The sequence below is a fragment of the Strongylocentrotus purpuratus genome, unplaced genomic scaffold, assembly GCF_000002235.5.
Source record: "Strongylocentrotus purpuratus isolate Spur 01 unplaced genomic scaffold, Spur_5.0 spur5_scaffold_6, whole genome shotgun sequence".
Lineage (NCBI taxonomy): Eukaryota > Metazoa > Echinodermata > Echinoidea > Camarodonta > Strongylocentrotidae > Strongylocentrotus > Strongylocentrotus purpuratus.
This window is the reverse complement of record NW_022145612.1, coordinates 29,679,477-29,798,000: the sequence shown is the minus strand read 5'-3', so window position 1 is coordinate 29,798,000 and position 118,524 is coordinate 29,679,477. Positions and strand designations below refer to the sequence as shown.

At 37.2% G+C, this 118,524-nt stretch overlaps 4 protein-coding genes across 9 annotated transcripts; 2 read left to right on the top strand and 2 right to left on the bottom strand.

Annotated features, from left to right (window-relative positions):
* Positions 1-12,003: 12,003 nt before the first annotated feature.
* LOC100892183 (monocarboxylate transporter 9) lies at positions 12,004-37,806 on the top strand. 4 transcript variants are annotated; one of them, XM_011664539.2, is made up of 7 exons: positions 12,004-12,469; positions 24,171-24,324; positions 24,739-25,035; positions 26,334-26,764; positions 30,337-30,559; positions 32,588-32,731; positions 33,487-37,806. In XM_011664539.2, exons 2-7 carry the CDS (start codon positions 24,180-24,182, stop codon positions 33,648-33,650), a joined length of 1,404 nt encoding a protein of 467 aa, XP_011662841.2. In that variant the 5' UTR covers positions 12,004-12,469; positions 24,171-24,179; the 3' UTR covers positions 33,651-37,806. The 4 variants fall into 4 exon arrangements, with proteins under 4 accessions (XP_011662841.2, XP_011662843.2, XP_011662842.2 ...); XM_011664541.2 differs by having other exon boundaries at positions 24,168-24,324; XM_011664540.2 differs by lacking the exon at positions 12,004-12,469 and adding an exon at positions 13,122-13,642 and having other exon boundaries at positions 24,168-24,324.
* Positions 37,807-42,047: 4,241 nt separating this feature from the next.
* LOC100892264 (amidase) lies at positions 42,048-59,754 on the bottom strand. Its single transcript, XM_030972379.1, has 13 exons — positions 59,492-59,754; positions 50,115-50,260; positions 49,571-49,668; positions 48,153-48,289; positions 47,698-47,870; positions 46,658-46,797; positions 45,812-46,012; positions 45,311-45,385; positions 44,762-44,927; positions 44,260-44,322; positions 43,791-43,891; positions 43,107-43,293; positions 42,048-42,621 (listed from the first exon to the last, which is right to left on the bottom strand). The coding sequence occupies exons 2-13, from the start codon at positions 50,242-50,244 to the stop codon at positions 42,404-42,406; spliced, it is 1,689 nt and encodes a 562-aa protein (XP_030828239.1). The 5' UTR covers positions 50,245-50,260; positions 59,492-59,754; the 3' UTR covers positions 42,048-42,403.
* Positions 59,755-69,353: 9,599 nt separating this feature from the next.
* On the bottom strand, positions 69,354-89,452 carry LOC589304 (xylulose kinase). Its single transcript, XM_030972157.1, has 15 exons — positions 89,214-89,452; positions 87,170-87,252; positions 85,591-85,741; positions 82,438-82,524; positions 80,811-80,939; positions 79,637-79,702; positions 79,082-79,154; positions 78,380-78,498; positions 77,353-77,434; positions 75,004-75,160; positions 74,478-74,593; positions 73,912-74,082; positions 73,320-73,466; positions 72,369-72,463; positions 69,354-71,692 (listed from the first exon to the last, which is right to left on the bottom strand). The coding sequence occupies exons 1-15, from the start codon at positions 89,265-89,267 to the stop codon at positions 71,636-71,638; spliced, it is 1,587 nt and encodes a 528-aa protein (XP_030828017.1). The 5' UTR covers positions 89,268-89,452; the 3' UTR covers positions 69,354-71,635.
* A 1,616-nt stretch (positions 89,453-91,068) lies between these two features.
* LOC100894013 (fibropellin-1-like) lies at positions 91,069-117,767 on the top strand. Of its 3 annotated transcripts, XM_031000385.1 has the most exons (12): positions 91,070-91,521; positions 102,135-102,295; positions 103,666-103,804; positions 106,687-106,844; positions 107,684-107,843; positions 108,962-109,058; positions 109,469-111,509; positions 111,937-112,106; positions 113,488-113,656; positions 114,308-114,482; positions 114,926-115,017; positions 115,419-117,767. In XM_031000385.1, exons 1-12 carry the CDS (start codon positions 91,426-91,428, stop codon positions 115,630-115,632), a joined length of 3,672 nt encoding a protein of 1,223 aa, XP_030856245.1. In that variant the 5' UTR covers positions 91,070-91,425; the 3' UTR covers positions 115,633-117,767. The 3 variants fall into 3 exon arrangements, with proteins under 3 accessions (XP_030856247.1, XP_030856245.1, XP_030856246.1); XM_031000387.1 differs by lacking the exon at positions 114,308-114,482 and having other exon boundaries at positions 91,069-91,521; XM_031000386.1 differs by lacking the exons at positions 106,687-106,844; positions 107,684-107,843.
* The last annotated feature ends 757 nt before the right edge of the window (positions 117,768-118,524 follow it).

The following is a 118,524-nucleotide window of genomic DNA, read 5'->3' as shown; positions in this document are numbered from 1 at the left end:
CAGAGCCCTTTCATTTCATTTTAGAAATAACCTCTTATTCTCTCCTAAAGACAATTTCTCTCTTGAAAAGGCTCTGCCAGGCCCCTCAAGCTCTGTCATGTTGTATGCGTACGCGCATGTATGTGCATCCCTTCCTCCTTATTCCCTTATCCATCGTTACCGTCAATACCATTTGAGTAGGGCCGGCCCCCACTTCAATAACGGCTCCCAAGCCATCGGGATGACCCCAAAATTTATAGATGACCATTCTGCCGTTCTTTGGAGGGGCCGGGCGCGGCCTTTTCAGAAGTGTTTCTACACTTACCTTTTTCATGCACTACGGCTTAACATAAACAAGCATGCTAAGATTTTTTGAAAATAAGCATAATTCCGACTCAGTTTCGCATAACCTAAAAGTATGAATACGGCCAGTCACCCCCCCCCCCTCAATGCATCCGCCTTCACGCACACCCCCCCCCTTCCCTTGTCTTTCACTTATTCGTCGTTACTGTCACTAATTTTTAGTGCCATTTCGTTGTCTTTCTTTCTCCCCGGCTCCTCTCTTCTTTTTCTTTCCTCTTTTTTTTTAAACTCTCTCTCTTTTCTTCTCTTTTCTTTTATCTTCTCCTTTTTTCCCTTTTGTTTTTCTTCTTCTTTTCTTCCGGCTCTTTTTTCCTTCTCAATTTTTTTGCGCCGCCAATAGGGGGGGCCGCGGCCGTTTCGGCCCACCCCTGGATCCGCCACTGCCTAATGTCTTGTAATGCCCTCCCATAGTTCATCAGTACACCACTGCAAAGAGTTCGTTCCTTAATACGATAGATCCATTGCTGGATCTGTTTTATATACCCCATCCTTTCATTGATTCATGAATAGGTCTAGCTCTAACAAGGCTGAAGGAAGTCCAAAAATCAAGAGTCTATTTGCTCCTCACAGTAACATATTTTACAGTCTTATTAAGTTCAAAATAGTTCAAATATCCAACGCTAAAAGAAATCCAAAATACACCCCGGGAGTTGCCCACTGGAGGCCTTTGAAATCCCGTACGCTCTGTGTGTGCAAAAGTCACGTCGGACAGCGTTTTTTTCTTCTACACGCTAGTGAGGGGAATTTCTCGATTATTTCCAATGAAACCACCCGCGGAAAGCCTAGACTGTATTTTAAACCTTTACACAAAAACTCTTTAACATTAAATAAAAAGTTTATCTTTTAAGAATCCAATTTATCCAAATCTATAAATTAAAAAAAGTAAATCTAATTTGAAAGAAAAAAAATCCTAACAGAAGAGGCGTAAATATTCACCCTGAATGATAAACGCCTATTAACCCAAAACAACTAAGTTTAATTACGTACTGCTGTACTGATAATGATAATTGTACTGAAATTGTTTTGCGAATCATATGAGTGTGCATGTATAGGCTAGCTGCGCTGATTTCTGCTCTCATATTCAACAGCGAATTGCAAAATAAATACCAATATTTTTGTTTAATATCTTTAACTGCTCGGAAACTTGTGTTGTGTTCAAATGGTTAAAGTGGTATAAATTATCACGAATAACTTGTTTAAAACATGGACCTTCTATTCAGCCATACATTTTCCACATGACATCCCTCACCTTCTCTCTCTCTCTCTCCCTCTCTTTCTCTCCCTCATATCTCTTTCATCTATCTCTCTTCCTACTCTTTTCTGTCCCCCTCTCTCTTATCTCTCTCCAACTCTGCCCTCCCCTCAACTCTCTCTCTCTCTCTCTCTTCTTCTTCCGTCTCTCCCTTCTTATCTTTGTCCCCTCTCTCTCTCTCTCTCTCTCTCTCTCTCTCTCCCTCTCTCTCTCTCTTTCTTTCTCGCTCTCTCCCTTGCCCTTTTTGGGTCCTAGTTCATTTTCGACTTCTTCCTTGTCTGATTGAATTTATCTTTCAACTCCTTCAGTAAGATAACATTATTGAAGTTCACACAAAAGGGGCACTCACCCGAGATGAAAAAGGGGCACCTTTAGGATTTTAATAAGGGCATTTATCAGAGGTGAAAAGGAGTATTAATGAAAAGGAGGAGGGGCTTATATAAAAAAGGAAAAAGGGACATTATCAGGAGCAAATCGAGTAGTTAATGAAAAGGGAAATGGCACTTTTCAAACGTAAAACGAGTCACCTTTTGCCTCCGAATTCCCCATCCCCTCGGGAACGCCCAAATCTATTTTGTTTTCTTCTATCCTTTGTTTTCCTTCTGATGTCTTTCTTCATTTCCTTCTCTATGTGTTTGGAAAAATGTACCCTTTAGTTAACCTTTTCCCGTTTTTTCTCTAGTCTCTTTCTTGACATTATATTTGTATCTCCTCTCTCTCTCTCTCTCTCTCTCTCTCTCCTTCTTTCTCTCTCTCTCTCTCTCTCTCTCCTTCTCTCTCTCTCTCTCTCTCTCTCTCTCTCTCTCTCACGCGTACTAATTGGCACCCCTTCGTGAAAAGGTTGGTCTTAGTGGAAGCAGTCAAATCCAGGGGAGGGAATTACAGAAATCGAACTAAGAAGAAGAGTTTTTATCGCTCTTGAAATTATTAGCCCTTTCATTTCTTGTTGGAAATAAACTCTAAACCATCCCTTGATATTTAAATTTCACGGCCCCTATTGTGTGCTCTTTTTAAAGTGACTCGCTAACATTGCCTCAGATTCTGAAACAAAATCCTGGATTTAGCTCATGCTGCAATAGTAATTATAAACCTTTAGGCCATTCAGGAATCCCATGACTTTTACAAGCCGATCGCCTGTCTGATTATCAAGATATTGATGATAGGAAATCGAAATTGCATTTTTTGTTTTCCAAATGTTTTTTTTTATAACATTACAGTCTATTGGGTAAAACGAGTATGGTAAAACCGGTCACTCAAAGATTTTTACTTTTTCATGATTATTTTGAAGCGCAATTTTTCTAGGGCTTCAATAATACTTCATGTCGAAGACACTGATAAGACGTATAGGGCCATACATCTCAGATTTAACATTGTTAAACGATGCCTTTAAAGATACTATGTCCCTTTTGCAGCCAACGTCAAATTCTGTAGAACTTTGCAGGAATTATGAATATGTCATATATGTCCTATGATCCTATCTGTGAAATTTAAACGTTAGCAGTGTCCTCATATTCAAATTATGAAAGGAAACCCAATTACTTGCTATACTTCCAGGGCTCAAATTAATTTTTTGTCCACGGGGGCTCTTCCCCCCAAAAAAGAGCCCCCGTGAGCCTTCTCACGGGGGCTCTTTTAGTACTGACGGGGGCTCTTTTTTATACAAATATCCATTGAATTGGTACCTATGATACTCCTCAATTATTTGCTATTTCATCATTATCATTCCAATCAGCATTTTCCCTCTTACAAATTTACAAGCTACATAGCTGTTACTGGCCTGTGTATATAATATATACGCATACAACGCTGATCTTTATGATGTCTTTAACGTGACATATCTTCTTCTCCCCTTGCAAACGAGAAAAAAAACAAGGTCATTAAAAGGGATTAAGCGACAAATAATGATTGTGATTCAAATTGATGCGAATATTTGTTTGAATAAGCACTGCTATTCATCCGAATCTTCCTTGTAAAAACAACTTTTACAAATCTCAGTCATGCTTACTGAGTTGAGACGTTCCATTCAATGTAAAATACTCATTAAAGAATACACTTCTCCTAATCTGAAAGTGATCTTACAACACAGTGGCAGATTTGCATGGCTGAGATTTGTAAAAGTCGTTTTTACAAAGAAGATTCTGGTGAAAAGCATTGCTTATTCAAAAAAATCCTTGCATCAATTTGAATCACAATGATTATTTGTCGCATGATCCTTTTATTAAATAACCTTGTTTTCTTTTTTGTTTGCAGGGGGAAAAGAAGCTATGTCACGTTAAGAAATCATAAAGATCAGTTGTATTATGCGTATATACATTATGATACCAGAACAAATGTTGATTATCAGAATGTCATTTTGGAATACCTCTATACAAATACCACATTGTCTTTAGCCCGTATCAGTATTAGTATCATGCAATATAAAGCTATTATTCTTTATTGAATTCAGTATAATGCTTTTCCTCAAAAATAGTTTTGCCATTTTGTTAGGATTGAGACGCTAAGAAATGGTTTCAAATGTACATTACACGAACCCTGAACCATTGCAAAATGATGGTGGTTCTCTCTCTCTCTATCTCTCTTTACTTTAATCATGCATTATCAACTACATATAAAGCAGCAACCAAAAACTTAGGGTTATCTGAGATAGGTGAAAGTAAGAGTTAAAAAGAAAGTCATGCTAAAACGGCGCTTCACTCCCCCCCCCCCCCATGAAAAAAATTAAATAGATTAGTAGTCCTCCTCCTCTTCAGCACCCCCCCCCCCGCTTTAATCACATTTTCACTTGGCAGCCCAAGGGGGCCGGGGGTGGGAGGAGGGGGTTAAACCCCTAACCCCCCCCGTAGATCTGCCCATGTTACCATATCATTCCACGACATCTTGGTCTTCCTCTTCTTCTCAATAGGGACTTTTAGATTTGCGTGGACGTGGACGTGTTACGTGCTTTTAAGGCACTGCAGTCACATGTCACGTCCTTTTAAGCACTGGCACTGCCTTAAAAGGAGGTCACACGTTTCAGTCCACGTTCCCATCGTGCAAATCTAAAGGTCCCTAATATTGATTTACTGGTCGAGGTTCATTATTTGCTAGTCATTTGAAATCACCAGATTTCAGCGGGTTAACGCTTTCACAACGAAAAACTTCTCCATGACCATGTTTCTGCCCTTGCGCGATCGCCTCCAGCTCCAGCAGACATAGCGCGACAGCGTGCACACGTACCGCTACTAAGGGCGCAGTAGGCCTATAACCACTGCTGACGGCGGCACTGCACTGTGAGCTGAATCGGTAATAATAGGCCTACTCATAAAACAAGAAATCTTGCACGCTAATCTAAGTTCCATTTCATTTAAAATTGAAACTCAATATTGTGTTAAAGTTATAACAGAAAAGAAAATCTTTATATTATAATTCCACGGGGGCGATTTTTAATTTTGCAATCGCCCCCGTGAGCAACCTGACAGGGGCGATTATGTAGCTCACGGGGGCGAATCGCCCACCGCCCCCGTGTATTTTGAGCGCTGTATACTTCACTGTCAGACACTAGTGAGTGCCTGACTGGCTTTTTTCTTCTTTGGTAATAACATACATAAAATGAGCTGTAAAGGGTACATTAGCATTTTGTCTACATCAATAACCCACTTCTTGTAATGTCCAAAATTAAACTGATTTAATCTTTGCGCAGCATAAAACGTATGACCATTCTAGCCCTTAAGTCGAGACATCGAGGCAGTCATCGGGAGTGGTTTTTAGAAGCGTTATATAAATAAAACTCTCACTCTCTCCAATTGTATACAACAAAAGGTTGTATTGGGAACCACTTCCATCGGATGGGGTGCACGGGGAGAGCCTTTGCCGGGAGTCTTGAGGGCAAAGCCCCAGGAAGTTCTTGAATTTTAAAGCTTATCTGTACTACTTTATATGAGGGATTAGACACCCCTGCAAGGTCACTGGACAGGTGGCTATCTCATCAATTCAGCTCTCAATCAACATAAGAAAAAGAGGATCATGGGGGACCAATGGTCACCGATTAGGCATTGTTTTCTATATAGAGGGAGCAAGTAGCTACAAGTAGGACAGTGTGGCTTTAAACAAAATTTGGAAATTCAAAATAGTCGTCACTAGCGATAGAAATTGTTATTTCCTCCTTGAAAGTTACACAGTCCCTTTCATTTCATGTACGATAATTCGCAAATTGTGTTAACAATATCGAATCTTCAAACATTCTTTATGTTTTGAAAGATACAGTACACGCCGGAGATCTCCGCAACACGATTTACACGATTCAAAATTTACACGTTTCGAAAGCTCGCGGGAATTGTGTAACCATTAATTTTACACGATTCGTCTTTTGCCAATTAAGCGAAATTTGAATCGTGTAAACGTGTAATCGTGTAAAATTACACGATTCCTCAATTCAGGTCGAATCGTGTAATCGTGTAATCTGCACGCTGAAAATCTCCGCAACACGATTGCACGATTAAAAATTTACACGATTCGATTGCTCGCTGGAATTGTGTAACAATTTATTTTCAGTGGTGAGGGTGAGCAGATTACGATGTCTAGTTCAGTAGAAGCAGGAATAACCAACAGCTGAGAGGGGGGGGGGGGGGGGGGGGGGGGCGGGGAGGGTTGAACGAAGACAACGGGGATGAGGGGGAGAGCGAATATTACGCATTCTGTCTCTCTTATATATTTTTAATTGCGGTGTGTGTCTCTAGTTTAATTTTAGACTGTTTGAAAATTAAAAAAATAGTTCACTTCCTGAAAAGCACTCTCAGATTTAAAGGTAAAGACCAGTTATGGTCATGCGATTGCATTGTGAAAGAAACGTTGTGAAATCGATCAGAAAAGATTGATCATCTAGCATCTGCAAGGTTCTGGAATCATTGAAATGATAAGAAATTTGGCCCATTCTTCGTAAAGTTACAAGCACTATACACAGAAAGATGTATATGGGACTACCCTATATCTCTCACAGACCATGAGAGAAACAAATTTACCAAATAAATGAATTAGTAGGCGGTTTCCCGGCAATTTTTTTATCATCACGTATTAGTCAAAACATATTTTTTCACATGATTGGTAATGAGAGCTTCCATTTCATTTTTTGAAATTGGGGCGTTTCCAATACTGGTCTTTACCTTTAATCCTCGGTGAGAAAAGAAAACAAAAAGTGATGAACGAGAAAGGAAGGGGGGCGGGTATTCCTTAGTTGTAAATAGATTTTAAAAAATTATTAGAAAACTTAAACGAGGGCTAACATATTAAACTAAGTAAGTTGTGATACTTTTACATTACAAGACAGTACCAATTAGAATTATGTTCACCAGCTCCTTCGTTGTCGTTACTATGTATTTTATTCCGAAATTATCCATGAGAGTGCGAGGGGCGTCATTTCCCCCCACGAGAGTTCCTGGCCTTGGCTGATATGTTTTACGTCATTGGCAGCTTGAAAAAGGTCACAAACAATTACACTTTGATTACTTATTGTTTTTTTTTTTTTAACTTTCCTCATTTTTGTAAATTATCTTTTACAACATTGCATTCAGCTACATGTATGAAGAACTACGGTCAAGACTTAATAGCACACTTCCTGTCACATACAAAAGAAGCTTACTCTGAATGTGGCCTGCCATTGACCTTCGTCGGGGCGTTGCCCTAGCTACAGAAAAAGACGTTCGGATCAAAGCCACTGGCTACAGAGTACAGTAGCAATTAAGACGAGAATGAATATAATAAGTGAATGGCCAACTGGCTTTGCATTACGTTTAGCTAGCGGTACAGTGCCCACCCCCACTTGTTAAAGAATCCAAAAGGGCCCCTTTATACGTAGGAAAAGTCCCCATTTTATTTTGACAAGTGCCCGTATTCATTTGTAAAAGTGCCCCTTCCCCTTTTCAACTCTGACAAGTGCCCCTTTTATTTTGACACTTTTATTTATTTTTACTTTTTTGACACGCGCCCCTTTTCCTTCGACGAGTTCCTATTTTCCTTTGCAATACGTGTCCATTTTCCATTCTCACAAATGTCCTTTTTAATCTCAATTAAGTGTTATCCCTCTTTAGGTACGAGAAGTGCCCCTCTTCACTTTTGATAAATGCCCCCATCAACTCCGATTAATGCCCCTATTAAAATATGAACTATGCCCCTTTTCTTTCAACTCATGCTTTTTTTATCCCCTCTCTCTCTCTCTCTCTCTTTTTCTCCCAATATATTTCCACTGCCCCCTTATCTTTCTCACCTCTGTTTCTTTCGTTGTGTTCCACTCTTATCTTATTTTTCTCTTTTCCTCTCCGTTTCAAAGCCTTTCTACTTCTCATTTCTATTTTGTTCACTATGTTTCGCCCTTCTTTTCTTCCGATCAACTTCTTTTTCGTTTTCCCTTTTTCTCTCTTGCATAGTTTTTCTTCTTATCTTTATCGTGCCATTTCAACCCTCATTTTCCTTTTATATGTTCCCTTCTCGTAGCTATCTTTTTTGCTGTACTTTTCATCTAGCATGTCTTCTTCTTTCTGACGTTTTCCTACCTTGTCTCATGGTGCAGGTAAGTAGAAAGTGATGAGGTTTATACACGAATATAAAGTACAGTAATTACATGATGTAGGCAAGTGGTGTAACAAGCAATTACTTGGTTTAAGCGAGTGGTGAAAGCAAGACACGATTTACAGATTGTTGCAGCTGGTCGAATCATCCCTTCCAGTGCTCTTATAACCATTATAACTATCTACACGATTACACGATTCAGAGCGACAGTCTTCAATCGTGTAAATTTACACGATTACACAGTTACACGTTTGTTGCATATGGTCGAATCATCCCACCAATGCACTTAACTATTTAAACGATTACACGATTCAGAGCGACAATCTTCAATCGTGTAAGTCTACACGATTACACAGTTACACGATTCAGGTAAATCGTGTAAACCGTGTAATCCAAAAAATATATCGTGTAATCGTGTTGCGGAGATTTTTGGCGTGTTTTTCGGACAACTTTAAGTCGATATAGTCCATATTTAGTCCATTAAAAAATTGACCGCCGAAGGGGATTATATTTTCCCAATGGGTTATATTTACACGAAGTCCGTAGCAAATCAAATAATGCTTCGTACATAAATAATGATTACTTTAGATAAAACATAGCATCACCTCTTGTGTGTATTGTATACAGACCTCCAAAAATACTACGGACTTTTTTTAAACGTTAGCAAATAATTGTAACATTCTTGCTAAAACACACTTTCTAGAAAAATACAGAACTTGTGTGATTGTTTTAATTTCCGTCAGCTCATAAGCAAACCAACCAAAGTAACGCCCACCAGTCGATCACGTATTGATCTTATTTTTGTACCGTCCGTTGAGAGTGACTTCCATTCAGATGTAATTTATTTGGGGATTGGTGATCATTCTTTAGTGTATGTCAATCTGAAGAAGGAGTTTATTTCATTGAGTTACAGCCACATTTACAGGTCTCTCTTGTAAACTACTGCTAATTTAATATTGAAAACTTCATATACGTCAATATTCATAATGTACGCCACAACTGCACATGCATTTCCGTGATTTTAAGCGATTCGGTTTCTTTTGTGCAGGCATTTTGTAGATTTCTCAAGGCATAGTTTTGGTTTTTTCATGGCGGTCGTGATGAGATCAGAGTATGGAAGCATGTTTGGAATGTCATTATGATACTTATGACAGAGTCAGGTCATGCATGTGCACAGGGGCGTAGACAACGGGGGGGATGAGGGGGATGCATCCCCCCCACCTCACAAGGTGGGGGGGATGGCATGTACAATCATCCCCCCCAGGTTTTTGGGAATGATATTTGCTTATTTAATAAGTTATAATGATGATAATAATAGTAATAATAATAATGATAACAATTATAATATTAATAATAATAATAATTATGATGATGATAGTAATAATCCTCATCATTATTGTGTTTATTGTTATTAGCCGCATTCACACTGTGAAAGCCAATTCAGACGGTAAAAAAAAGAAAATCTTACAAGTATTTTGTGGTTATCTTGTGGTTTGGAAACTACAAGATAACCACAAGATTAAACAGGCGCGGATCTACGGGGGGGGGGGGGGGGGGTTAGGGGGTTTAAACCCCCCCCCCCCCCCCTTGGACGGCCAAAAAAACAAACAAAACAAAAAAAGGGAAAAAAAAGGGGAAAAAAAGAAAAAAAGAAAGAAAAAAGAACGCACGCTGGAGAGAAACCCTTTCAAGTGCAAATATTGTGAGAAGATATTCAACTCATCTGGTAACTTAACCAAACACATGATAACTCTGGATATAACTGTGTATTTAACTGTTACTTGATTTAAAAAGACGTTATCATGCACTGCTTTTTATGGTCTCCATTGTGTTAATAGATGCCAGGAACACATCACTTACGGGGTTCAAATAAACACCCCCCCAAAAAATCGGCTCGCCGCTTCGCGGCTCGTGGACGATGCTCCGCATCGTCATTATTTCGGTCACCCCCCCCTTAGCAAAAAGCTAGATCCGCCCCTGAGTCATCCCCCCCAGGTGTACGAACCTGTCTACGCCACTGCATGTGCATAAATGTAATATGGTTACCGATCAGTGTCCATTTTGTAGTAGGTCCATGTTCAAATGAATCTTGCTCCATATTTTCACTATAGATATTTTTTTTTCAAAACCAAAATAAATCTTCATCTCGTTTAAAACCCTTTGTGATATAAGTCAAATTCCAGCCAATATGTTTTGATTAATAATTATCAATAATTTAAACCAAATGCTAAGTTAATTTAAAGCTTTATTGAATGTATATGAAATTGATGAAGCAATATTGGAATGTAACGTCTTGTATTGTTTGGTATGGTATAACATTAAAACAACGCCATTTCTTTAATGAGATTTGTTGCCGGATTTTCTCTTCCCATCTTTCTTTCCTTTTCACATTATTTGATAACCTTCCTTTTACCATTGAAACGGAAATATTTTTACATCCTTTTCTTTGCTTCATCAAAATACTACGAATAATAGTCTAAGTGGGTTAGTTAACCTCATAAACGCTTTGATAGGTTGTGAAAAACTGTCCAACTTTTCACCAATCTTCCCTTGTATAATGAAATTTGTCACGTAATCAATAGAACCAACACTGACTTTTGTTTGCTAGTGTTTGCTCTAAAACGAGACAATTTTCGAAAATGACATCGTTCCGCTAAAAGAAGCATAGAAGCAAAACTACTCAACCCAAATCAATATTCTTGGTGTCATTTTCTTTAGTATGAAATACACTACCCGAATTGGGGGGGGGGGGGTGTGTGTATACAATTCCAACATGGGGCATGAGGTACACCATTTGTTTTAGGCCGGCTGAACAGGGGGGCATGGCCCCCTGTGCCCCCTGTGCCCCCTGTGCCCCCTGTCTACGCCAGTGCCTATAGCGCACGATGAAATGACTATTTTTTTTTCAAGCTTGTCCATTTTAAGCCGTGACTACCAACTCCTTGAAGTTTGAGGAATATTGTTTAACAGTCTGTTCTTTTCTTCGTTTTATTCCTTCTATCTACCCCCCCCTCTTTTTTCCATCACTATCTATATTTTCCATCTTGCAAAAATTTGTAATTACATTTTATTCATGTGAAAAATTTGAGAAGACTGTACTGCTTGAAGCATCATACCACAAATCCTCATGCAGATACTTAACAGAACCAGTATAAAAGAAGGGAAATACTAACGAACATTATTTGACGAAACAACAAACTATCAATGATTATGTTGGAAACTGCAATGGTATATAAATATATATTTTTGTTTGGGAAATTAGTTTAGATGAAGCCCATATGTGCAGCATAGTATAGCCATGGGCCCTACTACAGATGGACTAATAATGAGAGTTTTTCTTTGATCACATCATGACCACCGCCACCTGATAATGTGTATGTTGATTATTTAATCACGTATCATCACAGACAAACAAACCTTTTACATTTCTTCAAAATTCAAATTCTTTTCGCTGAGCCAGGGCCACAGTGTACTTCCAGGAAAAGTGTCGCGATTTAAGACCAGTTAGAGGAGCAGTGAACCCCAAATTATGACAATTTGTGTGATATGAGATTGATTATTAAAGAAGTGAACACTGGTGGACATACATCTGAACATGCCAAACATTTACTATCCTATTACCTTCTATTCCTTCGAAATGGATAGGATAAGTTTTAAAATGAACTTTAAAATCATTGTGTCACAGCCAAATTGACAGGTTTCTCTTGTAAACTACTTCTAATTTCCTATTGAAAAATTCATATGCGTCAATATTCACGCCACAACTGCATTTTCTTTTGCGCATGCATTTTGTAGATTCTTCAAGGCACAGCTTTGGTTCTTATATGGCTGGCTGGCGGCGGTCGTGATGAGATCAAAGCTTGGAAGCATGTTTGGAATGTCACTATATGATTCAGGTGCATGAATTAATGTATCATGGTACCGATCAGTGTCCATTTGTAGTAGGTCCATGGTATAGCAATGGAGTTACTAGCTAGTAAATCCACGGTATAGCGAAAGTCTCTCATGCATGAAGTGCAGTGAACAGTGTTGGTTGAGTTGTGCGGGTCGCGAACAACCTAGGTCAAAGTCACACACGTAAACAACAACGCAGTTTGGCTATAGGCTATACGTTAGAATATACCGTCTATCTATCTATAATAATCAAACAGCTATTGGACCGCGAGCCGTATATAGTTCGGATGAATCGGAGTTAACGGAAAATGATTATAACCAGAGACATACATGTACCATAATGACTTGAGATGTGCAGATGTGCAGGCGTGCCTGTGGAGGAAATACGATAATTATTTTGAACTGAATTATGCGACAGCTTAGATAGCAGTATAATGAAAGGTATGTATTCAATATCCTCTTCCAGTGTAAACAGGAGGATAGCGTTTCATTTCAGTCAAGCATTGAAATGGGATACCAGTGTTTAAGTGGATGCACTTTCAGTGAACTACAAACAAACAAACGAACACAAGACAAATTCCCTTTTAGTTGGTAAATATAAAGCAAACTATATACAGTGAAACTTTAGAAATAATAATATTGGATTATCTTTTTATTAATTCTGGATGAAATTTGACAGGGACACAAAGAAGGGTTGCATATCACATTAGTTACATAGATGAAATCTGATCGAATGGTTTATTAAGAATACGGCAGCCCGTAGGCTAAATTACTTTCAGTTAATAATTTCAGGTAAATATCAGTTTCGAAATGATTGTTAACATCCAATACATAAATATACAGTGTAAATTGTATAAAATGTATGTAGATGTAGAGCACCATTATAACTCTGTCGGTAATATTTTTTGAGAAAGGAATATTATTATGAATCAAAAGTTGTTGTATACGGAAGCAAATGAAGTGGTTCCTTGGCCCCGACTGTTTTCTAGTATGCCAGACCGTATTAGGTTCATGGTCAGCACAAGGATACATTTAGCGTCGCCGCCAGTATAATTTTTTATATTATGGTCTGACCTCTGACCCGATGCATGTTTGGCTAGACCATAGAGATAGTGTTAGTAGTATATATCTCTATGGGCTAAACAGAGTGTTGGTGCCTGGTTCTGCATGTATGCTCATCCTCCTAGCTCAGAAAGAGAGGAAGGTCGTTAGAGATTAACAAGGCTGTTTGCCCAGCCCCGCCCCTATGCATCTAGTTACGACGCCGATTTTACAACTGAAACCGCCTTTACTTACCAGGTCCCTATATATAGTGAGTCGGTCGATGTTGTCGACCGTCTAGGGGTGTTGTTGTTGTTGTTGTTGGTAGTTGTTTTATGGTATTTATTCGGTACTGAATATAAAATACGCCATATCTTCGGTTATACTATTCGGTTGGACCATCTTGGGTTTTGATCATGGTCCACTGAGATGTCCACACAGTGAATCCATGACCAGTGCACCATGGCAAATTTACAGAGTGTCACTCCTGTACATGTATATACGGTCAAGCTGTTCTTTTCATCATACGCCGTCAATACACAGACTGTACGCTACGTAATTTTTCTGTAACGGGTAAGCGTGTATACTGTTTTACACAGTCGTAGTAATAGACCATTTTCAAAATGTATTCACATATATTTACCTTCTGAGTCGATGAGCTATTACATTCACCTGTTATATCTGACTAACCAGAATGAAAATTGCATACACTTTGTTGTTGCTAGGTTGGACAAACATTACCATGATTATGGCATGCCCTATACCCAACAATATGTCATGTAAGAAATTTGCATGCTGACTAAAAGTATTATCATTCGTATAACAGGGAAATGAAATCATTTGTGACGAGGCACTAGCTTCACAAAGACGTGAGCATTACAGTGGATTACATTACGAAAATGGAATATTGTTCTGTATGCATGCAGTCATTCGTAAAAACATTGATGAAAGAGTATTTGGTACTCATGTTTTGTTCACCACCGTATCTCATATATATTTTTTCGTGTATCTAATCTCTACAATGATTTGTTTTCGTCATCCTTTTACCCATTTCAGAAGGCCTATTACTGCATTACTATTCTAAAGAATTTTGAATGAAGTATAACTGTTGTAATTTACTATTATGTATCGAAATATAAATTCTACTGCAATTCAGTCCGAGTGCAGTGATGGTGTTTACAGTACAATAAATATTTTTTCGGTTCAAATTGATTCAATTCTTCATGCTTGTCACTCTAGAAAAAAAACGGGGAGTGAAATATCTGTGCGTTTATAGCCTCTTAGTTCAGTTATTATTATTTTATGGTACTCTCTACAATTTGTGTTCTAGCTCTAATATTACATCGGCAGATCACCATACATCTCATACTGCACGTACATGTATGATGTATATGCCTTATTAGTTGTGACAGCATATGGCCAGGGTGGTGAAACGTCCCTCGTACGACCTTCTCATGATGTACACCATAATAAATATACTCTGACAGCATTCACTCCCACAGATATGATTTAGATAACATATTTATAACAGCTAAATACACATCTCTAGCTTCTCCCGCTTATCCTTTCTTCCTCCCGCCTCTCTCGCTCTCTCTCTCTCTCTCTCTCCCCTCTCTCTCTCCCTCCCCCTCTCTCTCCCCTCTCCGCTCCTCCCTCCTCCCTCCACTCCCTCCTCTGTTCCATCTTTCTCTCCATTCTTTCACTGTTCCTGTTGGCATTGCAATCAGGGGCGTCGCTAGACCTTTTTCAGTGGGGGGGGGGGGGGGGGGGGGGGTGTAGAGGCCAACGATTACCGACAAAAGTAGCCACCAATTACCGACAAAATTAAATTTCCAATATCTACAAAGTCAACCCTATAAACCTGGGGCCGAAGGCTAAATTGTTTTTCCTATGGACTATCTATAGTACTTGCATATGCGCAAAATGGTCATTTTCCTCGACGACATTAATATACGAATTATTTCTTAAATTTAGTCAGCATCATAGCTATATATTTTAATGCAGGCGCGGAGCTAGGATCTTATTTTAGGGAGGGGCGGTAGTGAGCAAGAGAATCACTTAAAAGCGCGCTCATAAGGGGGTGTGGGTGATGAGCCTCCCGCGCGAAGCGCGGAAGCTTAGACGTTTCTTTAAATTATTATAAAAAAATAAGACGATTTGCTGTACCATTCTCGACTGTTTATCCTTTTCTGAATTCAGTATTTCCCCCCCCCGCGCAAAGCGCGGAAGCTTTGACGTTTCATTAAATTATGAGAAAAAGCAGACGATTCGGCGTACTGTTCTCGACTCTTAATCCTAATCTGAATGAAGCTTCCCCCTCCCGCGCGAAGCGCGGAAGTTTTGACGTTTCATTGAATTATTAGAGAAAGAAGACGATTCGTCGTACCGTTTTCGACTCTTAATAAGCCCTATTCATCTGAATTCAGTTTCCCCCTCTCGCGCGAAGCGCGAAAGCTTTGACGTTTCCTCATATCATTAGAGAAAGAACACGAGTCGTTGTACCGTTTTCGAATTTAAATAAGCCCTATTAATTTTTCTGAATTCAGTTTCCCCCTCTCGCGCGAAGCGCGGAAGCTTTGACTTTTCCTTACATTATGAGAAAAAGCAGACGATTCGGTGTACTGTACTCGACTCTTAATCCTAATCTGAATGAAGCTTCCTCCTCCCGCGCGAAGCGCGGAAGTTTTGGTTTTATTAAATTATTAGAGAAAGAAGACGATTCGTCGTATCGTATTCGACTCTTAATAAGCCCTATTCATCTGAATTCAGTTTCCCCCTCTAGCGCGAAGCGCGAAAGCTTTTACGTTTCCTCATATCATTAGAGAAAGAACACGATTCGTTGTACCTTTTTCGACTCTAAATAAGCCCTATTAATTTTGTCTGAATTCAGTTTCCCCCTCTCGCGCGAAGCGCGGTAGCTTTGACGTTTCCTTAAATTATTAGAGAAAGAAGACGATTCGTCGTTCCGTTCTCGACTCGTCTAAATTAAGTTTCCCCTTGGCGTTTCATCACAATATAGAGAAAGGAAGACGAATCCTCGTACCGTTTTCGAATCTTATTAAGCCCTATTCATCTTAATTCAGTTTACCCCTCTCGCGCGAAGCGCGAAAGCTTTGATGTTTCCTCAAATTATTAGAGTAAGAAGACGATTCGTCGTACTGTTCTCGACTCGTCTAAATGAAGCTTTCCCCTTCCGCGCGAAGCGCGAAATTTTTGGCGTTTCATCAAAATATAGAGAAAGGAAGACGATTCCTCATACCGTTTTCGAATCTTATTATTATTAAGCCCTATTCATCTGAATTCAGTTTCCCCCTCTCGCGCAAAGTGCGAAAGCTTTGACGTTTCCTCAAATTATTAGAGAAAGAACACGATTCGTTGTAACGTTTTCGACTTTTAGTAAGCCCTATTTGTCTGAATTCAGTTTCCCACTTTCGCGCGAAGCGCGGAAGCTTTGACGTTTCCTTAAATTATTAGAGAAAGAAAACGATTCGTTGTACCGTTCTCGATTCGTCTAAATGAAGTTTCCCCTTCCGCGCGAAGCGCGGAATTTTTGGCGTTTCATCACAATATAAAGAAAGGAAAATGATTCGTCGTACCGTTGGTGACTCTTAAACCTCTGATTTCTTTAGCTGACATTATAGGAAAGTGAAACTTCGAGAAAATACAAGTATTGTAGTTGTAGTCACTCTCGAAGTCGTCACAGCGGATAAGAAGTCGCAGTTCGTAGGGAAAAAACTTGTCGGCCGACCGACAATATACATCTCACCGACTTCAAACTTATGCATTGATGAGGATCGAGCAAGAATACCGACACAGCTGACCAGACACAGCAACATATTTACCCGTGTCTTTCTTGCTCCCTCGACGAGACGACTCCACCCAACAACCCCAACAACCCCCTTTTCTCTTTTAGTCCCACTCCACCTCTCTCAGACTCTTACCTCCCCTCTCTCTCCTCTCTTTCATCCCCCGTTTCTTTTGTTTCCCTTTCACTCTTTTTTCTTCTTTTTTCCTTTTCTTTCTTTTCTTTCTTTTCCTTTCTTTCCTCTCCCCCCTCTTTTTTTTTTTTCTCTTTCTTTCTTCTCTTTTCTTTCCTTTCTTTTCCTTTCTTTCCTTTCTTTTCCTTTCTTTCTTTTCTTTTCCTTTTCTTTTTTTCTTTTCTTTCCCTTCCCCTCTCTTTTTTCTCTCTCTTTTTTTCCCTCTCTTTTTTTCCCTCCCCTTTTCTCTTTTTCCCTCCCCCTTTTCTCTTTTTCCCGACGGCAGCGCAATTTTACCGACAATATCCTGACAGGTGGGGGGGGGGGGGGGGGGGGTGTCGCACCCCCGCACCCCCCCCCCCTTTGGCGACGCCCCTGATATTTGCAATAGGTTCAAAAATATAATGTATATAATGTTCAATGGAAAATTAACTCTGTTTAGATTGCCACTAAAGTTTTACACAATAATTTAACTATGTCTAGAGAACTACGACTTAAAAATGAATATCAAAACGACGTTAGTTCGCTACAAAAAATGGTGTACAACCTACAGCTGATAGATTCTGCTTCAACATTCCGTGGTCATGGTCATGGTCATGTTTTGACCACGGAGTGTTGAACCATATACAATTCTCTTTCTTTCGTCTTCTTCTTCTTCTTCTTCTTCTTCTTGATTAAGAAATCATAGCTAAGAAGATAGAAATTATATTTGGTGAAAAATATACAGGCGCGGATCCAGGATTTCTTAGGGGAGGGGGCCCAATTTTTTTTTTTTTTGCTCCCGAAAATTTGAAAAACGCGCCGGCCAAAAATTCGCTCAGTTGGGGGGGGGGGGGGGGGGGGGGGGGGGGGGGGGGGGGGGGGGGGGTTAGTGAGCACATTTTTTTTTTTTTGATCCTCAAAAAAATTTCAATTTGCACCCCCCCCCCTTGAGCGCCAGGGGGGGGGGCCCAACCCCCCAAAAAGGTAAAAATCACGTGATTTTACATGATTTTTTTCTCCCCCCGGCCCCCCTGGATCCGCCACTGAAAATATATAACGGGGAACAATTGTGACTAATTCATCTAGAAATACCAAAATATACCAGTTGATGACAAATCTATTTCATATTGAGAAACCTTAAACCAAGAAAAGCGCCAACTTATTCATGCAATTGGCATTCTGGCAATTGTAGTACAATGAAAATAGTTGGTGAATGACATGCTTCATCACCACACACACACCTTGAAAGAATCATTCATAAATTAGATAACAATTGCTTGGTAAACTTGGTAATTATGCAACACCGTTCATTATGCAACACCTTATCTACATTTATTTGTATGCAGGGTCAACAAACATGTACTACTCTGACATCACTATTGCAATCAAAATGGCCTCCCACACGAGAGAATGGCCATATAATGAAACTGCAACATTTGTGTAGAAATAGTTTTCCTTGCTACGTAATCAGTAATTTCCAGATATCTATAACTGGCTGACAGTTTGGAATGATTATCAGCTAATGTTTGTTGGCTTTCATTCTCTTTTAATCATCAAGTTTAGTCATTTATCTTACACCGTTTAAAAAAAAAAAAAATACTATCCCCAATTTTCCCCATAATTAAAATAGACCAAAGACAGAGAGCGCGCAATTCAATCGATATTAATTTTAACGGGTTTGAAGTCCATCGGTTATTCAAGGTACATTCACGTTCTGACTAAAATAGACAGCCTTTTATCAAAAAGGTTAGGACTCCGAACGGTATAAATATAGCCAGGCTGATTGATTGAACCGACACTAACGTTAATAAAAGTCAATACTCGGCCGTGAATTATAATGATTTTCATGTGAGAGTATACCGGGAGTGAGGGAGTGTAATTTTGCCCCCCCCCCCTCTCCCTTCACTTCAACACACGACCATTTGCGTAATGTAATCAACTTTAACATTAAATTGACTATTTTGTTGGCAAGTTTGACAACTTTAATATATACGTCTTTATTGAATGCCTCGTTATGAATTATTTCATTCGCCAGTCGTCGCTAGATCGCTAGGTAAACAATAAACATGTATAATACATTTTTGGAAATTGACTATTTTGTTGGCAAGTTTAACACTCTGGTGTAAAATGTGAGCCCTGATAGTTAAACAGACCGCTTGCGGAAGGCTTACCAGACACAACAGCAGCTAATGTATACAAAGTAGATTAATTCTGTAGAGAATTAGAGATGCCACTATCATGATTATTTTAGCACGAATTAGAATTAGATCGTAACCGGGGTTTCGAAAGAGAAACATGCATACATTGAAATACATTAGTAGACTGGTCTATTTATTTATCAGCCCATCCAGGGACGTGACAGAGAACAAGGACTGGATTCAAGCCGCTCTCCTTTGACCCCATGCTCCAAGCCGCCGAAAAGTTATGCGCTAATCTGCAACTGTTGACCAGGTGGTGAGATAAAAGAGCGCATGAAATTTCAGGATTTAGAATTCCTACATCAGAAAATGGTATCACAGCAACTGTTCGCTGTCCCTTTCAATGATTTCTCATCCATTGTTGAATGTGTAAAGAGTAGAACAAGCGAACAAAAACTTGTTTAATTTTATCCCTCTTTTTAACTTCAAAAATATAAAAAAAAACACGCATTAGCAAACTTAATGTTATTGAAGATTGTAAATCATGGATTAAATAACGGGACATTAAAACATGCACAAATTAGCACAATATCCTAAAATATTGAGTGTTTTTTGTCAGGATGTAATTTTTCTCTTACCAACTCTGGCACACAAATTATAGGAAAGACGGAGTACTAAATTTGAAAATTTGTTTGATTCACTATTCCCAATACACTCCCCATATAAATTTTTGATTTTTACTGAAATTTTGCCGGTAATTTAATATTTTGTAATAAATTTAAAACTGGTGCCTGGCTTCCAAAGTCTCCGTAGTGAAAGCGCGGTTCGAAGCATGGAACTTCAAAGCTAAGTGTAATGTTACACATCCCATTGTTACGCTTGAGAACTCACGAATGCGTTTGAATAAATTACAAGAGTTTCGCCTCCTTTCTTTCATCTCCCTGGTTAAACAGACCGCTTGGTGGAGGCTTACCAGACACGACAGCAGCTATTGTATGCAAAGTGGATTAATTCGATAGAGATGCCATTATCATGATTATTTTAGCATGTCACAAATTAGAATTAGATCGTAACCGGGGGTTTGAAACTCGAAAGAGAAACATGCATACATTGAAATACATATGTAGACTGGTCTATTTATTGATCAGCCCATCGCTTGTGCTGTTTCCCCACCGCATGCATGACGTATACACAAGAAATATAATAACTGTACGCGAATGCTCATCGCTCCGGTGTTAAAAGGCCTAAATAAAGAGATGTTTTTATTGCCCTTTAAGTTCCAGGACCTGGGTCGGTCGGTCGATTTTCTTCCAAACCAATGATGAAAAGATGGACCTCTCCAAGGCTTTCGATACAATTAATCATGTGCAAACTCAGTTATTATGGACTCAGGAGAATAGTGGTTCAGGAACTATACCTTCACGATAGGCACCAGTATGTTTCTATTGCCAATGTCCTGTCTAATACGAAAGATTTAAGTTGTGGTGTCCCACAAGGTTCCATTTTGGGCCCGCTTCTTTTCTTGTATATATCAACGATTTCTGCAAGTCTTCGGAGGTTTCATTTTTCGTTCTTTTTGTATATAGACGACTCAAATCTTTTCTTTTCCCATAAGGACCCACATTTTTTACTTGTCACCATCAGCCAGGAATTAAAACGTGTTTCAGAATGGATCAAAGCCAATTATCTCTCAATCTGCAAAAGACGAACTACATGCTCTTCAGTAACACAATAGATACTAAATTTCTGGGAATAAATAGAGATGAAAAGCTTTCTTGGAAGGAACACGTAGATAATATTTCTAAAGTTATTTCAAGAAATATTGGCATTATAAACAAGGTCAAATGTTACTTTCCAACTCGTATATTATTAACCCTGTATCCCACGTTGTTGATCCTTCCACATTTAAAATACGGAATTATAGCGTGTGACAATTATTGTGCTGAACATTGCTGACTATATAATTTAATTCTGTAGAATTTTATTACTTCAGAAAAAAAAGTGCTGCGTGTTATATGTCGTTCTGATTTTCGAGCACACACATTGTATTCTAAAGATAACAGATTTATACAGTCATAATCTGGGAATATTTATGTATAATTCAAATAGAAATGAACTGCCAAATGTTTTTTATTCAAAGAATGTCAATATTCATCATTACCCTTCTCTCTCTGCCGGGCTACATAAGTAATAACAGACGGATACTGCACAAAAATACATTAAAAATTCATTAAAAATAGTACATTCATAACAAAACAGTAGGTACACCGTAGATCAAAGAATATTGGTGGCAGGAAAACGGAAGTGCATTGGGAATGGATGTGAAAAATAAAGGGTTTATGATATGACTTAAGCAAACTCATAGGAAGGACATATTGTTGAATAAATTATGATTAGTGCTAAACGAAATGATCTGTTTTACATGCTTCAAAGTAGGCCTATTGTCATATAGGTGCAATGTACATGTATATGGAGAACAAAAGGGACCTTTAAAGGTACTATGTCCCTTTTGCTGCCAACCTCAAATTCTGTAGAACTTTGCAGGAATTATGAATATGTCATGTATGTCCTATCTGTGAAATTTAAACGTTAGCAGTGTCCTCATAATCAAATTATGCAAGGAAACCCGTTTACTTGCTAGACTTCACTGTCAGACACTATTGAGTGACTGACTGGCTTTTTTTCTTCTTTGGTAATAACATACATGAAAAGAGTTGTAAATGGTACATGAGCATTTGTCTACATCAATAACCCACTTCTTGTGATGGCCAAGATTAAACTGATTGAATCTTTGCGCAGCATAAAACGTATGACCATTCGGTACAATTGTCTGAAAATCAAGACTATCACTTTTGGGCTCTATAGCCCTAAAGTCGATTTGACAACTAATAGTCGTTATTTTCCCACTTGAAGACATTTTCAAGCCCCACCTTTTTAGGGAAGTTCTAAATTAGTATTATCTTTCAAATGCAGTTGGAATTTAACTTTTTCATTTTTTTTTTGCCTGCAAATGGGACATAGTACCTTTAATTCACCTAAGTTGAATGGAAAGTGAAATTATAGTTTCACTTCCTGTTATTGGTTAATAGAGATGATTGGTAATGCAATATTGAATTTAATATACTCCATATAAAGAAAACATGTACCTTCTGTATACAATTACATTTTTACATTTAAGCACATCTATAAGATAACAATTTGATTTACGTATATGCTTAAAGGTACTATGTCCCATTTGCAGGCCCAAAAAATGAAAAAGTTAAATTCCAACTGCATTTGAAAGATAATACTAATTTAGAACTTCGTTATAAAAGGTGGGGCTTGAAAATGTCTTCAAGTGGGAAAATAACGACTATTAGTTGTCAAATCGACTTTAGGGCTATAGAGCCCAAAAGTAATAGTCTTGATTTTCAGACAATTGTACCGAATGGTCATACGTTTTATGCTGTGCAAAGATTCAATCAGTTTAATCTTGGCCATCACAAGAAGTGGGTTATTGATGTAGACAAATGCTCATGTACCCTTTACAACTCTTTTCATGTATTTTATTACCAAAGAAGAAAAAAAGCGAGTCAGTCACTCAAAAGTGTCTGACAGTGAAGTCTAGCAAGTAAACGAGTTTCCTTGCATAATTTGAATACTAGGATGTTGTTAACGTTTAAATTTCACAGATAGGACATACATGACATATTCATGATTCCTGCAAAGTTCTACAGCATTTGAGGTTGGCTGCAAAAGGGACATAGTACCTTTAACATAGATCTGTCATTACATTATTCCATTTTTTAATTGAGTAACCTAACCTCACAATAAAGGGAAGACCGTGCGCTCTTTCTGTAGCGCTCATTCTTGCATTTGATTTCTGAATAGTCATTAGCGTTACTCTGTCAATATGTTCTTAATTGTGCAAACAATTGATATGAAATGGAATATATTCGAATCAATCAAATCAATCAATCAAAGATAAACTGGTAACGATGGACCATTGTTCGAACCCGCCACAGTCCACAGTCTACGTCAGGTGCTACACACCCCAAGGACTCACTTTGAATATAGGTTGTCTAGAATGTGTTTACAATATGTCACCACTTCAAAACCAATGGTATGATCTACGAGAGCCGTATAATTGGAATAGGCAGCAACAAGAATCATGAGTCTGTGTGGTAATTATGGTCTAAATCAGGGTTTAGCTTTGGTATTGTGTTTTTCTAATATTTTTTTTTTTTACTGGTAGTCAATCCGCAGCGCCTGCTAGTTAATCGCATGTACTTATTCAGTACACAATGCATGAGCTGCAGGCGCATGCATACATGTACGTAATGAGCGATGCACGGAGTTTGATTTGATTTTAATCCTTCAAGGAATAAACGTTACACTATAATTGCACTATATGTAACGTGTTCTTTTGCACTGCGTTAGATCCCCCAGCTCTATGCTTTAGCAATTGCTAAGTTTTTCCTTTTTTTTAAAGAGATTGAACAGCAGAAAAGCATGATATATCATTAACAGTCTCTTTTGGCTGATATGATTAGTTTTATAAATTGTGATGATCCACAAGCTTGACTAATAATATATCCATGTAATAATGTACAAAATGTGCTGTGTATGCCAGTATAGGAATTATTTTCATATCTTGTACAGTCGAGTAGGGGAGCTTGCAGATACAGGGAATGTTGGCTCTATTTAATTTTTAAAAATAATTCATATTATTTTTAAAACCAACTCTCACTACAAGCTTCAAATACATCAAAACTGTAATCATTATCATCATACATTTTGTTACAAGCGCTTCATAAATTCATGACATGATGTATTATTGATTTGAATTTGAATTTTAACCTGCATAATAATGCGCCCCAGGAGGGAGACACACATTTCATTTTAACATGGAAGCTTTGTAACTGCATATAATTATGAATGTTCTATGATTTTCAATCAACAAAAAAAATCAATTATTTATCGACTCTCTCTTTTTTATGCTTCTTCCTCATTTCTGTTTAGAAGAAGGCCGCCATGGTTAACTTCAAAGGTTGTAAGGGCTGGCTGATCACGGCCGTTACTTTTTGTCATTTCTTCGCAAACTATGGATTCCTGTATTCTTATGGACAATTCTTAGTCGTCTTTCAGGAGGAGTTTGGTAAAGGGGCAACCGTAACAGGTATTTATTTGCTTTGAAGTTCTCTAAATTTAAACAAAATTATAAAATGGCGAAAAGAAAGTTGAGTCATGCAGACAGATATATCAAGTTTTATGAGGACCAAGAATGCGAGTGAGGGAGAGAGGAAGTCTTAAGGAGAGAGCCGTGCCATGAGAAAAGAGAGGAATATAGATGAAGGGAGATAGGAAGAAGAAGAAGAGGAAGAAGAGGAAGAAGAAGAAGAAGAAAAAGAAGAAGAAGAAGAAGAAGAAGAAAAAGAAGAAGAAGAAGAAATGGAGATAAAAGATGAAAGATAGTGAGAAAAGGAACAAAATGATTGATAAGGCGATGTTGGTTAAAAAGATATACCGATGTTTCTGCTTCCCCCTCCTGATAGTGTTTATTTTTCTTCATTTTGTTTGTCTTTCTTTTCAGGATGGCTTGGGACAATACCATTCGGTCTTACCTACCTCGCAACTCCCCTCTCCAATGCTCTCATAGCACGATATCAACACCGATTGGTTGCTGCCATCGGTGTCATCTCATGCTTCGTATCTTTAATTGTGACGTCATTTATGACTAGCCTCCTTCCGATGTTCTTCACTTTTAGTCTGCTTTACGGGTTCGGGATCAACTTTGTGACGGCTGCTGGACTCAATATCATCTTGCAATACTTTCCAGACAAGCATTCAGCTAGGGCTGTGACGATAGCCCTTATAGGGTGCAGTACAGGTACATCACGCTAACTTCTGTGAAATACAGTTTAAAGATAATATAGACGGTATATGTGGTCAAATTGCGGGGTTCAATTAGGGTTCTGGTTGCAATTCATTCGTTATAATATATATCAAGGCCGGATCGATATGATAATTTATCAAATATATCAATTAGTAGGCGGTTTCCCGGCAAAATTTGTGTCATTACGTATTAGTCAAAACATGTTCTTTCACATGATTGGTAATAAAAGCTTCCATTTCATTTTTTTGAGAGGGGGGGCGGGGGGGCGTTTTCAAAACTGGTCTATACCTTTAAAGGTAAAGACCAGAAGAATATGTTTTGCCTAATACATGATGATAAAAAATTTGCCGGGAAACCGCCTACTTTGATATATTTGGTAAATTAGTTTATCTATTTGGACGTGATAGATATAACGCACTTGTCGCGCACGTGTGCGTAGTTCCATATACATCTTTCTGTGACTGGGCCAAATTTCTTATCATTTTGAAGATTCCAGAACCTAGCAGTACACACCAATACTTATATACTAGATGATCAACCTTTTCTGATCGATTCCACAACGTACTTTCTTTCACAATGCTGTCGCATGAACATGACTGGTCTTTATCTTTAAGATAGTTTGTAGTCCTATATTTGACATCGTACTGTGACAATGATCTTTTTTTCGGAGATTCCTCAATACATAGCTACTTGAGCATCCGGACATTGTATGTGATCAAGTTCCGTAATCATCCAAGTATTTTCACAGATGTTTATCGCCACAATAATCATGTATATGCAATATTTAAAGTAGAAAAACCGGCCTTCACCGCTCCTGCCTTTGCTTCAGCGAAAAATGTTCTGAAACGGGTACAACTTTCCGGAAAAATCAAACGTATCTCGCATGAAAATTTCTTTGTAAAATGCTCCTAATCGTATCATTATTTATAATATCACTTTAATTTAATGGACTGTGAATAATAGCTCGGACATACAAGACAAAAAATATTCTACAAAGGACATTAATTGGGAAATTTAAATTAGAGGCTATCGCATTTCAAATTACAGCATAAAACAAAGTCTGCCTATATGGAGTATACCTGCAACGGATATCCTCGTAATTTCGAACTTTATATTACTAATGCAGATTTATCTCGTGACAAAGCATGGAAATAATCACCGCACCTGTGTAAAGGTCTGGGTTACCGTTTTTCTCTCTTGAAACAATTTGATCAATTGTGAAGACTATCGTAGTCAATTAAGTACGTTACCAGTATTGACATCGATGTCTAACATTCTCCTTATGCCCACAGGTCTCTTAGCCCTGAACCCTCTCACATACTTCCTCATCAACTCTCTCGGATGGAGAAACACGCTACGGATCGCATCAGCTGCTGTCATGGCAACGGGTGCAGGGGCTGTCTATACTTTCACCAAACCTCCGCGGGAACATACTGACCTGGAGATGAAATATATCAAAATCGAAGGAATCCAACGCACAGAAGAAAAAGAAAATCTCTTTGCTGATCAAATGAATGGAAATGACATGAAGCAGAAAGATGGACAGAAGACGGGGTTGACCTCGGATTTGCTTCAAAGGAAGATGAAGGAGGAGGAAGAGAGCAAATTAAGATTCAGTCAAGAACCTAGACCCCTGTCCGTATTGCGCCATCCCGAACTGTGGATGTTGGCTTCCGCTCTTGTCGTCTGCTGTGCGGGTGTTTGCTTCTTTTATATGAGCTTGGTAAGACACCAAATTGTTGTTTTATTTGAGATAATGCAGTATTATCTATTTGAATATACATGTAGTTTTAGACGCCGAAATATATACATAAGGCTGTTGTTGTTGTTGTTGTTTGGTATTATCGGCGTTTCATTCTTTTTTTAGAGTATTTACGCCTTTCACTTTTTTTTTTTTTTTTTTTTGGGGGGGGGGGGTACTTTTTGTAAAGTCATACTCTTCTCTTTTTTTTGATAATATAATCTCAGATCTCAGGTATTTTGCACTATTATATTAGTAGGTACTAGGCAGGCCCTACACAAACTAACCAGTTTGCAGTAATGCTGTTGGTTCTACTTGAAGCATGAATTTAGATTGTACGATTAGGGGTCACAAATCCTAAACCAAACTCTTCGTCAACCATGCAATGCTTATTCATTTTCTCAAGATGACTATTTCCTGTAACGGAATCCTTTTGGTTAATGGAATTAGGAATTAGGATACATCCCATTTATGAATCTGAAGGGTCAAGGTGTAAGTCCTTGTGAAACTTGTTATCATTGAGGCATATCTGATAGCTCTTACAGATACAAAGTTGTATTGGTCCAGAGCTCATCAATATACAGCGCTTGCATAGTCGCATCTAGCTATACCATTAGGGACTTTTAGATTTGCGTGGACTGATACGTGTGACGTCCATTCAAGGCAGTGCATTAAAAGGACGTCGATCGTAGCAATTCACGTTGTCGTTGTGCAAATCTAAAAGTCCCTATTATTAGGTACCTATGTCCGGGACCTATGATTTAGCTGGTGCATGCATACGTCATGAGCGTTCCAGGGACAATAAGTCCCTGGGCAATCACCTCCCGGTCAACAGGACAACACTCCCGGAATTTATTTTGCTTTAATTAAAACCAACTTATTATCAGGGTAAACTTCCCCTTGAATGACGGGGGGGGGGGGGGGGGGGTGGTTGACTTTGGTTGTCCTGGCGGAGGGGATGGTAAGGGCAATGTCCTCGGGGATGGTTGATGGTTGAAGAGTTGACCCCGTTTTAACCGATCAGCACTTGATCCGTATTAAACCCATGAATATTAAATGTATATCTATATTTTGCTCTTGTAAATCTTAACTTATTCTCTGTCAAATTGAAGATTTTCCAATGTATCACAGTATTTTACTGATATTTTTAATGTGTTAAAATCACGCAATTATTCACTTTTACAATCTACTGCTATTTAACTATTTTAAAAGCCGGTCTGCATGGTTACAAACAAACATGACTTGTTAAAAATCAATGAAGATCTGAGAGGAAATATAATTGCATGTTCACATTTATATATATCTCTATATTTTTTAATTTTTACTATGAACTTGAACGAATTTTGAATTTATATCATGTAATGTCTAATTTCACATGTATTTATTGTATTGTAAGTTTCTTATCAATTTGTAAAAAGTCACACAATGCAGCCTTCGGGCTACGAGATGATTTTCAATAAAACAAACCATTTATATATATATATATATATATATATATATATATATATATATATATATATATCTTCGGGGGGGGGGGAGTAATTTTCCGGGGGTTATTTTCATAGAGGAGGGGATAGTTTCCGGGGGGGGGGGGTCAATTTCCGGGGGGGGGGGGTTATTGTCCTGATACGCGTAATAACCATGCATGGGATTCTTTCAATGTTTGATCTTGATCCTTAGAATCGAATCCATAGAATTTTTCATGACTTTACAATCGAGGCTTTCTAATATAACATATATTAACTGGATGAGGGCGTAATATACTTTTTTTTTTTTGGGGGGGGGGGAACACAAGGGGGTATGTTATCCCTCTTTACAAAAGTTCATATTATACACCCGGTCAATTATGTATATACATATAATGGGTGTCAGACTGTCAGTAGACATGTATGATAATATTAACCTATGGCCAGACACTTAGAGCTATACAATCGTACTACAGGAAAGCTTTTCAATGAAACGTCTCGACAAGTAGGTGACATACAAAGAAATACCCTTGGATGAAGTCCATGAAGTTTAAAGCTGTGAACCTGCGTCTTTTATAGCGAGGATCTTCAAAACAAATATAAAATACCTTTTTTTATTTTCTAGCAATAAAGCATGCTCTTAAAACCGGACCCTTATTTGTCAATAAACTTCAATCGATCACTGAGATAAAAATGACATATATTTTAATTAATTACAATTCCAAATGACCGACAAGATCATAGTTATTTAAACTTCACTAGTTTTTAAATGAAGAAAAAATAAAATCTTCGAGAATGTCGTTTTGTTTCCGAAGGTACCGGTAGACACCAGGAGATGTCCAGTGTTAGGTTAAGTGACCGTACGGCCACTTACGGCGTCCGGTATTAGAAGGCGTCCGGTATTAGGTTGAATGAACATAATGGAAGTCAGATAGAGAGAATCATTTGCGTCTTTGTTTCTCACAATTATTACTCAGCGATAAGAAACTATCCCCCGGAAATAATTCAGACAATCGATTTCTGACAATTTTCCGGCTGGATGCAATAGTTTATGGCGGATAACTTCCAACTCTACACACTATAAAGAAATGTAAACAAATCAGAGCAAACACAATGGATCGGATGGATCTGAGTAACCTTTTATTGTCAAAGACAGTCAGTCATAGCAAATTTGAAGTCTGAGGGTAAATGACTTCCAGTACCATGCACCATGCAAACGTCAAAGTATCTTGAACTTACAAGATGAAAGTCACACGAAGAGACTCAACTTTAATATAAATATGATTTGTTTCAAGTTGCTCTTGATTACTGTTTCGCTATATGATGCAGTTGTTGTTAGAGCATTTATATAAATGCCAATATGTATATAATATTGGATGGCTTTGGGTGTGATACAAGAATATATTGTCACAGTGAGAGCGATATATTCTTGTATCACACGAAAACAAAGCCATACATTATACTTATTATTATCTTTATCAGGCTGACTAGCGAAATAACAAAATTGTCAGAAGGGACATCAGTTTTGGACATTGGGTACTCTGACCGGGTACCAGCGAAAGAGTTGTTGATTTTCGATAATCAAGAAATATTGTATCGACAGTTGAAGGTCCCGTATGACAGAGCAATACGAAAACAAAATCGATCTGTCATCCGGGTACTGCGCTAACGATATTAAATACACTGATTTATTGTACCACTTGGAAGCCTTATATAAATAATATTCTATTGCATATTGTAATAATGTTACTAAATGCGTGATATGCTTAGGATGATTTAATCATGTACATGTGTGAGTGTGTATGCACCGGTATGTTTTCAAATTCCATTTAGCTTTCTGCTGATTCTATGAAATTTTTTTCCTTCTTAATGTTTTCATCAGTCAATTACAGTAGCGATGAATTATATCAAACCTATGTCATGTGCAATCATGATATTTGCATTATGACTATTCGAATTTGTCACCATTCACATAATTGTTCAGATGATTCAATAAGACAAATGCAAATTTGATTGATTTTATTAAAAAATACAACATAAAGGCATTTTTAAAACGATGATTATACATTATTTTTATCTTTTGCACAGGTAAATTTCTTGGTATCGAAGAATTTTGGTGAAACGCGAGCGATGGTAATGACAATATTGGGGGTGTCCGCGGTGATAGGCAAAGTGGCGGTGGCACTGGTAGGAGATCACCTTCCGTTCCCGAAGATCTTTCTGCTGGTCATTGCTAATATCATCGGCGCTATACTGATGGGATGTCTTCTAGTAGCAGAAAGTTTCATACCCATTGTCTCCGTTACCATCAGTAAGTCATAGCCTTTTGTCTTTAACCCTTACTGATCCCAGGCCCCCCTCGACATTTTCAGAGATTGCGCCGCAACCGCTTGGAATTTTGAATTGTCGTTTCATGACTTTTTTTCCCTCAAGTCTTGCGCACATTTTGATACCATTTTTCGACGAAATCGGATATACCTGTAACGTGTTACATAACAATTAGTATGCGCATGTCATAAAAAGTGCTATAATTGCATATATTCAATTGTGAATACAGGTTTAGATGCATTTCTTCCTAAGTGGGAGATATGAATTGATATCAAATTGCTTTTATATGTTTCTCAAAGTAACTTGATGTATTCCAGAACAAAAGAATACATTAGAAATAAAACAATAGATATAATAAGAAATAAAAAACATTAAAATACACAAGAAAATACATATTTGAAAATCGCTTCAAATTTGCATAAATTATCATTATTAATTACATCAAAATAACTATTTTGTGTTAGAAAAGAAGTTTCATATGAATAATGAGTTTCAACATTCAAAAAGTGGAGTCTGACAATTTTTGTAATGATTCTAGTTCCCTGTATATTTCCAGATTTGATATTCATGAAAGTGTAATTTGCGTATTCATAATTTATGCAAATTAACCTATGCATTTTCAAATGTCATAGAAATAATGAAACCTCATGAATTTGAGATGAAGGAAAAATGTATTCAATACATTTTCAAGATTCTTCACAAGTCTACAGACAAATACGTAGAGTTTTCTGTAAAATGCATAAAATTAGCATTTTGCATAATTAATTAGGCTATAACGACCAAAATTTGCATATTAGGAAAAAACTAATCATACCATCTTGTTCCTTACGTAAATATCTACAAACATGCACATGTTCGTGTTCATCGGACATTCGACAGCCGAGATCATAGGGGGGGGGGGGCCTCCCAGCCCCCCCCCCCAGTCAGTGAGGTGCTCAAAATAGCCCAGTATAGTAAGGGTTAAACAAATAACCCGCTTCACAAGACTAAATATACCTTCGAAGGAGACGATCTCAAGTACAACTGTATATAGATAGGAGACAGTTGCCTGTGCAGGGGCAAAAAATTGATGCTTGGGCACAATAGTTGTATAGAAGCACACGGCTTTTTTTTGGGGGGGGGGGGGGGAGGGGGCGTTGTTCACTGCTAATGTGTGCGGGCCTCTATTGAATCGATTATTTGGTCTTCTGAGAAAATTTGAAACTACTGGATGTTTGAATAAGGTCACAAACAATGATGCATGATTATCCCACTTCTTTGGGTTCGATGAACCGTTTAATTTAAAATTAAAGTAAACGAGTAACGGTGCAAAAGGAAGTTATACGACACTAAGAAAACTCCGGAGTTTGGTAATTCACAATGCAGGAGCTGAACAAAAGGAAAGGTTTCAGGATAGAGGTTATTTGCTTGTTGGGATTTTCTCAAAGCGTTGCGCCCGTGACTTTTGCTACATTATGACCCTCTCCTCGTTGAGTTGTGAAGTGTTCCAGAACTTTCAAAACTTTCGGTTCAGATTTAACAATAAATTAAAAATGAACATTTTTTAAAACTCATTTTGGAAGTCTTTGAAACTTGGAGGTAAAAAATTATTTCAAATCTAACACTCTGTCCAATGAGTACCAGCGCCACCATTTCCGTAAGAAGAATAACTATACTGACATGAGTGAATAATTCTCCGCAAAATACTAGCTTTAATAAACTGATACTAAACTCGCTGGTGGCTGCGGCAGAGCAGGGGTTCGAGTGAATTTTATAATTATATTTCCTTCTAACCGACAAAGAAAATGTTTGAATGATTGGTACCCCAAACGGAATACAAAACGGCCGGGTGCGGTGAAATCTTATCCAACTTTTATTTGGAGTGTAGTAGTCAAATACGATTATTGTACAGCTTTAGAAAAGGAACCTCGATAAGAAAACGTTCGTTGTTGAGCATTTCTACAAATATTACGTAGATTTCTGTGTAATCATTTTGTTGGTTTTATGTAATTGTTTGTTTTTCTTTTCACAGTTTCTGGTCTCTTGGTTATTTCTGTGCTGGATACCATACCTCATGCTGTAAGCCATCAGCTATTTCATCCTAATCAATGTCTTGTCTCCTGGACGGTTATCACATCGGCCATGGGCTCGGGTTATGTTGTAGGTGCGCTTCTAGGTAAGTAGCCTTTAAACAAGGCCACATGTCTGATAGACGCAGAGGAAAGGAGGAAGGAAGAGAGAGATAGAGGGAGTGGGACGGAGGGAGGGAGGGAGGGAGAGAGAGAAAAAAGAGAGATGATGGGGGCTGTGGAAACTTAAAACCTGCTACATACATTGTGCATGTGTATTTTCTATCCCTCCGCCTATACGCCCCTATACGCCCCTGGATCGGTGCCTAGCTTGTCGAACCCATATTGATTTATTTGTCCGACAAGTGATATGACAAGTCACTCAGTGACTCACTTTCTGATATTTCTACAGGCAGAATCAAGTCACTGTAATAAATCTAAAATTTCCAGTAGATTTACTATTGTAATGATGAGTAGGTTTATGGATTAATTGTCAGGATTCACAAGGCGTCAAGCTTCGCTTATCTTGTAGCCCTGGCTAGTTCAGTTTAAACTAAGTTCCCATTTCTACATGTGTGTTTTTAATGTATACTGATTTTATTATGTATTCATAACTGAAAAATTGATGAAATGAGATAATGACTATAAAATGTTATTTGGTTACTTTGGGTACTTCTGTAGGTATTTGGCTTCTAAATCATACACTTTTTTTATTATACTTTCCAATCTGTGATTAATTCTAAAGATGCCCTAACCCCCCCCTTTTTTTCTCTCCCCCTCTCTCTATCTTCCTCTCTCTCTCACCTCTATATATTTCTATCTCTCTCTCTCTCTCTCTCTCTCTCTCTCTCTCTCATTACAGGTTTAAGCATGGACCATACTGGGTCATACGATAGCGCCCTCTATGTGTGCATGGGATTTTTCCTATCGGCGGCATTGTTATGCAGCTTTGTTCCATTGTACCAGACGTGCTCTGCACGACGACTCGTTGCTACAGACATGGAGAATCAACCAGTAGAGTTATGATGAAATAGTACCGTACCTGACTGACTGAGAGAGAGGGAGAGAGAGAGAGAGAGAGAGAGAGAGAGCGAGAGAGAGAGAGAGGGGGGGGGGGGGGGTGGTAAATGCGTGATTGTGATTGGTTGAAAGTTAAGTTGAGTGGCTGCCATAAAAGGAGTGTTGGAACTGAGTCACGCTTAGTAGCCAATTAACACCAATTACATTTATGTATTTTAATTTTGATACAGCCATAGTATGGGCTAATCTTCTAAGGACATATATACATACATATCAGTGTGTGACTTTTGTATATATGATACGAATCGTTGCAATGTAACAAATATATCGACAGACTATACGTTCCAACAAAAAGAAAGTTGTTTACCCAAATGATTGGGTTTTGTTTCTAAAATCTATTCTACCTATTTTTAAGCATGCTTCGTCACAAAAAAAAGGGTTAAGGGTTTAGCGGGGAAGTCATTGAAAAGAAAAAGGGAGACGTTCATTTTTTATAATGAATCATACTTGTGGATACATAGGGTGATGATGATGATGATGATGATGATGATGATGGTGACTTTGATGGTGATGATGATGATGATGCTGATGATGATGATGATCGTGAATTTGATGGTGGTGGTGATAACGATGATAATATTGATATAGATATTAATCTGAATAATAATGAGGCTAATGCAATAATGATAATAACTCTATAATTTGAATACAAGTCATGTACAGTATACAATACCACTAGCCATTGACAGTGGTAACGACATTCCTTGTATCGGCAGGGTATATTCTGAATATTTCTACTTATAAACTAAATTATATAATCGTTAAGTAGAGAATAAGGCAACCTTTGAACACTCAGGGTAGCTAGTATCTTTCAAGTGCACTTGTATACCGTATATATTACTATTGGCGACATTACCATACGAAATCACAAAATCGTATAAAGTAAAGTATAAAGCATTTCTTCAACACACAGGGTAACTGGTATCTTTCAAGTGTACTTTTATACCGTATATATTACTATTGGCGACATTACAATACGAAATCACATAATAATTGTGAAGTAAAGTATAAAGCAATCCTTCAACACTCAGGGTAGCTAGTATCTTTCAAGGGCACTTGTATACCGTATATATTACTCTTGGCGACATTACCATACGAAATCACAAAATAATTGTAAAGTAAAGTATAAAGCAATCCTTCAACACACAGGGTAACTGGTATCTTTCAAGTGCACTTGTATACCGTATATATTACTCTTGGCGACATTACCATACGAAATCACAAAATCGTATAAAGTAAAGTATAAAGCAATCCTTCAACACTCAGGGTAGCTAGTATCTTTCAAGGGCACTTGTATACCGTATATATTACTCTTGGCGACATTACCATACGAAATCACAAAATCGTATAAAGTAAAGTATAAAGCAATCCTTCAACACTCAGGGTAGCTAGTATCGTTCAAGTGCACTTGTATACCGTATTACTATTGGCGACATTACAATACGAAATCACATAATAATCGTAAAGTAAAGTATAAATCAATCCTTCAACACTCAGGGTAGCTAGTATCTTTCAAGGGCACTTTTATACCGTATATATTACTATTGGCGACATTACCATACGAAATCACAAAATCGTATAAAGTAAAGTATAAAGCAATCCTTCAACAGTCAGGGTAGCAAGTATCTTTCAAGTGCACTTGTATACCGTATATATTACTCTTGGCGACATTACAATACGAAATCACATAATAATTGTGAAGTAAAGTATAAAGCAATCCTTCAACACTCAGGGTAACTGGTATCTTTCAAGTGCACTTGTATACCGTATATATTACTCTTGGCGACATTACCATACGAAATCACAAAATAATTGTAAAGTAAAGTATAAAGCAATCCTTCAACACTCAGGGTAGCTAGTATCTTTCAAGGGCACTTGTATACCGTATATATTACTCTTGGCGACATTACAATACGAAATCACAAAATAATTGTAAAGTAAAGTATAAAGCAATCCTTCAACACACAGGGTAGCTAGTATCTTTCAAGTGCACTTGTATACCGTATATATTACTCTTGGCGACATTCTGAATTGGATGTTTAGAAAGATTGTGCATGTATGTGTACATCATCAAGTGTCGTCTGCTGTGTGTTAAACAGGGTTTAAGCGCTTCTCAACAGCGATGTGTTTTTATACCTAAATGTCAATGTCCCAGAATTGAGTGTGTGATTCTTTATATTTTCTTTTCCTAATAGCAGTAATGTTTTTTCATCGATTGTTTTATACCATTGTATTACTATGAACACGTTCATGATTTCAAAAATCATTTCGAATGCAGGGTGTGTGGTAGTGCAGTGTGAATATAGTTATATAAATACGCAAATCTTTGCAATTTTTTGCAATTTTTTTTGTTATATAAAAATATCTTTAAAAATATTCAAAAGTGATAAAATTATGTACATAATAAAATGATGTAAACCTGGAGGTTGTATTTTTATATTGCAACAAAATACAGATAGTATATCAAATTCGACTATCTTTATATAAATAGTGAATTACATTTTCGTTTAGGGGAGGGGGGGGGGGGGGGGGTTGGCCAGTTTCTTAAAAAAAAGAAAGAAGGTAATTCACTCATTACATATAGATAGTCGTATTTGGTATACTATATGTATTTTGTTGCAATATAAAAATACACCCTATATATATATATATATTATCGTAAAATTCTGAGAGCATTTGAGTGAGATACAAGCTCGGTGCAATAAGGTTTGAGAAAATAATGTAATGCCTTTTTTAAAACAAAGAATTGCCAATAATTATATGACGTACTTGTATTTTAAAAAATAGTGTGCGTCAAATTTGTCACATGTCCGTGTGATTCAGTGTCAAATCACTTTCAGTGTCAAATCACTTTCAGTGCTATAGAATGGTTACGTGTTGACCTTTATAGGCTGTTGTATTGTCAAGCTTTTCTTTCACTTTCTTCGTCGTATTATATTTCGGGAAGGAAACGGGTAAGAGACGTATATCAATCAATCCTGCCTTACAAAGAAGACAGTGAGAGGGCGATGAAATCCCTTTTTACTGACCTCACACTGTAGCCTGCCTATCCAATGTTTCATTGTAATACATGTATCTGTATTACGGATATTCTGTATACAATCATTGGGGAAAAAAATATGGTATATTTCATATTTTTAAACTACTTTAAGTGTATTCTATTTGTTATCGCATATTTTACTTTTTTTATTAAAAAAATCTAATCCAGTTTCAGGGTTTGATGTCAATCCCGATAGTGCTTAATGACAATAGGTGTCAAACAGAAAAATGTTTTGTCGACTCAACAATTATCTCCAACTTTCCGAAAGTATAACGACCTTCCTTCTGAAATTATTTGGAGGGAATTTTTTCTTACATTGTGCCCTAATTTTCCTGTAATAATCCTTTCAATTGTTGTAGAATTAGTGCAATTGGTTTTATTTTTCGAAGTTTTTCTGCCGTTCTTAGTCGTTTTGGGCTGACTTGATCCCATAATGCATGTACGCATTCTAAGGAAAAAATAATTTGCTCTGATTATGTTTTGCTCTGATTATATCTTGTATTTATATAATTGACGTACGCCTTTTTATTTTTTTCTCGCATTATTGCGAGATCTTGTAAACTCAACTGTAAAATGCATCTCATAAAGTTACTATTTATATTGCCAATGTTTTTAATACAGAGAATACATAGTTTGAAGGCGAATGAAAATTATCGTGAGGAAAATGATAATTTGACACTTATTTTTCTATAGACCGTTTATAGAACGCACTGATTTCTTTGTCTATATTTTTCATACGCTTGTCATTGGTTTGGTATACAATTTGTGAACGGTATAGTAACATCAATGTGTTTAATGTATATACAAATATATACATGTAGGCCTATATATATATATATATATTTATATATATATATATATATATATAAATGTGTGTGTATCAATTATCTTGTAACTACGTTGTATTTTGTTTATGTGCTGCCAGTGGAGGCCAATTTTCTATGTTTTGATTACGGATCAATAAAATAATCTATCTATCTATCTATCTATATGTGTGTGTGTATTGGTAGATAGTTTTCAGATGAATTTGCCATTATGTGAATAAAGCACACTAAAGCTAAATGATGATTTGTACTTGACTGTTGTATTCGTTTGTCAGGGATAAACAACTATGGCTGCTTGTTTTATGTGATATCAGAAAAGAGCGGAGTGACGAATGTTCTGGGAACACAAGCACAAGCAAACAAATAAAAACAAAACCAGACAAAACAAAAACAACAGCCGTAAAACATAACGTAGTACATTTCCAGGTATCATTTGGCACTTTCGGTTAAAGAAAAATCTGGGGAGGGCCGGGGGGCGAATTTTTTTTTCCCAAACAGGTTTACCTATGAGAGTAAAATCCTGCCTCCTGATTGGTTCAGAGGTATACGCGTCATGAATATTCACGAGCTGAGTTCACAGCACTGTGGCTGAGCTGCAGTACCTAGTATATGTATTACGCATGCGCGTGGACTTCAGTTTTGCTGGCCATTTAGGTGTACAAAATGTATGTGAGCTAGCTGTGGTGCGAGGGGATTTTTATTGGGGGAAGGGGGGGGGGGGTCTGTTTGTTTTTGAACATTTCTGGTTATTCAGGTGCTTGGTTTATATAGTTTTACACTGCGGATTTTTTTTCTCAAAGAGTTCACATACAGTACATACACTAATATTCCAATTTCACACATAGGCTATACATACAAACACTATCTTTCTCTCTCTCTCTCTCTCTCTATAAACACAGACCCACCCTTATGTATTTACAAACACATAAGCAACAAATGCACACACACACACAAGCTGTCCAGAATACACAATAGACACACACAAGGGGTATGAATTATCTTATCAGGATGGTCCGACATGAGATGGTTGGATGTGGGTCAAAGCCACTGTGTTGCTCTGAGCATGATATCTTGACAAACATTTAATATTATCACCCGTAACTGAAACCAACACACAATAATATCACGGTATTAGTCTCTTTTTGTTCCACCAAGCTAATTTTTGCACCTTGCACAAATGCACTTCTCAACACGAAATATTTCACTAAATTTGTTTTGTTATTTTCACTCAAAATTAATTCAGCCATGCTCACTTTTAATCCCTTCACTTATATCTTATTTAACATTGCATACAATGCAGTTGCATGGGTTGTTCTTTTATTTTGTTAACTCGGCAGAGGCCACGGTCATGTTCAAGCATTTACGCTTACGACATGTGGTCTCCTGCTTTTTCCTTTTGTATGAAACTTTTATTTTAACTAGAAACAAATTTTGTCAAACTTACATGTTATTCATTATATTTATTTGTATGTTTCTTTGTATTGATATGAAAAAGTGGAAATAAAACAAAACAAACAAACATATCAGTGGTTCTGGTTCCTTTGTGACAGATGAACCTGGCCAAAGAAAACAAAGGACATAAAGTAATATATACAGGCTCTACACATGTCAAAGACAAGCTTTTCCATGCATGCAGTGTATAGCCTACGTACTATAGCTGCGCTGCATCAACGAACTCAAACTTGGATTTCGATGAGCTGCATGAGCAGCTTCGCCTTGTGTCACGCGCATGCGTAATACTACTAGTATCTTTCAGCTCAGTCATGAATATTCATGATGCGTATACCTCTGAACCAATCAGGAGGCATGATTTTACTCTCATAGGTAAACCTGTTTGGGAAAAAAAAATTCGCGGCCGGCGAGGGGGGGGGGGGGGGGGGGGGGGCTTCAGCCCTTGTGCCCCCGTTTATTTCGTTATGACTGGTCCCTGATACCTCCGTCACACCGCTAACCCGACTCCAAACCGATACCAAACTGACGGATGCTCGGCTATTTGTCGAAGTGAAAGTTCTTGTCCGATGTTAGCTCGGACCGGTATCGGTCTAGTGTGTGTGACTGGGGCGTGATCGAAGTTTACACTATAGAAGCATTGTATCACAGCCAGGCTAAGGTAACGTTTTTTGTTATCAAACTTTTACTGAGCTGTTTCTCTAATTTGTCGGCTTCTGTTAAAATCAAATGAATATCAGGGTGGACTTCCCATTTAAGAGATTTTGTTCGGCATACTGAACATCCTGTCGGCTAAGGCCATTAAAAAATATACATGTTTAGCGTCCCCGCCCGCTTCCATTTTGGGGGCCGCCTCCTATTTTTTTATTTAAAAAAAAAAAAAATTGTTGTTAATTTTTTTAAAAACATGAAAAACACTGCTAAAATGGATCTATTTCATTCTTCTTTTTTTTTATTAAAAAATGTCGGCGGCCATCTTGAAAAATAGCCGGACTGTCAGGGAAAATGTACCGAGCGGCCATTTTGAGCGGCCGTTTTGAAGAAAAAATAGAAGAAGAAAAGAGCCTCCTCCTTCCTATGTTTAAAAAAAGCAGGACGCTAAACATGTTTTCTTTTTATTTGGCCTAACCGGTCGACGGCACATTCGCTTTCATGAGCTGTTTCTCCTAGTAAAGGCGCCCGCGTTAATGTTCATACTGCAGCTAACACGACAAATAATACAATAAAAGAACTTCTCAAATGCCAAGTAATAAAAACACAGACACCTATATGACTTATGTCAAACTGATTTATATTTGATATAAATAGAGCACAATATTTCAAAATAAATTGTGAAAGATAAGCAACCTCTTAGAACAACACGAGATAATATATTACGATAAAGAGAACGAACTATTGACTTTATTACATGTCTACACTCTAAAAACTGAAATGTTAAATCACCATTAAAAGGGCCGAGGAGTGACCACTCTTTCAAAATGTCAGATTGATACTTTTATCCTGCTAGATTCAACCTTTATAATGTTGGATCCAGCATGTTTAAAGTGTTAATCTACCATTTTGAAAAAGTGGTCACTCCTCGGCCCTTTTAAATGGTGATTTAACATTTCAGTTTTTAGAGTGTAGTGGCATTCTAGAGCATGAAAAGTGCAGTTGGAGGTGCTGAGAAAGGACTTTCGCTCATCAGTACAAGGTACACACTAGTCAAGTAGTTAGGGGTGAGTAGGACCCAGAAATATTTACACTGAAATATGGATCTTCTTTCTTCGTATTGTTGACAAATTCAAAAGCTTGATTTTTTTACCTCAAAATTCCAAAAGCTCCTGTTTTCACTTGTACATTTCAAACGTACTGGAAACACTTTCCTACTGAAAAATGTGTATTGTCTTCAATTCTCCCCCTCTTTCTCTCTTTCCCCTCGTCCCAACTTTTAAAGTCTTCGTGTCGCCATTTAGCATGGTAAATGAATTTAAAACAACACAGAGAAAAGAAAGCACACTGTAGATTACTCATACGCTGGATATTCCTATGCATTCAGTACACCTATATACGATTCTTTTGCGTTTACCATAGCAACGAACGAGAAGATCTTTTGTGCAGATTGTTACAACAGATTTATCTCACTGCCAAACAAGAACATGGTTTTATCCTTCTCTCAATCAGACTGAATTAGATTCAGAAAACACCATTCTTTGGATAGCTTGAACGGAATAAAAATTTTAGTACAAATTTATAACGATATAGTACTGAAATAATAACACTTCTTATATTGTACTGGTAGATATTTTGTACTTTACAAGAAAATGTCATGCGCTATAATTAATTTCTACCTACTATGGAAAAAAAGTACAATGTTTCAACTACGTCTGATTCCACACACAGCGGTTTCAATATGAGCGTATATAGCACGTTGATCATTAAATCGCATTCAATGTAATAGCTAGGTTTAAACAAAATACGAACGGGCTGAAGTTCAGAATAACTTACAAAAGTTAAATTCGAAGTTATTGTTTGATTTTTGATAAAAAATCTTGTTGATGTCATTTAGATATTTGCTGTCAAAATCGTTTAATTTCATTACTACCAACATTTAAAATATAATATAAATTGAACATTCACATTCGAAGTACTAGATACATTGTCAGTATGTTTCAATATAGTTGTTCATATTGATAAAAAGAGTTCAATGTTTCATACGCATTTTAAACATGACTCTTAAACGTTTATTTTGGTGAAAAAACAAATTCTACGACAATTTTCATAGCATAATATAGAACTGATGTAGGTAATGAGAGGGTTAATAAATGTTATTAACATGCTACATCAAAAACATTTCATACACGCAGAACGAGTATGAACTGAGATAATGTTTGTACTACTACATAGATGTCGTCCTGTAGACATGAATAAGCAGTGTATTGATTGACGATTAAATGGAATTCTTCAAATCAACAACTGCATAATTACGTCAATCTAAAGTTGTACGTGGTATGTCTCGCTTGTGTGTGGTAGGTTTTACGGCAAACAGAAAGAGAAACGTTTTTAAACGATGCAAAACCCTGTCTAAGCTTCAGCTACACTCTTTAACTTGCATATAATATTAAACAACACGACAATTTCACAAGAGCTAATTTCCTTTTTATCGTAGGCTTATTGGTGGAAACCGTTGCGTTGTATTTGCTAGAACGCTATATCGGACCGTCAATCGCTGTAGGTTGCGTATCTTTCTTGTCGTACTGTAGGCCTATATCTCTTAAAAACAGATTTGAAAGGCACTCTTTCCTTCGCACACACGTAAACAAATATCAGTCTCAATTCTGGCACCATATCGTCATAAAAACTCTGCTTTGACTGCACTTTCAGTGCATCCATTTCTTTTCATTTTGCTACAATCTTGCAGTTACTCGATTCTTGTTTTTGCTACACCGTTGCTCGATGTATTTGGCTACGCGTAAGAGTCTGACTTCGTCAAAATGGCGGCTGACGAGGGTTAACCCAACCGGGAGTCCGTTGATTTTCCCGACGGGAATGTTGATGGCTGGATGGCCAGTAGTGTTGAATGGTTTGGTATTGATGGAACAAGCAGAACTCATTTTGAAGTGATCTGAAATAATTATTATAAAAAAAACATATAAAAAAAACATAAAAAGTCGATGAACGTTCATTTATAACGCACAGGGTTTTGTTATTCTTTACAGAGAGGTCAAATTGCATTCAAAATGTTGTCATCCTTTTATCAGTCGTTTTGGCGTTTGACCAACTAGATGATGCAGTTGCTGACTGACTTTAATACTGCAATTCTTCCGCCTATCCTCTACATGCTTCTAAGGATACACCGGGAAAATGGACATCAAGAGTAATGGTGTATCCATTATTAGTGGGTGGATTGAATGTAGCAACTTTGTTTGACACCCCCGCCCTTCCCCCGGTAAATGAAATGGGAGCATCTCTAATTTTGATACGTCACTGTATGAGTTGTGTCATTTTATGACAGATTCGCCAAGAACAATGTCCATTTAGGCTTTATTGTACATATTGCTGAACAATTACAATGTGATAATGATAAAGAACAATCAATTTTGTGTATACCTTCGATGGAACAGTCTTGCGTGGGTAACTTGCTGGCTGTATATGACACAGTAGGCATGGCTAGAATATCAACTTCTTGAAGGGCTCTATCGTACGCATGTCGTAGTGCTAACACCAAGTTGCGACCTTTCGCATAGAAACGACCCTGGTAGTTCTTCTTCAAGTACTCCCCAAGAAGTCTTGTCAGCTAAAAAGACATTTAAAAAAGACAATATTTTGGTAGATCATAATTAAACTCGTTTCGGAAGGGGGAGGGGTGCTTGCAGTCGAAATATACAAGCGGATCCTGCGGGTATAGTTGATAAACGCAGCTTAAAAACTACAACGTTGATGCTATTCTCAATGGCGAATAATACAATATCAAGTAATATACTCACTATCTCAATTCTAGAAAACGTAACATATGGGATCTTCAAGATCGAACATGTTGGTTACTGAACAACATCAGATGAAAATGTTCATCGCGTCAAAAAGGTTTGATTTATCAAGTCAATTAAGTACTTGCCTGTAAAGATTTTGCCGAAAAAGACTCCTTGCAGTTAATCAGTAATTAATGAACAAAAATAAAGTTACACGAGCGGGCAAATATAATTAGCTTTTCATTTAGTTCACCCATTTAGAGTTGCTCCACTCATCATTATAACATACTCCAGAATAAGAATAACATAGACCAGTTATTCTTACCTTAGTTCGATGTGAAGCATCATTTGGTCTTGATTTGAATGCCTTTCCTACTTGTGATATCATACTGGATGGGTAGTAACCTTGATGACCGTATCCACCACCTTACAAAAAAAAAACGAAAAATAAAGAAAATGTTCTAAATCGATATCTAGATAACATATCCTTAGAAGTGCAAAATATTTATTTACACGCTCATCTTTCCTCTAAACACATGTTGCCTTCTGAACTATTGAAATGATAACACAGTATTTCAAACTTTTACATCATCTCACATCACCATTATTTCTTTTCTTTCGATTCGGAAATCCGATTGCTATCAGATACAAAGCTTGATAATTTGTCGGATGTTTTTTTTAAAACAAGATATATAAGAGGCACAAAGACATAGTAAGTGTAACATAGTCGTTGATTATCTTTCAAAACAATGTATATTATGTTGATTATGTTGATTATGTCCCAAAAGACTTACCTCCATTCTGAAGCATAGCTGCGTTGATTCCTTCAGCAGCAAAACAGGCATAGGCCATGTAACCTGATAAGAATCGAAAAAGGTCGGTTTAGTCCAACGCTTTATTAACAGGATGAAAGAATAGTTTATCATTATATGGATAAACTGGTATTGCACGAAACAGAGGCGCCTGGAAACAAACATGAAGCATTGTGTTTTCCCTGCGCTCGACCAGACTTGTCATGCTTGTAAAAGGAACAGTTTTGATCTGTGCGTATCTGGTAAAACATTTTCGGCAGTTTTTTTTATAGAACGAATCAGAATCAGAATTCTAAATTCCAAACCAATCAAGTTCGAAATGTCAAATGCACACTTTGAAAGCTAGGATATCCTAGACATGAAATACGGCAGAGGAAAATTACTAAACGGTAACAAAAAATCCGGCCGAAATGAGGCAAGACAACTTTTGAAGGTGGGTAAAAGAACAGCTATAATAGACATTTTTGTTGTTGTAATGACTCACCTAGTTTATGCATGGGAACAGAAACGTCTTCGACCTGCGCTCCATGGTGTCTCAGCTGAATGATAGTATCGTAAACTAATGATTTCACCATAGAATCTCCACACTCAGTGGTGAATCCTTCGATCAGAATCCCGATTCTCTCCTCTTCAATACGACAATCTTGAATCTGAAATGATGAAATAAAATGCACAGTTATGAATTATTTATGTAAAAAAAAAATTTAAAAAAAAAAAAAAAAAAAAAATCGTCGCCAATTTCAGTTGAAGTAGTTCTGATCCGGTGGCGTATATACAGGGTAGGGAGGATCTGGCTTAAGCCCCACCCAATTTTAAGACTCCAAATCCATTCGAAAGTAATTTTGTGGAGCACTATAATGATGGGTGCCCCAAAGGAAAATGAATTGAATGCGTCAACACTTTCAAGACGAAGCATCGCCTCAAAACCCCTAGCACTGGTGTGCCTTCCACATTTACAAAATAATATCGCCCCATAATAAAATTATGAAAAAATAACCGAAATCAAACAAAACTTGAAGTATAATTTTCTTACCTCTTTGGTATATTGTGGTACTCTGATATTTGGATGTTGCCTGTGGTCGAGACCGTTATCGTACCCCGCGATGACCTGAGGATGAAAGAAGGTGAGACGGGTTGGAATCGATGATACAAACACTTGAAACAAAATAAGGTTTTCTTTTGTTATAGTGACGTAACAGAAATGATTTAGATTACACATTATTGCTTTCTTTTGTAACTGAGGATAATTATGATATCCAAATACATTGTGAATAGTATAACTAATATTTGAGGAATCTAATTACGAAAGGCAACAGGTCGATTTGGTTTGAAAAATACATAAAGCGGCGGGTGTCAGACATGGGCCAATTTTATCTAAAATAATTCGTAGCCTAGCTGTCTGTCACCTGTCTGTCACATACATAAGTGAATTATCTAGATAGCTATTATCTAGATAATTCAAGATGGATCCGGAAAATTGTGTCTGACATCGCCTATTATGTCACTCTCATACAGAGATTTGTTGTATACGCACCTCGAGTAGAAGAGCGCAGTCATCGACAGTCCTTCCTAGAGGTCCGATGTGATCTACGGTAGGTTCTAGCGACATAGCACCGGTATATGGGACCAGCCCATACGTAGGTTTCATCCCGTAGACACCGCACCAAGCCGCCGGCAACCGGATTGAACCGCCTTGATCCGTTCCTAGTGCCATGTCCACGTCACCAGCTGCTATCTGTAATCAGTCAGAGGGAGTCAACAAAAAAGGTAATTTAACTATAACAAATATATGGGAATACATAATATTATTAACTTAGGTGGTTGAATATAAAATGTAAAATATATTGAATATAACTATGAAACCAAGATTTAAAAAAAGGAAAGAAGAAATGTCATTAGTCTTTAGCAAAAAAAAAAAGGGGGGGGCATCCCTAACTAGTGGATAACTCTCTAAAAGATTTTTAGGCACCATTTGACATAATTTCAGGAAATGTGACCTATCATTCCTATTTAATTTGTCAGCTCAATGACATTCGTAAACCTCTGTAAACCTTCGTATACCTCCACATTCAATTCCCTCCATGCTAGTTTTAACCTGAATCGTACAACATCGCTTTAATCTACAATCGTGGCTTTACATAATGAAAATTACATGCCTTTCGATATTTTTTAATTTTATTTAGTTAAAGGCTCACATTTTTCTTTTCCGTTTGTTTTGAGGTTCTATATAAAGCTCAAATTATCTACGTGTGTGTTCAATAACGTCTTTTCTGGGGAAAATCAGCAAACTTTAACATTCTCCAAGTATATCTTTGTTATGTGCGAAGACAGTACAATTCATCGGACAGATACTTTTGTTTTTATAAAGCCGTGGACCTACCGCTGCAGCACTGCCTGAGCTAGAACCACCAGAGCTTCGTGTGGTATCATGAGGGTTAAGTACTGGTCCACCAGCTCCAGTAAAGCTACTACCAGAGTAGCACAAATCCTCACACCTGGTCTTTCCGATGATCGTTCCACCTGGTGTAGGAACAAAACAAAAACATTTGCCATCAGGAGTGGCATGACGAGTTTGACCTTTAAGTGAGTTTATTTACTGTGGTCAGTTGGGTATTGACCAGTTTTCACAAACATTAATTATTTTTCACAAGGTTTTTACTGCAAATGATAAAAAAAGTTTATTCTTTGATAAATGTTGTATTTGCCTTTTTTAGATGCATATAATTATTATATTCATAATTCTGTTAGTGTAAATGTTTTTAAACGTAGGTATAAGAAATTTCTTTTAGATAAACTGCAATAATCATTTAAGTTCAAGACATATTTTATTTGTTTGTTGTATGTATGTTTGTTGTCTTGATTTGAGTATAGTATAATGTTTAGTAACGGATATATTTCATATTTGTTTATTATAAAAAAGGGTCAACCTTTATATAAGGATTACTTTTTTCCTTTCAGGTTGCAACCTATTCAGTTTATTTTATGTCCAAATGTCAAATATGTTCGTAATGTGTATTTTATGTTATATAGCTGGTTGTTATATGAAATGTTGTCTTTTTAAACTGAATGAAATAAAATTGAATTGAATTGAATTGAATAGTATTTTTTTTTTTTTAAAGATTTCAAAGTTATATTTGGTGTTACAAGATGATTCATTGAGAGTTACTTTGATATCAAAGTAATTGGAAATTTGACATATTAGCAGTATGGAAAGCTTAAAGCCACACTGTACCAGCTGTAGCTACTTGCTTCCTCTTTATAGAAAACAATGTCTAATCGGTGACCATTGGTCCCCCATGATCCTCTTTTTCTTATGTTAATTGAGAGCTGAGATAACCACCTATCCAGTGACCTTGCAGGGTGGTCTAATCCCTCCTATAAACTAATACAGATAAAATTTCCTAATTTTACAAAATTTACCTTGGTCTAATATTCTGGTTACTACCGTCGCATCGAAGTCAGGAACATAACCCTCCAATGCGTGACATCCGTTCATGAGTGGGACGCCAGCTACGGCAATGTTATCCTTCACAGCAATTCGCTTACCCAGAAGTTTACCGCGTTTTGCTCCGCGGATTTCACAGACATGGGTCCTGTTAGTGATAAAGATATAAATGAACTAATAACAAGGTATTATGGGGTAAAAAGGTCTAAAATTTGCATGTAATATCTAAGATTTGGTTTAGAAATATATAAATGAGCTTGTACCGTCAGTGATATACTAAATCGTTAATTCTTTTAGATCGTGCTCTTGTGTGCCTATGTAATTGTGATTAAACGTATGAAGTAATTATCGTTATGATAACTGCACCAGAACATGCATTTTATTCTTTGAAAAGTAAATTTTAGCTCTCATTAACGATGCCACGACTTACCATGCGTTATAAGGGTTTTCTTGAGAATCGGGTTTATGACCAGGAATCCTTGGGTATTTGACAGGAAGGGTTGGCTCTGGAAGGCGACTGGCTTCATTTAGAGTGTGTATTGTACGTTTCATCTGTGTACGGTACGCCTGAATAAAATTATAATATAAAGAATTTTAGTACATATTAAACAAAAAGTCACTCGGAATTTTGTTTATAGTCTGGCGGAAAAAGATAACAAATGATAAGATGGAAAAAGTAGGTCATACACTCTCTTCCCGTCTTTCCATACATAAGGAAGTTTGTTTCCGCATAATATTATAAGGTCAAAACAACCCATCCTATCGTGCATGTACTTTCTTTTCTGAATCAGAAACAGAAAATCCACCATTTTGAGCTCTGCGACCTGCGTTTTAACTCATACCTTTGAGATCCTTTTCGATTTACACTCCTTCCGAAATTATGAAATAATCGCAAAGGTGATAATGTTTGCAATTTGCCTTTTATGACAAATTCTAACCAACAAATATAAATAAACTGATCATATTTTATACAATCAATTCACCCTCAACCTCGTCAAGCTACATGTATGCTTACATCGAGGAAGATGGGCGTTCAGGGATTCCAGAAGCTATAGGAGATGACAGAATGAAATTGGCTACAAGCTCCCAAAGATCGCCAGTATTTGGAGGAGGCTTAGGACTCACTCATCAAACTCATCCGATCTCATTACATGCATTCTTGCTGAATCACAACGGTTGAGTTAGACTAGGTGACAAGGATAATTTACTTTCTGACTCTGATAATAGTGCCAGTTATACGAAGGGCTCTAGTTCTTGCAATTTGAACCGTAGGATGAAATATCTTGGCTCTATAATGAGGCGAGGAATGCGATCGAGCGTCTGTTCCGTCATGATCGCTGCCAGCAACAAATTAGCGGTTTATTACTATATCGTTATGATTTGTATATTTAGAAAATAAACCGCAGATATCTTTTTTTCTGAATGTGACATGGGCTGATGGCGAAAGTTTTGTCCATCATAAGCAATATCATTTTCATGTGCACTTTGCCTTTTCGTAAACACTTACTTTAAAGAATAAATTTGATATATTCAATATTGTAGAGGTCTATTTAAGTGGCAGGAAGATCAGAAAAAAATTGGTTTCGAAAGATTGTTTGAAGCTTTAAACTGAAAGTACTAGATGCAGAGGTTTCGATGTCAAGGATTACAATGGTCTTTTGTAGATCAAATTTCATTCGAGTCATATGATTTATGGAAAAGCTTCAATTCGATGTATAGTAATTTTTATCTCCCTGCAATTAAAAACATTTTTTCCTCATCATATTCTATCAATTGAAAGCACACATAAATATGCTTTAAATTGTTTGTTTTTTAAAGTAGAGGAAAAAATGATAACATGATACTTACTTTGAGCTCATCTGAGCTGAGATCCATGTTGCAATGTCGGGCAATCTCTCCTAGTTGATTGATTGAAGGCATATGGACAGCAGGAGATGAGTACGGAGCTAAAGAGAGAAAGAGAAGAAGAGAGAGAGAGAGAGAGAGAGAGAGAGGGAGAGAGAGACCAAAATGTTATAGAGTTCGACATCTACACATTCAATAACCAAATCTACATTAATTGATACAATTTGACAATCGTAGGTGCTATCGTGTAAACCAATTAAAATATTTCGTTAATATCGTAATAGTCATCTGCATATCTTATGAGTGATTCAACATGAATAATATTTCATTCAGATATTACACTGAATCTTTCATGAAAGATGTTACTATCCTGCAAATGGCAATGGTGACACTGCCGGGGGGGGGGGGGGGGGATGTTAAGAAAAGAAAGATACAAAGATATATGTTTGCACCCAATTTTTTTTTAGCAAAAACGTTGCATGAGATCATAAATAGTGTGAGTTATCAAATTAGAAGATGAAACATTTGAAATATAATGTACATTTACCTTTGTTCCTAACGGGATGTTCGTGTATCCTCTCTCCATTCTGGATCACCCTCCTCTTTGTCTCTTGTCTCTCCTCTTCCCCTTGACCCTCTTCGACGGGATAACTGGTAGGAACTTGCTTCCGAGACATATTTTACATGTTGTAGCTGCATGGAAAGTATAATAGAGATTATTATTCATTTTTGTTTCTTTCACAAAGAGATAGGTTGATGAAATGCATCAGTATGAAATTACATCCTGATAATGTTTTTAAACAAAGAGGCCATAGTGTTGCCCCGATCAGCTCTGTGTAGAGAAAGAGCAAGGGTGAGATAGAAAGAGGGAGAGAGAGAGAGAGAGAGAGAGAGAAGGAGAAGAAGAAGAAGAAGAAAAAGAAGAAGGAGGGAAAGAAGAAAAAGAAGAAGAAAAAAGGGGGAGGGGTATAAATACTGGGAACGGAGATATGGAAGCAATACCGATAAAGTTATGTGATTTATTTGATTTTTAATTAAATCATTTCTATTTCTTAATAGCTAGTTTCATTTTACTTGAATCCATTCTTTAAATAGCAGTCACTTTTTATGCTATTGCAACAACATATTTCATTATACCGATCAGTCTTAGACGATCAACCAATCCAGTTTTAAAAAAACATCTCAAACTATATCATGTACTGTATCTGATACCATTTCACCTTTGTAATATCCAATTTCATTGAATATCGAGGAATCTTGAATTTGATTCTCTCTTAGTTTAAGTTTTTTCTCACTTCAAACTGTCTCCCTCACAGCAACATGACGATTTAAGTACGATAGAGAACAAGCAAAAGTACAACATGAGCCTCTGATTACAATTGTGGAATGTTTGAGTACCCTTTCATCATTGAAGTCATGTCCAAGGTTGAAGTCCCTTAATAAACATTCCCTGAAATTAACCTGACACTCAAAATGTCATTCATACGCAATGTTTACCGTGCACTGAAAGTTCTAATTACCATTTACTTCAAATATTAACATGTCTCTTGAAATCATTTTGATTCAGCATTTATAGAGTGTTTGCAGTTCAAAGTCTACATTGTCTATAGTTACTCTTCGAGGGCTCTGATAAATCAGGGGGAATCGAAAGGGCTGGATAAATCACAGTCACATAGATTCTAAAGATTGAAATCATTTCCCCCAAATGAAAAGAAATTAATCATCACAATTGTATCATAATCATCACTTCCGGCAACGTAAATTGCCTTTAATGACTAAAAATCCAAGATATTGTAATTGATACGGAAACTTTCTTTGGTGTGAGAAATTGTTAAGCTTCTACCAACCTTAACATCACTTGGCTAAGTTAGCTTGAGAAGGTCCACATCAGTGAATGAGAGCTTGCCTATTAAATTTCGTGGATATGTACAATGCTTACAGACAAATAATAAGCCAGGCAAGGAAATCTACGGAGTTTATGACTTGAACATATCAACTTGAAGTGATATTAATGGTTCCATATAACTTTAAAAACACAACTTGTTGTCCAGAGAGGTATCAAATCGTAATGTTTAATGATCGTTTTCCCTCTTCAAGCTTAAAAAAGTGGTGAACAATGCAATTTTATATTCGCAACCACTTAAAACTTGTAAACAGTATCCATATTGGGCCTATCTTATTCTAGAGAGCTGAAGGACATTACTTTGAATCCGTTTTTATTTGCCTTCGAGGCTAACTACATACTGCACATGCAACTTGGCTGAATTGATATATTATCTTCTTTTTCCTTTTTCTTGTATAGTGCCATTTCTCATTCGGCGCTAAATCAAATAGAATGACTCAAAATGAGAAAGGAGACTACTGGCAACGCGTGAATGGAGAGATAGAGAAAGAGAGAGAGAGAGAGAGAGAGAGAGAGAGAGAGAGAGAGAGAGAGTGAGAGAGAGAGAGAGAGAGAGAGAGAGGGAGAGAGATGAAATGGAAAATTAATAGAATGACACGAAATGGAAGCGAAACGAATATGCAAGGATATCGTGAATGATGTATTGTCTTGACGATGCGTGCTTGTTAATTTTGAAGCGAGCCAGAGTCATTGTCAGAAGTGCTTTAGAAATCATACAACCATCTCTTCTACTGGTAGAAAAAAAAATCAAACTAATTCATCACACCGATACATGCATTCTCACGCACGTGCGCTCGGGACTGCCTAGGGACGTGTCACCACTTCCAATAATCGAATTGATGATGTTAAAGTGATCATTCATGCATGGGAATCACTACGGGTATAATGGATATGAATCAGAGCTTCGGTCTACCTTCAAATTACAGGAACGCACTCATTTGCTTGTCTAATCAAGCTAATAGAGATGCTTTCTATTTCAAAGCCAAATAATAATCAACTATCATTGAACCCCCCCCCCTTCCCTCAGAAAAGACAAAATATAAAAATACAACGTGCATTACAAAAATGCTTCTTGATAAATGTCTGAATAACACTGAAACAAAAACTAAAGCTTGATCGTCAGGATCGAGCACTGAAATGAATATTGACTTGATTGGTTCAGAAATAGCAACATTATCGATATTGAAACATTTTTTACTTAATTTTCAGGACGACAGAAGCTTATTTTTGTTTAATGAAATGTTTTATTTCTACAAACAGAAGTAGTACAAATCAAATCAAAGAAAATTCAAATTATATCATTCAGAAGTCAAATCAGTTACGATTCACTACATTTCTTGTTCATCCAAAAAGTTATACAGAAGAACAATGTTAAGAATATACATATTTTTTAACATTAAAAAAAAAATCAAACAAAGCTTTGAACATGAAATGATAATAATCTTTAAATAAAACATAAAGGCCTAGTACTAACCCTGGAAAATAGAGAATTATTATTAAAACCAACAACAAACAAACAAACAAACTACCTATGATTATCCCAATGGATTCATGACAGCTTTCTGTATCAGCATTCTCTTGACTGCAAACTGGTAAAAAATAAAACCCAATCGAATATAACCCCAAACTCAAAATTTAGTATGAAATCACATCCTAGCTTTAATGTCGAATCTCTCTTCACTGCTTTAATGGGTGTTATCCCGCAGTCCGAGGTACCGTTATTGGTGCTGGTACTGATTACCGATATTGCTAGATGCCTGAGCAATCTTTCGACGAGACGCTATTTGACAGCGTGGCCTTTATTAACGAATAAAGCTTTTAGCTTTCGAGTGTTCAGTGATTGCCGAACAATCATGGTTATTGGTGCAAATATTGGACGCACATCTTTTTATATTAAAATGTAGTGACTGAGTCATTCTCGCTGGATTAATAACCACAGTACCCCCCTACCCTCCCTACACACGGAGAGATTAAGACACAATTTAGATGAAGGGGTAGAATCATATTGATACCGATGGCATATTCATGACAGATTAATTATATAGTATGAAGGCTACCGATATTCTTTTCATGCAAAATTACATTTTATTTTCATTTTCAGACTATCGTTGCACTCAAAGTGTTTCTCCCCCTTTTTTAAGTATATATTTTATATAAAATATATAATATGCTTAAAATTATGCACTGATATATTAATGCATGCCAATAAGCATGTACGTCTGTATGATATAGCCTATATTTTAGCAGTCCTTGATAATAATTTGTCTGATGTCTAAACACTGAAGTATATTCAGTATCACGTGTTGAGTCACCTCGGAAGAGCCGTTATATCTCATGATTACAAAGAACTACAAAAGACAAACTTTGCAAAAGAATATAAAAGATTGATGCTGTATATACCATCTTAGAATGCCGGACTCAGTGCACCACTGGCTGAATACGGGAAAAGTAAGCAGTCTGGATAATGCGATTTGAAATAATCATGACTTTCTTTTCCTTTCTTTTTCTTCCAGTCAGAGTTTTACAATGGATGCTGAGAGTTAATGTAATCGCATTTCTGCGTAATCTCAGCTTCTTAGCTTTAAATATGCTTAGTTTCATGGTTTCTTCTTTTTGAGGAAAAGTTCTTAATCTTTGAATTCCTCTGGCGATAAATAAATCCATTGGAGATTTCCATAAAGGGGCTTTTCACAACTACAGACAAAATCTATTCCCCCTTTTTTCAATGCTGATTGAGGGAATGGGTAGTACACGCTTACACATAATACGTAGTTAAGTTGAGGCAATGATGTTAACTTTACCAACCAGGAGTAAATCATTTTTCGTTGATGCACTGGTAAAACTAAAAGTCTTAAAGGAAAATGACAAACTTTGGCACGCATACCGATGGAGTGTGAAACGAGTCAATGAACAGTCTTATAGGAGCTCTTTGTATACGCCATTGTTAAAAATCAGTCAGTGCATAAATGGGCTTGTATGTAAATTGAACCCCCACGCTTTCTATTCCTTTCTCTATCTGCTCCTTATGTCATAACAACTGCTGAATATGCAAAAACAACATCATTCAATGTTCACGAACTATGACTTTATAAAGGGTGGACTATTTCCCCCAAACCTCTGCCAATCATGATATTGACAGTATGTGCACCATGCACGGTTATGTCAGTTCATTCATGGACCTACTACAAAGTTCATGTCAGTTCATGTAAAGGTCTATACACATATAACATAAACTATGCCTATTTCACAATCATGATGGTGTTCCATTTTCAACATAAGGATTATTGTATCATTTCTTCTACCTTTTGGTGGTCTCCAGAAGTAATTGCGAAATACACAAAAAGTACGGAAAGAACACCGGTGATCTTCAAGATAACAATCCTATCTCTTCCTCCTACGATGTTTCTATTTCCGTGATCACATGGTACTAGTAATCATATGACAAATATAATCACCTCAACCTGATATTGACACCAAAAGAGCTTATCCGGGTGTGAGCCTTCCCCTTTATCACATACAAGCTTACATGTATATATACACTCCCCAGGATTTTTGTAGTACCTGTATCTTTAGTTTGTCCTCAGATCGAATTATTTGTAAATATTGGGTCGGAACGACTTGAATGACAATCTGTCAAAGATACTATGTCCCTTTTGCAGCCAACAGCAAATTCTGTAAAACTTTGCAGGAATTATGAGTATGTCATGTATGTTTTATATGTGAAATTTAAACAGCAGTGTCCTAGTATTAACATTATGCAAGAAAACCTGCTTACCTTCTAGACTTCACTGTTCGCACTATTGAGTGGCTGACTGACATCTTTTTTTCTTTGGTAATAACATAAACTGAGCTGTAACAGGTACATGAGCATTCGTCTACATCAATAACCCGCTACTTGTAATAGCCAAAAGTGAACTGATTGCATCTCTGTGCAGCACAAAACGTACGACAATTCGGTAAAAGGGTCTGAAATTACTTAATAGGTGATTGCAATCACTTAAGTCGATTCGACAACTAATGATCGTTATTTTCCCTCAAAACACATTCTCAAGCCCTTTCGTTTTGAGGGAAGTTCTAAATTAGTATTGTCTTTCAAACGCCGCTGGAATTTAACATATTAGTTTTTTTTTTAGCCTGCATATGGCACAAAGCACGCATTGATATCTTTTTTCAGAAGCACCAACGTACCTTGATTATGATTAAAACCAAACTAGACATCATAGACTTAACAGCTAGACTTTCTACACAAGGATTTTACATCATAAACAAGGACAAGAGGCGTTTTAAAGTGGTTGCGCTTTACATACTTTCACATACTTTCGCCTTATCCTTGGGCAAAAAATGCATGACTAAATATTAACAGTAGGCCCGTTCTAAATATTTATAAACACCCCAATGGTTGCAGTTTACGACCTAACATTCATGAAGAGTTCGGTTCCGTCGTGTTCTTATCAGACTGAATTTTCAGCTATTCTGATTCACGTTTGTCAAGTATTTGAAATCATTATTCAAAGCACTTCTATTAATGATTTCATGAATTAATCTGGAACAAAAGTTTATATCATTCAGTGTTATCGAAGTATTCGAAGATCTTACCATATTGAACAGATTTTGCGTATAAAAAAACGATTTACTTACAAAGAAGAATGATTTTGGGACTTATCAATTACATAACCAATTCAAATTAAATGTGATCGAAAATGTGTGAGTTTGTCTCAAAATTCCCTTAACTATATAAACATGAATATATAGGTAATTAATAAGTATTGGTATTAATATACATATATATATATATATATAATTAATTGTCTTTTGCATATACAGTTGAGAGAGAAAGAGAAAGAAAGAGAGAAGAGAAAAGAATAGAAGAGAAATGAGGGGAGAGGAGATATTGAAAACATATGATTTAACGGAATTATTTCAAATGTTTTAATCAGCTAAAAAAATAATTATAAACGACTTAACATGAAATCGAGAGTGAATAAAAGCTAAACTTCATATCAAAACAACACAACATCGTTGTACATGAAAAAAGGGTTACGTGACACTATATACATATACCTTGCTTATTTTTGGAAAAAATGAGTTATAATACTATGTATTAAATTCAGCGCTCAAAATACACGGGGGCGGTGGGCGATTCGCCCCCGTGAGCTACATAATCGCCCCCGTCAGGTTGCTCACGGGGGCGATTGCAAGATTAAAAATCGCCCCGGTGGAATTATAAAATAAAGATAATCTTTTCTGTTATAACTTTAACACAATATTGAGTTTCAATTTTCAAACCTTAAACCAATGAAATGGAACTAAGATTAGCGTGCAAGATTTCTCGTTTTATGAGTAGGCCTATTATTACCGATTCAGCTCGCAGTGCAGTGCCGCCGTCAGCAGTGGTTATAGGCCTACTGCGCAGTTAGTAGCGGTGCGTGTGCACGCTGCCGCGCCATGTCTGCTGGAGCTGGAGGCGATCGCGCAAGGGCAGAAACATGGTCATGGCCTGGAGAAGTTTTTCGTTGTCAGCAAATAATGAACCTCGACCAGTAAATCAATATTAGGGACGTTTAGATTTGCACGATGAGAACGTGGACTGCAACGTGTGACCTCCTTTTAAGGCACTGCCAGTGCTTAAAAGGACGTCACATGTGACTGCCAGTGCCTTAAAAGGACGTAACACGTCCACATCCACGCAAATCTAAAAGTCCCTTTTGAGGAGAAGAGGAAGACCAAAATGTCGTGGAATGATATGGTAACATGGGCAGATCTACGGGGGGGGGGGGGGGGGCGGGTTAGGGGGTTTAACCCCCTCCACCCACCCCGGCCCCCTTGGGCTGCCAAGTGAAAATGTGATATTAAAGCGGGGGGGGGAGGGGGATGCTGGAGAGGAGGACTACTAATCTATTTTATTTTTTTCAGGGGGCGGGGGTAAGTGAAGCGCCGTTTTAGCATGACTTTCTTTTTAACTCTTACTTTCACCTATCTCAGATAACCCTAAGTTTTTGGTTGCTGCTTCATATGTAGTTGATAATGCATGATTAAAATAGAGAGAGAGAGAGAGAGAGAGAGAGAGAGAGAACCACCATCATTTTGCAATGGTTCAGGGTGTAATGTACATTTGAAACCATTTCTTAGCGTCTCAACCCTAAAAAAATAGCAAAACTATTTTTGAGGAAAAGCATTATACTGAATTAAATAAAGAATAATAGCTTTATATTGGATCATACTAATACTGATACGGGCTAAAGACAATGTGGTATTTGTATAGAGGCATTCCAAAATGACATTCTGATAATCAACATTTGTTCTGGTATCATATGTATATACGCATAATACAACTGATCTTTATGATTTCTTAACGTGACATAGCTTCTTCTCCCTCTGCAAACAAAACAGAAAACAAGGTTATTTAATAAAAGGACCATGCGACAAATAATCATTGTGATTCAAATTGATACAAGGATTTTTTTGAATATGCAATGCTTTTCACCAGAATCTTCTTTGTAAAAACGACTTTTACAAATCTCAGCCATGCAATTCTGCCACTGTGCTGTAAGATCACTTTGAGATTAGGAGAAGTGTATTATGTAATGGGTATTTTAAATTGAATGGAACGTCTCAACTCAGTAAGCATGGCTGAGATTTGTAAAAGTTGTTTTTACAAAAATGATTCGGGTGAATAATAGTGCTTATTCAAACAAATATTCGCATCAATTTGAATCACAATCATTATTTGTCGCTTAATCCCTTTTAATGACCATGTTTTCTTTTTCGTTTGCAAGGGGAAAAGAAGATATGTCACGTTAAAGACATCATAAAGATCACTGTTGTATGCGTATATATTATATACACAGGCCAGTAACAGCTATGTAGCTTGTAAATTTGTAAGAGGGAAAATGCTGATTGAAATGATAATGATGAAATAGCAAATAATTGAGGAGTATCATAGGTACCAATTCAATGGATATTTGTATTTAGAGCCCCCGTCAGTAATAAAAGAGCCCCCGTGAGAAGGCTCACGGGGGCTCTTTTTTCGGGGAAGAGCCCCCGTGGACAAAAAATTAATTTGAGCCCTGATTAAATTACATTCTCCGACAAGATTCTAGACTCTAGAACAAAGTTTTCCTGTGACTAACCAGGAGAGGTACAGTGTGCAATTATACAGATTGTGCCTATTATATTATTGTGTTATTGCTTGTATACGTGAGCAGCGCATTGAGAACATTATGACGGTGGCGGTCATGCCGAGCCGTGCCACACAGGCAGCCTGTCTGATCATCATCGGATGCGCTTTCGAATACAAATGGATTGAAAGTAAAACGCATTTCAAAAACTTACCAAATGATTTTGAAAGTCTTGATGGATATAATTTACGGAATAAATTGTAGATATCGTGATTTTTGCTACTCGAAATATAACGCAGCATTCACGTGAAAAGATGGCAACCCGAGGTGGTGACGATGATGATGAAATAACCACACCCTTGGTTATGAGATGCGCCCCGGTCTTGATATCAAGAGGTATCCACATCAGTTTTTAGTTATGGATTAATTAATAGTCTCATGGGCAGAATAAGAATCGATCTTAATGTCAGAAAAGGTAATTTAAGATGAAATGAACTTCAAGATGCCGAACATAAAATGGCACCGAATCAATGCCGAAATATATTGATATGCGCAATACCCGCATCGCGCATCCATGGAGATGCTCATCAAAGGTCAAATGAATTAGAAAATACTCTTCATCAATTGTTCCATTTGTTTATAAGCATTCGTACCTGAAAATAAACAAACCATCGCAAACTTTTCACTAAACGAAATCAAAATTGACGAAATATGTAAGATGCCGATTATTTTTCACCATCCATTTCCCGCCAAGTTCAGGCCATTGTGTTGCTCCTCTTACTATTGTGAGGTCACCCACCGTGCAGCAATGGTATGCGCCCAAAAAGTACATATATTCCAGCAGTGATATACATATCATTATACAGTAGCAAAATACGTCATGTGTGTATGTATATTACCCACCTATGTCGAAGCTATGCCGCTTGCCTGTAATCCGATTATATGCCAACTTTCTGACACTTTTTCCAAGCTTTCCAATCGTCGAAGAACCGGACGGGCATGGTCCAGGGTATATATATCCTATGGTATAGGCTTCCAGAAGTGAGGAAGAGCAGACAATGTCGGAAAGTAGTCCAAAAAGTGGAATTTCCAAACGGAAATCGTAGAGGAAAGGAGGGCGGAGACCTGATCTGTTACGTACCTTAATACGACTAAGCCAAACTATGCGGCTACGCTGTGGCACCTATGCTGCCGAGTCAGTGGCGCATGCGCGTTATGATCATTTACTGTACACTGGTGTAAATAGATGGTAATTGCTATGGAAATGTATCTATGTCATATATTGGGGGATGTTATCATTGATAGAGAAACTAATATGTTGACACATTTGTTATGAAATAGTCGTTTTTTGTCGCGATCGCACAACTCCTTTTAAGATTGAAAATGCAAAATGTCCTTAAAAATCTTTAACATCATTATCCTAATTTGTGTGTGTGATGGGCCAGCAGAGTCAGAAACCATTACCATTTTATAAAATTAATGATTGACTGTAATTTAAGCAAGATGAACTCTTGCTATAAGTATTTTCTCAGTGATATAGGTTTCATGGATGTGATACATGGAAATTCCAGGAAATATAGACTTTCTGGTCATTTTTTTTGCATTCGAAAAGCTATTTCAAAAGCATGGTGAAATCTGTATTTCAACATTAAATGATTCAGTTTTAATAAATCATTAACATTCATGATCCATACCATGTGCTTACAGTACTGAAACGTATGTAATATAAACCTATATGTAAAACCATGGTCCCCAATGGCAAATCAAAAGTCAAACTCTGCATATGATCATTCAGTGGCACTTAATGTTACCAAATATCTTAAACAAAAATAGGATCTCTTCACTCACATTTTCCATTCCAATAACAATTATGCCAAATCACTTTCTATCATTTTACCTTCTACTTTTCTGTACAAGCTTTTGTTACTGGATACAAATTAATTAGCTGTTTCAGTTTAGATGTGTACTTTCCCTTGATAAATACATTTTTTTCACGACAACGAAAATATTACCTTAGTCTCTTTGATATATTCATCGCATAAACTGCCTTCTTGCTTTTATTTTTCGTTGAACCTTGAACAAGCACATCAATAGCTATGGTGCTACAAAATATACTAGAAAATTTGATATATTTTGTTCTACCAGTATATTTGTGATTATGCATGAGCAATCTGAATTATATGATGCAAACGTTTTCCGTATGTGAATTCTGCACTTTTGTTCACCCCCTCCCCCAAACAAAAATATGAGGATGACATTAACTATCATGTATACTTGCCTCGTAAAGCAAATGCAATTATATCTGACTGATATTTATTATTCTACCAGATGTTTGTTAGATGATAATCAGTCTATTTGTTTCTCACTAGATGTTTGTACATACCTGCGTAAACCATAAATCTCTCAGATTACGCGACTGAATGCTTTATGCATTAATCGATTTGTCTATAGAGCAGGCAACCATCTGTTTAAATCACCAACACGTTTCTCTCCTCGCGCCTGGTCTGGCGGGGGAAACTATAGCTATCATCCCTATCAGTATGTTGCGTGTTATGACTGTGCTTCGCAGGAGCATATTTCGTATAGGATTAAAAGCACCGTTTAGCTTAATATACAGTTAACGCTTTATTATTCATACTCCTTGTTAATTTGATACTTTTTTATATGTGTTTTTCGTAACTCAAGAAAGAAAGGTGTATTGATTGAATTAAGGCCTTTGTTGAATACTTTTAGATGTAAGCTTTAATATATCATATTCTCAAGAATTATACATCGGGTCAAACACATTTTTACATACTTAAAAAATTACAAAACTTGGTAAAGGCATGAACAATTTAGTTGTTAACTGAAGGCCGATCTTTATTTTCAACAAAACAAAAACCATCCGTCATTTAGGTACCCATTGAAAATAAGCTAAAAGTCTTACCGTTGTCTCATGTTGATGAATCAAATCAAATCAAATCAAACGTATTAAATCAAATAAAATAAAATCAGATGAACCTCTCAGTCATAACTCATGTTATAGAGATTTTAACAATACGTGTAATTATCGCTATGATTCTTATCCTGATCAATATGACCGTAACTTTCATTGATTCAATCATTATTTTACATCAATTCAAGTGAATTGGCTGCATTATTATCTCATCGTGATAGAGATAGAGAGAGAGAGAGAGAGAGAGAGAGGGACAGGTAGGGAAGAACGAGAAAGTAGGGGAGTGTTAGAGGGGGAGATATATATATATATATATATATATATATATATATATATATATATATATATATATATATATATATATATATATGGTGAATGACAGAGAGAGAAGGGGAATGTGAGAGGTGGAGGGAAAAGGAAAATTACTAGTTAGATATATATGGTGAAAGATAGAGAGGGAGAGAGAGAGAGGGAGAGAGAGAGAGAGAGAGAGAGAGAGAGGGGGAGAAAAAAAGAGAGAGGGAGAGAATAAGAGAGAGAGAGAGAGAGAGAGAATGAGAGAGAGAGAGAGAGAGAGAGAGAAAGAGAGAGAGAGAGAGAGAGAGAGAGAGGGGGAGAAAAAAGAGAGAGGGAGAGAATGAAAGAGAGAGAGAGAGAGAGAGAGAGAGAGAGAGGGAGAGAGAGAGCGAGCGAGAGAGATAAAGAGGGTTCTTGTTCGGCTTCATTTTTAAAAATTATCATTATAATTGTGTGGGTTTGATCACTACGATGAAGCCATTATTTTGAAGCCTCTGTCTTATTTCTATACCACGAGTGAAACTCTTATATTATTTTCACAAACATACAGAAACTACGATCATGACCTCGTGTAACAAAACAAAACGTTGGTAGATTTGCAAACAAAAGATATGTTTTACACGGAGATGAGAATTCTTTATAGGCGTATTGAAAATGTAAGTGTTTGTAAAGAGAATTCGAAACAAGGGATAATACAATGATTTACACTGACAATATGATAGTATAATGATATCAACTAGTACAGTGTATATGATAATATTTTGGAGTCTCATTAGCATTTTCGAAGTGTTGGGACGTACAGCACCATACATTTACCATATACTGCAGGGGACCGCTTTATGAATGTTGATTTCTGAACAATGGGTTTAGTTTATCCGTATTCATTCCAAACGATGGAACCGCGCCAAGCCAAAGTTATACATCTTATTGATATTCGAGGTAGACGCAGTTTTGCTGCAGCAGATGCATAGATGCATAGATAAAGTTAAATTATTCCAACTAGATTCATTTGCTCGTTCTCTCTCCTTCCCTCGATTGTTCCTACTCTCTGAAAGTCAATCCATTAGAACTTAAAGTCCATCTCCTTACATATCGATCACAATCTAGGATAGCACGGTGAGTCACCACACTGCTTCAAGTCATTCATTAAGATTGGTATCGGGTTGTTTGGAGTGCCTTGCTGTAAAACAGCACCTGCCTAAGATCACGAAGGCATCCCGGTCATCAAATCACTGCATCTCGATGCAGTTCTGTAACATCTGACAATCTTTCATCAAATCCATCTCTTAAGATTACATTTCGTCATGAAGCAACCATCTTCACGTTCCGTTACGACCACCATTTCAAAGTGAAGTAATATTGAAGGCTGTTTTTTCATGCGGAAGTAGGCTATTTGCCATTAGCCCAATATCAAGATTACGTGAACTACACTCCTTTGGTATATGCTGGCAAAGGAAAGAACTATAGGGCGTGCGGTTTGATATAAACATGATCAAGTTCTAAAGCCTTTACAAACATACATATTCATACTTTTATTCTTAGCTCTATATGAGTTTTTAGATTGGTAATGCAATAGTGATCTATTTAGCTTCCCTTTTCTATGGAGAGAGTGGTAAGGATGAGAAACGGTTTCGAAGATACACTTAAGTCCATATTGCCTCTACTTAAAGTGGAAACTGCCCTAGGTCAATATTTCTAAAGTAGTTGCTCTCTTGTTTTGTGTGTGTTATGTAATATAGAGGCTGAACAAGATGGTACTTCGAGTAGCCCCTTCCAAAGACTGAACAATAATTGGAGCACTTGTCCCAGATATTAAGGGAAAAGTCAGGACATAATTAAAGTAAAGAAAGATATGAGAAAGAACAAAGACGGAGAAATGGTTGATAGGAGAGATAGGAGAGATGAGAGAGAGAGAGAGAGAGAGAGAGAGAGAGAGAGAGAGAGAAAGAGAGAGAGAGAGAGAGAAAGAGATTCATGGAAGAGGGGGAGGAAGTATATACCCCCAACAACTTCCTAGCTGTGTGTTCTATTGAGCGTGAGGTTCAATTAACACCCTTGTCCCCCCTCCTCTCCTGTGGTCGACGCCCCCTGCTTACATATTTTGTAATAATTATGGTTTACAAGCTGGTAACATATAAACACAATGTTTCATCTATTGCTGCTACGTAGACCTATATGAAACGTGTGTGCAGATATTATATTTGCTTGTCATCCGATTTGATTCACCTACAGCGCCATATTTTAGAAGCGCATGTAGCTAGCCCCCGGGAGTTTTTATTGCTCTACATCTGTAGTTCATAATAATCAAGGAATCTAAAGAATGGGTTAGGAAATAGTTTTTCCTAATTTTATTTACACTAACATTTACATAGGGGAGGATGTCTTCAACAGAATGAATCATCATCACCATCATTATCATTATTATCATCGTGATTAACATCATCATTTTTGTTTTGGGGTGGGGTTTGATGGGGGTGCTTGGTGATCTTGTATTCATTTTCTACATGAGCCTCACTTAATTGAATTTATACTCAAGATACTACTGATCTTGAGTCTACACAAATTAAGTTTGTGGTCAGGTTTCAAACGTGATTGAAAGGATGCAAGAATGGTGTGTTTAATAGAAGTGGGTGCACACATCTCATTATTGTTAAGGTAAGGGAAAAAGTATGCACAAATCCCACACAAATACATACATCATTATGCATACCTCATTCAGTAATGAGTTTGGTATTTTAATCTGGAAGTTGTTTAAATATGTTTATTCTCTCCAGGATAATCCTAAAGAATTTAACCTATTTCCTGAGAAACCAACGATTATCTTGAATAAACATGGCTAAACTACATGCATATCTTCTTTGCCGTTGTCATTAGAGCCTGGTTGTAAGACCCGTCACAACATTTAACTGCATACCATGAACATGACCTAAATATTATGTCTCGCCAATATTTATATTTGCCCACTAATAGTCATTATCCGTTCTCAAATAGTCTTAGTTTTGTAAATATACATGAATACATTCATGACAGCTAATGAGCTGTTTCAATTAGGTTTGTAATATAACATATCAATGATTAAAAATCCGGAAATTGAAGGGGTACAAATTCAGCAAATTAGCTTGTGCCATGAGCCGTGTCATTACGTTTTATATTATAATTATGATTGATGTGACCATTTCGTCATTATGTTATTAAGTATGTTTACTCTTATTCTACTTTACACCTTCTAACAACGCATTAATCCGTATTTTACGATGAATAAGTTTGCTATTTTGTGAATGAGTGAACGACAGACGAGGGTATTATTTTACATTAAAAGAATTCGTTGATGATCACGGATGATTCTGAATGTTGATTAATCCTAACAAAAAGTCATTTGCATCTAGAACAATAGAGATATTACAATAATTTTGTCTTTACTCCTGTAATTACTCCCTTTGAACATATTATTGCAGATACAAAAGCAAAATATTGCTCTCTGTCGAGTGATAAGTTGCAGCTGTCCGATATAATATATACATGTATAATATAAATCAAAAGGCCGGAAATGAAAACACACAAAAAAATTAAAATACATGTATCAGAGAGAATCCTGTCATACTTCATTCGTGTCGTCGGTCTATTAGAAGGAAAAAATTGTCCAATTAGACTGCATGCACCTATACGACTTCTTCCCCTCTTGTATATTTACCAATCTTCACCTCAAGCCTCATTAACTAGCTGCCTCCATCGCACAAACTCATCAATAACTCGAGCTGTATGTCGTATATAAGGTGATAAATCTTGTAATTGGTCGTGTTAGCTTGCTGTTGCGAGCTCATTAGTTAGTAATTGGAATACACGTCTGTATCTACATGATCTAGGGTTAAGGCGATGTATCCAGAGGTTATTTTTGAAAGAGGAAACGTACACGTGTTTAAAGGAGAAGAAGCATTAAGTAAACAAATTATTACCTCTTTTCTATTTCGTTCTTTGAACCTAATTACATTAATAACGGACTATTTCAAAGAAATATCGTTATACAGTTATTTAATAAAGAGATTTCAAAATATATACAAATATGAAGATAGCGAGAGAGAGAGAGAGAGAGAGAGAGAGAGAGAGAGAGAGAGGGGAGGGAGAGAAACAGAGAGACAGAGAGACAGAGAGAGAGAGACAGAGAGAGAGAGAGAGAGAGAGAGAGAGACAGAGAGACAGAGACAGAGACAGAGAGAGAGAGAGAGGGGGGGGGGGGGGAAAGGGAAAAAAGGAGATATGTTTGCCTATTGTTTTAATATCATGACTCATAACAACCGGAAAACATGGATGGACTTATACTTTTGGTTCGAGTCATGAACATCTTGATATTTTCGATCCTAATATTATTGGTATCTCACCTTTTCCAGGGCTTGCCAAGGTTTCCATCTACACTTCGGCTTCTAATCATATTTTCATTATAACTGTATTTCATTTATATATCAATCATAATTTATATATCTGATTTGTGACGTACGTATCGATAGAAGCAAATTTTCTGTTTTTAAGTTCAGTTCAGTTCAGTTCAGTTCACTTAATTCAATACTATAATTAACAATATACAAAGGTAAACAAACGTTAAAAAGTTACAAAATAATATAACATCCCTTATTACACGTTCACATATATCACATCAACTGAATAAACACACCGACAGCTCAACACACAAGAAAGGTAAAACACTTTGGAATTGCATAATCATTTCTAAGTTTATTCCGAAAGTATTACTCGTACTAATTTTGCTATGATCACGATGCTTGACTATGATTGAGTGATATTAAGTTTGTATGCCATGTATATGTGTTCATACAATGTATTTGTTTTTGTATGTGTTTGCACTTCAGAACCTGAAGAAGGCATCACAAGCCGAAAGCTCGTAATAAGCTTGTAAAGTACAGCTACGTCTCACGTTCCTAGACCATTTTCTTCACGCCTATAATTATATATATAGCATATTTTACTGTAAATTAACGAGTGCTTTGTTCACACACCATTCCAGCAATTCATGACACTCCTTGTGGTTACTCCCCTCATCTACTATCCCAGTATAGCTTCCTGAGTGAGCTGCCAAAGGGATTACCCAACCAAGTAAAATGAGAATAACATAAGCAGAGAAGACAAGAAGAACAGGAAGAAAACAAAATCTAAACATGTACATCATTTCGAGACGAGACAGGAAGGCCGGGCCTTATGTCAAAGTCCACAGTGATACAGGAAGAGGAAAAATAGAAAATAATTTACTGTAATATGCACATACAAATAAACACACACCAATCTGTCCTATAAATATTAAAGTTATGGGTTTATTGAACTATTGCATATAGTTGTAATAAACACTATTCAAATGTTCTATACAAATTATTCAGTGATGGGCTCAGTCTAATCTGTATTGATATACCATTCCAAGGTATTGGACGCCTGGGGAAAGTTGTATTTTGGGAAACTGAATCAGCAAAGTAAAATATATCGAGGAAGGTACAATAAAACGTCTTTTCAGAGCTTCATGGACGTTAATCCACACACAGACGGGGAGTTGGAAAACGTTCAAGACGCCAGAGCGAGGAAGGGTAGTGTACATTCCCCTTTAAATAACTCATCACAACATCATGCTCAGCTTGATGTCGCCTTTCTTACGTTTGGATAGTATATTGTACCCCTTGCTGTCATCTAATTCAATAACGAATACATATGTTTGAAGGCTGGTAGCTAGTACATTGGTATCTGGTGGTCTAGCCGCTAGCTGGTAGATGGTAGATCGACTGGTATAGCTACTGGTATGATGATGATGGTGGTGGTAACGCTCTGTGTACTGACCTCCAGATATGTGAGAGTCTAATTACTTCAAGCGCTACTCTGCTTGGCTCTCCAATGAGCTACAGGATTCCTAGCATTCTCCGTCGGTTAGAGAGCTGGAGGCGAGAGTTCATATTATACTCCAATTTCTGCTTGAAGCAAAGTTTGTTCATAAGCGCTCCATCCTTCCCCTATTATTCATGTTCTTTTATAAAGGACTGAGCCCAGGTTAATTCATTGAAGATGATTTTTTGTAATTATCTTTTCATTCACGCTATTCTTGGTCTATAACAATACTTCTAAAAACTAAATACTTTTAACCCTTTATGGGCATACTATCTTGAATGAAACTGAAAAGATGTCTTTTTATTTTGCTTTCAAGCATGCGATTCACTTCTTTAGAATCTTCTTTGAAAACTAGCCAATGTTTGTTTCAGTGGTGGGGGGGGGGGGGGGGAGATAGGGCCTAATTAGTTGGGGGTTACTTACAATCAAATGAGATTTAAAAAAAAAAACTCAAGCATTTTGTTAAAGTTGAACTTAAAGTTGAAACAAAACTGATTAAATGGTACCAGCGATATTTGTTGTGAAATAAAGGTGTGACCAAACAAAACTGATTACATGGTACCAGCGATATTTGTTGTGAAATAAAGGTGTGACCAAACAAAACTGATTAAATGGTACCAGCGATATTTGTTGTGAAATAAAGGTGTGACCAAACAAAACTGATTAAATGGTACCAGCGATATTTGTTGTGAAATAAAGGTGTGACCAAACAAATCTGATTACATGGTACCAGCGATATTTGTTGTGAAATAAAGGTGCGACCATTAAACAGATCACGTAACATTCAGAATAAGCCGATTGATCATCTTCACTGCCTGGTTTGTTATTTCCAACCGGTAGATGGCGGTATCCATCAAACAATGGATTTTCCTTTCCATCTATCTAAACCGCAGATAATTTCCAGCTTTCAGCTTCAGGGAGATCAAGAGGAAAAGAAGGATTTAAATGGAGAAGTGAATATGAATGAATAAATGAATCAAATGAGTGCTTTATTAATATTCATTTTGAGTTTAAAGATTCAATTCAGGAAAGAATCAGACTTTGATCAAGAACATAACTTCTGGCAATTGTTCTAATGACAAGCACTGTTTATATGATTATTTTTTTCAAATGATAAAGTACTTCCTGAAGTATTTTGAAAACTAACAATATTTAACGCTTTAAAAAGAGACTATTCAACCTTCATAATGATTTATTTTTCCTAGACCATTTTCAAATACATCTCCAAGGTGACAAAAAAATGAGGCACAGAAAGAACATAACTTCTGGTAATTATTCAAATGACACATACTGTTGTGATATATTTTTTTTCAAATGAGAAAGATACTTTCTGCAGTATTTTGAAAACTAACAATCTCATATGCAAATAAACCCATGCTGCTTTAAAAAAAAAAAAATTCAAGCTTCATAACTGTTTTTTTCCTGGATCTTTTCCAAATACATTTCCAAGGTCCTTCTTGCGCAAATAATTGTATAATGTTTGATAAAATTAAGTATTTATGACAGTTTATCATTTTGTTTTTATATTTGCATTTTTACGATTCCCTGTCAGAAAAATGTTTGTCGTATTTTATATTACTATTACTTATATGAATACAGAAGAAAATCTAATCAAATGAAATCAAGATGAAAAATAATGAGGCAGACAAAACAAAGATAATCAATTATGTATAAAATTTAATACTTTCACATTGGCAGGCTAATTCACATTGCATATTGACATACATCCACAAACTGATATCAAAGCACTTCACTTGTGAATTACTTTTCACACTTTTATATCTTTTATATAACATGGAGATACTGCAATATTTATGTAGACAAAATTGATAAGAATTCATTCTGCAGATTCGGTTAAACCTATTTGTTTCAGAAACATATATAAATGTTGGTGTGGTCCAATATTCTCATCTAATTAGTTAAAATCATACCAAAATCAAAAAAATATTAAATCGATTCTCACCTTCTAAATTCAGCTACTGAGGTTCATAACTAGACAGTACAGGCTGTATTTCATGCTCTTATGGTATTTTCAAGCAATATCTACTGAATCTCTTATCTTGAATATACATTCATGTATATGATACAAAGGAAACATCATCTCTAAATGGACAAATTTCTATTAAGCTATCCCTGTATCCATGTAAGGGCTTGCTTCTGAATTCAAACCTGTCTTTACATTACAACAACATTGCAGACCCTATGTTACAGCAAAATTGATTAAAAAAACAACAACTGCATATCTACATATATCTAGAATATAACAGGTATAAAAATATAGGTGTTTTCAACACTTCCTAGCCATTATTTAAATGAAGTATAAATTCAAAAATAAAACTGATATCTGCAATGTCTTATCATATTCAAGAGCGACAGGTTAATTTTAACACACTGTTTACGATTCTGCTGTTCACTTTAAAGTTACATTCCCCCTGCAATACCAACCAAGCAAATTTTCAATTAATTTGTAAATGTGTCTCAAAGGTTTTTGCAATGCCAACTTTAATATACTCTTTTGAGTTGTATTTGTAATGTTCATCTAATCTGGAAATGCAAAATCTATATAGGAATCTACTTTCCTTTAAAAGAGAGGAAAAAAAGACCCTTTAAGTGATCGACTATATTCTGTATATCTCCCATTATCATCACTGACTTTCGAAATACATCTAAAAATTGTTATCACAACTATGATAGCAAAGGTCAACTTGCATTCATGTGAGAAATGAAGCATATAAATTTAAGGGGGCAAAATTACGCTTTTGCTCACAAACACTACCTGGTCAAAGGCTGGAAGCATAGGTCATCACACCCTATCACTTAGAACCAAAGTAATAACAAATATGGTATAGAGCAGCTCAGTCTACAATGAGAGAATTGTCATAGTTGGCAGCATAGGAACTTGTTGTTTGTCATATTGTGCACCTTTTTCATTGCTTCAAGCCTTCAACATAATTCTCCGTTCACCTTGTTTCGTTATTATTCACTCTGTAGATTCATAAAAAACCTACCATCAAGATAAGATAATACACTGGTCAGCTTTAAATAATGGCCCTGTGTAAAATAGGCAGGATACATTGGATGATCAGTGGAATAACAAGGAGTTATAATAACAAAATAAACCACTCAAAAAAAGTTTGGAAACTCAAGTTTGATGGATCATTTCTCTCTTGTCATGGCATAATTATTGCTTTGATTAGTTTCATTAGAAAATGTTTTTTCTCATTAGATTGATGCCATAGTAGTTATGATTTTCCATTCTTGGAATGAGCAGTGCATCAAAATAATTGGAAGGGTCGAAAGAGGAAAGTTGCAAAATGCACTGGTAAGCACTGGTGTTATTATGTAATTGACTGTGGGGCTATTGTTCCCAACTGGTCATCCCATGAATGCCAAATTCTAAAGAATCTAAAAATGAAATTCATAGACTGTGGTGATATGTCAGGCAAGATTCCCTATTATATTCACACATATAGTGTGACAAAGGTCTCCCTCTAGCAAATTACAAAAGAAAATGTGATATACATGGTTTATTTATGATAATTAGTATACAAATAATACACAGCAGTGAGGGCATTAGGCAAAATAAATGCCTGGTCACGCCCTTAACCAATCATTTGATTAGGATCCACGTCATCATCTTATAACGCACAATATTTTACTTAACAATCAAGCTCAATCCATGCTTTTTCGTCTCTTTATGTAATTTATTATTATTAAGAGTGGATATCAATAATGTATCTTTCTTGAGAATGGAATGTCGGGACACTGTACATGTTTCATACACACTGCATCCTTAAAATAAAACAAAAATCATGACAAAGTGAGACACATTATTGCTTCAGTTTGCAAAGAGTTGGGATGGCTTGGCTTCATAATTCAGAATTACAAATATCCTGTAGCTGTACAATAATTGGTCTCAAGAGATTCTAAGAAGCACCTCTTTACTTAGATATCTTGTCCTCCAGAACTTTGTACCGCTCTAGGAGTGAGTTGTAGACCTGCAAAGAGAGAAGTAAGGAAAGAAAGAAAGGTATGAATAAGGGGGATTGCCATTAAAAAAAAAAATTATTTAAAAAAAGAAGAAGACAAAAAGGTCATCGATATATAAGCTTACATTCTTTGTAAAATGATCATTCAACTCAATTACTTTCACAAGTTAAAAATGTCAAACCTCGATTATAAGAACATTCTAAGGATAGTGGATTGCATATTTTGTACTAGTGATTTCTAGATTGATCTTAATCATAATAATAATAATAATACTCAGTTTTTATATAGCGCTTATTACAATTACTAAGCGCTTCCAAACTTGGAGATTATTACCCCGGCTTTAGCTGTGCTGCCATTACGGCGCTCAAGAATTTCAAAGAATCAATTACTGCCAGGTACCCAGTTACATCACCTGGGTTGATTGTGGCAAATGTACATCAATGTATTGCCAAGGATATTAGTGCCGCAGCAGGTCTCGAACCGCAGACCTTGTGATCGACAGTCCGGCGACTTAACCACTCAACCACGGCAACTCTACTAATCCTTGAAGAAACTTAAATCTACATATCTGCTTGACACATCTAGCATACTCAGTCACTCAAAGATAAAGATATTGATAATAACTAATCTGTAATAAATCAATTCTTTGTAACAAGGTGAATGCATTGATGAAGTGAGACCTACCTGAGCTGCATGAGTATTAGGAGTGGCTGCTTGTTTGTAGTTTGATGCTGTCTTCACAACCTCATGGAAAGAAACTTTGTCACCACCTAGCCAGCCTGAAAAGTTAGAATGAAATCAGACAGGTTTATCTCACTCAACTGTCAATTGACTTATTTCCACCGAACAGTTTTTGTGGTGTACTTTTACATTTAAACTGCATTTACTATGTAACAAATATTGATAGACCCCCTGCTTATTGGGTGTGGATCACAGGGTCCGCGGTAAGAGTCCCAGCACGGCACTAATGTCCTCTGGCAAGACATTAATCTACATTTGCAACTCTCCACCTAGGTGTTAAATGGGTACCCGTAGGAAGAAATTCCTTGAAAGCTGTGAGCACCAAAATCGGTAGCCTAGCAGAGCCTTGGTAATGTTGGAGCGCTTTGAGCACCTTGAAGGGTGGAAATGTGCGCTATATAAATATCCAATATTATAATTATTATTATCATCGTCATCATCTAGTGCCAGGTCTGTTACAGAAATGGAGGGTCATTGCCCTCCATTTCTGTCTCTTATCTGCTATCATTAAAAAGCCGGTATTGCTGATTTCATTTTTGGTTGCCCATTTGTTCAGGCTTTGTAGATACATGCATGTGAGGTGTTGCCTTTCTCTGCGTCTCTGTCCAACAATCTTCCCCGTTAATACGTTTGTTCTTTCTCCCCCCCCCCTTTTCAAGATAATCCTTTTATTTACATGTAACCAACAAATCGCATTTTCCTCTTTTTTAATGTGTTGATGAGTGATGGTTTTACTCTTGCTTTTCTGAACATGTCTTCATTTGTTATCTTTTCTGTCCATAGAGTAAATACAATTAATAGCACTAAATCTATGAATACCTAAACATATGGGTCAATCCATGGAAGTATTCCAACATTACTGCCATAATTCTTTAAGAACAGAGTTATGCTCACCATGTTTAGCTCTGTAGGCACATCCTAGACAGGCCGAGTTGGCTACATCCAGGACATAGACAGGAGCATTGAAGACATCTGATATCACTTGTAAGATGGCTTGATTTGCTGAAGCTCCACCAGTCACCAAAACTCTGGTATCACCACCTAAAATTAAAAAAAAAACATTTAAATATATTTATCATTGTTCTGTCAACAATATTAAAGAAGATAGGAGAGAATGAAGTCTGGTTGATAGTGCATCTTGCTATTGATTGACAGCAGATTGTGGGTTAAACTTGTGGTATTTGAACAGTTGTTTGTAGTGGCCTAGCGTCAGCTACTATGGAATGAGAAAGCAGTTGAGAATAAAGATGGCTAACACCACAACAACATAGACTGGACTTGTCATTGCTATGTCCCATATTTAAGTTACTTCCAAGTTATAAACACTTGGTTACTACAAAACTCCACCTCTGACACATCACTGAAGTCTCTGTTATTATCATTATGATTAATATTAATATATTTTTTTTTACTGAGAATTGAGATGTGAATACCTGAAACTTATGCTATGGTCAAGAACATTCCTCATGCTGAACACCATACTCACCTATATCATAACCAAGCTGTTCTGCATGTAACCGTTTGCCCATCATTTGACCTTCAACAAGTCCTCTGACCTCCGTCACTGGGTCAAAGGTCGCGACAGGTTGGTCATCTGAGTTGAACCGATGAAGACCAACGGCTGAGGGAGTTATCTCTTGCACATGAAAGTAGATACCTACACGGAATAATAACACAATCAAATCAGTATCTATCTATTCATTTATTCAAACAAGCAGTTCAACAATTATCTGTCAGATGCAACTGTTGTATTTTAGAATACCACTACTAAACGATCATGTCAGTCACAACAAATAATGGAAGTTACACAAACTTCTCTAAAATCTAAAAAGTAAGAAAATACAACAACCTTTTAACAGCTATCATCAATCATGAAAAATATGAAAGGATTAAATTAAGTTAGTTTAGTTCAGTTCACTTCCATTATAAATACATCTTATTTATCATAAACCAAACAAATCAAGATTGCATCAAACATTTCTAAAGGCAAGAACTCAAAATGAAGGAAATGTTCTTGTATTTTATATTTTGCTAATTATCTTGTACACTTACCAATATTGCCTCCATTCCCCATGGGGGTACTCAGGAGTTGCTGATTGAAAACATCCCATGAACCATTGCTACTTGCATCTCGAATCTTCTCTCTCGTGAGGGACCCATTCTTGAAGCTGAACAATTGGAGTTTGAAGAAAAAAGAATACAAGAGAGTGAGCAATGAGCATTCATGTTTTCCAGCTCAGTATTCCTACCTATTTGTATAATCATAAAGATTTAAATGCCTAATGTTTCAAAACATTGGTGGTAATCTGATATGTGTATGTGTAGTGGTGGTTATTTTACCTGACAGCTATGAAAACATAAATGCTTGTTAGTAAGCAACCAGAGAACCGACGGCTGTAGGTCCTCTCCGAGAGACCGGGTAATGAGGATTAATGCCTTACCAAAGGGCACTAGTGCATCGCCTTGGTTTTCAAACCCGGGTCACCGGATCACAAAACCACTGCTCTACCAACTGAGCTATCGCATCTCCTTTTAATCTGAAAACAATCATAGGAACAATAAAACAAAGCATACTCACCATAAAAGAGCCATGTAAGCATCATCATCGACAGGATTGACAAAGATATGCCCTTCTAAGGCTGGTCTAGGGGTCGTAAGCCAGAGGAAGAGGGTATCACTGGTACCTAGACTCACGGCTACATCACCTCCTTGAAGACTCATACCAGCTAGGGATGCTAAGGGTTAAAAAACAGTGACATTTGTGAAGCAGTTTGCCATTATGATTAACTTGGCTCCCATGTTTGTTAAAAGACCAAAACAAAAATGACTATCAATTTTCTCTCACTTTAAATACCTGTTTGAAAAATACTGTCACAGTTAAGGCTAAGCATAACAGTTGTCTTTCACTTCCAATTAAAGAAAGCTTTGCTAAAGGCAAAAAGGCAAAATTAAAACCCTACTAAGGCCTCAAACTAAATCTTTATCATGTGGTGCACAGGTATGTAGGGCAACATATGTAGTTACAAAGTCTTATGTGTTCAACATGTTACAATGACAACATAAACAACCATGCATATAGGGTTCAGGGTTCATGAACAGGGCTTTAAAAAGTTTGCAATTTTCAAAACTGCAAATTAGATAAGTGGTACACAGTTAGAAAAGTTTCAGCAGCTCCAAAGCCCATATTCTACAAGAATTTAAATCCAGCACTGAGTCTAAAGTCAAGATAATGAAAACCAAAGTCTAATTTTTCCTTTTGTTGATTACCACTTAGACCCAGAGTCAAATATAGCTGAGTTGATAGAATACAGACCAAAAGGTTTTAATGGTATAAAACCCCAAAACACTTCATGCCATCATGTTGTGCCTCAACAAAATCTTTTAAAGCCTGCAAAATAAAAATCAGACAATGATGCATACCATCCTATAAAGGCTTGAGATATACATGTAGGATGCAAGTATTTACATGAATCATAAATATCAGTCACAGTTCAAAAGGTGGTAAAACCATGGAGCAGGATACAGAAAAAAAATGTTCACTTTTGATTTCCATTTCATCCAGGTAAACATGCAGCTTCATTATGCACAATGTGTGGAAATGTGCCTGAATGAAGGGGGGGGGGGGGCCCTATATATAGGTTCCTACGCATCAAACAAGCAATGTATTTACTAATCATTAAATCCTTCCTCCAATAAATATTTAAAAGACAAACATTGTAAACAGGGTGCTAACATGTTTGTGGTGTAATATATGTAGCATTGGGGGTGCTTAAGCCAGTGGAAATTTGGTGGCCCCTTTTTATAAGCTCTGCTTTCTCCGGGGTCACCAAACCATCATTGCGTTATTCTAAATCTTGATGTAACTTATTTTGATTGTATATATATTTTGATGGTTGAACAATAAATGAAATTGACTTCAATTGACTTCAAAATGGCATGCCACTGACACCCATCACTTACCGTCCCTTTTTATACCCTTTATAGAAAGCCCTGCAAGAGAAGCTAATGATGGAAGGGGTATAAAAGTATAACCCTTCATTACCAACAGGTCAGGTGGTATCTAATGAGGGCGTTGCAAGAAAGTTGCGATTGATTGCAAGTTGCAATTGATTGCAACTCAACTTTCTTGCAACACCCCACTAGTCTCTTAAATTTCTGAGGATTTTGTTAGGATTAAAGTTTTAACAATTAAATTAAGTTAACGGTAGATCTAGCTTTTATTCTCCCCCTCTCTTACTTATGCTTGATTTTAGGGATTTGCAATTGGTTTCAAATTTCTTGCAACGCCCCATTAGAGTGACAAAAACACTTCATCCTGTACCTGTATTTCCAAGAATTGTGCTTAGAGTTGAACCCTAATGCATTATCTTACAGAATCTTTAATAGCTATCTTACAATGGTTATTTATGTTAATCTCATTTGAAAAATCAAACATCACTGATTTTGATAAATCAAACATCACTGATTTTGATAAATCAAGCATCACTGGTTTCAAAATGAATTATCACTTTCCTAAGGAGACCATTGTGTGAACCTTACAGCATTCGGAATGAAAAGAATTGAGAATGGAAAATATTTTTATTTGCATTGTCTATGGAGAGCATATGAAATGTGATGAACAATGCAATGTACATAATTATACAGGAAGACTTCTATGGAATGTAATGAGGCATGGTTGAAAATTTGAAATGAAACAAAGAAGTATATACTGTAGTATCCAAAAATCTATCATCGCTTATCCACTCTTCCACTGTGAACAACGAAACTCTATCTTTAAAAGCAGATTTTGTACATTATTTTGTCTATAGAGTATTCTATATTCTCTCTCTTTGTTGATACAAATAGTCCGATAGATTTCATATGAATCAATGAAATGCACATCCCAACCACTCCCCGGAATAATTCAACAAAGATGCAATTATCTCACCTGGATTGTCTCCAGTAAATGCAATAATGGCACACTCCGGAGAGAATCCATACCGATCTACAAAGTACCCTGAAATTTTGCCCTTCGGACAAAAGCGAAATAAAATACAGTAAAACAAAGATATGTCTTGATAGACTGTATTTAACAGAATATTTATGCACACGATGATTTTGTGAGTCAAACATGCAATGAACTTGGGGGATAATCCTTTACAAGCATCACCATATAAAAGCCAAAATGAGTATGGTAGCATGCACAAGCTCTTTAGATCTCAACCCAATTTGACAGCAATTGAGCATTCTACAGCTAATGCTTCTTCTACATTAAAAAAAATCTCCTCTTGTTTAAACCAAGATAACTATTCAAATCTACAAAACATAGCTCCTTAACAATATTGTATTTAAAATAGGATCCAACAGCTAATTCTATGGTATTTAAACATCGTTTCATTAGTAATATCTTGAAAATGCACCATTTATTATTTTTCTTTACACAATCTTCAAAGTTGTGTTCACTGAATTGCATATAATGTAAAATTATATCTTTGATAACATTTGTTTTAACCTTGTTGCTTTTGTTAAGCACACAAAAGCTGCATTTAGCAGCAAGCAAAAATCATTGATTTTTCTCACATTCCCTAACCCTATGGCTTTTTGGTCACATGGATGAGCAAACCCAGACAGTTTTTTAAGGGTTTTGCCAGAAGTGTTAATGGCAGTCCCAAAAAATTGAAGATTTTTTTTCTTCAAAAATGGTGTTTGGGCTGTGTTTAACAATGGGCATAAAGATAAAAATCTGTTTATTCTTAAAGCCCATCTGCATTAGTGTGGCTAGGGGGGGGGGGGATAAGACCTCCAGGCAAGTTCACTGACAGGTGGTTATCTCATCAAATCAGCTCTCAAATAACATAAGAAAAAGGGGATCATGGGGGACCAACAGGCACCGATTAGGCATTGTTTGTAATATAGAGGGTGCAAGTAGCTAAAAGTAGTGCAGTGGAGCTTTAAATCTTTAGGAATCTACCTACCAGGTTGGTATAGGAAGGTACTGACGGACCAAGTCTCTGGGATAGATCAGGTGCACATGCAGATAAAGCTGTCTCTGACCACTCCTTAGAGTTGATATCAAGTAAGTTCATTCCGGATCCTACACCAAAACAAACATGTTTATTTATAAACAAAACAAAGGTAAATACTGCTATATGAAATGATTGGCTTTCACTAAATGCCATTTAAATTTCTACCCCCAAAAGAAGATTGCTTGCACTATATGCTTCACATTATGATTTTGTATTGCTCTTATATAACACATTATTGTTCCTGAAAAATAGCTTATTACAAATGAAGTTGTCATTAAAGTTCGAGCAGATTTCATTCTAGTTTTGATTGTGAATTTGGCAATGTTTAAGGGCCTAATGAAATGCATCTACATAGGCCTTACATTAGCTTGTCCCAGGATCTTAATGGTTTCCATGACTCAAAATCTGTGACATCAAATAAAACAGAGTCATAAAGTTGTAAGTTCAGCTCAAGACCTTTAGCTAATCTATCAAATGGACTCATTTATAGTCAAAAGTAATCCACACATATTGCTTTAATCGGATACATATATATTTACTTCATGTGTTCAAAGGGATGATGAGTTGGCTGAAGATAGCTCTATACTTGTGTAATTTTGAATCATACTTTTGTCTTTAATCATTGCCATCTTGCTCCGATTATCTACCTACCATCACTATGATCGATAGCAGCATAGTCGCCCAGGAGTACGGATGCAACAAAACTGCTCACTAAAGATATATGCTGTAGCATGGATCAAATCAAGGAAGACTCTATTCATTGTGGTATCCAAATTTATGCTGGCATTGAAAATCTGATTTCTTTGAGAATGAGCAAGAAATAAAGTTCAAATAATTTTAGTTCTGTACCGTTTAAACAAATATACCTTCATAAGTTGTAAGTAAAGATTTCCTTCATTTCTATGTGTATATTGTCTTATTTTTTAATAGCCTTCTGTTCATTCTTATGGTTTACTCTGGTGATTGCAAGATAAAAAGCTTCAGCTTCAGATAACTATTAATGGTTACACAAGAAAAACAATTTTCTGAAATATTTGTAAAAAACCCTACTTTTCATGGAAAGCTGTAAATCACACAAATACATCTATCACAAGTTTGATGGGGATTATGAAAAAGTTCTAACATTAAAATAAGTTCTGAATGAAAATAGACAGCAATACACCAATGCTATAAACTGAAATCTACATATTTCCAGGTTCAACCTACCTCTGTGTCTTGGTAAAAATCCGGATGATTCTGGTAGACCTTAGCTATCTGGTTTCCTGTAAATCTCTGCCATGACAACATAAACAACAATAATACATTCTGAATTATTCTATTTGAAAGAAAAACAAATATGTTCATCTCCATACTTCTATGTATAATCTAAGACAACTTCATAAGAAATGTAAATCTCAGAGAGCAAAGTATACTTCACAACTCAAAGTACCCTACTGTAACAATCAATCATATCATAGAGGTGTCAGAGTCGAGTGGTTTAAGCACTTGACTTTAAATCTAAAGGTTGTGGTTTCGATCCCCGACACGGCACTTATGTCCTTTGGCAAGGCATTTATTTGCCACTCCATACCCAGGAGAGAAATAGGGACCTGGTAGGATGACAAAAGCCTTTGTGTTAGTAATTGCCATATGCCCTCAAGGTGACCATATGGTAGGAACACTCTCCAGGGAGTGGAGATGGTGCACATTGTGTGTGAATAAATCCTGTGACCGTGGTAATAATATCTGTAAAGTGCTTAGAGACTGTATTTCGTATTATATTCCACATACTAAGAATCTTGCTCTACGATTGGTCAAAAGTAAATCACGTGATGAAAGATAGTTCTCCCATTATTGATGGGAGAAGCAAAAAGTTTGTTACACTGTGTAGATAGTACTACTATCTACACAGTGCAACACACTTTCACTGAAGATAGAGGTACTATCTACACAGGGCAACGCACTTTCACTGAAGATTATCCAAAAGTGCACTAAAACAGGTGTATTTAAGCGCGCATTATCAATGAGCGCAATTAAAACAAACACATGCGCGCACCGTACACTCAAGGGGTTGCGTTAAACTGTTTAACTTTTTTGGTGTGAATTTGGGCATGGTGTCTTTTATGTAGATGCATACACGTCCTTTTCTTTTTGTAGTTGAATTGTTTAAGATGTGGAATATAAAGCAAATGATCACTTTTTGGTTTCAGGCGATGGCAAACTATCACTTCCTCGTCGATCAGAATGTATACGCTATCTTTCCTCAGCTTTGCTTCGGAAAGATAGCTACATCTAGATCGCCTCGGAAGTGATAGTTTGTCCCATCACCTTCACCAACGGTAGTTATTTGCTTACTAAGCGCTATATAAATCCAGATTATTATTTCAGCTAGATATTTTACCTCATATGATCTAGATCCAGTGATATTGGCAACATTCTGAGGGCCACCTAGTTTATCTTCAAGGTTTTTACACTGTGCGGTGGTACTGGAGTCCATCCAGATTGGAGAATCTTTTACAGCAAATGAATCCTGAGGACAAAACAAACATTTATGAACAACTGATCAGAATCGTAAGCATCAAAGTACAACGCTGCACAATCAAAATGTAATAGATTTACATGGTTCAAATGCCAGGGATACAAATTAGAATTGATCAGAGGGCCTGAAAATCACCCAGAATGAGCTATTTTGTACACAAAAAAGCCTAAACTAAAAATAACTAGCCAGGGCCTGAATTCAGGCTATAGCTAGCCTCTTGTCGATGCCCTCGCGCTGTTGGAGTCTCTAAATTCTGACTCGCTTCGCTCGTCAGAGAAACCGAGGCGCTTGCGCGGAGGGCCTCTTGACAAGTGATCTGGATTTCTTATGTTTTACTTTGTTTGGCGAATATTCCGACCCAGCAGAGTTCGGTGAAAGTCATCCAATCAGAGAGAGCTACTATGACGTAATATCTACCGCTCTGTGCGAATTCCCTCCGTGAGAGCGAGACTGGCCGCCTAGTTGTAGTCTGCAAGCACAAACCCTGGTCAGTCGTAAAAGAGAGTGTGCACTATAAGACTACCATATGCCACGTACTATAGCTGCTCCTGACCTATATTGGTACAACCAGCAGGTACCAGCAGATAGCTGGGCTAGGCTTCTCTCAAGGCACAATGATTTTTTGATAAAGTGTCAAATTAGGGTCTGTGCTTGCAGACTAGCCTAGTTGGGCAATCCCGAACACACACGTACACACACACAATCGCTGCGGTCTAGACATGCATAATTCAGTAAGAAATCGGGTCTCATGAATATATAATTGAGATCACTTGTCAAGAGGCCCTCCGCGCAAGCGCCTCTGTTTCTCTGACGAGCAAAGCGAGTCAGAATTTAGAGACTCCAACAGCGCGAGGGCATCGACAAGAGGCTAGGCTATAGCCTGAAAACTGGCATTCTTGAAATGTGAAAAATTCCATATAAAAGTGACTGTAAGAGAGCGCAGAAATAAATGTTAATTCGCAAATCAAAATTAGAAGCACCAGAGCCACATGAATTCTTCTCCTCAAGCAACAATTTCATTTTGATATCAATAATGATCAAGCACTACTTCTACTTGTTGAGTATTAAGTGTTCTTCGTTCCTCTTAGGCTTGGTTAGTAGTGTAAGAAATGCATGTGTGTAATGACTGAATCAATTCCTAGGGGTGTTTCACAAAGATCATAAGTCGAACTTAACTCTAAGTTGGACTCAAAAATTATGGAGAGCCATTTGTAGCCTTTAAAAAAATTATATCAAAAAGCGAAAATTGAAGTATTTAAAGACTTGTATCAATTCCACATCAAGAACATGAAACCTCCTTGATAATAGAAAATATGAATGATTTGAATCAACATTTATGCCTTTTAAAATAACTTGTACAAAATATTTTCATAGATGCTAATGGCTTTCCATAATTGTTAAGTCCAACTTGGGATCTTTGTGAAACAACCCCCAGTTCTATCAGGAGGATTGTTTTTCTTATACAATGATCATACCAGATTGCTCATACCTGCAGTTGTTCCTGTAAGAGTTTATCCGATTGAAGTTTGTTCAACACAGCCTGTGATCCATGCTTCCAGAATACACTCCCATGTTGCTATCAAAACAAATGAAAAGACAAACAAGTAACATGAATGCATTGTCTTCTCTCTAATATAGAGATGCAGAGCTTACAACCTTATACAAGATACAACATCTGATATATAAAATTGATTATGCTAGCTAGCATTACGAATAAAACTTTGCAATCAATCTAGGACAAAATTGAACACTAGAGTTTCAGGAATACATTTGGGGGACATGGCCTTTCCAGCCTTGCAGCCAACCTGGATAGAAACCAAGGTTTGGCTTGCCTACTCTTTGATAAGACACTATCAATGAAATACCTATATACATACACTACATTTGCTTTCTAAGCAGTCAGGTAAAAGCAACAGCAAATACTTTGTAAGACTTATTGCTTTGTACTGTAGCGGCTCTTACACTCGCCCTACTTACATTCGCCCTACTTTCACCATACATTCATGTCTCCTGTATTTTTCCATCACGGTACTTATTTATATGCATTATTCGGACCACGTGTGTTTTCCTTCCAATCGCGCATCGTGGTTCCGCACTGTTCACCCCGCGTATTTTCAACTCCACGAGGTTTTTCTCCACTCCCGCTTTCACCTTGGTCGAGTCAAGACGTCTCCGCAATTTCCTCTCCAGGCTCTATTCTTCTGTGCCTTTCGTCTTTTCTACGGCGCGTCAACTCTTTCTCTGCCATGTTCATCGGGCTGCAGTCTCCCAGTGGAACGTTATAGTCAGGACCGACATGGCGACTGACTCTCCGCTGGGAGCTGCCAGTTTCTTCGTTCCGGTAGCTCTTTCCACTCACGAGCTCATCATTTCACCGCAGCTCATCTAAACATTTCTTCATCAAAGTCCGGCGCATCAAACGAGCAACTATTACTACTCAGCACCAGTGCCGGCTTTGCATGTCTACATTTCTACTTGCCTCCGACATCAAGCGATTCACTGCTTCGTCGTCGAGCGCCACATCTCTTCTCTTCTCTTCTCTTCTCGCCTGAGAGCTTCAACCACATCTTTATCACGAGCGTCAGCGTCGAGATCCTTCACCGCTCTTCAGCCACGAATACGAAGCTGCATCTCCGCCTTCAAGCCTCCGCACATCATCGCGTGAGCCCCTTCCTTCGTTCTGAACTCTCTTCATCTTCATTGGACTTTCGACGCCCTTTCTATTCTGTCGTAAGCTTTCATTCATTATGTACATCACATTTATTCATGTTCATTCTCATCCTTAATCATAATGTAACTACGTGCAATATTCACATTTTCAAGTCTGCTATATTTGCTTGACTGCACTTTGCAAGTGCATTGTCAGCTTTGTTTCAGTACCCAATAAATTAACGAAAAGGGAATACTTTCTTTCATGTATTTTATTGTCAGTGCAACCTTGCTTCCTCGTAGCTAAAATAAAAATAAGAGTTATGTTGTGTGACGAGTGAACACGCTTTCAAATATCCATTCACAATACCTCACACTCATATCTCTAAAGTGGTGACCCCTCGTTTACTTTGAAGCTTGGTTGTACGAATTTATTATTCCCAGACTTTTTGGACTTAGCAATGTTTTATAAAATGTATTCATTCTGGATTATGTATCGAATGTTTTTTATGCTCTTGCATTTATACACGTTTATTCGATGCATACCATGTCATTCATTACTGTCTATTTATGGCACCTAAACAGCCGTTCGCATACCATGCTTGTTGTATTACATTCTTTCAACATGCCATGCTTGTACATTTCTTAGGCTGCTGTAATTTACTGCATACACTCTATTATACAATACATGCACTTTTACATTTTTATCAGCCATTGATTCTTGTGACATTTTGTACTTTGCTCATTTATATATTATCGCCTTTCATCTGTGTATTGCATACACAGCTTCAATTCTGGCAGGGGAGTAATGTAGCGGCTCTTACACTCGCCCTACTTACATTCGCCCTACTTTCACCATACATTCATGTCTCCTGTATTTTTCCATCACGGTACTTATTTATATGCATTATTCGGACCACGTGTGTTTTTCCTTCCAATCGCGCATCGTGGTTCCGCACTGTTCACCCCGCGTATTTTCAACTCCACGAGGTTTTTCTCCACTCCCGCTTTCACCTTGGTCGAGTCAAGACGTCTCCGCAATTTCCTCTCCAGGCTCTATTCTTCTGTGCCTTTCGTCTTTTCTACGGCGCGTCAACTCTTTCTCTGCCATGTTCATCGGGCTGCAGTCTCCCAGTGGAACGTTATAGTCAGGACCGACATGGCGACTGACTCTCCGCTGGGAGCTGCCAGTTTCTTCGTTCCGGTAGCTCTTTCCACTCACGAGCTCATCATTTCACCGCAGCTCATCTAAACATTTCTTCATCAAAGTCCGGCGCATCAAACGAGCAACTATTACTACTCAGCACCAGTGCCGGCTTTGCATGTCTACATTTCTACTTGCCTCCGACATCAAGCGATTCACTGCTTCGTCGTCGAGCGCCACATCTCTTCTCTTCTCTTCTCTTCTCGCCTGAGAGCTTCAACCACATCTTTATCACGAGCGTCAGCGTCGAGATCCTTCACCGCTCTTCAGCCACGAATACGAAGCTGCATCTCCGCCTTCAAGCCTCCGCACATCATCGCGTGAGCCCCTTCCTTCGTTCTGAACTCTCTTCATCTTCATTGGACTTTCGACGCCCTTTCTATTCTGTCGTAAGCTTTCATTCATTATGTACATCACATTTATTCATGTTCATTCTCATCCTTAATCATAATGTAACTACGTGCAATATTCACATTTTCAAGTCTGCTATATTTGCTTGACTGCACTTTGCAAGTGCATTGTCAGCTTTGTTTCAGTACCCAATAAATTAACGAAAAGGGAATACTTTCTTTCATGTATTTTATTGTCAGTGCAACCTTGCTTCCTCGTAGCTAAAATAAAAATAAGAGTTATGTTGTGTGACGAGTGAACACGCTTTCAAATATCCATTCACAATACCTCACACTCATATCTCTAAAGTACTTATATGCATCTTTGTTTTACAATGTTTTTGTTCTCAAGACCAGCTAATGAAGTAAAGTTTCGTTCATAGTAGATTCTTAGACTCACTTGTCCTGTCCCTGACAATGCAGCTACTTTGCTGAAGTCCAGCTTCTTTGTCTTCAGTCTGTCCAGGAGAAGGTCCATTGCTTTGACCCACATGATGGTAGGGGAGGTCACGGTCAGCTGGTCATCATGGATATGGACTCCGCCCTCTGTTCTGTAGTATTTGAAACCAAACATATTAACATAACACCTAATCATGGAAAATTTGCCTGTTGGGACTAGTTGGCCATTTCTTTGAAAATGAAAAGATTTGATTGACAATATCATTCATCTCCTAGCATATATCTACAATATTCTTTTGAAATCAATGAAGATAGGAAATTAGTAAGACACTTAGTTTCTAAATATCCTTCAAAAGGGCCTTAGATATTCAAAACTAGCTTCTGCTTCATAACAAATCAACTGATGTATGAATGATTGAGCACTTCAGTGAGATACCATTAGTGTAGTTCAAAGTATGCATTCAATCCATTGAATTACCTGAAGTAAACGCATCAAAACTTAAATTTCCATGAAATTATTTGTTCTTCTTCTGCAGAACATTAAGAGGCAATATCCAGAATGTTTTAATTTTATTAAGAATCAGTAAATATTCAATCAAAATTTTACAAATAAGAGTTGATCACGGCATCTGGGGCCAGTTTCTCGAAACCGTCACAAGTCTAAGTTTGAGGACATCACATAGAAACATGTGTTAAGTCTATAACACATGATTCTATGGGATGTCCAAGAAGTTAGATCTATGACGGTTTCGAGAAACGTATCCTGGTGACTTCTGGTCACTGAATGCAGATTCAGCAGAGATGTGTCACTTCATGATTCATCATTCATTTAGGAAGATGTTTGGGGCCATGCAAGGTACATAGTCTGTGAGGCTAGCTTTTTCTACAATGCACTGGCACTATGTGTACTTAAAGCTCCACTGCACTAGTTTAGCCAGGGGGGATTAGACCTCCCTGCATGGTCACTGACAGGTGGTTATCTTATCAAATAAGCTCTCAATTAACATAAGAAAAAGGGGATCATAGGATACCAAGGGTCACCAAGTAGACATTGTTTGCTACAGTATACAGAGGGAGCAAGTAGCTTTAAAGTTTTTTTAGTTTGCCTTTAAGTTATTTGTCATTATCTGAAAATCCAGCAGGTCAAGCTTTCAAAGCTTAACCTTCGTGATACTTGGAACTCTGCAGTCTTTAGAGGATATTTTGTTGCTCCTCTCACACACACCTACCATGCCTAGCCTGCTCTTCATAAAACCTGCTCATGGCAGAATGATGGAAAAAATTCAATAAAGTATACCCATACGTTGTGTGTCCGGACAGGTTGTGTATCTGGACAGTTGAATTAAGAAAAAAAAAATAGGAAGTTTGCCGCCAAAATTTCAAAAATATTTTACGACTTCTGATGGACAATATTATAAAAGACAAATAATTATGATGATTAGTGCTAACCGATGCATAATTTTCTATGAATACTGTCACTGAGACAAAGGTGACAGCTTTATTTTTGTTAAATGCTGGACACACAACTCCCCATCCCACTTCAATAAAAAGGGTCAAACAGCATGATGATTAATACCTACCTGAATTCTGGCAAATCTTGATCAAAGTTAACACTGGTTTCCACGACAACCTGAAGTGCATCATTGACTGCTATAGCTTTAGCCTTGAGGGTACACAAATAAAAAAGATTTTAAATGAGTGATCAAAAAGAAATGCAGGGATTGTCACTGACAGGCCCATATTTTGTTTTTACATAGAGTTCATGAATATAGACTGTAAAAACTTTAATCTTGACCCCCTCCCTAAGAAGTATATGTCCAGTATGAATTGAAACCATGCCATGCAAGACATATGATAATTAAAGTTCAAGGATAAAAATTATCCATGAACATTAGGCCTGCGCAAACTGGACACAATTTCCTGTAAATGATTTGACAAAATATTTGTCTGATTGGAGGATTAAAAAAAAAATGTAGGAAAGGGATTCGGTGAAGCCAGACGTCATCTTAGCAGAACATATCCCCAAAAGAAGGCAGCTTATCTTTTCTATTTTTCTCTCTGTAAGAACTTGCACCTGTGCACTGAACTTATACATTGTCATTGATACCATCATACCACACCATTTTTGCACTTAACCCTAATAAGGCCGGGCTATTTGAGGTCTTAGTATGGCCGGGGGGGGGGGCCATTATGGCCCCCCCTTAAGATCTCGGCCGCAAAGCGACCGATCGCCGCGAAAATTTGCACGTATGTCAAATGAAGTGTATAGAATAATATGATAATTTCAATTTTTTGAAAAATTCACTCATTTGCATAAATATGGTAATTTATGCAAATAAAGTTATAAAACTCACATTTTTACCCATAAATCATATATTATTCATAATTAGGCATTCTTTTTCACTACATATATTCATTATACCATTCTGAATAATTATACAACAAAAAAATTTGGAAGAGCCAGCTTATTCCTTATGTTATCCCTTGTTTTGATAATTTCTTATGTATTTCACTGTTTTTTTAACTTATGTATTTCATTGTTTTTGTTGTTTTATTTCATTTCTTACTACAATTCAACTATTTTGACACCCAAGACAACCACCTAAACTTTAAACAAGACCCAATAACCCATGTTTGATCTGTTTTTAGGAAAAATTACTTTTCCATATGTTTTGTACACAAATCATGAAAATGAGCGATTTTCGGGGTGACATGCAAAGACAAAAGGTCACGTGACCTTGTAACCGTAGGTCCGATTTTCAAAAAAATTCTTTTAAAAGTTGCGAAAGAAAAAAGTCAGCGAGTGGCGGGGCGCCATCCATATGCGTTCTTGAGCAATCAGAAAAATCGTGGAGGGGGGGGGGGGCAATAATGGCCCCCCCCCCGGCCTTATTAGGGTTTTGGCACTTCTTTCAGTTCTTGCAACTACTCGTCTCACCCACTCCAGCAAAGCATAGAGTCAATGCTAATGCGTATTGACGGCCTCTAGCGCTGTATACTTAATTGCACACTAAGTATGCACACAATAAATCTGAAGTGGCTGATCGGCAAGTTTGACCAAAGATAATATCCTCCTTGGATTGACAGTACTTAGACTCACTCCAGCAAAGCTAGAGAGTCAATGCTAATGCGTATTGACCTCTAGCACTGCACTATGTGCTAATAGGCAGCATTTGAATACATGAATAGTCAAAACACTCACAACACACAAATGCACACAATCATGCTGATGCAGCTGATCGGCAAGTTTGACAGTAGCTCACAATTTGAATTTTAAAATTATTCTTTCTAACAATATCATCGGAAAGTTAAAAAAATACTATTTTACTGCTATTTAGGTGTCATCAATCGTCACTAAAATACCGATTTAGAGTGAAATCAGTTGAGTTTTGTACAGTGGTGGTGTTTGAAATGTTGAGAATCAATAGCACATGTTTTAATACACAGCCAGAATAGTAATGCAGCTTTGTATGTCAGTATGTGTGCTTAGACTCACGGCAATGCAGACAAACATTGCTCGCCAGAATATAGACTATAGACCCTACTGCACATTATTTTGTTTCTCTCTTTTGTTATTCACACTGTTTCCACTCCACACCATTCATATACTAAGCACGAACTTACTGTTTGTGTGCTGAAATCAAAGCCAAGAAACAATTTGGTCTCTGAAGTCGCCATTTTTCAAAGACAGTCCACAACAACAATGCCAATGCACGGTTTGCTCGCGTGTTACATGTATATATGCACGCTCTCATTCCCCAGGCCAGCGCCTCACCCTCGAGGCTAGCTCGAGCTGCGCTGGAGCGGAGGTCGAGGGCCTCAGCTCAGATCAGCTGTGCATGGAGGTGCCGCCCACCGACCCCCATGAGCTGAGGCAAATGAGTCAACTTGCTCAAAAGCTCGACGATGTACTTTGTCGCCAGCTACTGTTGAAAATTGTTTTTTGTTCCCCTTTCTTTTTTGAGTGGGGGGGGGGGGGGGGGGGGGGGGGGGGGGGGGGGGGGCGGTGAGTTTAATTATTATTCTAAATGCTAGGTATATTTTATTTCCACGAGGAGTAATTTGAATTCAATATTATTCCATTCCAATTAATTATATTATAATTTATCGTATCAACTATTGCAACCTCTGACATTTTTACATCAGATATTTCTACTTGGCACCGAATCGGTATGATAGTGCCCATCGAACTCTAGACTACGTAGTGTAGTGCCGGACAACTTTCCCATTTGTTCCAACATAGTCAAATGTCATTCCTTTTCAATGATATGTATGACTCGATCGGAATGATTTGTCTTTTTAGAGGACCTGTTATAATATACTTTATTTTGATATTGACTTAGGGGTGAAGACACTTAGGAAAAGAAAAACAAGAAGAAAACAATTTGCGATACTAAGTGTTTGTACACGATACGGCCTAAATGGGAAAGTTATCCGTCACCACGTCAAAATCAATTGAAAAAAAGAAGTCGATTTTAGATTCACAAAGCTGTAGTGATCTATCGTTAATCATTCACAACTTCCCAATTATTCGCCGAATTATTTCAAAAATTCGCCATCCTGTATTTCTGACCTTTTCTGCTTTCATTCAACTGGAATTATTACATGGGTTAATTGGATTGCCCTTCAATGTCAACAAAATGATTTTGAAGAAGGAGAAGAAGCCCGTGAAGAAGACGAAAATGAGGAGGAGGATGAGGAAAATAAGAAGAGGCCAATCACCCCAATATTTCACCTTAGTACAGTTTTCGACATGGAGAGGGCCAGAGATAATTATATGGAGATAAAGAATGAGAAAAAAAACCTTTGAAAGCGGGAGGAGAAAAAGAAAGAGACGGGGAGAGAGAGAGAGAGAGAGAGAGAGAGGGTGGGGGGGGGGGGGGGGGGTAAAGGACAGGGGGGATTAGATGGCGGTGACTGTGTAATTATGTTAGTACTGAGTTGTAAATCGTCTTTTATAATCCGCCAATAAAATTGAAGCAGTTTAGCTGGAATTCTTGAAAGACCAACAGATAAAATAAGAAATACAATTGATCCTTTTCCGATAAGCTAAAAATCCTAGAACAAAAGGAAGCGTCGGCCATAAGATGCGATAGATCTTTCAAGCCTTTTGTCCTTTTGAGATCGTAATACACCGGCAATGACCACTATGCATGTTGTCAAATCAATTCATAGAAAAACTTTGTTTTGATCACGTGACGTACATAAACAACGCCCACCCTGCTAGTAGTCTAGGTTTGCAGAATACATTCTTCGTTTTAAAGAGTTATCTTGAGCAACTGCACAGAACAAGTTATGATGGATATACATTTGTGTTATGTACTTCCGTACTTCCATTCGTCCGCTAATTAAGGTTTCGAAAGTTCAAGATCTTAAGAAAACGATCACGTCTCTATAGCAAGGATGAGTAAAATGATGTATGGATACCAGACTACACACCACTGGCACGCGCGCTAATCACGGCACTCTCTACTCCTTGTCAATCAATGACATCCTCGTAGTATTTTTCGGAGGACACACTCAGATAGAAATTGAATGCGGAAGATACGTCAAGGAGTTTGTTTTGAGTAGTAGTTCACAATCAAGAGATATAAGCATATTCTTGGAAGCAATTTACCAACCCTCAACTCTTTCATAACACTCCGAAGTTACAACAGGATTCACAATTTGAATACCCGCAATATCAGCTATAGCCTCCATTCTCCGAGGGGTTACTTTGGCGGATTCGTGTAGTACTTTTCAGTGACAACGTTATTCGGCAGACGGGTCCCCTTAGACAGAGAGGGGCTAAAGACAGTGGTCAAAGTTAGGTTTCCGAGTGTCAAGGGGCAATCAGATGACCCCCAGCATGGACCCATCATCTCCAATAAGACGAAGGGCGTGGCTACTTGACCCTAAGTTATCCATCGTCCTACTTCTTAGCTTTCTCAAGGTAAGAGTTTGATCTTTGTGATGAATGTCTGTGTGTAGCCTATTATTACGTATATAGGCATTTTGAGTTTATTTTGCAGAGCTTGCAGAAGTAAATATCCGTAATAATATGCATCGACCTTGAACAGATGGAGTTAAATACTGCTTACACGGACGTACTACTTTGTAAACGTGGGTTTCCTTTTACAGGAAATGAAAGTGATGCTAGACTTGTTTTTGTTTTTATGTGATTATTTGACTTCCACTAATCATCATAAATTGTAGTTTGCTGCCTTATTTTTTGGATGATTTGCCTAAACTAGTCATTTCCAAGTGGAACCCGTGGCTGATTCATGATTTGTGGCCGAGCCTGCGTGTTCTTATAGATAAGAAATCAAATATTACCTCAAAAAAAAAAATTCATTTGCATATTATAAGCATTGATAACAACAAACTTATGAGATAAGTCTTATTTTTCGTCAGACAAAAAGAAGTTGATGTTAACTTTTTTTTTCTTCATTTGTTAATGTTGTCACTGTTCAAAAACCACAAAGTATAGGCCTGAAAAGATAGTGTCGAGTATGTATTCAAAATGAGGGAGAATTGAAAGGAAAGAGAGAGAGAGAGAGAGAGAGAGAGAGAGAGAGGGGGGGGGGGGAGAGAGAGAAGGGGGTGAGAGAGAGAGAGAAGGGGGGGGGGGGTGGGTGGAAGAAAAAAGTACCTATTTATATACCTAGAAAAGAATATCCCCCTTCTTTTCTAAGTGAGATACAATAAACGTTTCATCCACTTCCTATTCTTAGTAACAACATTTTTTGATCGAATCTGGAAAACAGATTTGGCGCCAAGTCGACGCGTGGTATATCGTCAATCGTAAAATAATGAACATACCAGAGCCTTTGAATCGGATTTGTATAATCTTTCGATTGGGTTCTCCAGACACATTTTTAAAGACATTGGTATTTGGTGATGCGAAGTCAGGGGCGGATCTAGGGGGGGGGGTTCGGCGGTTTAACCCCCCCCCCAAAAAAAAAAAAAAAAATTGGGCGGCCAAGTGAGAGAAAAAAAGAAAAAAAAAGAAAGGAAAACGGCGCGATTTTTTGGAAAATCCTTGATCCGCCACTGGGTCACCCACCTCCATCCCCCCTGGCAAAAAGCTAGATCCGCCCCTGGAAGTTCATAGGTTAAGTATTAAAATAACTGTTCAAAACCAAAGAGATAATTAAAATTCCTTGCCAAAACTAAACAATGCGTCATGTAGGCTACTACTGAAGTTCTGATTTGAGAGCAGTGTTCAGTAACCAAGACAAGAGATGGCAGGTTCAAAAACGATGAACTGATGAACGTTTAGGTCTAGCTATCTGCACGTACCTTACTAAACAGGTTGGGAAGGAAACCTGGCTCAAAACCCGGTTCAGCTAAATTGAAAGGAAGTTGCAACAATTAGTGGGGTGGTTCTAGGGAGATAAAGACCCGCTATAATCAACACAATCTTGACAAAACGGAAGCCATAAGTAGTCAATGTGCCTTCCAACTTCCCCGTTATTAGAACAAAGCGAGATTAACATATTCACACAAGCTATTGAACTGTTTACATTGGAAATCATTTTCACACTTACCGATTATTGAAACGACATGCATTTTTAATGGTATGCGAATTTTAAAGGATTTGTCTTGAAATACACTATAAATATGACACACAATCATGGAAATATATACCACTTTTTGGACAGTATTCGATATTATGATACCCTTGTATCGCCTTTTGAACATGATTTAAATTATGTTAAAAATGATTATTATTGTGAGCTTATGTGTTTGTTTGTTTGTTATTGGTGCCGTTGTTCTTTGGTTCTATTTATTCAACGGAGTGGACTACTGAGAAAACATTGAATAAAAGTTGGAGTTTTGCGACAGTGATGTTATAGTAAAGATATACAAATGTCCAGGCGCGTACGCAGGATTTTTTCAAGGGGGGGGGGGGGGGGTTTAACATTTATAAATCGGGCCGAAAATTTCGCAACGACTCAGCCAGCCGCTGAATAAGCGGGGGGGGGGGGGGGGGGGGGGAGGGGGGGGGGTAAGAGGACACTTTTTTTTTTTCGGTATCGAAATTTGAAAATTTGACATTTTGCTCCGTTGGGGGGGGGGGGGGGTAAGGTCAGCTTTTTTAGGTCAGCCATTTAGGTCAGCCATGGGAATCCAAGGGGGGGGGGGTTTTAGGGAAATTTAGGGAAATTTAGGGGGGGGGGTTTACACACACAAAAATACCAAAGGGGGGGGGGGGGTTAACCCCCCAACCCCCCCCCCCCCTTGTGTACGCGCCTGCAAATGTCACGCCGTTTATATCGAAGAGAAACTGAGACTGGTTTTCTTTCCCCAGACGAGATACATAAGAACAAAATGTCTACAATTTTACAAGTCCCTTCTTATGGTGCACCTCGCCAATATTACATTCCATATAAGGGACATAGAGCTATCATTACTTAGGTTCATGGGAGCAATACGAAGCAGATGGCCACGTGTTATAATGGAAATAAGATAATGTTAGAGAAACCTATTCTGCTTACTGAATGTGATATTGGCTTGCGCTGTTCCTAAAATTATTCACTAGTCTTTTGCTTCTCAGCTACTGCAAGGAAAAGGCGCTATATCAAATACCCTTTTAGATTGGTTTGTTAAATTTTGTTGATACCTTCTAAATCGTGAAAGTGATTCTGCAGTGATTTCTCACATCTTAATTTATTACAGACAGACTATTACAAAAATTTAAAACAAAACTGGTATGAATTAATTTAATTCAAATTATTGTCTTGTTTTATTTGCATGACGTAAAGGTTAACGTCCCCATTAATACCCCACCCTACCCTAAGCCCCGGATTCATGCTACAATTGCTGACCTCCTTCATCCAGCTATCATGGCTGATGGATCCTGTCAACATGGTACGATGACAAATCATTTCATCAGCCCTCGGGAATGGCCATACTTTGTGTACTTCCTCATCCCTTTGCACTAAACCAAAATTTGAGGATTTTGCAACAGTGGCCCACAGTTGTCCACATTTAAGACGAATCTATTCTAAAAAATAAACGTTTCCAGACTATGATAGTTTTGATAGACAATAAAAGTCACAAAGAAAGCTTTTTTTTTTTACAAGGTTTGATGAAACGTTCTCTCTATTTAACATTATTTTAAGCATTTTCTTTCTTCTTTATACATGCATTATGACGCGATGTATTTTGCCTTCTTTTCTCAAGTCTACATTATCATAACTACGTGATCAACGATGTTCTAACATTAATTTTATTATGGATTTTTAATCTGATAACGACCCTGGGCCAACCTCACCATTCAACAATAATCATCGACAATTACTAGCGGACAGTACACCTTAGGACAACTGTCAACATACTGGTTCACACAATGTTTTTTCAAGTACATGCAAATGTATAAAAAAAATATTTGGAAGCTATTAGTATTAAACGATGATCAGTATTACACCGACTTTTGCTTAAGTTTTCCAACCAATCTGAATATGTTAATTTGAGTTACTGAACATATTTCAAAACTCTGGCCTTAATCCAGTTTGTATTGCTCTAAGAAAATTTTGTGACCGTAACTCCTTATTTTGTCAACATGACCAAATATGGTTACGTTTGGTTTCCGACCTGAATCAGTATTAATTTGCTTCAACCTTTAAGTTGAACTCCTTGTAAATTTACAAGGTCTCTCAAACCCTTCCCACTGAGCAACAACATAAAAGTGATATCATCGTACCATATACATGTACTTCGCATGATTACTGAACTTGTTTCAATTAACTTTCTTTCCTAGCAGCATTGCTTTTGTGTTTTCTTTGGTAATAACATAATATAGAAAATGAGCAGATAAGGGCACATGAGCATTTGTCTACATCAATAACCCACTTCTTGTAATGGCCCAAATTAAACTGATTGAATATTTGCGGAGCACAAAACATACGATCATTCAGTACACGGGTCTGAAAATCAGACTATTACTAAATTGATTGCAATCACTAAAGTCGAATTGATTCATTATTTTTGCCTGCAAATGGGACAAAGTACCTTTCAGCAATGCTATTCAAATGTTGTCGATATGAAGACGTAACTGGTTCCGCTGTTCAACTTTTTGACTGGGCGTGGTTGGTGTTTTGTATTGGCCACATAGTGTGTACTCTATGGATAATCCGTTCAAAATAAGTCTACTGGGGGGTGGGGGGTATTCGCATGATATTGACCGATAAGGCGATAGGTCGTACCATGAGCATGCCTGGTTTGTATAGCTCTTGGTGCATGCAAGCAAGAGTCGGAGTATTTATAAATTATATCCATCAGGTACATACATGTATTAGGTTTCTGCCCTCATATAACCCCAGCATCGATTACCAATGTTTGGTCGAGGAAGAGGCTGGATAGGGGGCAAATTTACACCTGCCGTGGCCTCCCTCCAGAAGTTTTTAAATTATCATAGTATTTTTGTTTTTTGTTTTTGGGTCGTAGTCTCGTTAAAAAATGCCCCCATTTACAAGTGAATACAATTTACGGGGTATAAAAATTAATTCACAATATTTCACGGGTAAAAAACGAGTTAAATCATCCCCAGAAATCAGCTTTGAAAAAAATGTATCTGTATGCACTTTAAAGCCTTTTTTTTTTATCTAGCTAAACTATACTCATAAAAAGGATAATAACGATATAATACATGCGATCATACAGTTGGTGTATTATGATAAAAAGGTGGAAAATATTTCATGAATTTAATTCTTACGTTTCCTTGGTTCTTATTAAACACCTTTTGAAATGATTTTTCTAAAAATCGACAGGAATCGACGGGCTTCAACTGTCACCACATCTCTACTGATTTCCAGTGAATTAAATCAGTTCGGGTTGGGTTCAATTTAGCCTCACGTGTGCTGATATCCGATGAAATACACTTGAAATACTCTTTCTGGTGTAAAATAGAATTTGTCATGTATTTGTTGAAAACCAAAAAACAACAACTCCAAAACGATTTATATTCTCTTTATTTTCATTCTTCCCGTAAACATTACATAAGAAATTCATTTCAGTGTCTTCTACTCAATACTTTAATAGCGTAGCGTAGCTATGGTAGAAGCATTTATGGGCTTTCCGTATTCTTGCATCGGGGAGGGGGAGGGCGGGCTGATATAGCTCTTACTTGGTAAATTAAAGACCACCAATTATGGGGTATCTGCGGGAAGGGGTACCATCAACTCTTTCTTGTCCTTTTTCCCCTTTCCCTTTCTCTATCCCTATTTCCCCTTTTCTTTTCTGCTCTCTTTTCACAATTTGTTGGGGCGGGACACTTGCCCTTGTGCACTTGTAGCTACGCCACACGTCCCTGATCAAAGCATAAAAATTAAAGATTATCATGATTTAGTCGTAGAAAACGCTTCATCCCTTTGTTGAAAGGAGGAGCTCCAAACCGTGCGTCTATAATATTAAAGCTCCTCGGGTAAAAGCAAGTTACAAGACGTAAATATGAGTAATGCCGTATTCCGCTGAGTCGTCTTGCTGTGCACCCTCCCTCACGGGTACAGGAAATCTCTGTCTACCTGCATGCCAAACAACTCCAATCGCGCGATAGTAATCCACTCCAATCAGTGGCATATCCAGTATAGAAAATATACCGGTGTCCGCCCCCCCCCTCCGATTGATGGCTCAGAAGAAAAAAGAAATCAATTTTCTTTGTATGTCTTGTGTTTTTAAAGTATACGCGGATTTGATCAGGTCCATCTTCCAGACTTTAATATAGCCATATGCAATTTATAGTCATTGTAGTCTGGAGTATATTGGGCCCCTTTTTTAAATCAATTTCTGGCTTCGCCACGGGCTTAGCATCATACACACGAGAAAACGACCTTGTAACTCACAATGTTTTCATAACATAATCCTGTAGGAACTAACGTATTACTTGGTCAGGAAATTATGGAATTATCCTTCCATTTTTTTTTTCATTTCCAAACATAAAATGAAACAATATAACATGTTGACATGGGCAGGGCATGGTTGATTATTGTACTTATTTAAACCAAAAATACAAGTTATTTCCTTAATTTCACAGTGGAAAGAAAAACAAATGAGCTGGCCTTATAATCCATGGAAACCACAAAATCAACATTAACATTTTCTTATTAACAATCTTATTGATACATATATTTTATTTGTTTATTCACTTAATATGCAAGCATCATACAGTCCGTCAAATTTACGAAATTAATTGCCCATGTCAGTCAAGCTGGAATTGATAACTTTGATTGATTTCTTAGATTTGAACAAAATAATTGGAAACGAATTGATATGGTAGGAAATCTAAAATCTTGTGAAAGAAAGCGTAGACACTGCTCTGACCATTCTGAAATTAAATTCATGTTTGGTGTATGACTCATAAAACTGCAGGAGTACTACTGTTTATATTGTTGGTAATGTCGTTAGATAGTTGTTACTCCCTGGGTTGATTTTTTTTTTTACTTGAATTGATTTAATCTTGAACTAGCCACGATGACTGACACAATCTAAACATAATCATACAGCTTACTCACAAAAAGACCTTGAATTCTGGCTCACAATGTACATATACCTGGGTAATGTTGATAATGTAAACACATATTGGAAGTGTTTTTTACACGACAATTTGTGCCGCAACAGGATTAGATCCACTTTTATAATAGACATTTGTCAATTATTTAAAATAATAATAAAAATTAATAAAAAAAAAAGAAATGTATATATCACATTTTTTCGTTTTTCCTACAAGCTGGGAAAATATTCCTAATAATATAAGTAGCCTTCAATAACTTATGTATGATAAGAAAAATAAACGTAGAAAATTGTGTGAGATTAGAATCTCCTACATGTCACATAATATTATGCATTATCAGGATATCTCTACCCACTCTATAGCCTATTGGGTGTATGTAGTAAACATCATGATGAAAATGTGAACTCATGCTAACAAAAAGAGTTTTGCGAGCTTGCTTCGCTGTTTTACTTTTTTTTTTATGTACACGATAATAGCGATGAAGAGTATGGCAACCCGTGGCATACTATAATTTTTATCAGCATGGTAACTGTCATCAACTTCAGAATAAGGAATAGCCATTAAAATCTCGCTTCTTACGAAATAAAACGGCACAAAAGGATTGTAACATATTCAGTGGTAACAAACATAAACCAATGTATTTGATACTGCTAAAGCTTTGCATTCAGACTATGGATGCTTAATCTGTCAGAGGCATTGCCGCTATCTCGTACAAAATGTGTTTTTCGCGGGATATTAAATCAGTTGTATTTGACTTAATTTAGTTTTTTTCTAATCAAACTTAGAGTAATTAACCCACTGCCACCACCGTCCAATTTGTGCTTGAGCAATATGAAATGCTTCCTTGTATCTGCTGATAGTGCGTAGGTCACACTTCAAATTGGAAATTTATTGGCTCCCGATGTTTCAAATTCCGGCGGGTAAAGTTTTTGAAGAAAATATCGTCTGTACTCTCAATTTCCTGCATAGCTTCTCCCTAGATAATAACCATACTGGCTGCCCCTGGTTACTCAAATACATGATTTACTGAGTTTGAATTCAAGTAAATAATCTAAAGTACATGAAAATGAATCAACATAATAACAAAAGCGATGGAAAATAACAACTATTTCTGTTCAGTGAAATACAATCATGTATATCCCCTCAGATTATTTTCATTAATATTATGATCGTCGAATCAATTTGAGATGGTAACACTCTTCTTTTCTTTCGTTTTGGCCACGATGAAAGTCCGTTATAAGGACTGTTTTCCTTTATTGCTTCTCAGTATCAGGCCAATATAATCACTAGCGCCATGATCATTGCAGGACATGAATCGGGATATTCAACCGGATAGTTTCACCATATTTCCCGGTCGACTGGGTAGATTTCTAACATTCTACACAAACCACCAACAAAATTGATATTTCAAGACAAAGGAAGAGCGGGATAGAGAGAGAGAGAGAGAGATAGAGAGAGAGAGAGAGAGGAGAGAGAGAGAGAGAGAGAGAGAGAGGAGAGATGAGAGAAAGTCACATAAGTGGTAAATAAAAAAATAAATATCTAAATTTGTTTAACGGGATGCAAATCGGACCAACATGAGGTGATTTTCTATTTAGTTATGGCGGAAACACAGAGGCAGGATCAATTTACAGTGAACTTCCTCTTCCACCCACGCACTCACAACTCCTAGAAATGCCTTCTGCGCATGGTGGAAAACTTCAGATTATGGTTAGATAAATGATTAGATATCCAATATTAATGTTTTTATAGCACAAAACGTAATTGTATTTACCACTTGCCGTTTCGAATGATAGTACTATCATGACCATAGAAATATAATGTAACTACTGGTAAAAGACACTTGGCGTGCACCCGATGTTCTCAAGGCTCGAATGAGGAGGTGGGGGGAGGGGGGGGGGGGGGAGCATAACGACAACTTCAGGAATATACATTAAAGATTGGAGAGATAGAGAGATAGAGGGATAGAGAGAGAGGGGGGAGAGAGGAGGGAAAGGGTAGAAAACATTCTTCAGAAGCTTTTTGTAAAATATGCTTAAGTTTGTTAATCAGATTAATAATGGAAATGTCTTTTCAGTACTTTGTTTACAGAATGATAAACTGGTCCGACTACAGTCATTGTGCGACGACAAAGCCAGAAGCGACTTATCTGAATTTCATTGCTTTTTAATCAGATTGCCTTTGGTTGGTGTTATGTTGTTATCTGATTAGGCCTATTATCATTTTGCTTCTATCCATGTAGTCGGCTTCTTTAGGGAATGATATGGTTAAAGACGATTCTTCGAAAAACTTAATTCAAACGATTTCTGTGAAATTCTTCCTAACACAAAGAGAGAGAGAGAGAGAGAGAGAGAGAGATAGGGAGAGGTGTCGGGGGGGGGGTAGAGGAGGAGAGGGATATAATAGAGAGAGTAGAAAGAAATGGAGAGGGTGTTTAAACGTTAATGCGAATGACCTCCTTATAGCTTACCAAAGTATAGGTTCAATTTGAGCTCATCTATCTTTTATAAACAACTCTCTTAATAAAAACAATGTCAAGTATATCATTAAGAATACAATGGGATTTATGCATCTACGCATAGACACATATTTAATTTCAAAACACGGGTTGAAAACACTTTAGGTGTCCTCTAGTATGGATCGGAAACACTTAATAAATGATTCGATGGAATAACCAAGATACAACTAATATTCATTCATAATAGAAACAAAAATGAACACAGAGGCGTCGATATGAAGGGGGGGGGGGGGGCGGTTGTGACATGCCCTAATAACATTTTCTATAGATAAAATTTGACATATTTACAGGCTGTCGGCATATCTATATAAAGTATTAAGAAACGGTGACCCCTTTTTTCCTGCTAGTTGTTAACAAGTGTAAAACCATGTCGGCAAATTCAAAAAAAAAATCCAACAAACGTTATTTCCCTTGTTGGTGAATTTTAAAATGTTCAGCTAACTTGTCAGGAAATCGGTCCGACACCCCCATTCAAATAATCTGTCGACGGCCTTGATTAAACAATGAATATTGAAATAAAAGCCTTAGCTTGAGAAACAATCAGCTATAAAATACACTTTAAATATAGTTTCTGGCTACATGCAGCAGAGAAGAAATCATTAGATGAGAAAGTGAAAGGGATAGGATTTTATGGAAAACCCAGTTTCTTTTCAGTATAGTTAAAGTTGTCTCAAGTGTAATAAGGAAGGTAGCAACTGGCCCGGTAGTCTTTTAAGAGTCTCATTATTTTAACGGATGTTAATTCTCTTATAACAATTTGGCACGTCCTGACAAGAAGTGCCTTTCATCCGAAGTTTCTCGTATGATCACATATTTTGTTTTGTTTTGGGTTTGTTTTGAGGCGTTTTTTCGGGGGGGGGGGGGGGGAGATTTTTTCTGCTTTGTGTTTCTGTCTTTAAAAAAAGATCGTAATCAATCTTAGTGGTAATGTATGCATCATTGTTACTTTGTTTAAGAAAAAGAAGAAATCATTATTAATACCATTATAAGACCAGACCAGAAAAAATACCTATTCATTTCTAGTGATCAACACCTTTTTCAACATATACATGTAAATATACGTATCATAAACAACATAATCTAAAACTAGCTCGAAATACCTAGTTATGAAGAGACTTGCAAGACTTGAGCAACCCGGAATTGTTTATTGTATGTTTGAGAAAGTGATGTGAAGAAAAAAGATACTATGAGAGGAAAAAAAGGGATAGAAATGAGAGGCGAATATTAAACACAAACTCATTGAGATTAGTCGCGTATTAATGGGGAGACTTTCATGCATATGCCTAATATAATAGTAATATAATAATAAAGTAGTAATATTGATGTCTTCCAGGATCACGGGACTGAAAGTGGTACAATTTGAAGGTACGATTTTCATGCAGTTTTTATACATTATTTATTATGCAGTTATTACACATTATTTTTAATCTCTGGATACTAGAGTTTTGTTTGGCTTGACGCGTCTGTAAAACCATGACTATAATAACATACTATTATATAGTTCTCATGTCATTATCTTATACCCTCTTTCCAGATATCCCAAGTGCACTGTACTGCTACGTTCTCGTTGAAGCTTGTCAGCTATGCTAACGCAGCAAACCGTGAGTTAGATGGAGATTGCTGTGATACAATATGGGTTTGCCACATTGATAAGTGTGATCCAAGGTTTAATGTCTGCTTTCATAGAATCAGCGGGTAAATAAACTTTTATTTGTTTTGATTTTTCTTTAAAAGTTACTATTTTTTGTAAGTTTGTTTATGTCCTCTCACTTTACTACCTCTGCCACTACCATAACCACTCCGTGTTGATAGTATTTTTTCTTTTCTATTTACCCTTCCACAAGGTTCCTTTATTAATTATCGACATAATCATTTTTTACCAAAGATCGATTCATGCACTATCCCATGACTTGTCAAATAAATATTCAAACAATAAAATATTACAAAAAACTTCGGCCGCACAGCGACTTGTAAGATATTAATCCATATCTATAACATAGAAACGAACAAACAAATTGAACATAGACACTCAGAAACATTTTTTCACGAAATTATTTTCTTTTGATTTGTTTTTGCTGTAATCTTTCCATATCATAATAAGTTTTAGCAGTTGTATAACTTTTTTCTAACAGTGATATCTGATCTTTGCATTTGCCTGAATACATTTCTTTTTTTACAATTATTAAGATACAATTGAAAGCATTACATTGGTTTGTAAGTTTGGCCTTTATATTGGTCTTACTGAAAAACCATTGGCATTGCGCAAGTTTTGACCGTATTTTATTTGAATATGGGCGGCCGGTATTAAACAAAAATTATGCATAATTGTCTCTTCACTGCTGTTACAAAATGTACAACGTTTATCAGCAACTATCTGGAATTTCAGCAATGAATCTTTCATGTAAAGTATTTTGTTTAAAATCTTAAACTGAACCCCCTCATATTTATATCAACAATTGACTGATAGGGAATCAGACAACACGAACACCATGCTTTATCTTCTGGATCTAAACCCTTTCCATTTGTTGAGGCTGTTACATTCTTTTACATTTGATATCAAATGATGCGATACGGTTATGTTTTGTGATTTTGCAAATAAGTTTTTCTCAATTTGCTACCCTCATTGTAGCTATAATTTATAGTCTATTTTCGAACAGTTAACACTAAGGAAAAAACGATCGCAATAATTTTCGAAAAAAAAATCACCCAGGGGCGATTTCAATACCCTATTGTATGACCCATAGAAATCATGTTCGGATTACGTTTACGCAATTGTCATGTTCGCAAATTCAATAAATGACGCACAACAGGCGCGGATCCAGGATTTCTTAGGGGAGGGGGCCCAACTTACATGATTTTTTTCTCAAGGGGGGGGGGGGGGGAATGGGCCCCCTGGCCCCCCTGGATCCGCCACTGACGCACAAGGCTATTGACATTGCATTAGTATGATTAGTATGATTTTTCGAAAGTAATTGCTTTCGTATTGGAAGAATCATGGAAGGAAATCATAAAGGAGATGGTATTTTAATGCATGAAATCTATTTTGTGTATTTATTCCTATACAGTTCAAACAGCATGACAGCGTGTGATCATGGCCGAATTGAGACTAGGCTTATCAAAGACAACGGACAATCATTCTCCTTTCCTGCTGTTCTCCCATCAAACATTGCGAACCCTATTCGACGCCAAATTCCAACTTGGACGGTAATGTTATTACGTAACTTAATATCCAAATTGTATAATGTTTGCCATCAACATGGATACTGAAATACGTGTAGATAAGCAAATATATTTATAACTTGATTAATGAAACAGTTGTGCAATAAATATAAATGTATGTTATATTAGTTTGAAATTCGTTTAAAGACTATTTAATCGATTTTTGCGAATAATCGTGTACATGTAAACATGGTTAATGGAAAATAATACACTGATAATTCATTTATATTAGGACTCAGCAGCATAAAGGCTTCAAAATATCCCCCAATTTTCTCCTGATGAACAATACACTTGTACAAAGAACGAAATAATTCAGTTCTGTCCAACGGCGGATCCAAAGCGGGCAAATCGCTCCCTACCCAATAAACAAAATCACGTGAAAATCACGTCAATATCAAGGTATCGACTTGATGAGAGTTACGTTCTTCAAACACCGGACATTTACGTAAATGTGTTAATACGTTTTTTGCATTAGGTAACTTAAAACACACGTACACTAAATCACGCAATTGTCACTGCAATATCACCATTATAATAACGTGATTATCCCTACCTTGGAGACCATGGCTTGTAAACCTAATACTCCCGTGTTTGTTTGGTTATGAAATTACATCTTCATACACGAAATTATCGCGTCACAGAAACACGTGAAGCGTTAGTGATAGTTTTAGTCAAAATATCTGCGTGAAATTCACGTGAATATTACGAGGCTGACTTGAGATGAACCATGTTCTTCATTCACGTGAAATTTACGTCGAAGAGGAAATATGTTACTGTAACCCGCGTTCATCCCTGATCCCTGAACATCGTGTTTTGGATCTTCCATAATTACGTCCAGGCGCGCCGGAAGCAGTTTGGGATTACAGGGGGTTGGGTGGGGGGGTGCAAACATCCCAGAAGAGAAAGCTAGTTGCAACTGGTCCAGTTGATGAACCACTTAATGCCAACTGGTAACCCTGGAAATTGAAATGGGCTAAATGATCCAGTTGATCCAGGCCAGTTATAATTCAACTGGTCTAGCTGAGCCATTAGAACCATTTGGTAAAACTTCCAACCAGTTGAACAGCAACAATACTTCAATACTGGTACGTCTGTATTTCCAATGTAAGGGCATTGGTAATAAGTAGACTTACATAATTGAATTAAACGAAAAAAATTCGTATACTTGTACTTTATTGAAATTATTTTAGTTCACAGTTAATGTTTCCCTTATTCATGTTTAACTATTTATACGAAGTAGCGAAATGTCCTAATAACTGGTAATTTATATTTGTAGTATTTTCGAAATAAATTGCATATAACTAAATCATCAGTAATTAAGAAATATGCTGTAAATTCAGATAAATTGTTTAAAAAACATAGATCTGCACGCACCCCATATTCAATATGCAAATGAATTGGTGTCAGCTGGGTCAACTCGAAATATGCCAACGCTCAGTCATCCACTGGTGCACATAGAAATATGCCAACAGTCACGGGATTATAACCACGGAACTTAAATGGTAACTGTGAAACCATCAAGACACCCAAGAATAACTCATTTTCACACATGGAAAACACGGAATACCCAGCTTATATTAATAATCCGTTTGAGTCACGCGATCATCACCGCGGAACTGCTGGCAACTTTGACTACGATTTAAATAGGTGTTTTAAGACACCTAATCATGACTAATTTTTCACGCCTAAAAGTCACGTATGCCCAGCTTAGATTAATAATCCGTTTGAGTCACGAGATCATCACCGCGGAACTTATGGCAACTTTGACTTCCATTTAAATAGGTGTTTTAATACACCTAATAATGACTAATTTTTCACACCTAAATATCACGGATTCACAGCTTAGATTAGTAATCGGTTTTAACTACGTGATCATCACCAAGAAAGTTATGGTAACTTTGAAACCATTTAAATAGGTGTTTTAAGACACCTAATAATGACTAATTTTTCACACCTAAACGTCACGTATGACAAGCTTAGATCAATAATCCGTTAGAGTCACGAGATCATCACCGCGGAACTTATGGCAATTTTGACTACCATTTAAAAAGGTGTTTTAAAACACTTAATAATTACTAATTTTCACACCTACATATCACGTTTTCACAGCTTAGATTAGTAATCAGCTTGAGCCACGTGATCATAACCAAGAAATTTATGGTAACTTTGAAACCTTTTAAAGAGGTGTGTAAAACACCTCAGAATTACTAGTTGAATATAACCAGAGATTCACGGACAGAACAATAAGACGATTAGCCGGTGTAAATAACGTGATTATTACCATCAACCTTAGATAACCTGTGAAACCAATCAATAAAGGTGCTTACAAGACCAAATAATTACGTATTTATCGCCACCATCGGTTAACTGACAAAAAACTCGTTGCTTGGTCAAGTGGTTATTTGGTCATAAACACTTGATTTACAGAGGTAAGTGGAATCACGTTACTCCAGTCGCGTGATAAACTGGTGGTTTTTAGGTTAGATGAAAACGTGAACAGGAGTACCTTTTTTTGTTTAAATGAAGGCACGTGTCGATAACGTTTAAATCTGGTTCAAAAGGCACTATACTTTAAAATCACTTAAAATACACTCCCAAAAGAGGTTACTTTTTGGTGTTCTGTTTATCGGGTACTAAACAAAATCATCCTATCATCGATTTGAGTATGCCTCTGAAAGTACGAGAGTCAGGAATAGACTCATGTTGCCATAATAGCAGTTCCTTTGGTGAGGAGAGAGGATTAATTGTCATCGGTTTTTCGGCCCTGTGTCCCTCCGCCCCACCCCTCTAGTCAGCTTATCCAAGCTCCGCCACTGTTGTCCTAGTAATTGAGTATGTGTGATTATATTTTATATTTTTTAACATAGGGTGGAATTCGAGTGAAGGTAGAAGTATGGGATGTAGATCCGAATGCAGATGATAAGATTGATTTCTACGCAGTGAATATCAATCTACCCGCGGCACGTAACGAGGCTGCTGCTACAGCAAGAAGATACACACTCTCAAGTAGGCGAGGGTATTCAACGTGAGTACCATGTCAATTCGGATCATCAGCAGGCAAATCTATTTTTTTTTTCTTTTTTCATTTCATTTATTTTCACATTTCTCATGTTACACATACATTTCAAATTAAAGTACAATTTTGTGTGTGTGATACAATAACAATTAATGATACATAATAAATAACATAAAGATAAGTCACTTATCTTTATTTTATTTATTATCTATCAGTACTCTATATTGACCACTGTGGTCAATATAGAGTACTGATTTAACTGAGGGAAATATGATGAGACCAACATGAGAGCAAGCTTGTTAAGTTGTAGGCCCCAGTGAAATAGTTTGTGGTAATGAATGGAGGACGGATATAAATAGTGACCAGTGTAATGCTTTGATAACAATACCAGTACTTGGGGATATATTCAGTGGCTTATCATATAATATACCTTTATGTTCTATTTCATTGTCTTGATTTGATCTTTAATGGTACGTCTCACTTTTATTACCTTAGCTGCGTTATTAGCTTATAACTACAATGTTTATGTTTGTTCAGGGGGAAGTATAGATTTGCTGCCAAATTTAATATACTCACATTGGCGAAATGTACGTTTAAAACTTTAAAACATTCAAGGGGTGTATTAAAATGTCTCTTTTTCTTGAAGATGGGGGAGGGGGAGGGAGACAGGTCCTCTTACTTGAGCTTCCATGACTGTGATACATTTTATATGCTATCCAATCTAGGATTAAAGCCATGTGAGTCTCCTATATATATATATATATATATATATATATATGCCTACAGCTCTATCGAATTTAATCTAAGACGGATTTATTAATCTATGTAATTATGTATATCTTCACCAGGACCATCATTGAGGCAAAAGTTTTCTGCGACCCTCATTTCTACGGCAGTAACTGCCGGACCTATTGCCAGCCCACCAACTCTGACAGCGGACACTACTCCTGCAATCCACAAGGACAGAAAATATGTCATCCAGGATATGCGGGTTATAACTGCATCAATGTTAGTTCTTTTTTGCAAGTTCATTGTCATAATCAATTTGACTTTTGATGAAGGTCATTTCAGACGAAACAAATTAAAAGAGTCGTATAAAATGTGTGCCCAGTAGGTGAAATGATATAGGGAAATGTTGGTTTACACATTAAAACTTGTATTATAGTGTATAATCTATTTTGTTAATTAGGTAATATTTTAAAAGAAGGGATGTTATTTCAGGAGCAGAAGGCCATTCATGTATTGATGAGAACTTAGAACAACACCAGTAATGGCTTACATAGTCATTAGCAATTGCGTTCCATATTATATGTTTATTTCGTTTCCTTTAACTTTTATGTTGAGAATAACAGATTCATTTAAGGATATTCGTGCCAACAAACGATCAGTATTCGTTACTATCTTTTATAAATCAACATCATTTTGCTTCGTTACATTTGACCTTTGAAGAGTACTAGAATGCGAAACTAGTGAAGCAGCTTCCTCGTAGTTTGTCATTGTTGAGATGGTTGATAGGGAATCCATGGACGCATGTCAGTCGGTATGCCGCAGCATGTTGCATGAAGTGACTCACATGCATATTCAGAATTATTGAATAATTCCGACCCAAACGTCGAGAAATGATATCACTCGACTGTTATTCCGTTGATTGGACCATCATGGTAAAGTCTGTAGAGCCAGACTATAAGGAGGGGAGGTAGTACGGACAGATGATTCATCAGGGGGTCTCTTTCCTTTGAGAGGAAACAAAAGTACACCATCTGCAACATGACCACCTTATTTTTCTCCAAGGTTCTCTCGTTTGTAGGACACTGTAGGGGAGTCACATTGAAAATCATGCTTTTATCTCGAATTACAAAATACCCACATGCTTTTAACACCATGAAGAAAAAAAAATCGGAGATTACGTTCTTTACAATCAGAAAGTGATAGTGCTGTAGGACGATATCTTTTAAAGGGATCGAGGGCGTAGGGTGAATTAACAGCAGATCTTTATCGACTTATCCCGTCTTAGACAAATATGTTGTTGTTGAAATCGACCTTCATAATATCTCATTGTCACCGGTCCTCCATTTTCTAACACGGCTACGTTCATCATTACCCGTTATTTTTTGTTTATCTTGTAGGAGATTGACGAGTGCGAGTCAGGGCCCTGTCAACATGGTGGAACGTGCTCGGACATCATGAACGGCTACACATGCGAGTGTATAGAAGGAATATCAGGTATTGATTGTCATCTGATGACATCGATCATCTTCCGAAAAGTATTACATTAACATCACAATCATTTGTATAAAGATGGCATTTGTTGTGAGAAAGTCGAAAAGAAGAGCAAATTTAAAGTAGAGAGACAGCTATAAATAGAAGACAGTGTAGAAAATGTATATAATGAATTCTTGCTAAAGTGGAACATTTTTTTGGTATTTTTCAGTTTTTGCTGAAAGTTAGCATATTCCTAAGAGAATCAATACTGATGATCGTAGTGCAATTTGTCGGACTGGATTAGAAAACCCACTATCAAACAAGTGTTTTGATGCTTTGTAATCGTGATTGATGTTATAGGAGAAATGTAAAATCAAGAAAAAAAAAGTGATAACAAAAAATATATTTTTTACTTTTTCCTACTTTTGAAGGCTCAAATTGTGAGGTCGACATCGACGAGTGTTCAAGCTCACCATGTCTCAACGGTGGATCTTGTGAACATTATGTTGGAAACTATTCCTGTTCCTGTTCAGCAGGCTTCGTGGGACGTAACTGCGAGATGAACGCCAATGAATGCTCCTCCAACCCTTGTAACAATGGAGGTACCTGTCACGATGAACTGAACGGGTTTAGCTGTGCGTGCGCAAGTGGTTTTGAAGGAACCACCTGTGAGACCAATACAGATGAGTGTGTCAGTAACCCGTGCAAATTGGATCATACATGTATAGACGGAGTTGATGGATACGCGTGTGAATGTTCTCCAGGTTATGAAGGAATTCAGTGTGAGGTAGAGATCAACGAATGTAACAGTGGACCTTGTTTGAATAATGGTTCGTGTATTGATGCTGTAAATGGGTATACATGCCTTTGTGTTAACGGCTATAATGGATCGGCATGTGAGATTGATGTCAATGAATGCGAGAGCATCCCTTGCCAGAATAACGGAACCTGTTCCGATTCCATCAATGGTTATGAGTGTATTTGTACCCCAGGCTTTACTAGTGTTAACTGTGAAGGTAACATTGATGAATGTAGCAGTAATCCATGTACCCTTGATCACACGTGCGTCGATGAGGTGAATGGATACACATGCCAATGCAGTCCTGGGTTTACAGGAACACACTGTGAGCTTGACGTTGATGAGTGTGAAAGTACACCCTGTAACAATAACGCCACTTGCACTAATGGTATTAACATGTTTCAGTGTCAGTGTCAGTCTGGATTTGAAGGTGCCCTATGCGATGTAAACATCAATGAATGTATGAGTAATCCATGTCAGAATGATCATACTTGTGTTGATGGAGATAATGGTTACACCTGTCATTGTGCAGCAGGCTATACAGGTACTCACTGTGAAATCAATATTGATGAATGTACAAGTGGTCCATGCCTAAATAATGGATCATGTGAGGACCTCGTCAACAGCTTTATCTGCCACTGCGCATCGGGTTATGAAGGAGAACTGTGTGCCGAAAACATAAACGAATGTCAGAGCAATCCGTGCTTAAACAATGGAACATGCGAGGATGTGATCGCGGGCTTCACATGCCATTGTTCTGATGGATTTGATGGTGAATTCTGCCAGTTTGACATAGACGAATGCCAGAGCCAGCCCTGCTTAAACCAGGGTTCTTGTGTTGATGGGGTAAGCAGCTACAGATGCATATGCAAAGATGGGTTTACAGGCAATACGTGTGACGGCAACATAGACGACTGTCTTGAATCTTCATGTTTGAACAATGGAACATGCATCGATGGAATAAATTCCTTTACATGTAGATGTCCTCCCGGATTTGAGGGGTCTCTTTGTGAGATTAACGTAAATGAATGCGAAAGTCGACCGTGCCTCAATAACGGAAGTTGTATGGATGGTGTGAACAGTTTCCAATGTGACTGTGAGCCGGGATACGGCGGTGATCTCTGTCAGACCAATGTCAATGAATGCAGCAGTAATCCATGCCAAAATGGTGCCTACTGTATCGATGGCATCGATGGATTCATATGTTCCTGCCCCGATGGTTACTTTGGATTGACATGTGAAGTTGACCATGACGAATGTGCCAGTGCACCATGTCTTCATGGTGGTTCTTGTATTGATATCGTGAACGGATTTTACTGTCGATGTACACAGGGTTTCGGGGGTATGGTGTGTGAGGTGAACCTTGATGAATGCAGCAGTACACCTTGCACGAACGACGGGACATGCGAGGACATGGTGGCAGGCTTCACGTGTCATTGCCCAGAGGGATTCGATGGAGACTTTTGTGAAATGAACATCGACGAATGTGTCAGTCTTCCTTGTTTGAACAACGCAACTTGCGTCGATGGAATATTATCGTATTCATGTGACTGTCCCGCTGGATACACGGGGAGCCTATGTTCTGAACAGGTGACACTTCCCCCGGTACCGCTATGTGCCCAGGAGTTTTGCCAGAACGGGGCTACATGCATCCAGCGAGATAGCCAAGAACGGTTAGACATTCCATTTCTTTTGAGATAGGAATCATTGCAAATATGCATTGGTATTAATACTAGCTTTCCTGAACCATTTCTAAAAAAGAATTATGGGTAAAAGGATATTAAAAGATACTATTCTGGATTCCATACAATGTTTTTAATCATATCATACCATAAATACATCACATAATTCCTTTAAAATTAAATATGCGATTGGAAATCTTAAATGGATATATTCCACATTGCAAATTTGATTTATAGGAGACTCGGCGTATTCCATGTTTTCTCCTACTATATTGATCAAACCCTGTATTAATTTAGTACCCTTCAAATAAAGATGATGGGGGAAAGGAGGTAAGTGTCCCCATTTTCCCATCGTCATTCATTCATCGAGGTTCACATTCAACCATTAACCTTTGTTTCACCTCTCATATCCACACAGATGTATTTGTGCGCCTGGTTTCACTGGTCCTCGTTGTCAGGATGTATTGAGCGGACCGTGCTTCCCATCGCCATGTTTGAATGGTATCTGTGTTCTTGGAGACGCCAATACCACAGAGTCACGCAGATGCATCTGCAGTGATAACTTCCTCGGGGACTTGTGTGATGTTGGTACGTAACGGACACTCCTAAAGGCATCGTTTAACAATGTTAAATCTGAGATGTATGGCCCTACGTGTTCTCAGTGTCTGTGATATCGTGTAATATTGAAGCCCTAAAAAAAATTTGCGCTTCAAAATGATCATGAAGTGCCTCAAATAAGTAAAAAAAAATCTATGAGTGACCAGTTTTACAATACTCATTTTCCCCACAGACTGTAGTGTTATAAAAACCGTTAGGTAAACGAAAAATGAAATTTCGATTTCCAATCATAAATATCTTGATAATCAAAGGGGCGATCAGCTTGTAAAAGTCATGGGATTGCAGCATGAGCTCAATTCAGGATTTTGTTTCAGAATCTGAGGCAAAGTTACCCAAATCCCTTTAAGTAACTTGTATTCGTGCATGTAGGATATTGTGTAAAATGACATGTATATCAATAATATTAGCACCTGGTGAGGATCAGTATTGTCGATTATACTCAATACTTTGACTTGGATGTGTTCTTTTGCATAATGACATGATCTTTGCTTTCCATTTCATTTAACAATTATTATGTGATCAAGATGGAATTGGAAATGGAAGAATAAGTAATAGACATAGCTGCTTAAAGGTACTATGTCCCATTTGCAGGCCAAACAAATGAAAAAGTTAAATTCCAACTGCATTTGAAAGATAATACTAATTTAGAACTTCCCTAAAAAGGATGGGACTTGAAAATGTCTTCAAGTGGGAAAATAACGACTATTAGTTGTCAAATCGACTTTAGGGCTATAGAGCCCAAAAGTAATAGTCTTGATTTTCAGACAATTATACTGAATGGTCATACATTTTATGCTGCGCAATGATTCAATCAGTTTAATCTTGGCCATCATAAGAAGTGGGTTATTGATGTAGACAAATGCTCATGTACCCTTTACAACTCTTTTCATGAATGTTATTACCAAAGAAGAAAAAAAGCCAGTCACTCACTCAATAGTGTCTGACAGTGAAGTCTAGTAAGTAAACGGGTTTCCTTGCATAATTTGAATATGAGGGCACTGCTAACGTTTAAATTTCACAGATGGGACATACATGACATATTCATAATTCCTGCAAAGTTCTACAGCATTTGAGGTTGGCTGCAAAAGGGGCATAGTACCGTTAAAGAAGGAGATAGGGGAGGGGAGAAATAAGAGAGAGAGAGAGAGAGAGAGAGAAGGGGGGGGGGATGATGGATATTCAGGGAGGAATGGTGGATACATCGGATGGGAGAGATATAAAGTGATTGAAAGAGAAATAGAGAGAGGGACACCCCATACACACACACAGACAGAGACAAAGGCACAGACACAGATTTTGACCCAAATAACTCAAAACTTATCACATGATTAAATTCCAATATTTTGCACAGATCCGACGAGGGACATCTATTCCATCACGTTGGCTGATCACGTCAAGCCATCTGCTGATCTCCAAGCACACATCTCAGAGCTTCTCACATCGACCCTGGACATACGAGATCCCGAGAGCCTTCAGATTGTCTTCCAGAAAGCCCAGTACGGGGAATCACAATTGACCAGGTACGTTTACATCGGCTTACTTCGAATCACTCGAGGGAGGTCGCGTTAAACGACCTTTCGTGAAACGAAGACAAAAGATCACGCGACCTTTTGTAGATATCCCGTTGGGTTTTCACAGAGTGTCGGGTAAATTAAACCAGACCATTTATAGATGAGAGGGTTTATTTCACAAACTTTACCCCCGACACGTTTTTACAAAAGGTCGGGTAACACGACCACCCGACCCGACGCGATGATTCGAAGTAAGCCGTCACAATCAGTCTCCCCAAGTCTCTTATATATTCTGATACGTGTACACATCATTCCATTCTTATTTACAAAATATATGGATCATAGAGAAATACAAGAATCCCGAACTTTGGAAGAGCTAGCCCTAAATCATCACGGATAGACTTGCGATTTCTACTAGTATTACATTTTATTTACGATTAAAATTTATTTAAAAAATCAATACGAACAAATTCAGAAAGTTTCCAGATATTTCTTTGACAGTACCATTGTATGATCGTCAGGTATGAAAGGGCACATCATTATTCGATGATTTTTTTTCTTCTGTTTCTTCTTTCCCCAGTAATGTGCCTTTCTGTTTTCATCTATTTCGTATGTTCTTAGTTAACGAGTATTTCTGTTTTTATATTTTGGACACTCTAGTCTTGCCTATACCACCATCGACTTTTTCGTACGCGCAGATGAGGCTGTGTTGACTGAATCTCAACTAACTTCTGCAATTCATTCCCGCTCAAACCAAAAGATTGATGCCATACTCAAGCCCTACAGACTATTTATAGAAACTCCACAGGCACACATAACATCAAATGGAAATAAGGTTGGTTCATACGAGAATTAATCCAAAGAAATGTATACAAATTGAAAATACAAAATTAATGTACTATATACTGTATGTATACTTATGACATTCGATATGATGGGTTTAAAATGAAATGACCTTTGATCAAGATTTTCTTGGCTTTAGAGTTTGCATGCACCCTTGTAACATCATCCGGAATGTTGTATTGTACATCTGAAACAATCTTTAAACAAATAATCTAAAGTTCTTTAAACATTTCACAATCTGATATTTCAATTTATAAATACAGATCAATTATAAGTACTGCACAAACTAAACGCCGTGTTTCCCGAATGTAATACAATAGAAAATAGTTACATGTTACTTAATATGATATCGCATCTTTATTCAAGATCCTACTTTTTAGTTTATGTATTTATAAATATTAGACTGTCTGACCTTATTCTTTTTCTTTTCTACAGCAATGGATGTCAAAGAACTGGTTTATCTTCTGTATCATCGGGCTACTCATTCTAATAGCTTTGGTCTTATTTGCATATATTTACAGGAAAAGGTAGGGTATTCCATATGCAACTCTGGTCACTTTAGGCCTACTTATGTATACGTATGGACAGAAAAGCGCTGCCATGTACTATGAGCCTCAAATTTGGCTCGTCATAACAAAATAAGTTGAAAGGGTTGAATGAAGAGATAAGTAGGAGATAACATGTAGATTAAAAAGCATAGTGTACTATGATGACCTTTGGAAACAATACTGTGTTTAAGAGTGACGATGATATTAAATAATGTATGTTTATGAACTTCCCTAGTTGCTTTTCAGTTGAGATTATAATGCGTGACATGCGAGACATTGATAGCATATTGTACAATATTATTGTAATGGAGGGGGAAAATCCTTTCATCACCTCTCAGATAATATCTTACTTTGTTAAATTGAATTTCTTTTTGATGTAGGAGAAAACAATCGGAAGCTTATTTGCATGCAGAGTTAGAACGAGAAGTCACACGGTTCATCAACCCAGCGTTCGGTTCACCTCCAACGAACGGCCAGCTGAGATTAGAGGGCGCTGTACCGGTAAAGGAAGATGTACCTTCGTGGGAGGCCAACTTTTCCAACTCGACCATGGGTACATTCAAAGGTCCAGCTGAATCAGATTCGGAACTATGATGGAACTGAATCAATATGCAGAAGTTTTTCCAGACGTGCATGTGTCTCTGTATCCAACATTTCTGGATACAGCACAAGTGCTTGAAATTAAACTACAGAAAATAGGATTTGGGGCTAGCTATCCCCTTGGGTGGACTATGACCTGCTGTCAACAATTAGTTTCGGATGGAAGTTTACCATCTGAAGTAATATGACAATTAACTTTCTTTTTCTGAACATGAAAAATGATTGGAATAAGCTAGTATTTGTGACATTAAGCCCAGGGGCAGTAATGATGCCCTTAGGCCTCAAGAATGGCTTTACATAATTAGCAGGGGGGGGGGGGGAGGATGATTATTGAGACAAGTCCAACCAATTGCAGTATCCGGTATTATATCAACCGTTTATTTATTTATTATTTATTATTTATTCGGCAATTCACAAAAAATATAACAATGTAAATATAAGTAAACAAACATTAAGAGAATGTCAATTATAAATGCACAATCTTCCTGATGGTCCTCTGAGTGCATCAGTTGGCTGCCGGGGAAGAGGAAAGCAAACTAAATCACTGTAACCGTAATGGTCCCTCTTACCGACCAACTGGTGCACCAAGAAGACCTGCACAATATAGCATGAAGGTAATTAAAATGTATAACATTTCATTAAAAAACCAGCTGACAAAAACAAAGCACAAGGAGGAAATCATATTAATATATATGATGACACTGGGTCATGACACGATACTCGTTATTCGATAAGGTAATTGTTGTCTTTGCCTAATTGTCAACTGAAGTAGGAAACAGAGATAACAAAGATCCAATTAGAAAGATAAATTCATTTCCTTTAAATCTTTCACTGTTTTCGAACTTAATTATGAAGGTGGATAGTGTCACATTGACCACTGTTATTTTCAATCCGCAACGTTGATACGGTGCTGTACAATAAAGCATCAGCAGGATTTAGGCAATGACAATAAGAAAGGATTGTTATTATCAGTAAACGAAAATTATGTAGATGGTTTTTATATTCATGCATATAAGACACAAGTCATTTCCTGGTTTATTTCCTCACATGATCAATCAATGTGTTACTATGTTTGTGGTCTGTTTATTCAACAAGAATGATGACTAAAAATGTGGCATTTTCTTGTCATATTTGTATTCTTTCTTTTCAGTGTTTGTGAGTAGGTAAAATAAAATGTTTACGTGCGTACTATACGATCTGGTGTAGAAGTTGTAAACGTGTTGACAAACTAGGGTATGAAGTTGTTATGTTTGAATTGCTTTATAACATTCAATTTGCTTTATTTGTCTAAAAACTCGTTACAATACATTCTGTTTCAAAGTTCACAAACTTATGATTGTATTGCGCATCAATAGACGGTGGGGAATTTTTCACCGCGAGCACCTTTTCTGATCCTTTATGATCAGTTTTCTTGAACAAAAAGGCTATTTATGACTCACAAGCGCACCAAGTGTCATAATAACCCGGAGCTATTTAGAATTTGTGGGAGCCCAGCGTTTTAAAAAGGTTAATATTCAACAGCCTCTAATTTGCCTCTATAAAAATCATTTTCATCTTACCCCTGTCTCAATCATAGTTCATGCTCCCCCTCTCTCCTCTCTCCCCTCTGTCTCCCTTCTCCCTCTCTCCTTCTCTCTCTCTCTCTCTCTCTCTCTCTCTCTCTCTCTCTATATATATCTATCTCATGTTCCTTTATTTTTCTCTATCTATATTTCGTCTTCTCTTCATCCATCATTCTCAATTTATGTTGCTTTCTCTATACTTATAGCGTGGTTGTATACATTGCATTAGAAATTGACAATTTCAATCAGTAAATCGATAAAGCATTGTTTAATAAGAACTTGTTGATGGTAATGATATACTGTAGTTCATATTGAAAAAGAATATTCCGAATGAATCTTTTTATCGCTATGGAAATTTTTAAATTTAATTCATAGCTTTAGTTGTAATGAACAAAAAAAAGGAAGGATGACAAACTTGTCGCAATAAGTGTTCTTTTTCTAGAAAATTCTTGTGATTTAATGTCATCATAAAATAGATCTATTGCACTGATTAACTATTACGTGTGAATGACGTGCCTTGAATCTAATCATTGATTGTAATACATGTAAATAACATTTTAAACTGTGTCTCTGTTTAATAGTTGAATGTCGTTATTGTGCGTTTAAAGGTATAGACCAGTTCTGGTAATGCGATTGCATTGTAAAAGAAACGTTGTGAAATCGATCAGAAAAGGTTGACCATCTAGCATATATGTATTTGTGTGTACTGCAAGGTTTTAGATTCATCAAATTGATCAGAAATTTGACCCAGTCTTGGTAAAGTTACGAGCACTATACACATAGAGATGTAAATGGGACTACGGGATATCTATCTAGGCCGGATAGATATGATAATTTACCAAATATATCAATTAGTAGGCGGTTTCCTGGCAAATATGTATCATCACGTATTAGTCAAAACATATTCTTTCACATGATTGGTTATAAGAGCTTCCATTTCATTTTTTGAGAGGGGGCGGGGGCCGTTTCCAAAACTGGTCTATACCTTTAATGTGATGCGGACTTTACTGAAAGCATTGCATCACGGTTTTCTCACCTCTGTCTCTCGATAGTTACTCCCTCCCTCTTTCTTTCTCAAGTCCCAGCATTACACCAACCGTTGCTCATGAGTACATACAAAAAGAAAGTATGGGAGGGAGATTGATTAAGTGATTAATAAAGAAAAAGTGAGAAGGGAGAGAGAGAGAGTGTGGGGGGGGGGGGGTAGAGAAATAGAAAGAGAAAGAGAGAGAGAGAGAGAGGGGAAAAAGAGATACTTAGATAGACAGATAGCGAGAGAGAGAGAGAGAGAGAGAGCTAGATAAATGGAGGGGGGGGGGGGTAA

What these genes read in the sequence shown, in the direction of transcription:
- LOC589304 (XM_030972157.1), bottom strand. Translation starts at nt 89,267, where the DNA reads ATGGCGACTTCAGAGACCAAATTGTTTCTTGGCTTTGATTTCAGCACA. An exon ending in CAAGATTTGCCAGAATTCAG is followed by an intron (nt 85,742 to 87,169) that starts GTAGGTATTAAT and finishes CAAATACTACAG; the next exon opens with AACAGAGGGCGGAGTCCATA. An exon ending in GCTTACATGGCTCTTTTATG is followed by an intron (nt 74,594 to 75,003) that starts GTGAGTATGCTT and finishes CCAATTGTTCAG; the next exon opens with CTTCAAGAATGGGTCCCTCA.
- LOC100892183 (XM_011664539.2), top strand. Translation starts at nt 24,180, where the DNA reads ATGGTTAACTTCAAAGGTTGTAAGGGCTGGCTGATCACGGCCGTTACT. An exon ending in GCTTCTTTTATATGAGCTTG is followed by an intron (nt 26,765 to 30,336) that starts GTAAGACACCAA and finishes TCTTTTGCACAG; the next exon opens with GTAAATTTCTTGGTATCGAA. An exon ending in CATTGTCTCCGTTACCATCA is followed by an intron (nt 30,560 to 32,587) that starts GTAAGTCATAGC and finishes TTCTTTTCACAG; the next exon opens with TTTCTGGTCTCTTGGTTATT.
- LOC100892264 (XM_030972379.1), bottom strand. Translation starts at nt 50,244, where the DNA reads ATGTCTCGGAAGCAAGTTCCTACCAGTTATCCCGTCGAAGAGGGTCAA. An exon ending in GAAAACCCTTATAACGCATG is followed by an intron (nt 47,871 to 48,152) that starts GTAAGTCGTGGC and finishes TATCACTAACAG; the next exon opens with GACCCATGTCTGTGAAATCC. An exon ending in AGCTATGCTTCAGAATGGAG is followed by an intron (nt 43,892 to 44,259) that starts GTAAGTCTTTTG and finishes TTTTTTTGTAAG; the next exon opens with GTGGTGGATACGGTCATCAA.
- LOC100894013 (XM_031000385.1), top strand. Translation starts at nt 91,426, where the DNA reads ATGACCCCCAGCATGGACCCATCATCTCCAATAAGACGAAGGGCGTGG. An exon ending in GCCAAATTCCAACTTGGACG is followed by an intron (nt 103,805 to 106,686) that starts GTAATGTTATTA and finishes TTTTTAACATAG; the next exon opens with GGTGGAATTCGAGTGAAGGT. An exon ending in GGGGAATCACAATTGACCAG is followed by an intron (nt 113,657 to 114,307) that starts GTACGTTTACAT and finishes TGGACACTCTAG; the next exon opens with TCTTGCCTATACCACCATCG.